Source organism: Bombyx mandarina, chromosome 16 (genome assembly GCF_030267445.1).
Source record: "Bombyx mandarina strain Sakado chromosome 16, ASM3026744v2".
NCBI classification, from domain to species: Eukaryota; Metazoa; Arthropoda; class Insecta; order Lepidoptera; family Bombycidae; genus Bombyx; species Bombyx mandarina.
The window spans coordinates 1,402,064-1,526,152 of record NC_143222.1 but is presented as its reverse complement, the minus strand read 5'-3'; the positions used below and the strand labels follow the sequence as shown (position 1 = coordinate 1,526,152).

Here is a 124,089-nt window from a genome sequence, read left to right as displayed (position 1 = left end):
GTCATCGTTCTCGTCGAATCCGTCGCTTGCAACGAAGGGCTCGACGAGTAAATTAACCCTCAGACACAGCCCACTGAGTTTCTCGCAGGATCTTCTCAGTGGGTCGCGTTTCCGATCCGGTGGTAGATTCTGGCAATTTTCGTAAAAAGGGATACAAAGTTTTTGCTTCACGTATTAATATATAGATGTAAATACGAGGTAAGGACAAGTTGTTTGTTGTACTAAATGTGTGGACGAGCTCGTAGCCCAATTGGTGCTAAGTTGTAATCAGAACTCAGCCACTCAACATCACAATGTGCAGCCATTTCAAGACTTACACGTGGAATTTCCACTATCAAACAGATATTGTTTTTAAAATAAATGATGCACTCACTGTGTAAGCTTTGATAAAATAGTTATAGTTTGAACAGAATTCCATTGGAGCTGTCTCATTTGTGTAAAACATTGAATCATTAAAAAAATCGCATTGTTTTCTTTTAAAATCAAACGTTCGTATTTCATTACCGGTGATAGGACCTCTTGTGAGTCCGCGCGGGTAGGTACCACCGCCCTGCCTATTTCTGTCGTGAAGCAGTAATGCGTTTCGGTTTGAAGGGTGGGGCAGCCGTTATAACTATACTGAGACCTTAGAACTTATATCTCAAGGTGTGTGGCGCATTTACGTTGTAGATGTCTATGGGCTCCATTCGCATTGTAAGTAGTAAGAGCGTTCGATTCATCTGATGGTAAGTGACTTTGATCATGGACGTCAGGAGTACCTACCTAGGACCTGGCTAAGCCGTTGTCTACAGCTGATTCCACCCGGCAAACCCAATGAAGAAGGGCATATCGTGGCACTCGCGAAATAGAGTGGATACTTATTTTAAAGCTGGACAGCACGGGATAAACGAACTGGATCTAAACATTAGGGATGATGGTAATCATGAGTATTGGTAACGATGATAGGGAGAAAGGATTATTTTAATAAGAACTGCGAACAAGTGATACATTGTCTCTAGGAGTAAACTAATATTCCCCGTGTTATGAGTGACAAACACACTTATATCCGTTCACCGTCCTCGCCGAACCTGTTGCTTGCGACGAAGGGCTCGACGAGTAAATTAACCCATAGATACAGCCCACTGAGTTTCTCGCCGAATCTTCTCAGTGGGTCGCGTTTCCGATCCGGTGATAGATTCTGCAAAGCACTGCTCTTGCTAGGGTCAGTGTTAGAAACACTTCGGCTTGAGCCCCGTGAGCTCACCTACACGTTAGGGTGAAGCTGAAATAGCCTCTCAAAGCTATCAGCATAGGTAGAAAAAAAAAACGATCAAAAACGCGCTGCCTTCATAGAAGTCCTCCGACATATTTCGAACAGGGCATTTACTAATAAATAAGATTGGCCAGACGTCGCATTGGTGATACTGATTTGGCAGTAGCTATTTCTTCGTCATGATAGTCGTCTTATCGTTGTCGCCGCTGACTACTCCCTGAACCCTGAGCTGGCTACCGGAGCTCATAGACATCTACAACGTAAAAGCTGCCACCCACCTTGAGATAGGAGAGTTCTTATGTCTCAGTATAGTACAACGGCTGCCCTACCCTTCAAGCCGAAACGCATTACTGCTTCACGGCAGAAATAGGCAGGGTGGTGGTGCCCACCCGTGCGGACTCACAAGAGGTCCTAGCGCTTGTTCGAACACTACCGCTTGTCTGAACACTTATAACTCGAGAACGGCTGGACTGATTTTAATGGTTTTTGATTTTTTGTCTCCGTTCCTGATAACAGAATAACTATTAATTTGGACACGCCTGAATTGTACTGCCATAATGACAAAGTGATGTTTAATTCAATTAATTTGTAACATGACATTCATTGACATTGACTTAGGCCAGAGGTCGGCAAAGTGCGGCTCTTTGAACTCTTGAGTGTGGCTCAGATAGAAAATATATCCTACGGGCTTGCCCGCCCTCTAATATTATCCGGCTGTGGACGAAAAAGCCGGTTAATAGTATGTACCCCTGACTGATGTCTGGGCTGATTATTATATATATTATATATTAATCAAAGCAGTATACAATATAGCATTTATTTTATGATTTGAATTAACAATTTATTACAAAAAAATGTATTTTTTTAAGAAAAATATATATTTTTAATATTAAATAATTTTTATGCATTATTATAAATGAAATGTTAACACAAACAATATTATGTATATTGTAAAATGCTTACTACATTTAAAACAGACTTGACTCTCAATTTTTTTAAATCGTTTTATAGTATCGTAGTATAGTTACAACGGCTGCCCCACCCTTCAAACCGAAACGCATTACTGCTTCACGGCAGAAATAGGCAGGGCGGTGGTACCTACCCGCGCGGACTCACAAGAGGTCCTACCACCAGTAATTACGCAAATTATAATTTTGCGGGTTTCATTTTTATTACACGATGTTATTCCTTTCACCGTGGAAGTCAATCGTGAACATTTGTTGAGTACGTATTTCATTAGAAAAATTGTTACCCGCCTGCGGGATTCGAACATCGGTGCATCGCTCAACACGAATGCACCGGACGTCTTATCCCATAGGCCACGATGACTTCAAATAATAAGTTTGCCGACCACTGACATAGGCAGTTCGACGGGTCGAAAAGCCTGATATAAACGGTAGCTAGGTAATTGATTTTATATTAATTTAACGAATAAACAAATTACTGAAATGTATTAAACATAACATATGTATTTATTTCGTAAGACTAATTTGGTTAATTTTTTTTATTACTTAACACATGAGTTCTAAGTCTTGTGATTTTTATTAGTTCACTTACAGTACATAAATCTAAGTCTTGAAAATATAATTAAGCTATTTCAATACGAACCTTGACTCTTTTTTTTTAAAACCAACACTAAATTTATCACTTCACAAAAACATGATTTATTAATTTTATTATAGACGTGATAAAATCTTGTATGTAAGGATTTCGTGAGTCTATTGTTTACAATCGCACGCGCGGCACCCCGACGACACGCTTCACTTAACTGAGATCTCAGATCTAGTCGGTTTTTGCTAGCGGCGTTCCGCGAGAATGTATTTGGTCTTTTCCATAAGCGACCGGCGGGAGACAAAGCGTGACCGAGACCTATGTTCACCGGCGCCACTCGCTCAGTGTGCTTAGTGCGAGTTTTTAACGTTCTCGATAGCGTAAAAGTTAACTCAAATTTGTATGGAGTTGGAACGTTTGCCTGCGTTTGCCGCTAGGGGCGCTGTTCCCACTGTATACAAATTTGGGTTAACTTTTACGCTATCGAGAACGTTAAGAAACTCGCATTAAGGACACGGTGAACTAAATATCATTAAGCTAAGCGAGCATTCGGCATCAAGTTCTTCCTTAGCATCCTCTAGATACAATCCCAGAATAATACCTATCAAATATTAGAATTTCGTATTTTTCACATATTCTATAGAATTTTGTTCGTTGGTTAGATTTTATTGCATTCATTTTTGAGATGATGATGAAATAAGATATGTTTTTAGAAATCTAATTTAGAAATGTTTTGAAATATACGTTCAGTAATTGATGAGATATAAATTAGATTCGCAATATCGCGAATGTGATTGTTTATTAACAATAATTTTAAATTTTAACGAAATATTAAGTAACCGATTTCAACAAAATAAAATGAGAATACCATCATTGTAGTCCCTATCAATCAATAATTTAAGCATTATTAAAATAACTCATGCAAGAAGCCTCATGCGCTGGACTGATCAAGTGCTTAGTGTGTGTGTTCCTACGTTTGCCGCTAGGGGCGCTATTCCAACTCCATACAAATTTGAGTTAACTTTTACGCGATCGAGAAGTTAAAATACTCGCACTAAGCAAACAGTACACCGGGCGCCTTGAACTTTCAACCACGACGACTTCCCGTGCGTAAAGTATTCAAAATATTTGCACATTTTAGGTTTTGAATTCAATAATTTAAAGTCAAATCTTTGTTTAACTAACGAAAAATGTAGTTATTGGCGCCATACTTATTCCAGTTATGTGGGACGTGCCTCTAATTTGTATTGTGGCTCAGTCAAAGTACACAAGAATCTGCATAACTGTGTTTGTTAAAAAAATTTGCGTATTAAAAACTCTACGGCACCTTATTATATGATTATTATTTCAAAAGGCTTATTAAGACTATTTTTATATATTATAGCTCATTGTATTAAAAAAATAGCTACCACAGAGCACTCACTTTAGTATTTATTAATATATGTAGTATTTTTATTTTTCGATTGCTAGGCGATTTATCTAAAACACTAAAAGATTGAGGTTTCCGTATATTACAATCATGACTGCCGGCAAGTTTAAAAGAAACACATAGACATCGTAATATAATTGAGAACTAACGAATGGATCATTATGTTCTGGAGTTTTTTAGAGATACATAAAATATAACCGAATCCATCCGTCTTCAACATCGGACTACTTCAATCGATGTTATATTGACCTAGAATAGTAAGACGGCAAGCTAAACGAAATATCCTATGAACTATAATAAGCCAAGATAAACAATAAATACACTTTTCTAAATCTTACGAATTCGATAACTTGAAAACCATTTAAAAACGAAATCCTGTCAAACATAGCGGGAATAGTCCAGAGGGGCGAGCACGAATGACTATTGAAAAAATATTCGTATCGCTATCGAGAAAAAAAATGTTTGATTTAAACAGCGCCCCTACCGGCCGTAAGTGGAATTAATTTCAGCAACACGAATGAACTTACTTTCGTTTCGCAATCGAGTCGTCGCGTTCTCGAAACTCGAAACTCATAATCGAGAGCACGAAAACTGTTTTGACATGCGGTCACGTAAATCTCGAAGGCTGTCTGGCTATCGAGTACTACCGTCTAATGTAACGATCCGTTTTCGTATCGACGAATTTACATTACGAATTCGATAGATTTTCGTGCTTGATGCTCTGGTACTTCACGACTCGATTTTTGAGACGTATTTATGGTACGCACTTTAACCGATATCTCTTGACACTTATACCACAGTCATTCTTTTTCTCTAGATTCTATAACTCGATCCCGACTCGCGCTGCGAGTTCAAGACTGAAGCTTTAATAAGTTTATGGTTCAACTTGAACCTGGGATTAACGGTTTCGGAGGTGAGATAGGAAACTAGTTAAAGCAAACAATTTACTTTAACGCAAACAATTTACTTTTGTTTTTATTTTAATTATTACGTTTCTCGTAGTTACGAAAATATTCAAAACTGGTTTTGAGTATTATTAGGGGATATTAATAGGAGATAATTTCGAGTTCACAAAATCGGTATGTAACGGTTTTTTTTATTCATCCATACATATTTATCCATCCAGATTTGAAACCGGTAAGATGAGTAAAAATTATTTTATCTTTATCGAGCCCGCGACGATATGTTTCTTCTGTTATATCATAATTGAGACTCATACAGAGTATAATGTGAGCTTTAATCAGCCTGAGACATGAGGTCTCGACCTCAAATATGTTGTAAAACATCTGGTACACTGCTCGAATAATAGATGGTGACAGGAATAGTCATGCGGGCTCTAAATGTTCCCTACATCCCAACAATATACGAAAGGTGCTATCCAATTTAGTGCCCCTAACCCGACCGAAACCCAGGGTGAGAGAGACGACGACAGATTCCGATATATTTGCTCGAAGATCACGAGTAACAGTAAAATAGAGTCAGACTTTACTGGTGGTAGGACCTCACGTGAGTCCGCACGGGTAGGTACCACCACCGCACCTCTTTCTGTCGTGAAGTAGTAATGCGTTTCGGCTTGAAGGGTGGGGCAACCGTTGTAACTATACTGAAACCTTACAACTTATATCTCAAGGTGGGTGGCGCATTTACGTTGTAAATGTCTATGAGCTCCAGTGACCACTTAACACCAGGTGGGCTGTGAGCTCGTCCACCCAATAAGCAATATAAAAAAAAAAGATAGAAACGTTGGTTCTCTTCACTGTCCAAGGTATCCAAAACATTCTCCTCCAGCACCACAATTCAAAATATTATCCATGGTTTATTTTTGCAACCCTGATTTGAGACCGTAATACGTAATTGCGTAAATTCCTGAGGATCTACACTGAGATTGATCTTATTTTACGGCGCCAATTCAACTATACAGCTTCATTTAAAATAGACGCTTTATCATTGTAAATACAGAGCGAAATAAAACTAGTCACGTTTTCAAATTTTTATCTCGATCTAGGCTTCTGCTACTTACTGTTTACATTTGTTTTATTTCTAATGGTTTTCGTGGTTCGGTCGCGTTTAAATATTTGCTTAACGTCGGAATCCGTGAGAATTGTTGATAAAAGCCGAATAGCAATGTTAACGAATGTTTTTGGAACGAAGTTCCTTATGGGACGATGCGGAGGGGTACCTACCCTAACTGGGGAAAAAACGTCCGTAACGTAAGATTTTTATTAGTAATGCACACAGTGTACGACTTAACTTTGTAATAACGTACAAAAAATAACATATTTTTTATCATTCATTGACCACGATGTCAGAGCGTTCGTTTGCGCAATACACTAACTCTTATGCAAACAACCGTGAATGAAGTGTACCACAATAAGTTCGCACGTTACCGAATGACCGTGGGTTGTTGCGAAACCTCCAGTTTTATTTTCTTTATACCTCGAATAGAACTTAATATTAATATTTTTATAATAAGGAACTTGGTTCCTATCCGGTGTCCCACGACACCACACATCTTTTTTTTTTAAACATAACGTAATCTGTGTAACATCTTTGGGCTGCGGTTCGACGGAACACGAACGATAAGTATTAAACTAAAAAAGTAGTATTATCTTTGATTCTCGTTAAAATAAGGATGTATCTCTTTTTTTTTCTCCAGCTGAATTCTTTCCAGGCGAGGATAATGAAAGATGGAAGGACCGCTTCGAAGTTAAAAGAAGAATAAATTTTAAACGTGAAAATATTTGTTTGGACAACATAACAATAATTTGTTTATTTATATAAACTTTTTTTATGTGTGGGTGAACGAGCTTACGGCCCACCTGGTGTTAAGTGGTTTACAGGTGCCCACGGATATAAAAAATAACGTGAATACTACCATCATCCATCTCAAGATTTGAAGTTGAAGACTGTTTTTATATTGTACTAGCTGACCCGGCAGACTTCGTAGTGCCTCAATCGATAAATAAAAGACAAAAGGAATCCGTCCGATGGGGGACACATCAAAGGACAAACAAAATTGTTATTTTTATTTAATTCCGAGCATTTTCGTATATAAATACCTTTTAAACCTTCCCTGGACTTCGACAAATAATTTAAAACCAAAATTAGCCAAATCGGTCCAGCCGTTCTCGAGTTTTAGCGAGACTAACGAACAGCAATTCATTTTTATATATATAGATATGTCGGCGCAAATATGACTATTTACCTACTGATCATCAACTAATTACTCTGTGATAAGAAATTGATGTTAAACAGTTCCTTTTATTGTAATTTCAATACTTTAAAACGTGTTTGAAAAACGTGTAAACCCGCTCACGTGTTTGAAAAACGTGTAAACACGCTCACGTGTTTAAAACGTGTCAACACGCTCACGGGTACGAAGCCCCATAAATACGGCCGTGCTGTCTAGCACTGATTGATTCGTGTCCGAGCCGTTGTACTGTACGGATATCTCTGTAACGTTGTTATGCTTCTCGTGCAATATACGAAGTTCTCGTGAAGTTCTCGTGAAGTTTTGTTTCGGAAACCCAAACATGAGTCATTCGTCAAGAAAGTGATGACCGCGACGTCAGCGGTGCTGACGTCACACTTTTTACAAACATCACGGCGGTCCCTAATCCGTCATCAGAAGCGGGATCACACGCGGCCTCCGCTCAGCAACAACCTGGTGACCAGATAACCGTATCGGCGGATAATGACTACCCTCCAGCATCAGCCGATAAGCCTGTACAGTCTGCTTCACAAACCAGCATGGTCGAGCGACGGAATCAACAATCAACTGATCAATGAATACAAAAGATAAGTTTTTATTTTTGATTACTAAAATTTCACCACAAAATTCATCTGAAGACCATGATATCCTTACACAACGAACAACACCTTACACATTCTTATCCCACCTTCAATAAATCTACGAGAACCTCCGAGAAATCTACGAGAACCTCCGAGAAATCTACGAAAACCTCCGAGAAATCTACGAAAACCTTCGAGAACCCTACAATAAAATCGCATTAATAGTCTCAAACTTACATAGTCACAAGTAACGCAAGTATAACAGATGCGCTACTCAGAGAAACTTTTTATTCCTGCAGATCAATGGGAATCAAAGAAAACCTACGAGAATCAACGAGGCTGGTGCAGAGCGCGCACCGCCCAAGTGGGATCACATGCCGCCTCCGCTGAGCAACAACCTGGAGACCAGATAACCGTATCGGCGGAAGAAGACTACCCACCAGCATCAGCCGATGAACCTCTACCATCTACTTCACAAACCAGGATGGTCGAACAACAAAATCAACAATCGGCAAAAGGATAAGTTTTTATTTTTGATCAATAAAATTACGCCACCACATGAGTATCACAGTGTACGCCACCACATGAGTACCACAGTGTACGCCACCACATGAGTACCACAGTGTACGCCACCACATGAGTACCACAGTGTACGCCACCACATAAGTACCACAGTGTACGCCACCACATGAGTACCACAGTGTACGCCACCACATTAGTACCACAGTGTACGCCACCACATGAGTACCACAGTGTACGCCACCACATGAGTACCACAGTGTACGCCACCACATGAGTACCACAGTGTACGCCACCACATGAGTACCACAGTGTACGCCACCACATGAGTACCACAGTGTACGCCCACTACATAAGTACCACAGTGTACGCCCACTACATAAGTACCACAGTGTACGCCCACTACATAAGTACCACAGTGTACGCCCACTACATAAGTACCACAGTGTACGCTCACTACATAAGTACCACGGTGTACGCCCACTACATAAGTACCACGGTGTACGCCCACTACATAAGTACCACGGTGTACGCACACTACATAAGTACCACGGTGTACGCCCACTACATAAGTACCACGGTGTACGTCCACTACATAAGTACCACAGTGTACGTCCACTACATAAGTACCACAGTGTACGTTCACTACATAAGTACCACAGTGTACGTCACAATATAAAACTACACAAAATAAGTTACTTTCAAAGTAACATAAAAAGGTACACAGATACCAATCTCAGAAAGAGACATTCCATTGTTTAGATGGACTCCAAGAACTCTCTGGTGATACTCCATACATGGGTGGCTGGTGCAGAGCGCGCACCGCCTGTCAGTATGGCCGTGTCGGCGCAAATATGACTATTTACCTACTGATCATCAACTAATTACTCTGTGATAAGAAATTGATGTTAAACAGTTCCTTTTATTGTAATTTCAATACTTTAAAACGTGTTTGAAAAACGTGTAAACCCGCTCACGTGTTTGAAAAACGTGTAAACACGCTCACGTGTTTAAAACGTGTCAACACGCTCACGGGTACGAAGCCCCATAAATACGGCCGTGCTGTCTAGCACTGATTGCCACTTCGATAAAGCGGCACGACACGAGAACCCTCTCATCGTGGCCGCCGGTAACTACATTCCCGATCCTGCGGACAGAATGGAAAGCAGTCGACGTCGCCCAAAACACGTCATCTCAGATCCACCCGATCCACTAACGGTGCTTTTAGGTAATTCAAGCACCGGTCACCGTTCTCGTCGAACCCGTCGCTTGCGACGAAGGGCTCGACGAGTAAATTAACTCTCAGACACAGCCCACTGAGTTCCTCGCCGGATCTTCTCAGTGGGTCGCGTTTCCGATCCGGTGGTAGATTCTGCGAAGCACGACTCTTGCTAGGGTTCGTGTTAGCAACATCGTCAGGTTTGAGCCCCGTGAGCTCACCTACTAAAGTTAGGGTTACGCTGATATAGCCTCTCAAGGCTCTCAGCTTAGGTAGGAAAAAAAAAAAAAAAAAGCACTGATTGATTCGTGTCCGAGCCGTTGTACTGTACGGATATCTCTGTAACGTTGTTATGCTTCTCGTGCAATATACGAAGTTCTCGTGAAGTTCTCGTGAAGTTTTGTTTCGGAAACCCAAACATGAGTCATTCGTCAAGAAAGTGATGACCGCGACGTCAGCGGTGCTGACGTCACACTTTTTACAAACATCACGGCGGTCCCTAATCCGTCAGATATAATGGACGTCGCATCCTATAAAGCGAAGCGACTGCTACACGATAGAAATATGCAGGACAATGTTAAGTTTTTAAGAGATTCAAAATTAATAGCCCTTGAAAACGTCTGGCCTCTAGGCGCTGCTTATCACAGAAAACCCTTCGAATCAACGTTCATAAATGTATTTAAAAAAATCAACATCAGACATTTACGAGGCTGTAAAATAGAATGACAGATTTTAGCACTGCGATAACGCGAGCGATAGCGACTGCTCCTGCAGAATCTAATATCTCAATGAGGTTTTTATTACGTCCCGGCTACCGTTCAAAAAAACGGTGCGCGACCTACTTGGTGCACGTGAATGAAGTGAAACTTCTTTTTCGATGTAGTATTGTGGTTTCCTTCCTTTTTTATCCATAAATCAGATTGCTCTTGTAATAGGGAAGGGTGTGTATAAGAGATGTGACATCTTCAATATTTATATTATATATATTTTAAATTATAAATATATACATATTTTTTAAAATACTTTATTAAATTATTGGACGCTACTCGTTGCTAACGCTCGCGCTGTCTTGTAACAAGTATACTAATGCCAAGCATTCACTCTCGCTCTGTCTCTTTCTCTTCCCCCTCCCCAAGACCGTTAAACGTTTAACGCAACCTTGTTGGAACTCGCATTAGAAGTTTCACTTCAAAATATTTTACTTGTAGTAAATTTTTACACTAACACCCTACTGGTTTGACACTGCCTTGATATCATAAGGGGAGTGGCGACGTTATTGTTGATCTAAAGACTGCCACTTTATATCAGGTTGGCTGTGAGGGGGGCCTCGCGCCTTATGCAATAAGAGTTACTAAGAACAGACGATGATTAATCTAAGAAAGGCAAAAGAGTTTATAACGTGTCTGTGTCTGAGGGTGCCCCTGGGTAGGTATGCCGATGTTACACGAAAAAGGCTTGGACAAAGTGAACTTGTCCTTTTATATTATTAATTAGTCGTTTCTCGAAGATTCTGTGTGCCAGTGATGTGCAACTTCAACAGAAATGGGCACGACTGGGCAATGGCGGCATTAACCCAGGACAACGACCGCATGGCTTGGTATGTAATACAAACATTTTAAGATATAAGCATGGCGTCCCATTTGCAAATGATTTATGAAGAGATTATACATAGAATGGTGGTCCTATGACCTTTAGTACTTTACGTGTGCACCTAATCGCCCATGTCAATGAGGCATTATCGACGAAGTGACAACTACGAACGGATGACGAGGAAGTCACTGCTGAAGCATTATCAGCAACCTAAAAGATACCTAAGTGATAAATACCTAAAAACGAAGTGAAGTCGTCGTGACCTAAAGGATAAGACGTCCGGTGCATACGTGTTGAGCGATGCACCGGTGTTCGAATCCCGCAGGCGGGTACCAATTTTTCTAGTGAAATACATACTTAACAAATGTTCACGATTGACTTCTACGGTGAAGGAATAACATCGTGTAATAAAAATCAAACCCGCAAAATTATAATTTGCGTAATCACTGGTGGTAGGACCTCTTGTGAGTCCGCACGGGTAGGTACCACCACCCCGCTTATTTCTGCCGTGAAGCAGTAATGCGTTTCGGTTTGAAGGGTGGGGTAGCCGCTGTAACTATACTGAGACCTTAGAACTTATGTCTCAAGGTGGGTGGCGCATTTACATTGTAGATATCTATTGGCTCCAGTAACCACTTAACACCAGGTGGGTTGTGAGCTCGTCCACCCATCTAAGAAAAAAAAAGACGAGACTGCCATAACAAGTACACAGAAGTTTGCAAACCTTTTAATGTCACTGTAAAGGTGAAGCGGCCTTCTACTCTTTAATTTATTTAAGTATTAATGAAAACTGATAAGGTACGTCAGCTGATAACATTACGGAAGGCTATCAGCGATAGAAGGAGCATTGTTTGATTTATCTGCGAAAGTAATGAGATAAAATTATGCTGAGGTTTTCCTGTGGTATTCACCGAGTGATGTATGCTTAGAAATGGCTTTGCGTGGTTATTTTTTGCAGAAACTGGTTTTTTTTATTGCTTAGCTGGGTGGACGAGCTCACAGCCCACCTGGTGTTAAGTGGTTACTGGAGCCCATAGACATCTACAGCGTAAATGCGCTACCCATTTTGAGATATAAGTTCTAAGATCACAAGTATAGTTACAACGGCTGCCCTACCCTTCAAACCGAAACGCATCACTACTTCACGGCAGAAATAGGCAGGGTGGTGGTACCTACCCGCGCGGACTCACAAGAGGACTCACAAGGTCCTACCACCAGTAATTACGCACCTTATAATTTTGAGTGATATATGCTTAGAAATGTGGCCACGAAGATAGACTAGAACTTTCTATTTTAGGAAGTATAGTTATTTTTTAAAGAAACTGATTCAGAGATGACTTTATCGATGACGCAGGGGGTGGACACAGCGGTGTTGGGAAGCGCCGGCACCGCACACCTAATACATTTGTACATCTATACTAATATTATAAAGAGGAAAGATTTGTTTGTTTGTATGTTTCGAATAGGCTCCGAAACTACTGGACCGATTTGAAAAATTCTTTTTCCATTAGAAGCCGACATTGTCCCTGATGAACATAGGCTACTTTTTTTAATTTTTTTTTTATTTTTTTTTTTGGTTTCATGTGTGTTTTAATGTTTCCGAAGCGAAGCGAGGGCGGGTCGCTAGTATTATTATATTGTGTCTGCGCGCTTACTAGAGGGCCATAGGGTAACGATTGCACCCGGTCGTTACACGGGCTAGAGACCCTCTTGAACTGGTTGTAGAGCGTGTCCTAAGTCTGCACCACCAGTAATTACGCAAATTATTACACGGTGTTATTCCTTTGTCATATGTTTCGTCCTGTAGTGCGGGTCTCATTGCATTGTTGCTGCAAACTTATATTTAAGTATTTGTTTTTATTAGTTAGACGGGTGAATGAGCTCACTCGATGTTAAATGGTTACATACCGAAGCCCATTCATATTGCAGCGTTAAGGTCGCCACCCACCGGGAGATTGGGGTCTATGTGACAATTGTGTAGTTTTTTTAAAGATTTTTGTGCAGGTTTGATTTTTATTACACGAATAATTCATTCATAGTGTAAGTCATTTGTGAACGTGAGTTAAGTACGTAGTTCATTAGAACAATTTGTACCTATCTGTGGGATTCGAACACCGTCGGATCACTCGATAATAGTGCACTAGGCGTTTTATCCTTTAAGGCACGACGACTATTTGCAACCTCTCAGCCTCTTGGTCTAAATCTTTATTGTCCTTGCAGTCATACGAGCATACGGCCCACCTGATGGTGAGTGGTTAACTCCACCGTTTTTAAGTTTGGTGCTCAATAATAGTTATTAAAAACGGTTTTGCTGCTGCTAGGGCGTATTCTAGGCTCACAAGGGTTTACTTTTACCCCGCCCACTTTTGCCGCAAAGCAGTAGCGCATTTGAGTTTAAAAGGTGATACAGCAGTTATACTATTGACTTTTTTATTTGCTTTTGTAGGCAGACGAGCATACCACCTGATGGTGAATGATTACCGTCGCCCATAGACTTCAGCAATGTCAGGGGCAGAGCCAAGTGTTAAGTACTGCTAACAAGCCTCGTTTGAAGAAGGACATGTTATAGCGCTAGGGAAACACTGTGGAGGGAAGCTCATTCCAAAGCCATGGTACGTAGCAAAATCTCTGGAAACGCACTGTGGATGAACGCAGTGGCTCCAGGCGGTATGGATGAACTCTACTTCGAAACAGTGTCAGCCTAAACATCTTTGCAGTGACCTTTATACATAAGTGTACATTTAAATTAGTCTGGTGTTTTCCTCCATTCCTTATGTTGTTTCATGCTTGCTGATTGTTTTTAATTTTTTTTTTTTGTTTCTATGCTTTTGTTTCTCTAGTGTTTTTAATTTGTTTATATTGGTGAGGACCTTTAATTTGGCTTTTTGTTTCTATTATTTGTTATATTATTATACTTTGTTAGTTGGCTGTTGGTTCTCCTTGTATTAAATAAATAAATAAATCCAATAAGCGTACATTTCTTTACTGCAAAGCTGTCTACAGTTCATCAACAATCACTATTGAATAGCCTTTACAATAAAATTTGCAACATTTCAAAACTGGGTCATTGTACCCAGCTCTAGCCTTGTTCGTTTAATTAATATTTACTTGTTAATTGCATTATCAATTGCAGAAATTTAATCAAACGTTGACCTTAGATGTGAGATTCTCTGTCTGTATTATTCTCTATTCTCTATCTGTAAAGTGATGTATTTGTCTTAAATCCTTCATTTTTACTGTTCTATTAGAATGGAGCTTTTATGCGTGTGGACAATAACAGAATTTGATAGTTGGTAATTTCAATAATTGACTCTAGATTTCGTTTGGACTCGAATTTTTAATAAAATTTTTTTTAAATGCGCCGACGAACTTTTTTTATTTTTTTTTATTGCTTAGATGTATGGACGAGCTCACAGCCCACCTGGTGTTAAGTGGTTACTGGAGCCCATAGACATCTACAACGTAAATGCGCCACCCATCTTGAGATATAAGTTCTAAGGTCTCAGTATAGTTACAACGGCTGCCCTACCCTTCAAACTGAAACGCATTACTGCTTAACGGCAGAAATAGGCAGGGTGGTGGTACCTACCCGCGCGGACTCACAAGAGAACTCACAAGGTCCTCCTACCACCAGTAATTACGCCCTTCGAACCGAAACGCATTACTGCTTCCTGATTATGGAAGAGTGGAGATGTCTCTGTCTGAACTGTCATCCTTTCGCCCTGCACAATCTCTTTGCACGACTACCCACTATACGCCCACTATGTCAAAAAATAATTAAGTTTCCTACCATAATTTATAATGACATGATTAAATGGGTTTCATTTGAATAAATTAAAAATGCAATGCTCGCGTCGGACACTTTTATTCTGTTCAACAAATTAATTGACTACAATTCACTAATAAACAAATTACGACTAACATTACAAACGTGACGTAAACCTTTCCTTTTAAAATGATTTAAATCTAAAACATGATGATACACACAAAAACAAAAAGAACAAAAAAAAAACGATTCGGAAATTTGATCTGGAAAAAAAAAAACAACCACAAAATGTACATTTGAATTTTAAAGTTGCCATGTACTAAACGCAATCCGCAATGATTCATGATGACCTGGAACTTGACTTAGTCAGTAAGTATCTACAGTCGGCATCATTGCGCCATTTTGAGAAGGCGGCGCGACATGAGAACCCTCTTGTCGTGGCCGCTGGAAACTACATACCCGATCCTGTAGACCGGAATGGTAAACAGTCGACGTCGCCCAAAACACGTCATTACGGATCCTCCCGAACCATTAACGGTGCTGCTTTTAGGTACCTTAAGCACCGGCCACCGTCCTCGTCAAACCCGTCGCTTGCGACGAAGGGCTCGGCGAGTAAATTAACCCTTAACAGAGCCCACTGATTTTCTCGCCGGATCTTCTCAATGGGTCGCGCGGGATCCGGTGATAGATTCTACGAAGCACTGCTCTTGCTAGGGCCAGTGTTAGCTCCCGGTTAGAGCCCCGTGAGCCCACCTATACGTCAAGGCGAAGCTGAAATAGCCTCTCAAGGCTATCGGGATAGGTAGGGAAAAAACAGCAATTATTTTATATTATGAATCATAATAAATTATAGCTTTCTTCTTACGAGTGTGCTTGCTCTTTGACTAAATATTTGCAATATTCAGAACATTAGAAATGCGAATTAATTGTTATAAGTCGTATCGTTGTGTTGTAAAACAAAAACCGCGCCGTGACTACAATATATAGGTAGTTCTGACGTATTATCACAGACGTACATACATATAAATTATATAAGACCCGTCGGTGTTATGTCAACAAAGCTGTCGTTAAAACATCTTTTATGTTAAAACTCTATTTGTGGATTAATAGGTTTATTGGCATAAAGGAATCGAGCTATGGTAGATATATAATTGATGAAACTAGAGGTCCCGCAGTAGTCTAAATTCGACTATAATTAATTGGAATTGTAAGTTTGTACACTACTATGATTGTATTTTATACTTCTATAATCACAAGTTTCGCCAAGGCTACACTATAAAAAAAGATTAATAAAGACAAACAATATTTAATCTATTCTCAATTTGACAACAGACGTCAAGAACAAAAGTTTGACAGTAAATAGTATGCATGCGTGTGTGCGTCAAATACATGGTATGTAGTGTGTGTAATGTTTTCTTTATTGATTTAATGTGTCTTTTATGCATTATTTAAAAAAAATATCAGCATTGTGCACTTCTTCTCTATATTCTCTATAAGCGTGGAAAATTTCATACTCCTCCGTCCGCGCAATTTTCGTAAAAAGGGATACAAAGTTTTTGCTTCACGTATTAACATATAGATGCCATTCGTAATTAGATTTAGAATTTGTAATCGAATAATATCGAGAGATAATATTGAAGACAAATGTTTAACCGACATTTGTTTTTGCAATTAAAGGTGCTTTTTGTTTGGTATTAACATCAACAAAGAGCTCGATGTTTTTAATTGAACTTCAATTAACTTTAATGTTTCTTTTGGGGGACGGGAGAAAACGGTCCTATCTTAAACGACATAGGCAAGTCGCTGTTAAATCCTTCCGTTTGTAAACCACCAAGGAATATTTTACACAAACTACCACAGATTACCAAAGTCCCTGGATTTAATTATCTTAACAAATACCAAACTAGTTAACCATAGTATCCTTGAGAAATGTATGTTTAACTCTTGTCGTTACGTGTTTGCACTTAACATTACACAATACTTTATTGATTAAACTTACAAATGTTCATTGAATTGTTTAAATATCCTATGTTTTAATTTCACACCTGTGCTCATATCTAGTTCAGTAATGAATCGCATTTTTCTTGCGTGCGTGTGTGTATATCTTTTTTTCAAAATATAAACTCACACATCTGTACGTCCTATGACCTGGAGCTTAACTCAGTCAGTAAGTATCTACAGTCGGCATCATTGCGTCACTTTGAAAAGGCGGCACTACATGAGAACCCTCTTGTGGTGGCCGCTGGAAAATACATATTCGATCCTGTAGACCGAATAGTAAATAGTCGACCTCGCCCAAACACTCATTACGGATCCTCCCGATCCATAATAGTTGCTTTTAGGTACCACAAGCACCCGTCACCGTCCTCGTCGAACCCGTCGCTTGCGAAGAAGGGCTCGACAAGCTAATTAACCCATAGACACAGCCCACTGAGTTTCTTGCCGGATCTTCTCAGTGGGTCGCGTTTCCGATCCGGTGGTAGATTCTGCGAAGCACGGCTCTTGCTAGGGTTCGTGTTAGCAACGTCATCAGGTTTGAGCCCCGTGAGCTCACCTACATGTTAGGGCGAAGCTGAAATAACCTCTCAAGGCTATCAGCATAAGTAGGGAAAAAAAGTCCTATGTCTAAAGTGGAAGAGGTCGGGTTATATATACTGTACACGCAATGAATGCGCTGCAAAAAACAACATGCAATGTACATATTTTAAAGTATACCGGGCGGTATTAGTTAAATTGTAAAACTACCGTCAATCGCGTACACTGGTCGTTTGATTATTGTTTCACAACAGACGTATGTGCATAAATATAGGCAATTAACGATAATTAAAATCCATTCGAAAACAAGGGCATTCGCGTTTTATTTTCACGCCAGACAGGGACGCATGATATTTTGTACAATGACTTCGACGTACACTGCTGTTTCTAAAATAGATTTAAAAAAAATGCATTTCGGATATAGACATAAAAAAAATCAGGACTGCATTTAGTACATGACCAATCTTTTTCGTTTACGCATATCGAAAAATGAAATGTAACATAAACAACAAAATAAATAAATAAATAAAACTAATGTGATATCGTTTTTTATAAAATTAGAATATAAATAATTAGCAGTGATTCTCAACCTTTTTTTGTTGCGGCACATATTTAACGATTTCAAAATTTGGCGGCACACAAAAAAAAAAGATAACAATTATTTACTTACTACAACACACTGCATAAATAGGTTATCAAAAAAGTTTTATTAAACGAAATAAACTAAAATATACTATAATTTTTTTTTTGTGGATTTAAATATATTCACACACACACACAAAAGTGCCGCGGAACAGTGGTTGAGAATCACTGAGTGTAATAAACAAAACGCCCAATTCGGTAAATAAAACATTACCTGACAGTGAAAAGAAAAATACACAAAAATCCGACACATTTTCGAACAGAAACATTATTAATTTTTATTTATTATACATAGTTGTAGATCAAACATTTTTCAATAAGTAACCGTTTTTCTTATAGTTCGTATTTTATCGAACGATGATACTAAAAACTAGCAAAATATCATTATAATCAACAAACAATTCTCTCACTGTGTGTAAGTACTTGTTTTTTTTTTGTCAAAAGAAATTTTATAAATTTTCCCGTCCTTAAAACTAGTTTCCACATCAAACAGCTCGGTGCCTTTATAATAACGATACTTCTTTTCTTTTTTTTGTATTCAACTTGCTCGCGTGTATGTCAATCTTATTTCTTATGCGTAACAGTTTATTTTCGCTCACCATTCTTTGTACGTTAAAACGTTTTACGAATCAAAACTACATTTTTTCAAGTTTATAGTTAAAATAAGTTACGGAATCTTAGGCAATTTATCCATTCAATATACAGATAAAGTTTTGAGACCAGAATATGAATAAATTAATATGAAACGTGTTCAAAATTTTTTTTTTTTTATTGCCCTTGTAGGCAGACGAGCATACGGCCCACCTGGTGGTGAGCGGTTACCGTCGCCCATGGACTTCAGCAATGCCAGGGGTAGAGCCAAGCCGCTGCCTACCGCTTAATACTCTCCACAAGCCTCTTTTGAAGAAGGACATGTCATAGCGCTCGGGAAACACCGTGGAGGGGAGCTCATTCCATAGCTGGATGGTGCTTGGCAAAAAAGACCTCTGGAAACGCACTGTCGATGAACGCAGCGGTTCCAGGTAATATGGATGAACTCTGCTCCGATGGCGGGAGGTGCGATGATAAAAAGGAGATGAAGGGATCATCTCAAATAATTCCTCAGAGCATTCCAACTAATTTTTTTAATCGATTCACAATTTCGCGACAAATTACTAGCAGATTTGCAAATTTTATTATTGACGGCGGTAAAGTCGTTATGGATTCAAAAGCATCGAAGGAGATCTGTTTGAAGAAAAAAAATGGTGCGCATCTTCGATCAATAAGTGCGCATGCAACTTGGTGCACGTGTAAGAAGCGAAACTTCTTTTGCGGTGTGTAGTATTGTGGTTTTCTTCATTTTTCATTCCTAAATCAAATTTCTCTTGTAATAGGGAATGCTGTATATAAGAGAAACGACTTAGCTGGCTTTGTCTTTTCCCTCGATCCACGGTCGAGTGGTTCGCGAGATGCTCAGTCTATTTTCTCACTCTCGCTCATCCAAAATTGTATCTTTTCTTTCCAGCCCTAATGAATCTGTCGTAAGTTAAAAAAAATTCTCAACGCGCTTAAAGAAGTTTCACTTCAAAAACTTCTGCAATTCTTCTTCTTCTTGACGAAGTACTGCAGAACTTGGTCTTGTAGAGCTCGAAGAAGATTTTAAGCTTCTGATTTAAGACAGATACGAGGAGAACGATGTTACGATTTGTGGCAACGAAAGCAAACTTCTCACGCCGGTCATGTTAAGGGGTTCTGTATGTCTATATCTGTATTCTGCACGAAAATCTATCGAAAACCCAGGTTAATCCCAGGTTCAAGTTGAACTATAAACTTATTAAAGCTTCAGTCTTCAACTCGCAGCGCGGGTTGGGATCGAGTTATAGAATCTAGAGAAAAAGAATGACTGTGGTACAAGTATCAAGAGATATCGGTTAAAGTGCGTAACATAAATACGTCTCAAAAATCGAGTCGTGAGGTACCTGAGCGTCAAGCACGAAAATCTATCGAATTCGTAATGTAAATGTATCGAGTCGTCGATACGAAAACGGATCGTTACATTAGACGGTAGTACTCGATAGCCAGCCAGCCTTCGAGATTTACGTTACCGTGTGTCAAAACAGTTTTCGTGCTCTCGATTATGAGTTTCGAGTTTCGAGAACGCGGCGACTCGATTGCGAAACGAAAGTAAGTTCATTCGTGCTGCTGAAATTAACTCTTTTGACGGCCGGTAGGGGGCGCTGTTTAAATCCTATACAATTTTGTTTCTCGATAACGATACGAATATGTTTTCGACATTCCCGATCCTGCGGAAAGAATGTAAAGCAGTCGACGTCGCCCCAGACACGTCATTTCGGATCCTCCCGATCCACTAACGGTGCTTTTAGGTACCTCAAGCACCGGTTACCGTTCTCGTCGAACCCGTCGCTTGCGACGAAGGGCTCGGCGAGTAAATTAACCCACAGACACAGCCCACTGAGTTTCTCGCCGGATCTTCTGGTCGGATCGGTGGTAGATTCTGCGAAGCACGGCTCCTGCTAGGGTTCGTGTTAGCAACGTCGTCAGGTTTGAGCCCCGTGAGCTCACCTACTAGTTAAGGTTCCGCTGAATAGCTTCTCAAGGCTATCAGCTTAGGTAAGAAAAAAAAAAAAAAAAAAAGTTTTCGATAGCCATGCGTGCTCGCTCCTCTGATGCTCATTGATGTTACAACGTACCGAAATGATAGCTTTGCGTCAGAAATGGTACCTACCCGCGCGTTGCTTAAGACTTGACACCATTAAAAACAGATACAAAGGAAAATCGCCCTAAAATCCTTATGATATAACGTAACGATTTCGTTGAACACATAAAGTATCAGAATTATAAAGAGTTCACCGACCCTCGCGTTAACGTTGACTAGAAAATAATCACAAAAATATTACAAAGAAACCTTTGAGAAAAAATTTCGTCGTAAGCTAAGAATGTGGCTCCACTAAAGTTACACCTTATTAAAAAGACTTAACTATTTAATTGTCTTGCACCGTTAGACCGGACATAAGTCGACCGACTCCGAAATAACGAAACTCAAAATATTGTGTTTTTTTTTTAAACACACATAAGTAATCTATGTCGAAGAGTTCTTCTTTCGAAAGTATGTTTTGAAAAAAAAAAAACTTCTGAATAGATTATCTTCAATTAATGAGTTGAAACACTAAATATTTCTTGCGACACGTTAAATTAGTGAATCTATTCAGAAAGGTAAAATATTTTGATACAGCTTTGACGATATAAAAGTTAGAAAGACCAACAATAAGATCAGTTGTATTGAATAAAATTATGTAACATTATAAAAAGAAATCGCTACAAAAATGTTCAAAACATTAAAACATTCATACCGTCAAAATTATCAAATAATAATAAATTACAAACTTTTTATAAGTCATTTTCCGGATAACCGAGTCTGGATACGGACTCAAGCTATATTATTTCACATCACTACGTAATTGTCTGTCAACTATTTAGTGTAGGGCTGTGTTTGAGGTTGTCAAATTAATTGTTTCTTTTTTAAAAGGCATTACGCAAAAGAAGTCTTTGCTTGACGCACCGTCAATGTCAGTTTGACATGTACAAACCACAGTGCAGTAAACAATAAGTTGGTTCAGCTAGATTACGATCAAAATAATTAAATAAATAAAATAAATCACGCACGGTCATCCAGCCCTATTAGGATTCTCTGTGTAATAGCCACTGAGAAACATACTTATATACGTTTAAATATATATCTATATGTCGGAGACAGTCATTAGTTTGGTAGCTAAATGAAACGCAGCACGATTCCCGAGAGATGGCAGCACGATACCGCCGTTGGAACTCGGCTAACTTCGTGCTACGACAGAGCCTAGCCGATGGAGGTGCGTAGTGATGGCGTCACACTTATCAACCAGCCTTCTTGAAGAGCGGCGCCTCCGTCCTAAGAACTCATTCGTTTTCGTTTGCTAGCGTCAAGAGAAGATTTCTAAATTGTTCTAAGACAACAAACGTGATTGGTGTACTCCATATTTCTCTTAGCTCGATCACCCTATTCGCCCCTACGATATCTGACGATGGTGTTAATAATTGTGGCTTCTCCGACATATATATACAGATGATATTCGCTTATACCCATCTAAATGTATAAACATATTTAACTGTACGTGTGGTTTCACTAAATCTGCTTAGAACACCCTTGCATTATTACTGCTACACATTGACGATGCATACAAACACTTATAAATTTCTTTTTCTGACACAGTTTTATCTTTTGAAATCTTAAAGAAATACTTCGAAATCTCTACTGCCCGTCCTGCGGGTAATTGTTTGTAATTGCAACCGCAACTGGACGCAGTTACGCATTACAATTTACCAGACCACAATATTGGTTCAAGGTACTTACGCGCAAGAATTATACAGTGCCTAATTAACAACTAAATCCAGTTGTTGCAATGCTAATTGGAGACAATTGTAGAATTGGAAGTTCTCTACAATTTAGTTATTATTATTCTCTTAAATTTTGGAATTTTGGTCCATAATCGACACCGTAATATTAATTGTTATTGTTTTGTGTTACAGACACGCACGACTCTTTTTAAATGGATTTCAATTGAAATAGGCTTTCAAGTGTGAGCTCATTATTATATCATCGTTGTATATTTATAGTCTTTAAATTCATTACTTTAGTCTAGTTTGTACAAAAATTATGGAAGTTTTAAAAATTGTGTTCTAAAAAGCTTTTAGAAAATCTACTCTATCTCTACAATTCTCTCCAAAGACGATCAAAATAAGTAGCATTGCATTATTTTCCGTCCTGCACGCACTCTTTGCAGTAATACAGCGTGAGAGCAGGACGGATCTAGTCAAAGTCAAACAACATTTACGGGGTTCGTTCTTAGAAACACAATCACATCCTAACTTACACCGGTAATCTATGGTAGACGTCCACATGCGAAAATAAACGCAATCAATTTATTAATTAATTTTTTAGCCTCACTAAGAGAGTAGTGCTACATATTGATTAGTTACCAAACACTTGTAGAAGAGGAATGGTGTTCATCACTGTCTTCTTCAGCATTACTTCTCAATACGTGCATTATTATTATGCATTATAAGCTTTAACTGCGTGATGATAATGCTGAGATTCATTTGAGATACAAGGTAGATCTTACTCCTTTGAGGAGTTCCTTTGAGGAGTTCTAAATAGCGCTTTAGAGCAGCGCGCTGTGAACTGCCTTACCTCCAAACGACTGACCCTTACTTCTCAATACGGAATGTAGCTTTTCTTGATACAAGCTTTGCTACATCTGTGCTTCCGAACAAAGGCCAGAGTGGAGGCCCACGACTTCCGGACCACACTAAGAATTCCTATTTGAATAACTCAAAACGGTAACGAATATTTTAAATCATTATTGTCATTATGTTTCTCGGCGTTTACTCTCGCATGTGGGAATTAAAAAAGCTTTTAAAAAAATCTAGTAATGTAACTAGTCAAGGTTGTGTAAAAAGCGTTTTTTTATTATATTTTTTTTTTTTTCGTTTATCTTACAACGTTTCTTCACTTATTCATAGAGCGCGTATTCGTATGCTGCACTTTTTACTTGGACCAAATAATTATATATTTGACCGTTAAAAAAAAACGTAGTCAAACATCTGACATTTGTTTATACTGTGACATAAAATGTAGCGACATCTCTTTGTGATTACGTGAAAGAAAGTTTCAATCAGATAATTCCCTTGATTTGATTCGGTAGAGTTTTACTAAGTAACTTATAAAAATGTTTTTTTTAACGCCTATAATTTTTTTATTGAAACTTTAGAAAGACCATTTCGAACAAACGTTTGGCAAATATAATAAGTGAACCAATAGCCAACAAAACTTTGGATCCAAGTGAAATGTGCAGTTAATGTTGGACCAGTGTCAGCACACGCTAATGATCTTGGTCTAGGGTTTCCACGTTCTCCGATTGCGCAAACTTGAGGAACACCTGCTCGAGGGTTGTCTGACTGAAGCTGTACTCGACTATGTTCAGTTTCTCTTTAGCTGTGGAAAACATATAAAAAGTCAGACCTGCTTAAGTGTAACCTAATACAGTCCCCGGCAATAAATACCGCACATCGACCTTTGGATAGAGACAATCGGCTAATTTCGGTTTCGTAGAGCGCTATCTCTGTTACACCAAACACTAACGTACTTGAACAACGACTGAAATACGTGACTTATAGTAGTAGTATAAGGACCGGGTAGTAAGTAGTAGCTGGAGTTCACAGACGTTACACAGTCATTATGATTAGCCTATAGTGAAATAAAATTGATTTTAATATTACATTACATTGCATGAAAGACATTACATTGTGTAATAGGGGAGTGAGCGAAGATATGGTATATGATAGAGGAGTATGGAAGAAGAAAACGTGTTGCGCTGACCCCAGGTGACTGGGAGGGCAGGAGAACGATAATGATGATTATTAGTGTGGAATTAAAGTTTAGACGAATACCCTTTGGGAACGCGAGCTGAGACTAACCAATTGCAAATCATAATAATTCTAATTGTAATCCCTGAATATATGGTGGTGGAGTCCTTATCTAACATTAGGAACAGGCTTAGGGACCCCGGTAACCGTACTCGTCGAACTCGACAAAGAGGTCGACGTGCAACCTAATCCATGAATCAGCTTGCTGAGTTTCTCGCCGGATATTATCAGCGGGTCGCGATTCCGATCCGGTAGTAGATTCATTTGCGAAGCAATTGCTCTTGAGTTGTCAGGTCTCCTTCGGAGGCGCTCGGGCAGCTGTTAGCAAATCCCGCCCCCCCTGGCTGAGCCTTTGCTCGCCCACCTGTCCTGGTGGAACTGGAATGTCCTCCGGGTCACGAGTAATCCTTCAATTATAAAAAAAATGGTGGTGGAGTGTAGTGGCACCGTACCGTCCTCGATCTGCTGGAAGCAGCGCGCGAGGCTGGAGACCGCGGACTGCGGCACGGAGAACACGAGCCGCTCCGCGAAGCTCTCTTCCAGCACGGCCGCCGGGAACAGCTCGCCCACTAGCGCGATGGCGGCCTCCGCGCTCGCCCCGCCGCCAGACTCAGACCTGCGTGGTCAAGGTCAAGATATCAGCCCTCAGAGGTATGGCATACGACCCAATGATGTGTGACGCGGGACTCAGCCAAGCCTCTTTTTATTGCTTAGATGGGTGGACGAGCTCACAGCCCACCTGGTGTTAAGTGGTTACCGGAGCCCATAGACATCTACAACGTAAATGCGCCACTCCCATTGAGATATAAGTTCTAAGATCTCAGTATAGTTACAACGGCCGCCCCACCCTTCAAACCGAAACGCATTACTGTTTCACGGCGGAAATAGGCAGAGTGGTGGTACCTACCCGCGCGGACTCACATGAGGTTCTACCACCAGTAAAATGTTGAAGGTAAGGTTAACATTGTTCTCGGAGGCATGGCAAACGGCCCACTTAATTATGTGTGACGCGGGACTCAGCCAAGCCTAATCGTTAATTAGGCTGAAAAGACAGCTACTTGTAAATACATTGATATTTGTTCACTCAGTTATATAAAGATAAGTGTGAAATTTTATAGTCTCAGACGATAACAGGTCATAATCATCATCAGGATCATAATGTTGTCATGTTTTTCCGTTGATTCACCAGTGTAAACCTTTCACCTTTTTTTTCTTCTTTTTCTCCCCACCTATGCTGATGATAGCCTTGAGAGGCTAATTCAGCTTCTCCTTGACGTGTAGGTGAGCTCACGCGGCTCAAACCGGGAGTGTTGCTAACACTGGCCCTAGCAAGAGCAGTGATTTGCAGAATCTACCACCGGATCGGAAACGCAACCCACTTAGAAGATCCGGCGAGAAACTCAGTGGACTCTGTCTGTGGGTTAATTTACTCGCCGAGTCGGGACCGACAGGCTCGGTGAGGACGGTGACCGGTCTTTTACTCTGAGACTTCAGGTCGAAGAGAAGTAGTAAACCGTGTATGTGGACTAGAGCAGAGAGGCCAATGGAACGCCGGTGGTACCTGTGGTGTCGGTGCCTGACGAGGGGCGGGGTGCCGGCCACCAGTGGCGTGTGTATGGACGCGTCCACCACCTCCACCTCCCCGTCGAGCTCCACGCTCCCAGACACGGACACCGACCCCCCTGGAATATTCAATACACAACACTCAATCTACAACTAGCTAGGAGTGACGTTTGATGATGTTTCGTAGCATGGGTCTAGGGTTCGATGACGCGACACGATTTGTACTGGTGGTAGGACCTCTTGTGACTCCGCGCGAGTAAGTACCACTACCCTGCCTATTTCTGCCGTGAAGAAGTAAAGCGTTTCGGTTTGAAGGGTGGGGCAGCCGTTGTAACTATACTTGAGACCTTATATCTCAAGGTGGGTGGCGCATTTACGTCGTAGATGTCTATGGGCTTCAGTAACTACTTAACACCAGGTGAGCTCGTCCACCCACTTAAGCTATAAAAAAAAACATAGTTGGACAAGAGATCTGATGAAGAATTGACGCCGTTTCTCGCTCGTCATTTCAGGAACTGTTCACTGTCGAAGACCTTACGACTGATACGATGATGAAAAAGACATGAGGAAACAAAAGACCGGTGTAATTTTAAATTTCCGTCACTAAATAACTTAATACTGTTGGATACTTCACAGCTCGATGTGGTGAATGCCAATGGTCTCCGTGCCTACTCTACGACAACCAGTCTAATCTATACCTAGTCAGGTCATAAATTCTGTCAATAGTTTAATGTAAAATAATTGAAACAAGTTTATTCATTATGTAACCATTCATATACCAAAATGAACTTAACAAAACATAGATTCTTATGACACTAAAGTTTATTCAAAATGACCTCCGTGATTTTGAATACAGGCCTTCAATCTGCGCGGCCAGTCGTCTATCGCAGCATGAACGAGGTCCGTGTCAATATCGGCGGTTGCCTTAATCAAGGATGTCTTGAGTGACTCCAAATTGGGATGAGGCTTTGAGCACGCCTTTTCCTCCAAGTGTTGCCATATCTTGTAATCTAACGGATTCAAATCTGGACTGGAGGAGGGCCAGTCTTCGTGCCGGATGAAGTCGATTTCACGCGCCGCCAGCCAGTCTTGTGTGCTCTTCGCTCTATGAGCTGGCGCCGAATCTTGTTGGAATACCCAGTGCCTGTTATTGAACATGGTATGAGAAACAGGTTCCACAAGGTTCATCAGGACTGTATTTTGATACACAACTGCATTCGTTTTTACACCTTTCTCACAAAAATGTACCTCTGTTAAGCCCCAATAAGAAACTCCCAACCATACCATGAGCGAGGATGGAAAATGACCTCGTTGGACACGCGGAATACGGTTGCTCGCTTCTTCACTACTGTGTGCGTACACCTTATCATTTTGTTTGTTGTAGCTCTCTTCTACGGGAAAAATTTTTTCATCCGAAAAAAGAATTTCCCGATATTTTTTTCCCGCGTACCGCTTCAACAAAGCGCGGCATCTCTTCAGTCTCAGGTCCATTAGACGAGCATTCAAACGATGTCCTGTTTTTCTTCGATATGCCCGAAGTCCTAAGTCTTCATTTAACATCCTTTTCACCGTGGTTCTGCTTAACCCCATCTGAAGGGCCAACAGTTTCTGCTTACGTTTGGGATTTCTTTGAATTCGCGCCTTCACAGCTTTTATCACTGCTGGAGTCCTAACAGACCGAGGGCGACCACTTCTTGCCCTGTCATCTACACTAGAGTCTTCATTGTATCGTTTGATGGTACGATAAACGAATCTTTTGGTTATATTCAAATTTTTCAGTATGTTAAAAATTTGAATTGGCGCGTAACCGCAACGATGCAACGCAATAACTGCAACACGGTCTTTAAGCGTCCACTCCATATTTAAAAATGAGTAAAATTCTAAAATGAAATACAGTCAAAATCTGTTATAACGACATCGAAGGGACTGCTCATATTCAGTCGTAAAAACCGATAGTCGTAACAACCGGTGATGCTTAATGTGTATCGTACAAGTACAAACAAATCAATAGGGAATTATTGGAAAAATATATTTATTCAACTATGTACATTTTGTTTATTACACATAAGTACAATGCATATTATTTTTATGTGAGCATAAAATCTGTAATTTTGGTCTGTTTGGAACACTTCTTTTGCTCATAGATATTTTGTAATTCACGTTGGATTTTAATCAACGTATCGTCATCGCTCTTTCCAAATGGTTGAAAGTGTCGAGTGTCATACACCATATTCCTTTGCTGTCTTTGTTTGAAATTCCGCTCTCTAGTTTGGATATAATACGCGATTATTCTTCAATATTAATTTGTTTTCTTTTGTTTTGCGACATTTTGTAAGTTTCACGAATAACTCCACAAAGTTTTAGTGCATCTTGTGTATAGATAAGTAACAAACTAACTGAAGAGATATGAAGAAGCGGGCTTTGACTCTACCGCATGCACGTGTTTTATTTCTAAGAATTAGAAAAGACCCTACACTAAACGAAATCCCTTTGTTTTCTATCCTGATTTTAATAGCCGTTGAAGACAAATGTGGATACCTATTCAAATTGTTTACAATACAGCTGAGCCGGTCGTTCTAACAGATCTAATTCTCCGAAATATTAGTTAAATGTGGTCGTTTTATGAGGTATGTCGTTATTACCAATGTCGTAGAAAGCAATATTTTTAATAAGGCGGTCATATAGCATTCAGCCGGGACCTTTGTTCTAGGTTATTATAACCGGTATGTTGATCTAAACGATGTCGCAGTAAACGGTTTTGACTGTACATTTTAATTTTGATGAACAATTCGAAATTCGAATTCAATAAACTTTTTTGTGGCCAGCATTCTAAAAGAAAAGTTTTTACTGTGTGACAATACTTATGACCTGGCTAGTTATATATAAAAATGAATTGCTGTTCGTTAGTCTCGCTAAAACTCGAGAACGGCAGGACCGATTTGGCTAATTTTGGTCTTGAATTATTCGTGGAAGTCCAGAGAAGGTTTAAAAGGTAGATAAATATGAAAGTGCTCGGAATTAAATAAAAATAACAATTTTGTTTTACCTTTCATGTGACCCCTGTCGGACGGATTCTTTTGTTTTGTTTTAAGTTTATTTTATACAAAAGTTTAGGTTTTCTATTTATCGATTGAGGCACTACGAAGTCTGCCGGGTCAGGTAGTCGTGTACTAAATAATAATTCTGTTCTGATCTATCTTCAAAATAAGCTTTACCTTCATCAGCTTCTCCGAGCGAAGGTGAGTTCTCCGCAGACCTCAGCGGCGAAGGCGACATGGACATGTCCCCCTCCATCATCTGGAAAGCACTTGTAAGTACTGGTGGTAGGACCTCTTGAGAGTCCGCACGGGTGGGTACCACCACCCTGCCTATTTCTGCCGTGATGCAGTAATGCGTTTCGGTTTGAAGGGTGGGGCAGCCGTTGTAACTATAATTGAGACCTTAGAACTTATCTCTCAAGGTGGGTGGCGCATTTATGTTGTAGATGTCTATGGGCTCCAGTAACCACTTAACACCAGGTGGGCTGTGAGCTCGTCCACTCATCTAAGCAATAAAAAATAAAAAAACCTTAGAACTTATATCTCAAAATGGGTGGCGCATTTACGTTATAGATGTCTATGGGCTCCAGTAACCACTTAACACCAGGTGTGCTGTGAGATCGTCCACCCATCTAAGCAATAAAAAAAAACAGTCAAACTCTGATGGTAGTAATATTGGTAGGGGAATGCCAGGGGACCGCCAAGAGTGTGTGCAAGTCAAGCAAGACTTAACCCATAGACACAGCCCACTGAGTTTCTCATCAGATCTCCTCCGTCGCGATTCTGATTGAATGGTAAATTCAGCAAAGCACTGCTCTTGCTAACAAATTCTTTCAGGTTGAGCCCGTGAACTCACCCACCCGTCCGGGCGTAGTTTACCAGCGACTCGAGAAAACTCATATCTCAAGGTAGAAGGCGGCATTTACATTGTAGATGTCTATGGGCTCCGGTAACCCCTTAACACCAGTTGGGCTGTGAGCTCGTCCACCCATCTATGCAATAATAAATATAAATATATAAATTAACATACCGTTGATTTCTGATTGGTCTGCCCTATCTTCATCTCCAGCGTGTACCCGGCTCCGTATAGATTCTTCAAGTGTTGCGTTGAACCGATACACCTAAAGACAATCTCAATCAGCACAACAAACAGATGAATCACCAAATTTTTTTGTGCTTTTAGATTATTATTTTTTTGATTTTTCTTTAATGTATTAAACTACTGCCATTTTTTAAATGTGATGTAATTATTTTGCTGATCCATAAACCCTAAATCAGAATTCATTGGAAAGTTCCACGCACAGGACTCAATATCAATGACATAAATCTGATGTGACGAGAGATATTTTGCGCCAATCAGACATAAGGCGCAAGAAGATGTGGCAGAAGCTTCAAATCTGCTAAACTATAAAGAGTGTATATAAAGAAGTTTGTTAAGGAACCCTTACCTCAAACTCCCCTTAACCATGATCCCAACTCTGGAACATAATGCATCAGCCTCTTCCATGGAATGTGTCGTTAGTATGGCACCTTTCTTACCCTGGTTACAAACAAATGGAAATGGTTAAAAACTCTATAAATAAAGTATTAATAGTTAAAACTTCAGATAACAAGTTAAACCACATCTTTAAAGTGGTGTAAATCGATGAACACCGGCTGCACGCACGAAAAAGTGTCACGTTCCTCCCGAGCCTGAGCGTGCGAGCGAGAGCGCCGACCGAGCGATAGAGAGGCACGATCGACCAAAGCTTTGGCTTGTGACACATTTATCTCTATTCTCGCGTGACGTCACAGCTAGCAGTCCGAATAGTTCTGCTACTGACGTTATCACGTAAAACTATCGTCCGTAAACCGACTTTACAGACAACCAATTAGCTTTTTAATACGCTTTTATTAGCTTTAGACGTACGTATATTATGTTAGTATATAACGGAATCTTTGAACATGATCTTGACCCCCCTCATAACGTCGAATGAACTCGAAATTTGGTATACTTATTAAGGACCGATGACATATCAATATTAAAAAAATATTGAAAAAATAAATATTAATTTAAAAAAGCTAACAAAATACGCTTTTATAGAAAATCCAACTAAAAAAATAGAAAATAAATTTTAATAAATTTGATTTAAGAATAGTGTAAGAAAAATGATTTTATTGTAAAAAAAGCGTGGGGTGCATGGTATCAGTAGTTATAAATATTTTATGAACAGATATGAGTAGAAGGGTTATTTTGACAATATCCTGAAAAGCACCCCACGTTTTTTTACAATAAAATCATTTTTTCTTAAACTATTTTTAATTCAAATTTATTAAAATTTATGATATCAAGAAAAGAAATAATCAGGGTTGATTTCTGGGAGTATATCAGTGAAGTCGTAAAATTCGTAATGTGCAATGCAATGTATACAGACATCACAAATAAGGTTGACTATAGAATTTTTTACGCTATACATTGCAGTTTTACCATTGCTTAGATGGGCAGACGAGCTTACAGCCCACCTGGCGTTGAATGGTGTCCAGAGCCCATGGATATGAACAACACTGATGCAGCTACATTGAGACATGCGTTCTAAGTGCCAGTTTTATAGTGGAATCGCTGCCCCAAATCCTCAAGCCGAAGCGCATTACTGCTTCACGGCAGAAATAGGCAGGATTGTGGTACCTATCCATATGGACTCACAAGACATCCTACCACCAGTAGGTTTTTGTTTTTTATTACCCGATGCTATTCCTTCATTGCACTAGTTATTCGTGAGGGTGACCAATTGGCCCTAACCCACCTGGAAGCTGGCAAGAATGGTGTCCCATAGGAATCTCTTGCTCCTCGGGTCCATCCCGGTGGAGGGCTCGTCTAGCAGTACTACGCGTGGTGCGCCCACCATGGCCAAAGCGAAGGACAGCTTACGACGAGTCCCCCCGGAGCATTCCTCCGCGTTCTTACCGGCGTGCTCTGCTATTTGAAGACCGTTTAGGTATGCGTCCACGATCCTGCAACCATAATCGATCTAATCAGGAATTGCTGATGGAGTGAAGGAGCATTGGCCTATATCCGATGAAATGGAGACCTTGTTCTGGACTTAATAGCGTGGGCTGACAACCAATGGAATAGATCGACCTGGTCAAAATAACTGGTAGGGATTGGATGCGAAATGCAAGAGACCGAAAATAACGGAGTGCATATGAAGAGATCTACAGTCAGCATTGGGTAGACACAGGATGAAAAGGAAAGGGCTTCTTTTCAGATTCTTTAAGAAGAAATGTACTTTTTTTATTGCTTAGATGGGTGGATGAGCTCACAGCCCACCTGGTGTTAAGGGGTTACCGGAGCCCATAGAAATCCATAACGTGAACACGCCACCCACCTTGAAATATAAGTTCTAAGGTCTCAGTATAGTTACAACAGCTGCCCCACCCTTCAAACCGAAACGCATTACTGCTTCACGGTAGGATCAGGCAGGGCGGTGGTACCTACCCGCGCATACTCACAAGAGGTCCTACCATCAGTAATTACGCAAATTATAATTTTTCGGGATGAAGTCCTTTAGGATATTGCTGCTTTGTCAGCGGAGCTTGGTACTAAGACTCTGACTATTTGTCAGCTGAACTTGGTACTAAGACTCTGACTATCTATGCCATACCATGAAGCTTGCATATCTTCTATTCTAGTGCGATTAGATTTTATGTTTGGGCAAAATAATTGATTAGTTCAATTCTAGTAGTCCATTAGGCTATAGCAATAGCTTAATGTGGATCATGGCTTGCGAAGTCACTGGCTTAACTATGGCCAAAAAAAACTGATGACTGTTTGTCTTTGAGTGTTGGTACCGGAGTCTATCAACGAAGAATGGAGAGAAGCATGCTCAAAATAAAAATAAAAACTAGATAAGATCAGATACGTAAAGATAAGAGAAATAACAAAAGCTAATAATGCCTTAAACTATGCCCAAAATCTAAAGTGGAAATGGGCCGGTCATTTAGCGAGGCTTAGAGATAAAAGATGGACCTACAGACCTACAGAACCACCATATGGAGAGGACCTCAAGGAAAAAGGAAGAAAGGAAGGCCCTCCACACGCTGGGAGGACGAAATAAAAAAAGCAGCTGGCCCAGAGTGGTGGTAATTAGCACAGGATAGAGAAAAGCGGTCATCATTGGAGGAGGCCTTTACCCAACCTGGGGACCTTGCTAGTAATTAAACATAGTGTTAGAGTTTAAATCAATTTAGCAAATTAAGAAGCAATGTAGCAAGATCAAATAAAGGTTTTTTTATTTTATTTTTTTACAAGCGTCCGCCCTCGCTTCGCTTCGGGAACATTAAATTTTATTATTGATAGCTGAGTCTCGCAATGTTATCCGCGGTTATTGTCGTACGACGGGTGAAGTCGCGAGACGAAGCTAGTCTATAAAAGTAGCCTAAGTTACTCTTTATGTCATCAGCTACCTATTAGTGAAAGTCCCGTCAAAATCGGTCCAGCCGTTCCAGAGATTAGCCGGAACAAACAGACAGATAGACAAAAATTGTAAAAAATGTTATTTTGGTGTATGTACCGTATATATATATTCATATGCATGTAGTAAAAAGCGGCTATTTAAATATTAAAAACAGACACACCAATTTTATTCATATGTATAGATTTACCGGGGTATGTCCTGGTTGCTGACACCCCGGATGGCGGCGTAGCACTCGATGTGCTCCCGGATGGTGACGTTCTTCCACAGCGCGTCGTGCTGCGGACAGTAGCCCAGCATGCGGAACGCTGACGCTTGGGAATCCCTTATGTCTTGACTACCAAGCATTACCTATCCAGAAGATATCACAGAGATAATAATACGGTATAAGACTTTGGTACAATTAAAAGAGAAGGTATATGTGTGTATGTAGAACCGTTATATAATTGAATTAAATGGGTCATCTACGATTATATCAAGGCATATAATAGTTTTTATGTTTTATTGCTTGGGTGGACGGGCTTATATCCCACCTGAGCCCACCATATGTAAGTGGTTATCAGAGCCTAAAGATATCTACATAACGTAAATGCCGCCGCCCACCTTGAGATATGGTCTCAGTATAGTTACAACAGCTGCCATATTCCTCAAACCAAAGCGAATTACTGCTTCACGGCTGTGTGTTAAAAAAAGTTGATTTTAAATCAAAAGGATTGATTCGGAAGAAATATATTTGGGATATTAGACCAATATTGTTGTAGTTCTTGAACTTTACAGCAGCCTCTACCGCATTGGAGTATGGACAGCGACAATGGACCTTTGAAATACATAATAAACTCACCGTTCCACAAGTAGGTCTCTCTTCGGCAGTAATAATCTTCATTGTAGTGGTTTTACCGGCTCCGTTATGGCCCAAGAGCCCGAACACCTCCCCTCCCTCCACGGCCAAGCTCAGCCTCGCCAGGCCGGTCCTCCGAGACCGCCGCGTGGGACTCTTGCTGTCACCAAAGCAGCCCCCACCGTCCTCCGTACCGCGCACTTTGTACTCTTTCCGAAGGTTCTAGGGATCGGGGGGAAAGTATCGTGGTGAAGAATACCGGATGTGATGCTTTTTCCACTGATTTTGTGATTATCATGTGGCGGGTATCCATCATAGAACACAAGATATTTGACAGATGCCTGAAACTCGCTTACGATATTTCCAAGATAAGCTCACATATGAGGCCGTCCGCGCAAAAGTGGCCTAAGCTTTCCATAGTTAGTATGGAGGCAATTAGATTTGAATTTTCATGAATTTGAATTTGAGTAGGCAAAAAAACAATACGTGCAAAAATAATGTTTACAAAGCCATCTGTTATCTATGGGTGAAACTATGGATAGGCCGGTTTTGCATCAAAATTTATTATATTTTAAATAAATTCCATTATACGTCATATAAGCTTGAATATAAAAAATTGTGGGTTAAGCCACTTTTTTTACCATAAAATCATTTTTTCTTACACAATTTAAATTGAAATTTATTAAAATTTCTTTTCTATTTTTTAGTTGAATTTCAATTTTTTCAATATTCTTTTTTTAATTTTTTTTAAATATTGAATTGTCACCGGTCCTTAATAAGTATACCAAATTTCGAGTTCGGGGTCAAAATCATGTTCAAAGATTCCGTTATAAACATACATACGTCTGAAGTTAAAAACCAGCTTACATGAACAAGTAAGGGTGGCATGTTGTTCTGGTTGCTGGCGAGTATGTTGGCGACCCGTCGTCTCTCCCGCTTGACGTCACCGTCCTCGCCCCCCTCCGTGCCGTACGCCGCCTCCTCGCCCCCCGCGCCCGCCGCCCCGCCCCCCGCGCCGCTCACGCTCCCCGCTCTCGTCTCGGAGCGCTTTCGACTTCTCTGTCAACATAAATCTATAATGAAAACATATTCCTTAACTCTGTACAAAAGTCGTATCTCTTAATATGAATTAACTTGATTATAGCCTCGGCACGGGTGGATTATTTAAGGCACCTCACGTGAATTCCGATACCAAGTCGTCGTGGCCTAACGGATAAGACGTCCGGTGCATTCGTGTTGAGCGATGCACCGTTCGAATCTCAGGTGGGTACAAATTTTTCTAATGAAATACGCACTCAACAAATGTTCACGATTGACTTGCACGGTGAAGGGATATCGTCGTGTAGTAAAAATCAAACCCGCAAAATTATAATTTGCGTAATCACTGGTGGTAGGACCTCTTTTGAGTGCGCACGGGTAGGTACCACCATCCTGCCTATTTCTGCCGTGAAGCAGTAATGCGTTTGAAGGGTGGCGCAGCCGTTGTCTATATATTAATACGTGAAGCAAAAACTTTGTATCCCTTTTTACGAAAAACGCGCGGATGGAGGAGTATGAAATTTTCCACACTTATAGAGAATATAGAGAAGAAGTGCACAATGCTAATATTTTTTTAAAATAATGCATAAAAGATACATTAAATCAATAAAGGAAACATTACACACACTACATACCATGTATTCGACGCACACACGCATGCATACTATTTATTGTCAAACTTTTGTTCTTGACGTCTGTTGTCAAATTGAGAATAGAATATTGTTTGTCTTTATTAATATTTTTTTATAGTGTGTAGCCCTGGCGAAATTTGTGGTTATAGAAGTATAAAATACAATCATAATAGGGTACAAACTTACAATTCTAATTAATTATAGTCGAATTTCGACTACTGCGGGACCTCTAGTACTGTTAAAAGTGTGACCTTACAACTTATGTCTCAAGGTGGGTGGCGGCATTTATGTTGTCGGTGGCTCCAGTAACCACTTAACATCAGGTGGCCCGTGAGCTCGTTTACCTATTTAAGCAATAAAAAAAAGAAGTCCGAAAATCTAGTTACAAAGGCCGCGATCCCTCCAGTCTTGAGCTTGTCGGCGGCGAGGAGTGCGGCCCCGCAGAGCGGCACGTGTAGCAGCATGGCGGCGATCAGCACCCACACCTCCGCCGTGAAGTAGCTGCCCAGGGTGGGGGTAGTGCACACCCCCCGGAGGTTGCACGTCACGTATACCCTGTGCAGGTTTTTTTTTGAAGTGAAACTTCTTTAGAATCGTTGTCATTTCAAACTGAATGAAACGAAAAAATAAGTCCATAGAGACACAAACACATAAATGTATAGGATTCAGCCGGCGAGAGAATGAGATAGAATACATTAGACGTGAAGTTAAAATATCAATTCACAGAGGGCGCTACCTCATACTATAAAATATGATTTACAATTATTTTTATTGCCCTTGTAGGCAGACGAACGAGCATACGAACTGATGATGAGTGGTTTGCCCATGGACTTCAGCCATGCCAGAGACAGAGCGAAGCCACTGCCTACCGCTTAATACTCTCCATAAGCCTCGTTTGAAGAAGGGCATGTCATGGCGTTCGGAGGCAGCACACTCCAACTTACAAGACTTTCAAATATCTCTTTTATATTAGCATACGTATTTTATGATCTTTTTTGCAACGTACCATCCGGCTTCGGAATGAGCTCCCCTCCACGGTGTTTCCCGAGCGCTATGACATATCCTTCTTCAAACGAGGCTGGTGGAGAATATGAAACGGTAGGCAGCGGCTTGGCTTTGTTGGCGTTGCTGAAGTCCATTGGCAAAGGTATCCACTCACCATCAGTTCGTACGCTCGTCTGCCTTCACGGGTAATAAAAAAAATAGGTGCTCATTTGAGACTTGAGGTCTAACAGCTGTCCTGTGAGGTCTTCCACGGAGTGGTGACTTTGCCTCAAGTCTTTGTCAGATACCTTCTGTTCTTCGATGAAGTGTGTTCATCACAGTACTACGAGGGCTCTCAGTTTCCTTTGCACTTGGTGATAGAAACACTGGTCTCTAATGGATATTTCTGTGTCACTGACCTGTCAACATAGTACATGATGGCGTACGGTATGTACATGACGTCCAGGAAGCTGAACACCAGGTGAAGGTAGAACGCGATGTCGCTGCCTGTAAGGGACTGAATATTAAGAATATTCTCATAAGCACAGTGGATGGTAACATATACAAAAAAAAAATTGGCTGTCTGTAAAATTGGCTTACGGGCGATAGTTTTACGTGATAACGTCAGTAGCAGAACTACTCGGACTGCTAGCTGTGACGTCACGCGAGAAGAGAGATAAATGTGTCACAAGCTAACACTTGGGCCGATCGTGCCTCTCTATCGCCTTATCCGCGCTCTCGCTTGCACACTCAGACACAAAGAATTAAAAAGAAAAGAGAAAAAAAAATTGGGATATTTCCCAGTAAACTTCAAATGAGACCGGGATCAGAGTGTTTTAATGACAAAGTCTCTTCGTTTATCAAACCTTGGCCTTCTCAAGCTTGAGAAGGCCAAGGTTTGATAAACCGGCCCAGCCCCATAGAGGATGGAGCTCCATCCTCTATGGGGCTGGTGCTAGCTAGGGTTACGGTACACACCCTAGCCGCCTATATATTCCCAAAAGGGGTTCGAAATTAAGACAAATAAAAAGTAAGAGGATAAACCTAAAATATACTGGGTACCTAATATATTACTGGTGGTAAGATCTCTTGCGAGTCCGCACGGGTAGGTGCCACCACCCTGTCTGTTCTATAGTGAAGCAGTAATGCGTTTCGGTTTGAAGGGCGGGGCAGCCGTTGTACTGTTAAAAGTGAGACCCTTACAACCATCTGTCGAGGTGGGTGGCTGCATTGACGTTCTAGATGTTTATGGGCTCCACTAACCACTTAAGACCAGGTGGGACGAGAGAGAACCCATCTAAGCAAAAAAACAAAACTCTGTTGATTAGCCAAACCAGCTCACCCCATTTAAAGGTGTCGAGAACAGCGACCAAGATGAACGGGATGACTCCGACCCAGGTCGTGATGTTCGGCATGATGCTCTGGGCGGAGTCCATCTTGTCGAATATGTACGAGAGGCACGTGTTGAACAGTATGGCGGATGGACTGTACAGCAGCAGCAGGCCACAGAGCATCGTGATGGCCGAGCCGTTAGTCAAGCTCGGGATGTCGTTCAGGATCACCTGTTATCATGTTCAGGATTCGAGGTTTTGTCGAAATGATTAACGTCATACCGGTAGCATTTTTTTTCCTACCTAAGCTGATAGCCTTGCGAGGCTATTTCAGCGTAACCTTAACTAGTAGATGAGCTCACGGGGCTCAAACCTGATGACGTTGCTAACACTAACCCTAGCAAGAGCCGTGCTTCGCAGAATCTACCACCGATCCGACCAGAAGATCCGGCGAGAAACTCAGTGGGCTGTGTCTGTGGGTTAATTTACTCGCCGAGCCCTTCGTCGCAAGCGACGGGTTCGACGAGAACGGTAACCGGTGCTTGAGGTACCTAAAAGCACCGTTAGTGGATCGGGAGGATCCGTAATGACGTGTTTGGGGCGACGTCGACTGCTTTCTATTCTTTCCACAGGATCGGGAATGTAATTACCGGCGGCCACGATGAGAGGGTTCTCGTGTCGTGCCGCTTTGTCAAAGTGGTTCCAGTAGCTTTAGAATGAAATTGAATCTGACTGGTGCTGTAGTAAACGGCCGTGTTGCGTCGAGGGTTGTCAATTCGATTCCCACATCGTGCAGACATTCGTATGATGAAAAGGTTTGTTTGCTCATCGTCTGCGTGTCATTTATTTATTATTACATACAGATATCATTTATTTACTATGGTACTCATTCACGTTCAAACAGGCTGTTTCGTTCACAACTAAAAAGTGTTGGGCTTGTTTTCGACGCTTTTGTCCTGTCACCGACTGAATGATTCAAATCACTAAATCCTTGATTTCCTCAGCATTCCCATGACTCACCAGAATCAGGACGCCGACGCTTGTGATGATCATGATGATGATGAGTATCGTGAAGTAAGTGAGGAAGTACATGCTCATCGAGAGGCCGTTCACGCGAAGTTGGTTCTTCGCTTTGATCTGTAACAAACGCACAAGACTTTTGGGCTATTTCGATACACGAATATCTTGGCGCACATGATATACACTCATCCACATGGACGGTGCTATGCAACAGAGCGCCACTCAATTAACAATCACGATCGTGCGATTAATTTGGGTTTTCTCGGGTCGTGGACATAATTAAAACATAGTGGGCTCAACACGAACGAATGGGCACCAAAACTGTAAAATATTCGAATTCGTTGGTAATTATGGACCGACCACCTGGGCAAAATGGTAGGGACTGGATGCGAAAGTCAAGAGACCAAAAAGATAGGAGTCCATATGAAGAGACCTACCCTCAGCATTGGAGACGGGTTAAAGAAGGGAATTGAATGACAAAAGAAAATACAAAATCAAATTGCAAAAGTAGTTTTAGTGATGTCAACAGTGCAAGTTCACTACGGTAGGATAAAGCACGTTGGAATGCGTTGAACACAAACCAATCAAACATTCCTTTCGTAACTTCATATCTATTTGATGTTTAATAACATATTTCAAGTTTTATTCCCATTGTTTTTTCACACTATTCCCAACATCACAAATGTCTTTAATGAATTGAATGAGGGCAATGCCATGCCTCAAAATCACCTAACACTTCATGTGTCGTTAGCTCATTAGGACGGTGCCAAAGCAATAAGATCAAATGGAAACATCCCAAATAAATTCCGAACTCCGAAATATGGTATGTCTGGAGATAGTATCACCATCCCGCCTATTTCTGTCGCGAAACGGTTATTCCTTATACATTATAAGTGGGACTCCGATCTCATGTCTGAATGCTCCCATAAACTCTTTACACCAAGCGATCCGATATCAAGTGTCTGTCTATGGTGGTCCATGAGTAAGTACACCTACCTCCACGATTATTAAATTAAAAAAAACTAGCCATGAGAACTGGGATGCCCAATTCAAGAGGTATAGGTCAAAATAAGGCCTTTTTATCACGTTTTCATTGACTTTCTTTTTGCTCAGCGTCAGAGGTGAGTTTGAATTTGACAATTAACTTTGGTAATGAGGTTGAAGATAGCGCAGAACAATCAGAAGTATCGGATAACAAAGCAGGAAAGTGAAGAAAGAAAACAGAAACCGGAAAGAGTTGTCAGTGAGTTCGTATTGTGTTCTTCTGACGTCACTGTACAAAATAGTGCGTTCTCTGTCTAGCACGTATTCAAATATAGAGTTTTAAACTTCTAGAAAGAATAAAAATTTTCATTTATAATTCGGTTGCCTTTTGTACTTTAGGCACGTTACCTCCCGGTCGTAGACGATGTCGACAGCCAGGGTCACGGGTACCAGCGCGAAGATCATGCCGACGAACACAGCGCAGATGACGTTGCCCAAATTGAACTCTTCCTGCTGCTCTGTCTGCTGGAACGGATGGGCCATCACTTCTATTGGTTTGAAGTGGTGCTCCAGCCCCGATGCTGACATTAGGGCCCTGCGTGAACAACAATTAGGTGTCGTCAGTTGCTGAAAATGAAGCTAAACCTCTCCTCCTCGCTTCGGTTTCCACAATGCTGAAGGTTATGACCACCTCCTCGCAACAAGAGTTTATTGTGGATCACTCTACGCCATTTGTTCTTATCTGCCGCCGAGTGTAGAGCATTTTGGACTATGGTGTCGAGAGTAGTCCGGATCTGGTCAGTTCAACGTGTCGGACCTTTAAACTCTTTTTTTTTATTGCTTTGATGTGTGGACGAGCTCACAGCCCACCTGGTGTTAAGTGGTTACTGGAGCCCATAGACATCTACCACGTAGACGCGCCACCCACCTTGAGATAAAAGTTCTAAAGTCTCAGTATAGTTACAACGGCTACCCTACCCTTCGAACCGAAACGCATTACTGCTTCACGGCGGAAATAGGCGGGGTGGTGGTACCTATCCGCGCGGACTCCCAAGAGGTCCTACCACCAGTGATTGTTGCTAACACTGGCCCTAACAAGAGCAGTGCTTCGCTGAATCTACCACCGGATCGGAAACGCCACCCACTGAGAAGATCCGGCGAGAAACTCAGTGGCTCGGTTTGAAGGCTGAAGCAGCTGTTGTGCTAACTGAGCCTTGAGCTCTTGTTTCAAGTTGGGTGGCGCCATGTGCGTGGTTAATGTCTTTAGACTTCGGTACCTACTTAAGAGCAGACAGTGGCATCACAAAACCTACTTTTCATAAAAAAAATTGTCGTTGTAAGCTGATGAGCTCACGGACTATCTGATGGTGAATGGTTACCGTCGCTCGTGGCCGTCAGCAATCCCTGGACACAGTTATCGCGAACCTTAAAGGCTTCTGCTATTTTAATACTGCTGTTTGCAACTTTGGGTAACAAAGCCTGATGTTGAATATTAAACTTTATGACTCACCTATAGAGACTGTTGTCCAGCAAATTGATGATTATCGGCAAACTGTGCGTGTAAGTTGTGTTATAATACGCCATGACCTTCCCATATGGATTTAAGCTCTCCTTCAGACTAAACGCCCCAAAGTTCTCCATGTCTAGTAGACTTGAGAAGTTCCCATCGAAGTCCACTATTGGGTGAGCTCCGAGGATCTCTAACGATTCTTTGAAGTCTTCTCTCAAGGTATTCTGTTCGCTATGCAGCGCTATGGGGGTCCTGTTGAAATAGGCATCTGGGCCCAAAGTCAGTGGCTGCATTCGGAAGAAGACTATTTGTCGTGACTTCATGTAAAGACCGAGGGCACAGGATACTGGGAACAAGCGACAAATGGTGTCAAGTATGATTTATCAACGGGTTTATTGCTCATTTTTTTCACATTTTTCACTAGTGGTAGGAACTCTTGTGAGTCCACACGGGTAGGTACCACCACCTCGCCTATTTCTGCCGTGAAGCAGTAATGCGTTTCGGTTTCAAGGGTGGGGTAGCCGTTGTAACTATACTGAGATCTTAGAACTTATATCTCAAGGTGGGTGGCGCATTTATGTTGTAGATGTCTATGGGCCCCAGTAAACACTTAACACCAGGTGGGCTGTGAGCTCGTCCATCCATTTAAGCAATAAAAAAAAAAACATGATGCTCATGAAGATCAGCAGCTTTACGATCAAACCGCCAATTTTAAACCTAAGTCGAAGGAGGTGAAGGCTGAATTTTATCTCAGGGTCTGATACCAATAATGGTCTTTTGGTTTGATCATCGCACTGCAGATGAACGCAGCGGCTTCAGACAACAGAAAAAATATCTGCAACATTCAGATTAAAGTAAGATTTGGTAGGCAGCGGCTTGGCTCTGCCCCTGGCATTGCTGAAGTCCATGGGTGACGGTAACCACTCACCATCAGGTAGGCCGTAAGCTCGTCTGCCTATAAGGGCTATAAAAAAAAAAGAATACTCACTGATTGGCAGGAAGATCATGACGTACAGCTTGTAGGGATCCCTGATCATCCGCACGGTCCTTATGTAGACCAGAGCGCAGAACGTTCTCCAGCACGAGGGCCGAGTCTTCACGAGCTCGCTGAGAGCGTCCACCGAGATGGGAACTTCGGGAGTTACCTGGATGTATCGAATGTACTTATCGTTTAGTGTATTCACGAAATTAGAAGACTTTACTACGTAGTTTATCAAAGGCCTTTCCATTGTGAGTGTAGCCATCATAGAACACAATGATGCCTTGATGAATAACTGGTGGTAGAACCTCTTGTGAGTCCGCGCGGGTAGGTACCACCACCCTACCTATTTCTGCCGTGATGCAGTAATCCGTTTCGGTTTGAAGGGTTGGGGCAGCCATTGTAATTATACTGAGACTTTAGAACTGATATCTTAAGGTGGGTGGCGCATTTATATCGTAGATGTCTATGGGCCCCAGTAACCACTTAACACCAGGTGGGCTGTGATCTCGTTCACCGATCTAAGCAATAAAAAAAACTCGCTTACGACAATTTAAATACATGCTTGCATATAAACAAGTTCCGAACAACATTCGGACCGTCGGTCTACCGAGCAATATCACCGGCTTGGTGGAAGATCTTCCTTTAGTCGTTAAACCTCCCAAACCATCAACTTTACTGGTAAGACTGCTAGTAATTGAAATTTCGATCTCATGCCTCAAGGTAAGTGGCGGCAAACGCGCTGTGATAGTTTTACTACGATGACCACTAAGCCAGGTCGTGAACTGTTCTTCTAATTTAGTGCAAAAAAAATTGCATTGTATTCCGAGGGTAGTTGGCGTAAGTTGCCCCTTCCTCGGGTGACCGTCGCGTTGTGTTACATTACGCGTATAGTTGGTACTCGTTTCTCTTTCTTATCCTCTTATTAGGAATCATCAGTTCTATTATTTATTCGTATTTAGTTTCGTTTTCATAACTCTGCCAATGCCGGTCCCAAGCCCGGATGAGAAAAAGGAGGGTTAACTTGGAGTTTGACCTTTCCATCGTAAAAGAGTCAACGCCGAATGTCTGGCGGTGGTTAATTAGCCGGACCCAAATAAGGCTTTGGAATGAGCTCCCCTCCGCGGTGTTTCCCGAGCGCTATGACATATCCTTCTTCAGCCGAGGCTTGTGGAGAGTACTTAACGGAGGCAGCGGCTTGGCTCTGCTCCTGGCATTGCTGAAGTGCATGGGCGACGGTAACCATTTATCATCAGGTAGGTCGTATGCTCGTCTGCATGCAAGGGCAATAAAAAAAGGCTTCAGCGGTCTCGAGGAACTATATCTCTTCCAAAAGCCTTGCCGTGGAAGGACACGGGAGCCGACCATGTGTATTTTTCCAAGAAAGCCTCATGTAGCCCCGACCCTCAGCTTTGACGATTATCAACGCAAGCAGCAGTCGTTTTCGAAGACTGTCTCTAATTTATCGTGTATGGCCACCACCACATATGGCCACGTACCTTAATGTGCTCGACGCCGTGCGTGGTGGAGTGCAGCGCGTGCGAGGCCGGCGGCGGGGGGAGCGGGGTCGGGGTCTTCTGGGGATCCTTGTCGTTCAGCTCCTTTAAAATTCCAACACACGCATACAACGTCGATATATAATACGAACTGTAACATTTTAGAACTCTGGCCGAGTAAAATGCGCCTCACCAAAACTCCATCCACCAGGATTTACAGGTATTTTTATTTTTTTTATTGCTTAGTTATGTGGACGAGCTCACAGCTCACCTGGTGTTAAGTGGTTATTGGAGCCCATAGACATCTACAATGTAAATGCGTCACCCACCTTGAGATATGAGTTCTAAGGTCTCAGTGTAGTTACAACGGCTGCCCCGCCCTTCAAACCGAAACGCATTACTGCTTCACGGCAGAAACAGGCGGGGTAGTGGTACCTACCCGTGCGGACTTACAAGAAGTCCTACCACCAGTAAAAATCAGAGCGAACAATCGATGATTGCTTTTGTTAAAAATACGGAAGAAAAAAAACCCATGTGGATCTCGAAGAGGGGCGTTCCGACCGGGTGCGCATGATCCTGATAGAGTGTCATCGACTTTTTATTCCTATCTAAGCTGGTAACTTAGGGGTTACGCCAGCGTAACCGGGTGAGTAGATGAGCTCACCGGGCTCTAACCTAAGGACGTTGCTAGCACTAGCCCTAGAAATAACAATGCTACGCAGAATCTACCACCAGATCGGAATCGCGGCCTCCTAAGAAAATCAGGCAAGAAATTCAGTGGGCTGTGTCTGTGGGTTAATTTTCCCGAGGAACCCTTCGTCAAATTCGACGGGTTCGACGTTGGGTGACGTTGGGTGGAATGTCTACAAGCACAAATAGTGGATCTGGAGGATCTGAAAGGACTTGTTGAGTAGTGACGTATACTAAGCTGCATCAGTGAAAATAATAGTCTCACCTGATAACTCAAGGTTTTGCTCTGTAGCGACAGACTCCTGGACAAAGCCCGCGCCCGCACCAGCTTCACGGAGGACACCCCTTCCACTGCTTCCGTCTCTTCGGCGTTCTCCCCCTCCAGACTCAAGAACACTTCTTCTAGAGTGGTCATTGAGACACCGTAGCTAGTGATACCTAGTTTCGAAAATAAATCAGTATTGAACTAGTGATGCGCAACTTCGATTATTTCGATATGCGAATGCGAATATCGATTACGTAATATGAATCTGAAATATTTAAAGTTTATCTATGACAGATCGAATGACAGATTTGAATAATAAGTAAAATCTAGAGACAAGTTTTTCTATGGATTATTTGTATGAATACAAGCAGCCGTATTCTGGTGTAATCATATACGATATATTGACATCACATCGGCTGTGGATAGTACGAATATTTACCTAAAAAATTTAGAATTTCGAACAAGTCTTTGGATATGCAATATTTAAATATTGGTTTGAAGACCAGTACTGGTGGTAGGATGTCTTGTGGGTCCGCACGAGTAGGTGCCACAACTCCGCGTATTTCTGCCGTGAAGCAGTAATGCGTTTCAGTTTGAAGAGCGGGGCAGTCGTTGTAGCGATACCAAGACCTTAGAACTTATATCTCAAGGTGGGTGGTGGCATTTACGTTGTAGATATCTATGGGCTCCGGTAACCACTTGACACTAGGTGGGCTGTGAGCTCCACCCATCTAAGCCATACATAAATAAAAACAACCAGAGACAAGCTATACACGATAGCCTTGCTCCAAACCAGGATTCCGTATACTGCTGTAGTCGAGAGTCGAGAGTCGAGCTTACGCCCCTTGGTCTAGTCGTCAGGGGTGCGAGATAGTATCGCCGAGAGCGCAGTGCGGCGTTGTGACGTCACTGACCGAGCCGGTTGGTCTTGTCCTTGATCTCGTGCTCGATGGCGAGGAACAGCGGCGGGAAGAGATGCACGGCGTAGTGCGGCAGGATGTAGGACAGCTCGCGGCCGTGGCGCCGGGCTTTCTCCGCGCGCGGCACGTGGCCCCGCACCAGCCGCGTGATCTGGTGCTCGCGGCACGCGCCTGCAACCAGCCCCACCGGCGCCCCCATGTAGGTAGTCCGCAGACGTCACGCACGTCCATCCGAGTTGGAGTGGAAAGGAAAAAAAAGAAGAAAAGATGTCTTTCTTCTTTTTTTTCCTACCTAAGCTAAGAGCCTTGAGAGGCTATATCAACGTAACCTTAACTAGTAGGTGAGCTCACAGGGCTCAAACCTGACGACGTTGCTAACACGAACCCTACCAAGAGCCGTGCTTCGCAGAATCTACCACCGGATCGGAAACGCGACCCACTGAGAAGATCCGGCGAGAAACTCAATGGGCTGTGTCTGTGGGTTCATTTACTCGTCGAGCCCTTCGTCGCAAGCGACGGGTTCGAGAACGGTGACCGGTGCTTGAGGTACCTAAAAGCACCGTTAGTGGATCGGGAGGATCCGAAATGACGTGGAATGACCTCTTTAAGGCAGCCAGATTCTTAACACTAAGTATTTGTCACGGCGCGGTCACGGAATATCAAACATATGGCGTAATATACAAGTGTTCACGTACGAACCGGACGCGCGGTCTAAGTAGCGGGCAAGCTAGCGACTGGCGCTCGCGACAATATCAAACGCGCGAGTTGTATGGGTGTGTTCACGTCGAACTAGCGGCGGAGCGCGCGATTCACTCGCGACGTCACGTAAGTTCAATCAGTTTGAACTTATCGCTAGAAACGATATGTCTTTCAATACAGAAGATATATGAATAAAGTATGAAATTCACCACGCCGTTCTCTTTCTTTATTAATTTCATGCACACCGATTCTAATTGTTATCATCTCCCACTTTAGGTATGAATTTTCGGTTTAAACGCCTGGCGGCCAATGTGAACACGAACTCGCTACGTTTACCGCGTCCGCACTCGCCGCCGCGCCCGCACCCGCCGCCGCGCCCGCGCGTTCGACGTGAACAAACATTAAGCTACCTAATTGACCCATCAATTTTGCCCTTAATGCTATATACAACTTCTTCAAACGAGGCTTGTGGAGAATTCTTTACGTTAGGCAGCGGCCTAGCTCTCATATTGCTGACGTCCATGGACGACAGTAACCATTCACTATCAGATAGGCCGATATTGTCGTCTGCTTAGCTGCTGCAAGGCAATAAAAAAAATACATAGGTTTTATAAAAAAATTGACCGCACTCACCGTCCAGCACTAGAGTTAGATGATATCCAATACCGAATTTGTTCTTTAAGAACAGCGATGTGCCGGCGCAACGGACCTGTAAATGTAATGGCAGGAAAGTTACAATTGCTGCCCCGTGGTGGTCCCCCGAGCGGACCTCCATACTGAGCATCGGGTGGTGTCTTAATCATCATCATTAGCCTGCGGCAGTCCACTGCTGGACATAGGCCTCCTCCAAAGCTCGTCAGTAAACCCGATCTTCGGTTCTACGCATCCAGTTACTGCCAGCTGCCTTGCGCAGGTCGTCGCTCCATCTAGCAGAAGGGCGTCCTACACTACGTTTGCCGGTTCGCGGTCTCTACTCCAGAACACGTCTACCCCAACAGTTATCGGTTTTGCGACATATGTGACCAGCTCACTGCCACTTCAGCTTACTAACTCTGCGAGCTATATCGGTCACTTTGGTTTTTGCCCAAATGACCTCATTGCGTATTCGGTCTCGCAATGACAAATCAAGCATAGCTCGCTGAGCAACTTTTAGTTGGTGGACTAGTCGCACAGTCAGCGTCCACGTTTCGGCTCCGTAGGTAAGCACGGGTAGGACGCACTGATTATAGACCTTTGTCTTCAGATATTGTGGTATGGGCGACGAAAAGACCTGACGAAGCTTCCCGAACGCTGCCCGGCCCAACTGAATCCTTCTTGTCACTTCCTTCTCAAAGTTGTTTCTACCTAGTTGTAGGGTCTGTTCCAGGTAGACATACTCTTGAACAACTTCGAGAGGTGTACCATCAGCATCGATTGGTCTCGGAATGACGTTTCCGTTAAACATTACCTTGGTTTTATCCAAGTTCATTCCGAGGCCAACCCGTTGGGATGCAGTATTAGCACCATTTCTTGTAGGCCCTGCAGCGATCCCGCCATGATGACGATATCATCGGCAAAGCGAAGATGTGAGATGTACTCGCCGCTCATGTTAATGCCGCGTTCGTTTCAATCCAGAGTCTTGAAGACGTCCTCCAGTGCGTTTGTAAACAGTTTCGGGGATATAATATCCCCCTGTCTTACACCTCTACGCCACTGGATTGGTCTCGTCTGGTCTTTCTGTACTTGGACGGTCATTGTAGTGGCATCTTAGTGCATCGATGTATCGCCAGTCAGCTTGACACCGCTTCAAAGATTCCAGAACAGCCCAGGTCTCGTAGTCTACAAACGCCAGACTGTGGCTTAATGACTCAGCACTACTACTACTTTGAATAGCTGCCAGATTTAGATATCAAGAAATGAATACTTTGATTTAATTATTATTGTACTATGAAGAGCCTTAATATTTCTATAACGTAATGCTTTTTGTAATGTTTTTTCATTATCCGACACCAAGGGGTCAGGCGCCAACGACTTAATAACTAACGCCCAGCCAAAACTTCAACAGGCTCGTATGGGGGATTGAGCTTTATCCTAGGTCAGGAATACCCTGATATTCTGATCAAAAACCAAGCAAATTATCTCTAAAAATCGGTCTATACTACTACAATTGCTAATTAAATTTCAAAAGATCGATAACAGCAGCGTGTGTATAGCGATGTGAGCTTGTGTACCTTGCCCTTGCTGATGACGGCCTTCCTGTCTCCGAGGATGTCGGCCTCGTCCATGAAGTGCGTGGTCAGAAGCAACACGCGGCCGCGGCGCGCGCGCTGCAGGACGCGCCAGGTCTGCCGCCGCGACACCGGGTCCACGCCCGCCGTCGGCTCATCCAGGATTATGATCTGCAACCAGCGGGCGCCACCCAGTTAAGCATACTTGGCCTCTCACAACTCAACATAATCGACCTTATGCAAGTCCTGTTCCACCCAAAAAGGGTGAAATCTCCCCTTGTAATTGAAGACATGAGTGGATGACGGGATATGATACTAATAAATAAATAACGCTTTTTTACAATAAAATCTTACACTATTTTTAATTCAAATTTTTTAAAATTTATTTTCTATTTTTTACTTGGATTTTCTATAAAAGCGTATTTTGTTAGTTTTTTTAAACTATTATTTATTTTTCATTTTTTTTAAACTTTTTGCGCATTTTTTGCCTATTTCTGCCGTGAAGCAGTAATGCGTTTTGGTTTGAAGGATGGGGCAGCCGTTGTTTTTTTTTTTTTTTATTGCCCTTGTAGGCAGATGAGCATACGGCCCACCTGATGGTGAGTGGTTACCGTCGCCCATGGACTTATTTACGTTGTAGATGTCTATGGGCTCCAGTAATCACTTAACACCAGGTGGGCCGTGAGGTCGTCCACCCATCTAAGCAATAATCATAAAAAAAACTTGACCGCAAAGGTCAAAATAACACAAAGAATACCTTCGGATCTCCTATGAAAGCTATCGATATGCTAAGCTTTCTCTTCTGCCCTCCGGAGAGATGTTTGGCGAACACACCAGCCTGCTCCAACAGTCCAACTTCAGCGAGGGCCTTCTGAATCTCCTCCTGCACTCTCTCTCGTGGGATCCCCTGAAATAACATCGTAAAAAATGTGTGACATTTCTGTTTGATCATAACATTTTCCTTTTTGGATTGTTCTAGATCAGGGGTTCCCAAACTTATTTTGTCTACTTCCCACTTTGAGAATAAATTATTTGTAGCCCCCCATTTTTCACCTACTTAAAAACCACTATAGCAAGAGCTTAGTCCGTGTCTAAGGGTCCTCCTAGATGAAATTAGAAATCGCCTCCCAACCCTCTACATATTTTTTTTTCTGGGTCTCTTACCGACCCCCTTTAGGCCTGCAGCGCCCACAAGGGGGCGTTATCGCCCACCTTGAGAAAGGCTGTTTAAGATGAACACAGCAAAACACACAAAAAAAGTACAAAAAAAGTACAATTGGCGGTCTTATCGCTAAGAGCGATCTCTTCCAGATAACCATCAGGTGGACAAGAATCATTTGTAAACGACGCACACGACACACGCGGTGTACCGCTGAGAAGATCCGGCGAGAAACTCAGTGGGCTGTGTCTATGGGTCTGGTCGGTCTATCGCACGGGCAACCTTCCACGCGGTCTGGTGCCGGGAGACATGTCCAAAAAATGATAGTATCCGTCCATGCACAAACGCCGAAAGCTGCTGCTTAATGCCGAGTTCTTGAAGAACGTAAATATTGGTGCGAAGTTAAAGTCCATGAAATACATTCGTCTCCAGCGCATATACACATACACATCCTCCTCATACGTGCGCCGTATTCCTCAGTTCTGAGGGTCGTAAACTTTACTGAGCACTTTTGTTAGGACTATGTTCCTCCATTCACTCCTGTCCTCCGCGTAGTGGATAGCAACATTGATGCTGGACACATACACACATACATATTAATTGTAGGGTAGTTCCTCACGAACCTTGACGGCCGCGAAGAACTGGAGGTGCTCCTTGACGGACAGCAAATCGAAGAGTACGTCCTGCTGCGGACACACGCCTATCATCTGTCGGATCTCGTACATGTCGTTTGGATCCCTGCGATCACGAAAATATCCACATAATGACAGATTTCAGTATGCTTAGTGCGAGTTTCTTAAGGTTCTCGATAGCGTAAAAGTTAAGCCAATTTTGTATGCAGTTGGAACAGCGCCCCTAGCGGCAAACGTACGCAAACATGAGCTAACTTTTACGCTATCGAGAACGTTAAAAAACTCGCACTAAGCACACAGTTAACAGGGATTCGCGAATATAATCGCGCATTCAATCCAGTCTCTAACACTTAGTTTAACCTTTAATCCGCAATATATAATGTACTATTCTTATCTTTTGGTATTTGAGAATCATCAAATAATAGTTTTAATGTTCATAATGATAAAATGCAATTCATAAAACAAAAAAACGGGTGAAATAAAAGAAACATTAAAAGAAGACTAAAAATCCCTTCATACGACACGTCACCATGGATTTGCTGGTGTAACCCAAGATGGGTTGACGTCAGTTAGGTCGTAACAGATCATCCCAAATCTCTGTACAACGTGATAAGAGGAAATGCGACGCTGACCCCACAAATTGACCCCACGACTAATCGTATGACCCCCACTATTACTTCACCTGACGTTTTGGTCCGCCCAGTCTTTTTTATTGCCCTTGTAGGCAGACGAGCATACGGCCCACCTGATGGTGATTGGTTACCATCGCCCATGGACTTCAGCAATGCCAGGGGCAGAGAGTCAGGCCGCTGTCTACCGCAAATTAGTTTTTTCATATAACTAAATGCGTGTTGTGATTATTTTCATTTTGTGCGTTTTGTAAACTCGAACTGACCAATACATGTAATAAAAACCTAGCCGTTCGTGCGTTAGATCTGTTTTGAACATTATATACATTACCAAATGGTAAACTACAAGTGGCTGAAGGCCTAGTGCAACCGGCCACTTTAAGGGCAATAGGAAGAGTTCGCTGTCTGTACCAATCGATACTGAAATATTGTATAGCCCTCACACACAATTACCAAATATCATCTCATCAACCACTTGTCAAAATCAATACAATTTCCACGTAATAGCGTGAGTACGTATTGAACATAATAGACAGAGCTGCGTTGTTCATAGCTTATAAGAAAAAATTAGCTAGTAGGCGTGTAGAGTTACAAATAAATTGTTCTAATGATTGAATCTTCTCTGAACGAATACTTACCTAACATCAAGTCCATACACGTAGGCAGTCCCAGCGGTGGGCGCCGTGAGCCCGGTCAGGATATTGAACAGAGTGGACTTCCCCGCCCCGTTGTGTCCAAGAACGGCCGTGATCTGACCTTCGTAGATGCTCAGGTCTATTCCGTCGATAGCCTTGATCTCAGGTCGACGACAGTGACGGAAACTCTTCTGTAGACCCACGATCCTGATAGCTTCTTTGTCTTGGAGCTCTCTAGTTTATAAAATACTTAAATTAAAGTTCAAATGAACATATTTCTCAATTTGTCGTCTATTTCACTTGGTTAGTTTTACAAAAAAGCAATAAACATCGGAAGCTCATAATAATATCACAAGACTACATCACAACACCTGGTCTAGAATTGGGTTTTTTTTTAATTGCCCTTGTAGGCATACGAGCATACGGCCCACCTGATGGTAAGTGGTTACCGTCGCCCATTGACTTCAGCAATGCCAGGGGCAGAGCCAAGCCGATGCCTACCGCTTAATACTCTCCACAAGCTGAAAACTCTGGGTTGAACTACATTAATTCTGGTACCTGGGTACAGGTTCAATATCCTTATTATGAGCCGCGTCTCCATTGGAATGGAAGTGTACGGCGGAGACCCTGCTCCTGCGGCTACCCAGCCAGAACGACGGCATCAGACAGAACCAAGGCTTCTGCTTGATACCGTACTCACCTAGAATTAAGATCCTAGAGTCAGTGCCACAGCAACTTACAAAAGAACAGAAGTCACAGCGAATAACCGACGAAACAACCTGTTTCATATTCACAAAAAATCCAAAAAAGTTGCAACTCATATTTAAGAAACCACAAAATAGGAATCGCTGTCAAGACCATTGATAGAAATCCTTGAATTCAAATCAAGGCTTGGCCCAGTGGTTCCCGCTACTTCCTGAGCTCTGAATTTTTTTTGATACATCGCAAATATATTGTTTTATTTGTAAAAAAAAGAATCATCATCATCAACAGCCCACCGTCGTTCACTGCTGGACATAGGCCTCTCCCAATCCACACCACTGAGCCCGGTCTACGGCTCTCCTCATCCACTTCTTGCCGGCCACCGTTCGGAGGTCATCGCACCACCTAGCCCGGGGGCGTCCCACGTTACGTCTTCCGCAAAAGACTACAAAATATGATTCCTCAACAGAAATTTTGCTTTTGATTTCCGGAATCATATTACTCTATTACATATTGCACTTTTAGTTCACTATTCAGACTTACTAGGTATGACGGCATCGAGCCAGTAAGCGGCGAGACCATACAGCACAGTGTCCACAGCCATCATGATGAGACTCCCCCCAAAGGGAACTCCCGGGCCACTCCACAGGTTATCCCAGGTCACACCCACACCAGCCATGTCCAGAACTAAAGCCTGCGGAACAAATGCGAAGATTTTTTACATGTTTTTACATGTACATGGTCGTAGAATTTGAAGGTCAAGAGACAAGTTTTAAGCTTTTATTATGTCGCCATATAAACGAAGACTGTTTAGTAGTCGGTCACATCCCACTAGCTAGCTCATGATTAAGTAAGGCCTATTCATTAAGCTACAAATTGCTCAGATTGGGCTTACTGGCGGTAGGACGTCTTGTGAGTCCGCAAGGGTAGGTACCATCGCCCCGCTTATTTCTGTCGTGAAGCAGTAATGCGTCTCGGTTTGAAGGGTGGGGCAGCCGTAGTAACTATACTGAGACCTTAGAACTTATAGTTACGTTGTAGATGTCTATGGGCACCGGTAACCACTTAAGACCAGGTGTGCCATACGCTCGTCCACTCACCTAAGTAATAAAAAAAAGATCTTTAGATACATGTCTCGAGGACTGGACGCTGAATCCGTAGGTATATCTACATATAGGTCATTTAGTGTTTTCCCACACGTCGACTGATCTGCCTAACTATAAATAACATATTCTCATAATTATTATGGCGACAATCCCTTGCGACAATCTGCTGTATTTCCGTGGTAAAAGAAGTAGTAGATCACATTTCTGTATCGATCGGCTGGTTATATTTGCTCCAGATATGCTTCTCTGAAAGTGTTTTTGTCATCTCTGGTAGTTATCCAGTCCAGAGAATTGCCCTAGGTTAGGGCCAAATAACCTATAAATTAATACCTATTTTCTAAACCTTACCTTATCCATAGCTAGAGCGTAGCAGCTGGAGCTGATGAGTGAGACGAACCAGAAGGCGAGAGAGTCCGCGTTGGAGACAAACACCTGAATGAAGTAGAGGCCGCTCATCAGGTTCACCGCAAAACTGCCCAGGATACCCGCCGTCTGGATACACAATGTCATAGTCAATAATACGGTAAACATGCTTTTCTTCTTCTTCTCCATCGCTCCCTCATTGCTGAGGATCGTGACTCCGTTCCAGCTTGTCGACTGTCTCCATCTGTGCCAGTCTCCATCGGTTCCGGTCAGTTGCCTGGTGTAGTGCAGCACTAAGTGGTCCGCTGGTTTGCTCGGAGATCTGGTCGGACCAACTTTTGGGGCTCCGACCTACTTTTCCAGTGACCATCATACGTTCCAAGTTGTTTACGTCTCTGCGGGCAACGTGGCCAAAGTAGCGCATTATGCGTTGCAGACAGGTGTTAGACAGGCGTTGAGCATTCCCCATTTTAAGCCGTTGTAGGACCGAGATGTTCGTGCGGTGGGCTGTCCAGGAAATCCTTAATAGGCGGCTTATAAGATGCTTTTAAAGACAATCAAATATCTATCTTATCTTCCATTAACTTTCACTCATTAAAAAAGATTTGAATCGGTGACTTGTATAGTATGGCACACAGCGCAAGCCATAGATGCCCAGAGAGAAAACCGTTTACCAAAGCAAACCCAACTCCATCGTGTTTTTCCAGCGTTGTGTTCTTCTTCAAATAAGCTTTTTAAAACCTCTAGAACATCTTGTGAGTCCGCAATGGTACGTAACGCCACCCTGACTATGTCTAATATAGAAATAGGCAGGGTCGCGGTACCTACCTGTGCGTACTCACAAGACATCCACCCAATAAGATATAGATTAAAAGAGATGTTACAACTCACCCTGGCCTTATCGAAGAACGGAGTGAGCATAAATGCGAACGTGATGATAGTGAAACCGAATAGCAGCATCAGTAGGAATATCAGGATGTATGATGAATGTTGGAATACCTGAAATCAGAGGAGGAAGCGTATCTTTTGACGCGATTAACTTTTCGGTACAGTATTCGGCGCTACTGGTCTGCGACTGACTGATCATTTCTCATCTATATCGTGATTTTAACTTTCCAACCCCTACTTCCTAGTGATAGGGCTTCGGTATTAGATTCTATGAAGCACTGCTCTTGATAGGACTAATGTTACCAAATTCTCTCAGGTTGAGTCCGTGAGTTTCCTACCCGTCTGGACGTAGCTTGAATAGCCCATTAGGCTACCAGCGAAGACGTAGCGAAGAAAAGATAAGGCATATTGAAACCCCTCACCTTCCTGCTTTCTGTGACGAAACAACGAGTTCTAGTTCTTACAAGATATAATTGGCGCAATCAATTGAGACTTCTATCACATTTCAAGGTGAGTGACGACATTTACGCAATTTTACCAATGTCTACAGATTTTAGCGACCTTTTTGTCACCCGATGGGTCGTGAGTTAGCCTGATGATAACAATAACAATAGATGACAGCATTTAACGCTGGGCAAAGGCTTGGCTCTGACCCTGGCATTGCTGACGTCCATGGGCGATGGTAACCACTCATTCACACTCACATCAGACAGGCCGTATGCTCTTTGCCGACAAGGGCAATAGAAAAAAAATATTAAAACATTATATTCGTTGTGATGCAATATTTTCTTATTTGAGCTTGGTACATCTATTTTCTTTGTGGCGTAAATCGTGGAGAATCTAGAAAATTCGGTAAAATGCAAGGAATTTTGGCTTCAGTTCCTATGACGTCACATATCATTCAATTTGGCTCAAATGGAAGTAGGAGCGAAATAGTATTTACGTTGGAGCGGCTGAGTCAGTATGACGTGTGCACACTTGTCGAAGAAAAATCAACCTGTTTGGATTTTTTTATTTTTTTTTTTATTGCTTAGCTGTGTGGACGAGCTCACAGCCCACCTGATGTTAAGTGGTTACTGGAGCCCATAGACATCTACAACGTAAATGCGCTACACACCTTAAGATATAGTTCTAAGGTCTCAGTATAGTCACAACGGCTGCCCCACCCTTCAAACCGAAACGCATTACTGCTTCACGGCAGAAATAGGCGGGGCGGTGGTACCTACCCGTGCGGACTCACAAGAGGTCCTACCACCAGTAAGGATTTTATCTTTGCTGTTAATGTTTTTATTTATATTCAGAATAATTTCTTTTTTATTGCTCAGATGGATGGACGAGCTCACAGCCCACCTGGTTTAAAGTGGTTAGTGGAGCCCATAGACATCCACAACGTAAATGCGCCACTCACCTTGAGATATAAGTTCTAAGGTCTCAAGTAAGTTACAACGGCTGCCCCGCCCTTCAAACCGAAACGCATTACTGCTTCACGGCAGAAATAGGCGGGATGGTGGTACCTACCCGCGCCGACTCACAACAGGTCCTACCACCAGTATTCTATTTCGCTGTGAAAAATTACATGTAATGGTTTGCGTATTGTCTATTGGTATAAGGCATCTCACAATGAAATAAGCCTGTAAAGTAAAAGACAGAATTTGAAATCCAAAAATATTTTATTTTTTTATTGACCTTATAGGAGGTAGACCAGCATATGGCCCACCTGATGGTGAGTGCTTACCATGGACTTCAGAAATGCCAGAAGCAGAACCAGCCGTTAAAGTTGTACATATTGGGCTTATATAAAACTTTCTGGCTATCGTGGTCAGGGACTAGTGACGCATAAGACCTTCTCCTAGTCGGATACTCTTGGCCGAGTAGTAGCCGCTGGCTTCCAAGGCAGTCGCACGTCGAGTATTGAACGTTCATTCGAAGCTTTTGCAGCGGCTTGGCTCTGCCCCTGGCGTTGCTGAAGTTCATGGGTGACGGTAACCACTCACCATCAGGTGGGCCGTATATCTACCTACAAGGGCAATAAAAAAAAGCGGCTGTTACCATTGCGAGCACATTGTACTGCTGTGGCTTTCGTAGTGCTACGTACCACAGACCTACCTTTAGGGTAAACAGCAGAACCGTGCTGACGATGGAGAGGATCGTGACGAAAACTGCGTATATCAGAAACCAGGAGCCCCTGTAAACAAAATGGAATTCCAATTACCTTTACGACCAACTAGGGTAGTAAAAATATATAAACGCGGGTAGGCCCTGCCCATTTCTGCCGTGAAGCAGTAATGCGTTTCGGTCTGAAGGGTGGGGCAGCCGTTGTAACTATACTGAGATCTTAGAACTTATATCTCAAGGTGGGTGGCGCATTTACGTTGTAGATGTCTATGGGCTCCAGTAACCACTTAACATCAGGTGGGCTGTGAGCTCGTTCACCCATCTAAGCTAAAAAATAATAATAATAAAATATATATATATATATATATATTATGTTCTATTGGTTTTAATTACGGCACATCCATCTTAGTTTATTCAATAGGCAAGATACGCATCGTTATAAACAGTGTGCCTTTCCATATTTATTTATTGCATTACGTGGGTAGATTAGTTTTTTTTTCTTCCCTACCTATGCCGATAGCCTTGAGAGGCTATTTCAGCTTCACCCTAAAGTTTGTAGGTGAGCTCGCGGGGCTCAACCGGAGAGTTGCTAACACTGACCCTAGCAAGAGCAGTGCTTCGCAGAATCTACCACCGGATCAGAAACGCGACCCACTGAGAAGATCCGGCGAGAAACTCAGTGGGCTGTGTCTATGGGTTAATTCGCTCGTCGAGCCCTTCGTCGCAAATTAGTTTTCAGTTCATCTCTCGTATAGTGTTGTTCAATTAATTTTGTTAGTATCGACATTCTGCTATAAATATTCAAACTAACATGCTTTAGGATTAAAAATTAGATAGAGATTTGAGTAAAGATTCCCTTGACTTATGACTAAATCTTAGATCATCAGTAACTGCAAAATGTGCATAGGGCTCAAAATCGGTGTAAACACACAAAATTACCAATAGACAGAATCTTTGAGTCCCATTATCCTCATTCCCTCTCTTATTTTCTTCTCCTTCTCTCCCACGACGAACATGAGCAGATAGGTGATGAATTGCGACAGCGTCATGACCATGTACATGGGCATTATCACGCGGAAGATCACCAGCCAGTCTCCCGTGTGCTGGCGTTTCGGAAACTGTCTGAGATCGATGTGCATCGGAGGAACTGAAGAAGTGAAGTTTGTGTCTGCCTGTGAGGGGAAATAGACACGAACATAAATATCAGACAGATCTTTGAAAATTTGATTGGAGGTTCGCGTGAATTGCGGATAGGACCTTTTTTAAATGACTATGTATTTTTTTGTTTTTAATTTAGTATTTTAGAAAAGGTTCAGCAGATGAGTGTACCCTTGTTAACGAAAAAAAAAACACCTTTTCGTATTTATAGTATTATTAGCTGACCCGGCAGACTTCGTAGTGCCTCAATTGATAAATAAAAGACCTACACTTTTGTATAAAATAAACTAAAAAACAAACAAAAGAAATCCGTCCGACGGACACATCAAAGGAAAAACAAAATTTGACCTTTGAACCTTCGCTGGACTTCCACAAATAATTCAAGACCAAAATTAGCCAAATTAGTCCAGCCGTTTTCGAGTTTTAGCGTGACTAACGAACAGCAATTCATTTTTATTTATATAGATTATTGTACAATGCAAATCAGAGAGAATCGGAAAGACATCAACAAGCAAACATTTTAAAATTATAAAGATAATTTCAAAAATCACCTTGATTTTGGTGTAGTCAATGAGCGTCTGTAGAGCCAAGAACCCGGAATAATAATACTGCAACACGGGGCAAGTATCTTCCCTGTGCATCTCTGACAAGGGGATCAGCTGACCGCCTCTGGACCAGTCGGAGGACCAGTCTTTGACTCCGGTTCTTTCGCGGCATTTCGCTGGCGAGGTGGTCAGCGTTCTCGTCGAAGGCGTCCCGACACGAGACGGATTGGTTCTTATTGTATATCTGTAAGAGATCGAGGGAAATCCATCTATAGCTCTTTCTAGTGATATTAAGGTAAGCATGTTCTAATTTACCAAGTCAGGATTTACCAGGTCTTTATTTTTAATCAAATTTATATACAAATAGGATAAGAGATGGCGGATTCACACTCCTATAAACATCTTTACACATACACGCATATATGAAGATAGTGAAACTTTGTTGCACTCTAAGAAATCTATTTCTCTTTATTTGGATAGTTAGACATACAAAAGTACATAGTTCAGATAATACTCTGTAGTTACAACTGATGGGAAATAGAGAGTGAATACCGTCATTCACCCAAATATATAACATCTCAAGTAACTATGTATATCGTGATAGTGAATAGTGATTTGAAGTCGTCGTAGCCTAAAGGATAAGACGTCCGGTGCATTCGCATCGAGCGATGCAACGGTGTTCGAATCCCGCCGGCGGGTACCAATTTTTCTAATGTAATACGTACTTAACAAATGTTCACGATTGACTTCCACGGCGAAGGAATAATATCGTGTAATAAAATCAAACTGGCAAAACCAAAACTGGTTATATACCTGGTTATAACGCGTTATTACTGGTGGTAGGTACCACCATCTTGCCTATTTCTGCCGTGAAGCAGTAATGCGGTTCGATTTGAAGGGTGGGGCAGCCGTTGTAAGTAATCTGAGGCCTTAGAACTCATATCTTAAGGTGGGTGGCGGTATTTACGTTTTACACGTCTATGGGCTCCGGTACCCACTTAACACCAGATGGGCTGTGTGTGTGTTGTTAAAAAATACAGATCCATCTATCGTGCACCCAAGCGCATGTTGCTTAGAAGCAGTTCTTGATCAGATATCGAGAACGGATTTCCCATTAAATAGTACCAACCGGTTACCGACGCATAGCTAAGATAGACACATCGCTTCATATGAATATAGTGGTCGTCTTTTATTATCTTACCTAAGGGGCTCAGTGAAAGAGCTGGGGTCCGTATGGAATATGACGGCGATGGGAAAGTTCTTCGTGTTACTGTGATATGCGTCGTTCAGATCTTCGGTGTTGTTGTACAAGATCCAGTGGATCGGATGCTGTTCGGATTCTACGAGCATCTCGTTGATGTCACCTAAGAAGCCCTGAGAACAATGTACCGACAATTATATTATCAGGCTATAGCAGGTCACTGCTGGACATGGCCCTCGCCAATTGCACGCTACTAAGCACGATCCTCGATACTGACGGTCACCATGAGTTATATTAACTTCTATTTGAATTAAGGTTATGGTTGATACGCTCTAGCGATGTTTGCCATGAAAAGATCTAATCTAAAATGTTTTCTGCCAAACAGTAGACATCAGTTCACATGCGAGGTTTGGACGTTGGTTGTTGAGCGACAGGAGGTTTTAGTCAGTTCGACTCTGACATACATCGCCCTCCACCTCCAGTGGAGGGCGGAAGTCCGGCGATTTCCTCTTGACCAAAAAAAAAGACATCAGTTCAGCAGTGGACAGTAGATAGGATAGTGAGATGATATGATGGTAGGGTATAAAGAGATAAGTTGCCTGCACCAAAAATCGAACACAATAGTAAACGGCAAATAATTTTCAATAACATGATCAAACATTTTGTAAAGTCGAAATAAAACGCCAACCCAGTTCACAGCATCACCACAGCGCAAACCTCACAGTCAGTCATAATCAATTGGTCTGTAATGGTTATAGAAGACATCACAAAATGAATGCCACCAACCGTAAATAGGAGTAATTTGCGATATCGGGTGAAAATCTCAATTAAATTGCATATCAAATACGTTTTTCCTTATCACCTTGGCTGTGGCAAGTAAAATCATAAACCTTCATCTGGTGCGGTGGCGAGTCGAAATCCGCCCCCAACGATATTTCCACCAGCGCGCGGCAGGTCTTTCTCGATCCATCAGCACTAGGGTAGATTGAAATACTGTCTACCTATATAGCTTTGTGAGAGCATATATATCTTCATCTTCCCTCACTGCTGAGGATTGCGCCCACAAGTGACTTTCCTCCACAGTGTTCGATCATGGGTGGCATGCACCGCATGGTACAGACTACCACCAACCGCTACCTTAATCAGATCTGACCATCTTGCTGGTGTTCTGCCCACGGCGCGCTTGCCCTCGATGCGACCCGAAATTGTGAGCTTCCGAGAACGTTCCCGAGAGATGAGAACATTCTTCTTCTCAGTCGTATGCACTCTTGGCAGAGTGGTCGTGGTCATCAGTGGTGCGCTTCACCAGACGTCGCCATTCCTCGCGTACCGCGGCTATTCTTGTGCACTCGTTAACGGGACCGTTAAGAGCTGCCTTTGTTTGGTCGGTCCATCGTAATGGTGATCTGCCACGCGGTCTTATACCCTCTATCATGCCCTGCACCACAAGGCGCTCAATGGAGTCATCACCCCGCCGCGACACATTCCCGAAGAAAGTGAGGATGCGACCCTGAACGATGGAGGATGGTCGCTGCTTGAAAACATACTGTTTACAATTTATAGTATACTAGCTGACCCGGCAGACTTCGTAGTGCCTCAGTCGATAAATAAAAGACCTAAGCTTTTGTATAAAATAAACTTAAAACAAACAAAAGGGATCCGTCCGACGGGGGACACATCAAAGGAAAAACAAAATTGTTATTTTTATTTAACTCCAAGCATTTTCATATTTATTTACCTTTTAAACCTTCTCTGGACTTTCACAAATAATTCAAGACCAAAATTAGCAAAATCAGTCCAGCCGTTCCCGAGTTTTAGCGAGACTGAAGAACAGCAATTCATTTTTATATACAGGGTGGCCTTTGAAAAGTAAAATTTGAATAAAACGAACAGGGCGCGCGTGAGCGGTGAAGGGGAAGCGGGGGGAGTAACTTCGGTTTCTGGGAATTTAGTCGCGATGGAGCGTTTTACCGGAGTGGACCGTGCGTTTTGTGTGCGCGAGTTTTATAAAAACGACAATTCGGCAACCGTTGCGCGGCGTAAATTTCGAGAACACAAAGGTTTACACAACTTTGACGACACTCCAACTCTTCAAACGATTAAGAACTGGGTTGCTAAGTTCGAGGAGACCGGTTCGACGTTAGATAAACCGCGGTTGGGTCGCCCAAGGACGTCACTTACGGAACAAAACATAGACACAGTGACACAGTCTATTCGCGAAAATCCGACACAGTCAACTCGTAAGCGCGCCAGAGCATTAAACGTATCCAGGACATCGTTACAACGGATTTTGAAGAAAGATTTACATATGCACCCTTACAAAATTCAGTTGGTTCAAGAATTAAAGGAAACTGACGGTATTCAAAGACAAAATTATGCGAATGAAATGTTGAATCGGTTTACTTCCTTCAATAACATAATGTTCTCTGACGAGGCTCATTTCCATCTTAACGGGCATGTTAGTAAACAAAATTGCCGCTATTGGAGCCCCATCAATCCAAAACTTAAGCATCAGAAGCCCTTACATAGTCCGAAAGTGACTGTTTGGGCCGCTATGTCAGCCCATGGTATCCTAGGGCCTTACTTCTTTGAGGATGGCAGAGGGCGCGCAGTTACTGTTACGTCGGAGCGATATGTGGCTATGATCGAAGAGTTTTTCATACCAGAATTGCAAAACTTTTCAGGCTTTAATGCCAGGACGTGGTTTCAACAGGATGGGGCCACTTCTCACACCTCTAACACTGCTATGCCCGTTATCCGTCAACTTTTTCCTGGCAAAGTTATCTCTAAGAGAGGAGACATTTCCTGGCCTCCACGTAGTCCAGATCTGACCCCGATGGATTTTTTTTTGTGGGGCTACCTTAAGGCTAAAGTATACGACACAAACCCGCGGTCAATTGAGGCCCTAAAAGAAAACATCCGCAGAGAAATGACAAGCATTTCAGCAGTGACGTGCCGCGCAGTCATCGACAATTTTAGACGTCGTTTGCAAGAGTGCCGTGATCGCAACGGATTACATTTAGGAGATGTTATTTTCAAAAAATAATTCCCGTTTTTTAAGCTTTTTATGTAAATAAAAATTTAATTCATAATGTAATTAGTTTTATTTTAATAATTTTTTTTTCATATCAAAGGACTTATGGGCCACCCTGTATATAGATAGTTTATTTATAAATTTTTTTATTTTTTTATTTAGTCTACTTACAAATTAACAGTATAAACCAAAACATTTGTAAGGTATTAATAATTAGCTTAAGTAATTCCTAACAACAACAATAAATCACTGCAAACCATCATGGAATATATCCATAGTTGTCGGTGTCGAGCTCTTACGCGGGAGAGACATAGTTTTCTTCGTCCGCACCAGCTGAAAGTACCGAGGCGGGCCGATATGGGCCTTCCCGCAGTGAAGGCTTAGACTACACTATCTTTATCTACCAAATTGGTCACATTTATTATTAAGCATTTTCGTTTCGCACACGTACCATAGTTCCGTTGGAGTTCAGCCAATCGGCGACGACGGCAATGGAGTGGTTCTCCGGGAAGAAGTCGTGGTGGATGCGCAGCAGGGGACCTGGTTTTCGAACCTCCGGGAAGTTGGGATTTGGCACGAGCATCTTCAAGAAGATCAGCACTCCCAACGAGTATAGAGGGACCAGAACTTCCTGTTCGACATAATGCATTATTAATCTGTTAGTATCTGCAATTAAATTTAAGCTAGTGATGGGGTTTGTGAATGAGAGCTCGCCTTATATTTATTTCGTTTTCTTATATAGATAGTGACACCTACCAAGCTTCATCTCTGCACTCCCCTAAGGTAGACTGTTAGAGAATGCCTATGGTATTAAGTCCGCCTTTATACTTTCTAGTATAAGAAGTTATAAATAAATAAATAAATAAATAGTGAGTTCATAGTACTTATTTATACGTCTACGCGGTCACTTCCCAGAGAGTCGAGATCTCAAAAAATAAATAAACCACAAAGAATGTTTCTGAAAGGATTTTTGTAAAAATAGCTAATAAACTTTCTAACTTAAATCCTGATATCGAGATTAAAAAAAAACACGTGTGGTACTCGGGGACTGCCGCGGTAAAGCTATTGTATAGCTTTTTTTTTGTAGGCAGCGGCTTGGCTCTGCCCCTGGCATTGCTGAAGTCCATGGGCGACGGTAACCACTCACCATCAGGTGGGCCGTATGCTCGTCTGCCTACAAGGGCAATAAACAAAAAAAATAACAACTTATGCAATTATAACTAGACAATAATAATAATTTAATATTAAAACAATAATAAAATTGATTACACTATATTTACAAACATTACCAAAAGCAAAACATTAACTGTCCCCTTCACACTCATAAGCTAGACCGCGCGAGAGAGAGGTGGGCAGATTTTTCAAGATGCGCATGCAGTGCGACGTTACGCTGCGCGTTTATTCACAAACACTACACAAGCGCAACGTGTGAATGTGTTGAACGCGAGCTACACGGTAGGCGGAGTGGGAATGTTAGGTTTTATTTTCGTTACGGAATTTCTTGATTCGGTCACCGCGCTTAAAGCTCGTGATAAAAGCTATGCAATAGCTTAAAAATCAAACTTCATAGCTTCTTTTCATTACAATTCAAACAAATTTTCAAATTATTTCTATTTAGTTATGAAGTAAGAAAATGCGGTGGTTAGAATGTACGTAAACTAACAGCCAAAGTCTTTCTGGTGTCTCGTTTCTTGAGTAGCAGGTTCCTGACGACGGTCGCCCAGAGCTGCGGCCAGAACCTGGCGGCGGGACGGGTGCCCATGGCGCCGCGTAGATGGCTACCCACAGCAGCGCAGTCCACTCCTATCGACGCCGTCTCTGCGCATTTCCTGCGGAAGAAGAGAGAACAAACGCTTAATTTGCGATGTTTCGGATACGTTTTTTTTTATTGCTTACATGGGTGGACGAGCTCAAAGCCTGGTGTTAAGTGGTTACTGGAGCCCACATAGACATTTACAACGTAAATGCGCCACTCACCTTGAGATATAACTAGTCAGGTCATAAGTATTGTCACACAGTAAAAACTTTTCTTTTAGAATGCTGGCTACAAAAAAGTTTATTGAATTCGAATTTCGAATTGTTCATGAAAATAAAAATGTATACTTTTAGAATTTTACTCATTTTTAAATATGGAGTGGACGCTTAAAGAAGACCGTGTTGCAGTTATTGCGTCGCATCGTTGCGGTTACGCGCCAATTCAAATTTTTAACATACTGAAAATTTTGAATATAACCAAAAGATTCGTTTATCGTACCATCAAACGATACAATGAAGACTCTAGTGTAGATGACAGGTCAAGAAGTGGTCGCCCTCGGTCTGTTAGGACTCCAGCAGTGATAAAAGCTGTGAAGGCGCGAATTGAAAGAAATCCCAAACGTAAGCAGAAACTGTTGGCCCTTCAGATGGGGTTAAGCAGAACCACGGTGAAAAGGGTGTTAAATGAAAACTAAGGGCTTCGGGCATATCGAAGGAAAACAGGACATCGTTTGAATGCTCGTCTAATGGACCTGAGACTGAAGAGATGCCGCGCTTTGTTGAAGCGGTACGCGGGAACAAAATATCGGGAAATTCTTTTTTCGGATGAACAAATTTTTACCTTAGAAGAGAGCTACAACAAACAAAATGATAAGGTGTAGGCACACAGTAGTGAAGAAGCGAGCAACCGTATTCCGCGTGTCCAACGAGGTCATTTTCCATCCTCGCTCATGGTATGGTTGGGAGTTTCTTATTGGGGCTTAACAGAGGTACATTTTTGTGAGAAAGGTGTAAAAACGAATGCAGTTGTGTATCAAAATACAGTCCTGACGAACCTTGTGGAACCTGTTTCTCATACCATGTTCAATAACAGGCACTGGGTATTCTAACAAGATTCGGCGCCAGCTCATAGAGCGAAGAGCACACAAGACTGGCTGGCGGCGCGTGAAATCGACTTCATCCGGCACGAAGACTGGCCCTCCTCCAGTCTAGATTTGAATCCGTTAGATTACAAGATATGGTAACACTTGGAGGTAAAGGCGTGCTCAAAGCCTCATCCTAATTTGGAGTCACTCAAGACATCCTTGATTAAGGCAGCCGCCGGTATTGACATGGACCTCGTTCGTGCTGCGATAGACGACTGGCCGCGCTGATTGAAGGCCTGTATTCAAAATCACGGAGGTCATTTTGAATAAACTTTAGTGTCATAAGAATCTATGTTTTGTAAAGTTCATTTTGGTATATAAATGGTTACATAATGAATAAACTTGTTTCAATTATTTTACATTAAACATGTGACAGAATTTATGACCTGACTAGGTAAGTTCTATACTGCAAAAAATTCACGAATGCTTTCAATACCATTGAAATTTTCCTAAATCGTCGTCGTATTGTGAATAAATTTTGAAAGAAATATGACTTGAGAGTATACTTAAACCAGATGTTCAAAGTAAAATGGAGTAAAGTAAAAAAAAGTTATGTAAAAATTATAATCATTTATCGTACAACTATTTATTCTTAGGAAAATCTTAGATTTCAACGAGATTCGTCATTGTAATGCGTTTCGGTTTGAAAGGTGGGGCAGCCGTTGGAACTATACTTGAGACCTTAGAACTTATATCTCAAGGTGGGTGGCGCATTTACGTTGTGGATGTCTATGGGCTCCAGTAACCACTCGACACCAGGTGGGCTGTGAGCTCGTCCACCAATCTAAGCAATAAAAAAAAATATCGTCTACATATAACTACACTGCAATCTGATAAAAGGCGTGAACAAAATCATTTGTACAAATGGAAACATCGTAACCGTGTTTGTGTTTCAATCAAGTAAAGTGATGCAGCGTAGCAATCGCCACACCCTGAGCGACCCTGACGTGGAACGGTTTATTAGAAGTATATATTATTATAGAAGCATATTTCAGTTTTACATTACAATGTTGTCGCTGTTATTGGTCCCACTAGAAAATTATCTTTATTACTCTTCTATATACGTGGAAAACATCTGTTAAGGCTTTAATGAGCAAGAATTCCACATGACCACGACTGCTCTGCCAAGAGCAACCGATTATGATGATGATGACTCTTCTATATGGGGTAGCAGGAGTGAATATCGTCGCCCGTATCGAGACAGCATATAGCAGCTAACTTCAATGCATTAATGATTCGCAGAAATATGCAGGATTCTGGGTCCTACCCTTGCCTACTCACAAAATGCCCTACTACCAGTAAATGCTAGCTTATTAATGCAGTATGCCGGTAACATTTAGAGCAGAGCCCACTCTGCGGTGAATAGATTTTTTTCAATCCAGTATACCTAATCAAATACATGTTACCAATAAACTATGTACCAATAAAAATCGTATGTGAAAACTTAGGGTAGCTTTTGCTCAAACTTTGTCGTGCTTATAAGAGCCCTTTCGAACAAGTTTAGTCAATAAGTAACAAGTCAGGGGAGCACGGCGTCCGGATGTCGTGTTACAATGCATATTATATTGCAAGTCTGTTGTTTCGCACTGGATCTTCAAAAAAAAAACACTGCGTTTTATTATTTCCCCACGTTAACTGACTTCTAAAGTATATCAGAGGAAATGTGAAAGTAGCCCCGGTAATCAACAAATTAAAGAGCGGACGGTTAGCGTGGTATAGACATGTGACGCGTAGAGAGAAGATTCATGTGACTAGGAGATGTATGGAAATGGTAGTGCAAGGTAGAGAGGGTAGAGGTCGACCAAAGAAGACATGGATGGAGTGTGTGAATGACGATATGAGAGAGAGAGAGGAGTTAGTGTTGAGATGACGGCTGATAGAAGTGAATGGAAGAGAAAAATTAGCTGTGCCGACCCCACCTTTTGGAATAAGGTGGAGAAAAAGAGTTAACTTACTTCTAAGCTATGTACCGATTTATGGGTACTTAACTGTAAACATGAAATCTAGCTCTAAATTGGGCGATGTAGCTCACAACCTACCTGCAGTTACCGGAATCCAGAGATATCGCAAAATCAATATCTTGAGGGTAAACTTTAAGGGTAAACCCTGCAATCATATTGGTACAACAATTGCCCTACCTAACTGAAAGTCGTGATTGAATCACAGACAAAGTAAGTCCTGTTGTATAAGCGGTGAATTTATAACATACTCTAAATAAGAGGTTAGAAATTAGGGGGCTAAGTGAAAAAAAGGGTAAGATAAATCTCGGAAGGGACAGCCAACAGTTATGGTGGCCTTTATTTTTCGGGATTGCATATCCGTGCAAATAGAGTTTTGGGTATTAGCTGAAGTGATGAAAATTTGAATACATTTCTCACGAACATCCATAATACGACGCTAAAATACCCCAAGGACATGTACTAAATTACCTGCTGCTTACAATATTCGACTTTTAGTAAAAGTGTTTAAAACCTTGTTTTTTTTTTATTTATTGCTTAGATGGTTGGACGAGCTCACAGCCCACCTGGTGTTAAGTGGTTACTGGACTCCAGTCCTCGAGCCATGTGTCTAAAGATCTTTTTTTTATTACTTAGGTGAGTGGACGGACGAGCGTATGGCACACCTGGTCTTAAGTGGTTACCGGTGCCCATAGGCATCTACAACGTAACTATAAGTTCTAAGGTCTCAGTATAGTTACTACGGCTGCCCCAATCTTCAAAGCGAGACGCATTACTGCTTCACGGCAGAAATAGGCAGGGCGGTGGTACCTACCCGCGCGGACTCACAAGAGGTCCTACCACCAGTGATTACAATAAATTGGTTTAAAAAAAATTTGATAGCACGTAAACTAAATCTAATGTGTCACCAGTCGTCGGTACATTTCTGATCACACCATTGAATGCATTGTTCTTCAAATCCATTCACTAGTTGGGTAAATAGAAGCCTCTCTAGCATAGTTATGTTAAGTATTCTAGAATCAAATTATTCTCTCTACAATTATGTAAGCGTTCTGTAACGTACGTGCGAAGGACCGGTTCGCAGGTGTGCTGTGCCCCTTATCTATAAAATTTGTTATTCATCAATCAATACGGTGCAATGACCGCTCATTTTCATCATGACACATAACTTTTTACTAGGTTGGGTCGGTGAACGACATTTGTAAATGATTTTGTTTTGCAAATTACAACAAAATCCGGCTGTGTGGTCCCGGTTTAAAATAGCACTACCTATCTCAGACCGTGGGCGTCGTAAAAAGCCTTTTACGAGACCTTTACTTTACTTTAATCTCCATTAAGGGACTCAGCGGAGAATGGACAGCAGCTTTCACTGAGGACTATATGATAGTACTGTGTTCCCCAATCGACATTTACAGTATAGCGTATCATATGTCCGCATGTGTAGCTACCACTATCCTTCCTATTTCGGCAACGATACTTGATACCAGTCTGAAAGTTGGAAAAACTGTTATACCATACAGATTTGATACATATAGATTTTGTACTGGTGGTAGGACCTTTTGTGAGTCCCCACGGGTAGGTGCCACGACCCTGCCTATTTTTACCGTGAAGCAGTAATGCGTTTCGGTTTGAAGGGTGGAGCAGCCGTTGTAACTATACTGAGACCTTAGAACTTATATCTCAAGGTGGGTGGCGCGGCAATATCTGTATTAAAGATAGAGAACGTTAGTGATATCCATTTCAATGTAAGAAATCTCATAAAAATTCAAAGCGTGCGTGCGTGAGAACTTCAAGACTAAGAACTTTCTTTAAGCTTCTCATCTAAAGTATATCAAATCGGTGAAGCCCCTATATGTCTTTTATTCTTCTAGAGTATTTGGTATTCTGTAAGACAGACAGGGAATATATTTGGTTTTGGTTTGTTTATTATGTATTTTGAATTAAAAATATTTAAAAAACATAAATAGCATTATCCTTTCATGTGATCTATTTGAAAACCATCCATTTTTTTTGCAAAAAGCCTCTCTACACAAGGTCCCTTCATTGAGTTACTCTGATTAAATATTAGTCCAGTTTTATATATAGTTATTTTAATTTCCGTAAAACGAGTATTCCTATCGAACACTCAATAAAACATACCACCATCGAGTATGCGGAATCATTAACACTGAACTTTAAAGCGGACGAGCCTCAAGGTTGCATCCATTTCACCGATTACTATACTCACCACGCCTTCTCGACTGTACCAATCGCAAAAGCCTGTAAATATAAACCCGTAACAATATCATATTATATCATATCGCCTTTGTGTAATATATATTTTTCTAAAGGGCAAATAAGTATAATTGACGTTCGTGTGTAGGTTGAACCTTAATGTTTCTTTCTATCTATGATCGCATTGTTGGTCGAGAGGTTAGATAATCACTGTACCGCAGCTCGTATTTGACTCCCAATCAAGGGATGAAAGCTAACCGTGAATGTTAATAGTTTCTAATTTAATGAAACAGAACTTTTCAGAAATTTTAAATGGTTATGACTTTTGCCACCGATTCGGAATACAGTTTCACGACGGAGAAGAATCAGCGTGACTCGAGGCTTGCTTTTTTCCAAATATTGTAGGTATGAACATATACATTTGTGAGTCCGCGCGGGTAGGTACCGTCACCCTGCCTATTTCTGCCGTGAAGCAGTAATGCGTTTCGGTTTGAAGGGCGGGGCAGCCATTGTAACTGTACTGAGATCTTAGAACTTATATCTCAAGGTGGGTGGCGCATTTACGTTGTAGATGTCTATGGGCTCCATACTTAAGAAGTGTACCTGTTTTCAGAGTACTTAACCGTAGCTAGGCGCTTGGCTCTGTTCCTGGCATTGATGAGGTCTATAAGCAACTGTGTCTGAGCGTCTGTGTGGTTCTCTTGTCTCGCATATTTTTCGCAACCACATGACGGGAAAAGCTTCATAGTAGAACGCAGACATAATCGATCTAACCGTATCTCTAATTGCCAAAAAAGGACCTTTCAAACATATAATCTTAATTGGAAAGATCTCACACAGCTTATTATCCTTAAATTAAAAATTTCACCGGAGTTTCATGACCGCGGAAGACCAAACGATGGATTTCAGAGGGCATTCTTGATACCCGAACTTTTTCAACGAATTTTTTTTTAGGTATTTCTCCATGTTTTCCTTTTTCGTGTATAATATTAAATGATAAGGCCTGATTAACGTCGGGCATATGTGCTATAATGTGTGCGACGACTAACCGTGCATCGGCTGGTTCGTACCAATAAATCTATAAATCGACTGGCTTATGAATCATAGAGTGACACATACAATTCTTTATCTAATTCTAACACTACGACTTACAACAGCGTTCAATTTATAATTCTAAAATATGCCTTATTGGTTTCTTTTAATGTGTCTTACCTAATACCTTTTTCTAGGCGAACCGATTTTCATAATCCGTTTATTTATTTGAAACTTGATGCCTCTCATGCTACTATTTATTTTATCAAGATATGACTAGTAGTTATTGAGTTATCATTAAGAATGCAAGCCCACTGAGTTTCTCGCCGGATCTTCTCAGTGGGTCGCGTTTCCGACCCGGTGGTAGATTCTGCGAAGCACGGCTCTTGCTAGGGTTCGTGTTAGCAACAACGTCAGGTTTGAGCCCCGTGAGCTCACCTACTAAAGTTAGGGTTACCCTGACATAGCCGCTAGGGCTATCAGCTTAGGTAGGACAAAATAAATAAGAATGCATAAAATAGACTTCGACTACATTGACGATATTCGTATCTTCGCCTCGAAGTCTATAGGGAAGATTATAGACGGTATAATATACGAAAAATATCACGATGAAATAGGTGACCGTAATAATGTTATCAAAAGTTTGACAACAGGGGGTGGGGGCGTTAAATAAAAGTAGAGCGGGTTATTACGGGGCTGGGACGCCTGCCAGCGGGACCTACTTACTTAGGCTGTAGTCAAATGTCTACACATACGTTTGAGACTAGCTTGGCCAACGAAAAGTCGGACGAAATTGCCGCATTAGTAACGTTTATTTATTATTTTTATGGCTTCTATGGGTGAATGTTCTCGTGGCTCATCTATTGTCTTCTTAGGTGGAAGTCTCAAATTGTATTGTATAGCGGCGGGGTGTGTTCTGAGTCCGCTCGGGTAGGTACCACAATCCTCTTATGGTTCGATTGACTACAACAATTGGTCAGATCAGTCCACTGTTTACCCAGTGTGACTCTTCAGGTTTATGCTCAATTAAAAACCAGCATAATATACATGATATCAAGCTTATACTGGTCTAATGAGACCGTACGAATGGCTACCTTGCCTTGCCGATTTCTGCCGTGAAGCAGTAATGCATTCCGGCTTGAAGGTTGGCCCAGTCGTTGTGTAAAGAACTGAGAATTAGAACTCACGTACCAAAATGGGTGCCGGTGTTTACGTTGTTCATATCTGTGGGCTCGCCTAACCTGGTATCCCAGGAGAGCCTTTAATATTTTTTTAAATATCCTGCGGCCACTTATCCCAAACCATTCTGCAGAATAGGGAATAACTTCCCAACAAAACACGAATACAGAACTCCAGGCAAATCTTGATCTGATTGTAACGAAACTTTGTCCTTGGATCGAAAATACGTCTAGACGAGCTACACGAAATCGCACTGAAACCCGAGAAATGCCTACGACAAACGAAACGTGACTATTGTAAAAAAAAGTACTCGCTGGAATTCAATGAGCATTATTACAGTGAAGAGTAAAAGTAAAGACAACGAGTTTTTTTACAAAGTTCCCTTTTTTAAGAATTAGTTTTAAATTTTCTCGGCTATCCATTATTGACTATTATTGAACGGGTTTTTTATAATTCCACGATTTTCATATCTAATATCGAGGGGTGAAATACTTTTAGGTTTCAGCGTGATTTCGCTCAACACGCTACATTTATCTTTGTAATTAAATGTCCGTTTTATTTGGTATTAGCATCAACAGTTCGACGTTTCTAATTGAACTTCAATTATGTTTACTCCATTAAAATAGCTGAAGTAGTTCAAATTTCCAAGTTTCCAAATTTTTTACTTAAAATGTTACTCCTGGAAAGTTGCAAAAATATCGCTTGAACCGAATAGCCTCTCATCCCTCGATATGTTCCCGATGTTTCGATGGTGTTGCAAGCGCCATGACCACATTGTTCCGGTCACCGTCCTCGTCGAACCCGTCACTTGCAACGAAGGGCTCGACGAGCGAATTAACCCACAGACACAGCCCACTGAGTTTCTCGCCGGATCTTCTCAGTAGGTCATGTTTCCGATGCGGTGGTAGATACTGCGAAGCACTGCTCTTGCTAGGGTGAGTGCTAGCATCACTCCGGTTTGAGCCCCGTGAGCTCACCTACATGTTAGGGCGAAGCTGAAATAGCCTCTCAAGGCTATCAGCATAGGTAGGGATATAAAAAAAAGATCACGTTCTCACCCTTATGTTTTTTTTTGACAAATACTAGTTTATTTTCTGATTTTCTTGTAACAGCGTTTTTGGCCGATTGTTTTCCAACTCAATGACTAGGATTTCTAGGTTGGAGGAGTTCCAAACTTACAAATCGGTCGCCACCTGCCTTTGTGTATCCATCACAGAATAAGCTCTCACAGGGCTTTATTATTTATTTATTGCTTAGATTGGCGGACGAGATCACAGTCCACCTGGTTTTAAGGTGGTGTCAAGACCAGGTGAGCCGTGAGCTCATCCACACACATAAGCAACAAAAAAATTTTTTAAAGGGTTACTACTAGAAACTTACGCATGGGGAAATATTTGTAGTCAACGGTAATGGCGCTCTATTAAGCATAACATCCGAAGTGATGTTATCAAAACTATTTTTTTTCTTCCTATCAAATCGCTAATAGCTTATGGGACTATTCCAACTACGCGCGGTCGGGAACAATGTATAATTAAAAAGTATAGCTTAGTCGAGATGACGCTGCAGGTGACGCCTCGAATGTTCTGGAATGCTGCCAATAGATGACGTGTCAGTGCTATTGTAGTGAAATAATGCAATTTTAGGTTACATCTTTAAATAACACGATACTAAATTAGATTGTGTGACGAAGTTCCTGGTGTTAAGGTAACATAAACGCAGTCTTCCCGTGCGTGTTACAATATCAACATCAAATGCAGCTTTATGAACAAACACTATTCTTAGTTTATTATTGGCTATCTATAGCGCTTGTGTGATATTTTCTTTCTATCTGCAATATGCATTAAGCATTACTAGAGGTCCCGCAGTAGTCGAAATTCGACTATAATTAATTGGAATTGTAAATTTGTACACTATTATGATTGTATTTTATACTTCTATAATCACAAATTTCGCCAAGACTACAGTATAAAAAATATTAACAAAGATAAATCATATTCTATTCTCAATTTGACAACAGACGTCAAGAACAAAAGTTTGACAGTAAATAGTATGCATGCGTGTGTGCGTCAAATACATGGTATGTAGTGTGTGTAATGTTTTCTTTATTGATTTAATGTATCTTTTATGCATTATTTAAAAATATATTAGCATTGTGCACTTCTTCTCTATATTCTCTATAAGTGTGGAAAATTTCATACTCCTCCGTTCGCGCAATTTTCTTAAAAAGGGATACAAAGTTTTTGCTTCACGTATTAATATATAGATTAAACTATCTATTTGGTGTTTAATAATTACTTTTCCACAATTACCTACGCTCCGTTGAACTATTTTACCAGCATTAAGATAGTTCAAATTCAATACGATTATCAAACAAAGGGGATAAAGACACTTATAATATTCAACCAGCTTGTTGTCACAATAACGCAGTAGCTTTGACTAGAATTTTAATGGGTAACAATTAGAGGGTACGGCTTTAAATATTTTTCACTGGTAAAATTGTGTAATGTATTTTTTTCCATACCTATTCGCTAGTAGCCTATAAGGCTATTCCAGCTACGCGTGGATGGGTAGGTGAGCCCATTAACATCTAGACGTAAATGCGCCACCCAACTTGAGATATATGTTCTAAGGTCTCAGTATAGTTACAACGGCTGCCCCACCCTTCAAACCGAAACTGCTTCATGGCAGATATAGGCAGGGCGGTGGTACCTACCCGTGTGAACTCACAAGAGATCCTACCACCAGTAAACTGGCTCTAAAGGAATTCCCTAATATTGCTGGTGTAAAAACGACTATATAAAATACACTTATCCGACCGCGACGGGGTAACGCAAAACCGCCGTCACCCGAATCATGTCTTGTCGGATCCTGTAGATCCACTCTTGGTGCTTTTAGGACCCTCAAGCACCGATCGTCATCCTTCTCGAACCCATCGCTTGCGACGAAGGGCTCGACGAGCGAATTAACCCATAGACACAGCCCACTGAGTTTCTCGCTGGATCTTCTCAGTGGGTCGCGTTTCCGATCCGGTGGTAGATTCTGCAAAGCACTGCTCTTGCTAGGGTTAGTGTTAGCATCACTCCGGTTTGAGCCCGTGAGTTCACCTACTAGTTAAGGTTATGCTGAAATTGCCTCCCAAGGCTATCAGGTAGGAAAAAAAATATGAATATTTTACGTAATATGTCCTCTGGAATAATACGTCCTGAAAGGGAGTGTTATCAGATCCTTTAAGACTGAATGTTGTGTTGATAACACTTCGTACCTCCAATGCTTCGAGTTGGAGACGTAACAATCTATATATTAATACGTGAAGCAAAAACTTTGTATCCCTTTTTACGTAAATTGCGCGGACGGAGGAGTGTGAAATTTTCCACACTTATATAGAATATAGAGAAGAAGTGCACAATGCACTTCAATGCATTTTTTTTTAAATAATGCGTAAAATATACAGTACATCAATAAAGAAAACATTACACACACTACATACCATGTATTTGACGCACACACGCATGCATACTATTTATTGTCAAACTTTTGTTCTTGACGTCTGTTGTCAAATTGAGATTAAATATTGTTTGTCTTTGTTAATATTTTTTATAGTGTAGTCTTGGCGAAATTTGTGATTATAGAAGTATAAAATACAATCATAATAGTGTACAAACTTACAATTCCAATTAATTATAGTCGAATTTCGACTATTGCAGGACCTCTAGTAATTTATTAATCCCCCATATAACACGGTAGATTTGTTCCGCATTATAGGACACGCGTTGTAAACTTATTTAAGTATTTACATCAGTCTCTGTAACCCACAGTAGACGGAATCCTAATTAGGTTATTTAATAAGAAACCAATTATTTTTGTGTTTTTGACTTGGTTGATTTTCATGTGGCTGTTACGTCAGCAATTTTGGCAAACAACGAAGAGAAGAAATCAATAAACAGCCAATCATATAACGCGAAACTTTATGAGCTTCAGAATGTTCAGTATAAATGTTACGCAAATCCGTGTAATCAACAATTATTAAAGGTTACACAATATTATGTCTGGTGTAGGCGGAGTTTGGTGACGTGCCAATACTGGAACCTTGCTACAAAACAGCTCCGCGTTTGTTGTTTAAGGACGAAAGAACAAAGGAATTGTGCTTTATTAATATGAGCTTTTTTTTTATAAAAGCCCTTTAAATACCCCGGTAAACTTGTGATGTTCAAAGGCCCGTTTTTATTTCCGCCGTGAAGCAGTAATGCGTTTCGGTTCGAAGGGTGAGGTTGACGTTGTAACTTTTTTTTTTTTTTTTTTTTTTTTTTTTTTTTTTTTTTTTTTTTTTTTTTTTTTTTATGACTGAAAGATTACTGGTGTCCCGGAGGCCTTTCCAGCTTCACCAGGACAGGTGGGCGAGCAAAGGCTCAGCCAGGAGGGGGGGGATTTGCTAACAACTGCCCGAGCGCCTCCGAAGGAGACCTAACAACTCAAGAGCAATTGCTTCGCGAATGAATCTACTACCGGATCGGAATCGCGACCCACTGAGAAGATCCGGCGAGAAACTCAGCGGGCTGATGCATGGGTTAGGTTGCACGTCGACCTCTTTGTCGAGTTCGACGAGTACGGTTACCGAGGTTCCTCAGCCTGCTCCTAGTGTTAGAGCTGAAGGTATCTAATGCAAGAGTTATTGGATCTGATGGATCCGTAAGGACGTGTCTAGGGCGACGACGGTGACTTGCTCCTGCGTGATCAGGATTCGGGGAGTAATCAGCGGCGGCAACGATAAGGCGATTATCATGACGCATAGCCTTATCGAAGTAACGTTCCGACACTAACTTCATGTGTTTGCGGATCGATTCGAGGCCCAGGTCGTCGTGAAGGTCGACGTTCCTCACGAACCACGGAGCCCCGACGGCTAACCTGCAAAAGCGGGATTGTAAGGATTGGAGGGTGTCTATGTGTGTGCGGGCCGCGTGAGCGAACACCACACTCGCGTAAGTCATGATGGGCCTTATGCAAGTTTTGTAAAGTGTCACCTTGTTCCGAAGGGACATTTTACTCCGCTTACAGATCATGGGATAGAGTCTGCCGAGAATAAATGCGGCATGGTCGCGGACTGTTTTTATATGCGGGCGGAATGTCATGGATGCATCCAGGGTGACTCCCAGGTACTTGACCTTCCTGGCCCAGGGTATAGGTTGGCCGAAGAGGGTGATCGGGGGCCGTTGTAACTATACTGAGACCTTAGAACTTATATCTCAAGGTGGGTGGCGCATTTACGTTGTAGATGTCTATGGGCTCCAGTAACCACTTCACACCAGGTGGGCTGTGAGCTCGTCCACCCATATAAGCATTTAAAAAAAAAGGCCCATGCGTGAAAGAAACGAAATGAGTGAGAGCTTTGCGATCTTCTAGATATGTATTTATTATTTCATTCGATCTTGATTTTTATGCACAAAGCAATGTTCCTTCAAACAGAGGCCAGGAAACTAATTGGTTTCAAGAACAAGTTTTCCGGGATTCAAATTCGGTTGTAGATTTTGCGAAGCACTGCTCTTGCTATGGGCTAGTGTTAGTAAATTCTCTCAGGTTGAGCCCGTGAGCTCACCTACTCATCTGCCCTGCTGGAATAGCCCCTTAGACTATCAGCGAATAAGTAGGGAAAAAATAATCATTGGGTCTTCATTTGATGTGGTTTTTTTTGCACGTGGTTACGTATAACCCTACGATTTAGTGTAGCTTTTTAGTACAGCTTTGTTTTGCTTATGTAACTAATCAATAATTTTACATAATCGAAAATAAATGGTCATGTTTTCAGATTCACCCAATTAATTTAGCTAATTTTAGTTAATCGGAAATAAATGGTTATGGTTTCAAATTCACCCATTAATTTAGCTAATTTAAATCACCTTAATACTCATGTAATCTATTTCTATTGTTCCTTTTCAATAAACATTACGTATGAAAAGAGAAATAATAATTATTTTTTAAATGTCTTTCAAAAATCGTCTACGTAACGAATTACTTTTAACAAAATCGCACTTTTATTTGGAACAAAAAAGGGTACTGACAATTAAAAAAAAAATGCTATTGAAGATTCTTAAATATAAAAAATTCAAATAGTGTTCTCCGCTCACACGTAGTAGAATTAAAACCTTCAGAAGTATTCTGTCTTATACTTCCGCAGCCTAAATCCTGTAAATATGTTTACTTTAATACCGCTTTTTTTCATAAATGGGTGGACGAGAACACAACCCATCTGGTGTTAAGTGGTTACCGGAGTCCAAAGATGTCTACAACGTAAATACCACCACCCACCGTGAGATATGAGTTCTAAGGCCTTAGTATAGTTACAACGGCTACCCCACCCTTCAAACCGAAACACATTACTCCTTCGGGGCAGAAATAGGCAGGGTGGTGGTACCTACCCGTGCGGACTCAGAAGAAGTCCTACCACCACGCCGCAACCAGATCTAAGACGTGAAGTTGAATTCTCAATTGTATTGTATTATGGCTATATTACCATTGAAACCGGAAATCATGAATGCTTCGCGACAGTAATAGGTAGGACTGTGGTACCAATCCGTACGATCTTAGAATATGCTCAACTGTCGGTAGTAAATATTTTAATGATCAGCCTAAAGAAGAGTATGTGCTTAGTGGGGACATGGGAGATTATCTCTCGGCGAGATTCAGGCATCTGTCAAATATCTTGCGTTGCATGATGGCTGCCGCCACAAGGCCTTTCCAGTTATTTTCACGTCTGTTCAATTCACTTTACATACTGGTTACGTCTATTTATGTACAAAGATTCGTCAAATCTGCCCCCTCCAACACTACATGACGATAAAGACCGCACTGTCAAGAGTGAATGAGAAGAAATATATTATTATATAATATACGAAGTGAGTATGTTCTCTATAGACTCGGAAACGAATGAACGAATGGAATGGAGTTCAAAGAAAACTTCAGATTGACCTTGTAGAGATATACGACAAAGGGAAGATCTTCCACCGAGCGGGTGATATTGCTCAGTAGACCGACGGTCAAATGTTGTTGTTCGGAACTTGTATATATGCGAGCTTATCTTGAAAATGTCGTAAGCGAGATTCAGGCATCTGTCAAATATCTTGCGTTGTATGATGGCTACCCGCCACAACCTAAAAACACGGTGTAACACGAAATATTATTTTCAAAATTAAAATATTAGGGGCATTTGAATATTGGCTGTCTGATGACAATTTCAGAAAAATATCTGTTAAGTAAAATTTTTCTTTGCTGAACGATATCAAGAACAGACTCCATATAAATATAATGATAGTAGCGATAATGATAGAAAAAGAAGGAACAGAAACAACATTAAATACAAAGGTTATTAATACGGTTTATCTCATCAATACATATAATGAAACAGTAGAATCTGTTGTCAGATATAGCAAATTTATTGAAGAAAAGTACATTAAGGATGACAGGACATAAGTTAAAAATAACAATAGACGATAAACAATAGTGTTGTTTGGGATTAGTTTCTGTCTATTGCCATACTACCGATCACTAAACGGTTTTGACACAAATTCCACTTTATTTAAAGATGATTAGAATTTACTTTTAATTGATCAAAATTCAACTTAGCAAATAATATTATTTGTTAAGACCAAGGTATCCCTGTCCGTTCGTGTTTTCAAGCCAAAACCGAAGAATCGATTTTGACGAATCGGGTATAGAAATAGTGTACTTCAGGAAAGAAGTTTTACTGGTGGTAGGACCTCTTGTGAGACCGCACGGGTAGGTACCACCACCCCGCCTATTTCTGCCGTGAAGCAGTAATGCGTTTCGGTTTGAAAGGTGGAGCAGCCGTAGTAACTATACTGAGACCTTAGAACTTACATCTCAAAGTGGGTGGCGCATTTACGTTGTAAATGTCTATGGGCTCCAGTAACCACTTAACACCAGGTAGGCTGTGAGCTCGTTCACCCGTCTAAGCAATAAAAAAAGGAAGGAAACAATTCATTCTACTGATAAGCATGGGTATCCGCCAATCCTTCCAATCCAAACCCAATCTTAACTAGCAAAGCAAACCCAATCTTAACTAGCAAAAAGAAGCCAGTTCTTCAGAACTTAAACGTGGTGTCTGGCCATGGCAACCGCCGCTGATACAAATGCCAACAGATCATGAAAGTACGCGTTTACGATCCATTTTACGGTAATGTGCCAATTCTGAGTACATCCAAAATTCGATGAAACTCAAAATTTAATGTTACGACAAATTATCTGCGCGCATCCTATGTAAAAAGAAATGCGGTAGGTATGTACATATGTACTTTAATTATTTTTTCTTTGTATTCAACACGCTTATTAGTCCACTAGCCGTACTCGCCCGTTTCGCTGGGCATTTAAAATTAACATTATTATTTATTCTCATTATTATTAAGGAGTCCAACATTCATATAAATATTAAGCTATCCATTAAGTACATGTATTTTCTACGTGGATACCAAGTTTCAAGTCAATCGGATGCACGGTACAGTAGTTATAAAGGAACATCCGTAAAAACCACTAGATTTTTAAATTAGTATAGATTGTATAATTCTGTTCAGTTTTAAATTTCCCATTTTTGCGAGTGGTTAGGTTTTTTTTTTTTTTTTCTTGTTTTTCAATTGCGCCACATCAATACGTACGTTAGCTTTTCAGTGCTGGCCGGCGAATCACGTCCATCGTCCCGCACTCCCGCATCATCAGTAACACTCATGCAAACAACAACACTTGCACACACGAAATACAATATAAACGACTAGCTTATGATGCACCGTACCATTTTAATTTCGAATTTCGTATGATTTAATTCAAATGGTGTTAAATCTGACGCGGTATTACCGGGTGTTTGAATGTACGCACAGCGCGCTACGAACCCTCGCCATGTTGATTTTGGGGAATGTTTCGCGCGCGCGCCAATTGCCTTTCAGTGTTGCTAAGTGTTAAAATTTTCCTATTTTAATGATAAGCTATGGATGTTTTAGCGATTTAGAAGAGTTGCTTATGTTTAGTCATTCGAAACAGCCTTAAGTACCCAATCACATATTACAATATTTTTTTTATTGTCCTTGTAGGCCGACGAGCATACAGCCCACCTGATGGTGAGTGACTACCGTCGCCCATGGACTTCAGCAATGCCAGGGGCAGAGCCAAGCCGCTGCCTACCGTACAATGGAATGAAATGCACATAAATATATTTTCTTAATTTACATTGAGCTGTGACTGAGAAATACTTTAAAGAACAAACAAAGTCGTTTTATAAAAATACTTCAATTAAATCGTGTGAGCGTTCTAAGAGGATGTCTCGACAGAAGCTGTAGTTAATTATAAGAATGTATTTTTTTAATATTGTTTTATTTTTCTTCATATTTTGTAAGATTGACGTGACTTGAACACCCACTCGCTCAAACTCCACAGCGGCTTACGAATCAAGCCCCACTTGTGCGAGATTGTTAATCATTCTCAGTGGGTCGCGTTTCCGATCCGGTGGTAGATTCTGCAAAGCACTGCTCTTGCTAGGGCCAGTGTTAGCAAAATCTCCGGTTCGAACTCCAAGAGCTCACCTACACGATAGAGTAACGCTGATATAGCTTCTTAAGGTTATTAGCGTAGGTAGGAAAAAATGTTAATCTTGTCACATGTCGGACATAAAAGCTTGAGCGACGCGGGGCCGCGGTTCTACACCGTGCGTTTCTCACTTCGCACAGCAACGCCACCCGCGACACTTGTATATTAATTGTTCTATAAATTTAACAAATATTATACCGATCGTGTTACAGTTCACTCCTTAGTTTAATAAGCCTGTCAGCGGTCTATTCTAAAGTTGTCCAGAATATCACGTGCACATTGTTATCACAAATGAAGCACTTAAGTGTGCGTAAGTAATTTTGTATCTTCACGCTCGTGAATGACGGAGACGCATAATGTCACTGCGGCAACAGGGATGTAGTGTAGTGCATAATGAATTGCTGTTCGTTAGTCTCGCTAAAACTCGAGAACGGCTGAACCGATTTGGCTAATTTTGGTCTTGAATTATTTGTGGAAGTCCAGGGAAGGTTTAAAAGGTAGATAAATATGAAAATGCTCGGAATTGAATACAAATAACAATTTACTTTTTCCTTTGATGTGTCCCCCGGGCACTACGAAGTCTGCCGGGTCAGCTAGTTTGTAATAATAGAATAGTATTAAACCAACACTTGGACAAGACAGTTGTTTTCATTCGAACCAGAAACTCCTTTCGGGGATTTTTTTTTGCAAACAATTTCAACCTTGACATTAGGTAAAAATCGAGAATCCTCATTCTCAGCTATGGCCACACTGAAGCGCATGCGCGCGCTTCCACCTCTGCAATACGACGTCGCTTCACGTGCACCTATTTTTACGCCGCGACTTATCGCCGCTTCGACCGCGACCCGCACCGCCTGGCAACGAAGCAACACAAAACAAATCTTTCATAAATCTTTAAACTAGCGACCCGCCCTCGCTTCGCTTCGGAAACTGAATTTTATTATTGACTAGCGGACCCGGCAGATTTCGTAGTGCCTCAATCGATAAATAAAAGACCTAAACTTTTGTATAAACTTAAATCAAACAAAAGGAATCCTAATTTTTTTTTTTTTTTTTTTATCATTGAAACTTTGCTGGTGGCCCGAAGGCCTTTCCAGTTTCACCAGGACAGGTGGGCGAGCAAAGGCTCAGCCAAGAGGGGTGGGATTTGCTAACAACTGCCCGAGCGCCTCCGAAGGAGACCTAACAACTCAAGAGCAATTGTTTCGCGAATGAATCTACTACCGGATCGGAATCGCGACCCGCTGAGAAGATCCGGCGAGAAACTCAGCGGGCTGATGCACGGGTTAGGTTACACGTCGACCTCTTTGTCGAGTTCGACGAGTACGGTTACCGGGGTCCCTAAGCCTGCCCCTAGTATTAGAGCTGAAGGCATCTAATGCAAAGGTTATTGGATCTGATGGATCCGTAAGGACGTGTCTAGGGCGTCGACGGTGACTGGCTCCTGCATGATCAGGATTCGGGGAGTAGTCAGCGGCGGCAACGATAAGGCGATTATCATGACGCATAGCCTTATCGAAGTATCGTTCCGACGCTGACTTCATGTATTTCCGAATTGATTCGAGGCCCAGGTCGTCGTGTAGATCAACGTTCCTCACGAACCACGGAGCCCCGACAGCTAACCTGCAAAAGCGGGATTGTAGGGATTGGAGGGTGTCTATGTGTGTGCGGGCCGCGTGAGCGAACACCACACTCGCGTAAGTTATGACGGGCCTTATGCAAGTTTTGTAAAGTGTCACCTTGTTCCGAAGGGACATTTTACTCCGCTTACAGATCATGGGGTAGAGTCTACCGAGAATAAACGCGGCACGGTCACGGACTGATTTTATATGCGGGCGGAATGTCATCGATGCATCCAGGGTAACGCCCAGGTACTTGACCTTCCTGGCCCAGGGTATGGGTTGTCTAAAGAGAGTAATCGGGGGTGTGAGATTCCTCCTCCTAATCCGGGAGGAAATCCGTGTGGAGCTTCCCCTCTGAAATAGCACCGCAGTACTTTTCGCTGGGTTGATGTCTATGCGCCATTTTCGGAACCACTGTCCTAGGGCTAGGGCTGCGCTCTGAAGCTTCTTCGCGATTAGGGACTTATTTCTACTAGAATAGTAAACAGTCGTGTCGTCGGCGAATAAAGCTAAATGGGTCGGCGGCGACCGGGGAATATCGTTAATGAATAAGCTAAATAGGAGGGGTGAGAGGACAGAGCCTTGCGGGACTCCAGCTGTGAGAGGTCGTGGGGAGGAGCGGGTTCCCTCGACTCGATATCGAAAAGAGCGGTTCGACAAGAAGTCCCGTATGATGAGCACGAGACTATCCGGCACGCCCATGTTGAATAGTTTGAAAATCAAACCATTGTGCCAGACTTTGTCGAACGCTTTTGCGACGTCGAAGAAGAGAGCTCCCGTGTATAACGGTTTTGGTCGATTAAGCCCCACAAGAATGTGCTCCGTGAGGCGGTGCACCTGTTGAACGCATGAGTGATTTGTACGGAATCCGAATTGTTCATCGATGAGAATGCCCTTGGATGAGACGAAGTCTCTGAGGCGTTTGTAGAGCAGACGCTCATACAGTTTGCCTAGAGACATGAGGAGGCTAATCGGGCGGTAGCTCGTCGGATGATTTTTTGGTTTACCGGGTTTATGTATGCCGATAACGTCCGCTTCTTTCCACACCGCGGGAAAGATACAGTTCGCCATAGCGGCATTGAAAATAGATGCCAACATCACGATGAGTTGGACGGGTAGAAGTTTAATAACGCGGTTAGATATACCGTCGGAACCGGGAGCCTTGCGAGGACGTAGGTCTTTGATCAAGTCTTTAACTTCTATCGGGGTGACGGGTGGTAACGCATCCGATGGTGGCAAGGAGGCTTTGCGTTCTACCTCACTGTCTACTAATTCTACATGAACAGGGTCCACGGATTGAGTGCTGGGCGTGCACTGGGTTTGCAATGTATCGGCCAGCAGCTCTGCTTTTTCGTCATCATCGAACGCCGCGAGTCGGCCTGAGGGGCCTACGAGGGGGGGCATAGTTACTACCGTATCCGATTTGAGAGTACGAGCTAAGCGGTAGTAAGACCTTTGGGAGGGCGCGAGTCCTTCTAAGAAATCAGACCATCTGGCATCTCGGACTTCGGCGATGCGAGACTTTACGTCGCGTTGTAGGGCACGCATTCGAATACGATTTTCCGCGGTAGGATACCTGTCGTAGGCGCGTATCGAGGCGTTCTTAGCTCTAAGGAGTTCCCTAATATCGTCGGACAATTTGAAGCGGTGAAGGAAGTCCTCCGCTACAACTTGTTTCGATGACCTATCTAATGTCGAGGTGATGTGTGACGTTAAGATGTCTATGGCTTCAGCGGTATCCTGAGGAGACGGGATAGAGTCCGGGTTAAACGGGAGCGATGGTGGATCAGATTCAGCCAGGCTGATGCCCAGCGTGTGCCAATCCACCACAGTCCTCGTGACGGGAACGGAATCGGGAGCGCGACCGAGCTTCATAACGACGGGACAGTGGTCTGAATCTAACTCTGAAACTACTTCGATCGAGTGTAAGCGCAGAGTTACGTTTTTTAATAACGCTATGTCGAGTATATCCGGGCGATGCGCGATATTTAGCGGGTAGTGAGTCGGGGTTAGCGGAGCGACGATATCGAAGGCGAGATCATCGACTAACGCGTCAAGCCGCCTGCCATTCGGGGTTGTGGTGTGTGAGTTCCACCTGATGTGTTTACAATTTAGGTCGCCCGCCAGAATGACAGAGCTCCCCATACCGAGCAGCGCCTCGATATCACTGCTTAGAACGATCTTATCCGGTGGAAGATAAACGGACGCGATAACGATCGGCGCGTGTCCCGTCAGTGAGATTCGGCACACTGATGCTTCGATATTAGCGAGCGCGGGAGGATCGAGCGGGACGCAATGCAGGGCTCTTCTATAGTAAATGACGGTACCACCACCACGGGCAGAGAGCCTGTCGTTCCTGACCATGTTATAGTTCGCGATTTTAGGGTCACGGCGCGCGGGCTTAAGTAGGGTCTCCTGCACTAAAAAGATATCAATTTGATGGTCACGCAAAAAGTCAGAAACCTGATCACGTTGATTTGCGAGACCGTAAGCGTTAAAAAATCCTATCGTTACGGATAGGGGCTTTATTCTACTTATATACGCCATTGATTACCGGCGGAGTGAGGGGAGGACGTACGTATTTAATGACGCGTATACGTCGGCGTATTCTTGCACAACGGCGATAAAGTGTTGTGCAGTGGAGGCAGCGCGAATGGCGTCGCCCAAAGCGTTAACGCGCTCAAAGTTGATCGACTGAAAGAAGTCGATCGCTAAAGCGAGATTTTCGGACGCGGTCGGAGGGCAAGTCGCGGGAGAGGGACGAGTCGCGGGGGCGGGACGAATCGCGGAGGAGGGAGTTGTAGCCGTGTTCGTGTACGGCAGCGGTTTTGCCCAGGCCGAGACACTGGGCACCGCCGCCGGAACGAACGCTGGCTTAGCCTGCGACGCAGAGGGTGCCGAGGCTTTGATGTCTGGGCCAGAAGCTCGGAGGCGGTTTTGGCGGGCGACGCGGCGATTTATTTTAGGGGCTCGGGGGCAACCACGGTAATTCGCGGGGTGACCCTGTGTTCGACACAGGACGCAGCTAGGCGGCTCCGTCGCGGTTTTTTGGTCGCGAGCGCAGAGGGCCGTGGCGTGATCGCCCAAACACTTAACACATCGGGGGCGCGCGTGACAGTTACGGGAAGAGTGCCCGTACAATTGACAGTTATTGCACTGGCTAGGAGTGCCTTTTTTATGGGGGGCTTCGATGGCGATACCGGAGAGCCTACAGACGGTCTGTGTGTTGAAGATTTTCTTACCCTCGGGGGTAGGCTGGAGGGTGACTAGAACTATATTATATGGCTCCCTACCGCGACCGGTGTGCATACGGTGCACAGAATTCACTGGAAAGCCCTGTTCTAACAGATCGACCTTGACGAGCTCTACATCTAACTCTTTAGGGATTCCGCGTATTACAACGCGGAGTTCGCGCTCCTCCTGGAGCGTATAAGTATGGAAACTTATACGTTCCTTACGGAGGTAAGAAGAGAGGGCCCTATGGTCGTCGGGTGTTTGAACCTTAATTTGAATGCCGTTCGCGAGGTTACGGGCATTCGTGAAATTTATATTTTTGGCCTTAAGGGCCAGGCAAACTCGATCCCAAGCTGCCTTTTCCTGAAGGATAACCGGGGGAGGGGACTGGGTTTTATTTTGTGCCACCGGACGCGGCGACGGAGTGGCACGGGCTGGGGGCGCAACGGGAGTCTGAGGGCGGGGGCGCGACGCGTTCAGGGCTTTGCTAATTTTAGCGGCCGCGGGAGCTCGAGACTCCGCGGCACGCTTCTTACCCTTCTGTACCAGGGTGAATCCATCCGTCGATGAGGCGGGGGCGAGGTCGACCTCCATGTCCGAGTCAGAGTCGGAGCACGAGGAGGCGGGTGCAGGCGACCTACGAGCAAGTGTAGGTGTTTTAGAGGGCGCGACGGAGGCCGCGGATGATCGCTCAGCTGAAACGATGGTCACGGCGGACGACGCAGCAGCTTTTCTCGCCAGTATAGGCGACACGGGAGCGGCAGGCACGACAGAGGCTGCGGTGCTCAATGCAGAAGCTCTGCACGCAGGTACAGGCGACGCAGGAGCAGCGAGCGCGGCGGAGTCCTCGAGAGGGCTCGCAGTGTGATTGGCCTTGAAGGCCAGAAACTCTGAGGCGAGCTGTGGGTGGCGAAGTCGGAGGAATTCCGCGAATACAGCGTCCATGATCGCTGAGTACCCAGGTGGGGCGGCCCCGGGCCTTGAAACACTCGCCTTGCGGCGAGGCCCCAACTTCTCGGACCTGAGCGGTTCTATTGAACACAGGTGGCAATGCGGCGCGATTACTACAGGACAAAGAAAAAGCACAACAAAACAGAAATTACAAAAAGAAACAAAACAAATAAATACTTGCAGGAAAACACTTTGTCGGCAAATGTTCCACGAACACAAAAATAACTAAAACAAAACAAATAAAAGCTTCCAGGAAACACACTTGGTCGGCAGATGTATCACGAACACAGGCCGCGCGAACAATGGCCGGGCTAACAAAAGCCGGGCGAACAAAGACCGGGCGATCGAGTGGACGATGAGCACGTCCGCACGTGACGGGTGCCTCTATCGGAATGTGACAAAAGGAATCCGTCCGACGGGGGGGACATCAAAGGAAAAACAAAACTATTATTTTTATTTAAATCCGAGCATTTTCATATTTATCTACCTTTAAACCATCTCTGGACTTCCACAAATAATTCAAGACCAAAATTAGCCAAATCGGTCCAGCCGTTCTCGAGTTTTAGCGAAACTAACGAACAGTAATTCATTTTTATATATAACTAGTCAGGTCATAAGTATTGTCACACAGTAAAAACTTTTCTTTTAGAATGCTGGCCACAAAAAAGTTTATTGAATTCGAATTTCGAATTGTTCATGATAATAAAAATGTATAATTTTAGAATTTTACTCATTTTTAAATATGGAGTGGACGCTTAAAGAAGACCGTGTTGCAGTTATTGCGTTGCATCGTTGCGGTTACGCGCCAATTCAAATTTTTAACATACTGAAAAATTTGAATATAACCAACCAAAAGATTCGTTTATCGTACCATCAAACGATACAATGAAGACTCTAGTGTAGATGACAGGTCAAGAAGTGGTCGCCCTCGGTCTGTTAGGACTCCAGCAGTGATAAAAGCTGTGAAGACGCGAATTCAAAGAAATCCCAAACGTAAGCAGAAACTGTTGGCCCTTCAGATGGGGTTAAGCAGAACCACGGTGAAAAGGGTGTTAAATGAAGACTTAAGGCTTCGGGCATATCGAAGAAAAACAGGACATCGTTTGAATGCTCGTCTAATGGACCTGAGACTGAAGAGATGCCGCTCTTTGTTGAAGCGGTACGCGGGAAAAAAATATCGGGAAATTCTTTTTTCGGATGAATAAATTTTTACCGTAGAAGAGAGCTACAACAAACAAAATGATAAGGTGTACGCACACAGTAGTGAAGAAGCGAGCAACCGTATTCCGCGTGTCCAACGAGGTCATTTTCCATCCTCGCTCATGGTATGGTTGGGAGTTTCTTATTGGGGCTTAACAGAGGTACATTTTTGTGAGAAAGGTGTAAAAACGAATGAAGTTGTGTATCAAAATACAGTCCTGACGAACCTTGTGGAACCTGTTTCTCATACCATGTTCAATAACAGTCACTGGGTATTCCAACAAGATTCGGCGCCAGCTCATAGAGCGAAGAGCACACAAGACTGGCTGGCGGTGCGTGAAATCGACTTCATCCGGCACGAAGACTGACCCTCCTCCAGTCCAGATTTGAATCCGTTAGATTTTAAGATATGGCAACACTTGGAGGAAAAGGCGTGCTCAAAGCCTCATCCCAATTTGGAGTCACTCAAGACATCCTTGATTAAGGCAGCCGCCGATATTGACATGGACCTCGTTCGTGCTGCGAAAGACGACTGGCCGCGCAGATTGAAGGCCTGTATTCAAAATCACGGAGGTCATTTTGAATAAACTTTAGTGTCATAAGAATCTATGTTTTGTTAAGTTCATTTTGGTATATGAATGATTACATAATGAATAAACTTGTTTCAATTATTTTACATTAAACATGTGACAGAATTTATGACCTGACTAGGTACATATAAACCTTCCTCTTCAATCACTCTATCTATTAAAAAAAACCGCATCAAAATCCGTTGCGTAGTCTTAAAGATTTAAGCATACATAGGGATATAGGGACAGAAAAAGCGACTTTGTTTTATACTATGTAGTGACGAGCAATTCTTGTATATAAATATGTATATACTTTGTATGTGTGTATAGACTTTTGAAGTCGTCGCCGCGTCGTGGCCTACAGGATAAGACGTCCGGTGCATTCGTGTTGAAGCGATGCACCAGTGTACAAATCCCGCAGGCGGGTACCAATTTTTCTAATGAAATACGTACTTAAGGAATGTTCACGATTGACTTCCACGGTGAAGGAATAACATCTATACTATATAATATTATATAATATATAATATAATATTATAAAGAGGAAAGATTTGTTTGTTTGTTTGTTTCGAATAGGCTCCGAAACTACTGGACCGATTTGAAAAATTCTTTTGCCATTAGAAGCCGACATTGTCCCTGATGAACATAGGCTACTTTTTTTATAATTTTTTTTAATTATTTTTTTTGGTTTCATTTGTGTTTTAATGTTTCCGAAGCGAAGCGAGGGCGGGTCGCTAGTCGTGTAATAAAAATCAAACCCGCAAAATTATAATTTGCATAATTACTGGTGGTAGGACCTCTAGTGAGTCCGCGCGGGTAGGTACCACCACCCTGCCTATTTCTGCCGTGAAGCAATAATGCGTTTCGGTTTGAAGGGTGGGGCAGCCGTTGTAACTACACTTGAGACCTTAGACCTTATATCTCAAGGTGTGTGGCGCATTTACGTTGTAGATGTCTATGGACTCCAGTAACCACCTAACACCAGGTGGGCTGCGAGCTCGTCCACCCATATAAGAAAGAAAAAAATCTTCTGATATTTTTGCTATTAAAGGCTGATTACTATATGCCTTAGTAGGGTACTGGAGTTCTTCGGCCATATTGCTCGTAAAGAGGGTCACAATCTTGAAAAGCTGATGGTGACAGGCAAGGTAGATGGCAAACGTCCCAGAGGACGCAGTCCCACAAGATAGTCGAACCAAATACGATTTTCTCTGAACATCAACTTCCACAATGCCCTTCATGAAGCTAAGGATCGCAGCAGATGGAGGGATATCGTACGGGAGAAACGGATGCAGTTAGGGAGTCACGACCCTCAGTAATGAGGAAAACGACGCGAGGAGGAGGAGGATTAAAAGGAAAAAAGAACTAACGATCTCTCACGAGTTCCTGAGAGCTCCTGTTTTAATCTAAATCAGGAGAGGAGGAGGAGGAGGATCTAATCCTGTTTTAATATTATAAAGCTGAAGAGTTTGTTTGTTTGAACGCGCTAATATCCGAAACAACTAGTCCGATTTGAAAAATTCTTTCAGTGTTAGATAGCCCATTTATCGAGAAAAGCTATAGGCTATAATATAACATCACGCCAAGACCAATACAAGTGGAGCACCAATAAAGAATGTTTCAAAATAGGGGTTTAAATAGCTCCTTAACATTCTATAATTCAAAAATATTTTCACTTTCTACGTAAATGAAGTGGCGGGTAAAATTTAGCGTTATACCAAAGTAACTATTCTACGCGGACGGAGTCGCGGGCAAAAGCTAGTAATAGATATTGGTGAATTTATAAGGAAAACAAAACGGGCATCGCTTTTATTGTTTTATTTATTTAGTGATTCAGTTCATTGTTGTTCGATTGTTTCGGGTTTCCAGTCGAAGTCGATTCCGGTGACCTCTAAGTACCAGTCGTGGTAATGACCGGGCCGGATGAAACCTGTTTGGATTTGAAACCATCAAAAATGTTGTACCCCTTTCTACGAAAATTGTGCGGACGGTGCAGTATGAAATTTTCCACACTTATATTATAGAATATAAGAATATAGAATATATAGAATATAAGTGTGGGAAATATAGTCTATGGTCAAATTGAGAATAGATTAAATATTGGGACTTTTTAGCGGAAAAGCGAGGAGTGAAATTGTGTGATTTGTTTCATTTTGTCTATTTCGTGTTTCTTCAAGTTTAAATGTGTAATAACGGTGGTTTATTAACTGTTTAATATGTGTGAAAGTGCACAAATGTTGGAAATTGAAACAAAGCAGCTGAACATAACTTCTCGGGATCCTCCAAAAAGTCCACTGAAAAAATCTCAATAAATGACACCATTTTACTGAGATTATATTTTATCCACTATTATCTCATCTCATTTAATTAAATTTTATCCCAGTTGATTAATATTTCAAATTAATCATCTTCATTTCACTCCAAATTATCATCTTTCACAAAAATATGAATATAAATTAAAAGAAGACATGACTTAAAGGTCTTAGTTACCAGGTCATAAAAGCCCTTTTTTATTTATTAAATATTGTTTGTCTTTATAAATATTTGTCTAAAATGTAGGTAGTTTTGTATACTTCTATAGTAGAAGTATAAGAATAGTCTACAGACCTATAATTTCAATTAATTATAGTCGAATTTCGACTACCGGGGGCACCACTAGTCTATGTAAATAAGTATCTTAACTGGTAGAATGTGGAATCTTACCTGCAGGGTAATCAGTGTGACAACCAGTACTGGAAACGAAGGACGAAATTCCAACTTGTGACACTTGTCCGTCAACGTCGACAACGGTCAGTCCTCCGCCGCTGTCACCCTGAGAAGAAAACAAAGATGTCTCTTTCATCAGTGGAATAAAGCCGCAAATAGGCTTAGTGAAACTTGAATGTACAATGTGTATTTTTATATTATCTATATATTAATACGTGAAGCAAAAACTTTGTATCCCTTTTTACGAAAATTGCGCGGACGGAGGAATATGAAATTTTCCACACTTATAGAGAATAAGTGCACAATGCCAATATTTTTTTAAAATAATGCATAAAAGATACATTTAAATCAATAAAGAAAATATTACACACACTACATACCATGTATTTGACGCACACACGCATGCATACTACTTATATATTGTCAAACTTTTGTTCTTGACGTCTGTTGTCAAATTGAGAATAGAATATGGTTTGTCTTTATTAATATTTTTTATAGTGTAGTCTTGGCGAAATTTGTGATTATTGAAGTATAAAATACAATCATAATAGTGTACAAACTTACAATTCCAATTAATTATAGTCGAATTTCGACTACTTCGGGACCTCTAGTTTCAATAAAAGGACAGACGAACACGCAGCCCGTCCGATGCTTAGTTATCAAAATCCACAGCAACCTACCTAAGGTAGGACCTCTTGTGAGTCCGTGCGGGTGGGTACCACCACCCTGCCTATTTCTGCCGTGAAGCAGTAATTAAGCGTTTCGGTTTGAAGGGTGGGGCAGCCGTTGTAACTATACTGAGATCTCAGACCTCATATCTCAAGGTGTGTGGCGCATTTACGTTGTAGATGTCTATGGGCTCCAGTAACCACTTAACATCAGGTGGGCTGTGTGCTCGTCCAATCGAAGTAATAAAAAAAAACCGTGTAGGCAGACGAGCATATGTCCCCCTTGATGATGAGTGGTTACCGTCGCTCATGGACATCAGCAATGCCAGGGGCAGAGTCAAGCCGGTGTATACCATGAATTTAATCCATAGATACAACTTTATCTTGATTCCTCGAATTATAATCGAGTTATAGAGAATACCAACAAGCTCTGTAAAAGTCAGCTCCACCATCTGCTTGGAGTGGTCACTGGACAGTTTGGCAGATGAGAGCCTTCACGAGTCGAACTGGACTAAAGATTCTACATGGAGGGTATGTAAACCAAACATCAGCACTATCACAGGACCCTATACCTCCTAAACCAGGACTATAGGATCAGTAGCTTCGTAGAGGTTTTCTCTAAAGGTAGCCCTCTAATTCTGAACCCTGTTTTTTTTTAAATCAGGAGTTTTTTTTCTTATTGCTTAGATGAGTGTACGAGTTCATAGCCCACCTGGTGTTAAGTGGTTACTGGAGCCCATATACATCTACAGCGTAAATACGCCACCCACCTTGAGATATAAAGTTCTAAGGTCTCAAGTATAGTTACAACGGCTGCCCTACCCTTCAAAACGAAACGCATTACTGCTTCACGGCAGAAATAGGCAGGGTGGTGGTACCTACCCGTGCGGACTCAGAAGAAGTCCTACCACCAGTAATTACGCAAATTATAATTTTGCGGGTTTCGTTTTTATTACACGATGTTATTCCTTCACCGTGGAAGTCAATCGTGAACATTTGTTGAGTACGTATTTCATTAGAAAAATTGGTACCCGCCTGAGATTCGAACATCGCTCAACACGAATGCACCGGACGTCTTATCCTTTAGGCCACGACGACTTCAAAGGAGTCCAAAAACCTTGCCCTTCCAAGTTGACTTGAAACCGGGGTTTGTCTTCTAATTCACCAGCCCTTACCTCATGGAAGATGTTCGTGATGTACGTATTTAATTAGAAAAAAATGTACATGTCTGATGAATACCAATCCGGAGACAGTCGCGTCATGCGTCGTTTACTGATTTTCAGCCATTTTTGCGAGATTGTGCCACAAGCATCCCAAAATGGCTGCATACGTGACAGTAACTTTTTTGTTAGGCACCATTGGTAAACAAGACGAATACTGACTTGGCAGGTAGACTGGCTTGTCATGTTGTATCCTGAAGCGCAGATGGTGGAATCCTGAACGATATTGTTGATTACGAAAATTTCTGAGCAGAACGAGTTGGTCACACCTCGAAGGAAGACCCAGTTCATATTTTCAGGAGCCGTACCTAAAAACAATGACCCAACCAGGATTCAGAATGTACGCCAATTCTTATGGCCATGGTTTATGACTAAGGATAATGGATAAGAATTGGGGCTTCAAAATAAATTTAGTTTATTCTTCTTATATTCTTTAGTTTTGATGAGTTACACACATATTTTTTAATTGGCTTTAACCCTTTAACTGTCATGTAGGTCACCGGTGCCCTACGCTTCGCACTGAAGTAATTGTGCCGATTTCTGTAACTAAGCGCTTGGATTGCCTAACTTTGCCTTCTTTTGTTTATTAATGTATGTTTTAGTCTTTTAGGTCTCTTAGAAATAGATTCATTGTCAGTATCTTTGGATTCGTCTTTCCCAGAGTCTGCTAGATATTCCGGCGCTTTGATAAGAAGAACGAAGAGAATAACCGACATAGTAACTTCAGTGCGTCGCGTAGGGCACCGGTGACCTACATGGCAGTGAACGTGTTTAAGGGAAATCAGTATACTAAATATATACTGATAAGACTAAGAGGCCATTCCAGCTACGCCCGGACGGGTAAGTGAGCTCACGGGCTCAACCTGAGAAAATTTCCTAACACTAGTCCTAGCAAGAGCAGTGCTTCGCAGAATTTACTGCTGGATCGAAATCGCGACCCACTGAGAAAATCCGTCGAGAAACTCATTGGGCTGTGTCTGACGAATCCTGTCTATTGCCGCAGAGCAGTCATTCATATGTTCTGATTTGAAAGGTGGGGCAGCAGCAATTGAGACTTGGACCCTATATTGCAAGGTTTAGGGGTGTTCACGTTGTGATACCTATAGTCGCTTCCGGTGATCACTGAACATTAGGAACGCTGTAAGCTCGTCCGCAGACCTAGTTCCACAAAACCATTGATCTTACCATTGGTCCAGGTTCTTCCCCAACCGGTGGCAGTCAGACGGTAACCGTCGTAGTTGTAATCCTTATGGTAAGAGCTTTGTAGCCTTATCGGTTGGACGTAGTCTGTAATTCACATAAAATCTTTATTTTTTATGTTCTTTCGTGGACAGGTATTCGCGAAATGGCTGAAAAGAAAATATCAGAAACGTCAGACGGGAGGCCAGTATTTAGGATTCGAGCTACCTGTACTCAAACCATGGATGAGACAGAACTCAAACGAGGCTGATGGACATAGTGACGCACAGCGTAGGGCTCATCTCTTCCCACCACCTTTTTTTTTTTCGGGCCGGGGCCGAACCCCTACTAGGTCCCCGCGCATAAGGGGCGCGCGGGGTATGTGAGACTCAACGATCTGCAGTTGTTGAGAGCAGATCGCGGGCCCAAGGACTTTAGGGCCCACCCACTAAACGACTCCCCTGCGCTCATACACCACCCTACCCCCACAGGACGCCAGACTGGCAGTCGCTCGCGTCACAACCATTGAATGCCTTGTTAAGTAACCTAATAGGAAATTATAAGGTACGACTTAGTAACTTAGATAACTTCTGAGGAATATTAATTTTGTTTCGAATGGAGGGTACATTAAAAATAAATATTATACATCACCATTGGACTTTTTGGCGGGAACGCGAGGAGTGAAATTGTGTGATTTGTTTTATTTTGTCTATTTAGTGTCTCTTCAGGTTTAAATGTGTAATAACGGTGGTTTATTAACTGTTTAATATCTGTGAAAGTGCACAAATGTGGGAAAATGAAACAAAGCCGCTAGATGCAACTTCTCGGGATCCTCCAAAAAGTCCACTGAAAAAATCTTAGTAAATGACCACCATTTTACTAAGATTATATTTCATCCCATATCATCTCATTTCATTTAATTTCATCCCAGTTGATTAATGTCTCAAATTAATCATTTTCATTTCATTTCACTCCATATTATCATTTTTCATAAAAATAAGAATATAAATTAAAATAAGACATGACTTAAAGGTCTTAGTTACCAGGTCATAAAATCACTTAAAAAAATACATCACCATTAAAAACGAGGGAGCGTCCAAACTTGATGAGGCCGATGTCGTGAGGTTGGACAATCTGCGGTATCGATTCGTCGTAAAGTGGGTGGTTCAAATAATCTGTCGTCTCGAAAACAACAGCGGGCCGTGTCATGTTGACTGCACCAGCTCTGATGACTATGGTTACGCGACTGTGGTGGTAAATAGTTTTTTTTCATTAGCACATATCTCAAATGCAGGGCTTTATTTGCAAAATGAATACCGCGCATAATATCTTAGGTTATTTTCCAGTATCAACACAAAATAATACAGTAACAGAAGCGTAAGCTAAGGCATAAGAAGTTCGTTGTGTTCGTAGAGCATTGGTCTGCCACTAGCAATTACGTTGCCTCACATGGATAGGTACGACTATGCTACCTATTCCTGCCGTGAACCAATTTAGGGTTATGATTTAAAGGTGCTACAGCTTATCCCATTATAAGATGCAAATGAGACCTCAAACTCACGACTCAAGGTTTATGATCTTGTTTTTTATATTTGAGAGATTACTAGTGGCCCGGAAACATTTCCAGTTTTACCAGGGCAAGGGTTTATGATCTATAATTGTACCGCCTGCTACATATTTTTGCCACAAAGCAGTCATGTGTCCCGGTTTGAAGATTTGAACAGGCGGTATTTTTTATAATTGAAACATCAACCTCATGTCTCAAGGTTAGGTGTTGATGCCTATGGGCTCCGATAAAGAACTTAAAACTAGGTAGGCCAGGTAGAAACGAGATACTTACGTAGCAGTGCAATGAGCGGCCGTGAGTCCCCAATCGCTGTGGATGATGGTGGCTCCACAAGCGTTGACTGCTCCCTCAGGGTTCACCATGCGCAGTGACAGCTGGTAAGGGAACTGTCCTTCTTCTGCTTCCCATCCTGATACGATCCTAGCGCCGGCTGTAATGCGTTGAGTAATTTACAGACAAACCCAGTAAGATAATTTTCAGCTGCATTTCTACGCGATTTCTTTACAAACCTCTTACTCTTCCTACATGTGCCTCATACCAAGTGCTGTGTTCTTCATGGACCACATGCCCGTGAACTATTGTCGACCTAGCCGCCAACACTTGCGCTGACTTTATCACACATTGGTTTCAACCCCCTAATCGATTTTCTATCAGATTGCCAATCAATCGTAATTTCTTCCGACTGTCATCCCTGACTACGTATTCCAAGTTTTGGGGAATTCACGGATTAACAAATATGATATAAATAATATTAATCGATTTTTAACGGACACTGACTGGAATTGACTCTGATACCATTGGGACTAGAGACACATACAAGATAAGAAGTGCACACTCAGAACCTAAAAAGTAACTTTTAATCCAACAATCACTCCAACAACAATATCAATTTCGATCAGTAGCTGATGCTGTAGTATAATTATTATTGTTACTAACTGATCGACTTAAGAGGTGGTCTGGTAAGAGAGTGATGATGCCCTAGGGAGTTTGAATATCTTGACCACAAACGGATCTTTATGATCGTAATTCTGTCACGACGCAGCCACGCGACCCAGTTTAAAGGTTAGGACAGACAGCATCATGTTTCAAGTTGAATGCGGCCAATTGACGTTGTGATACCTAGATTAATTACACCGGAAAACGTGAGCTTGTGCAGCCATTTATGCAATAAAAAATAGGGGTAGCTTCATCAGCCCACATACGTCCCCTGCTGGACATAGGCCTCTCCCAATCCACACCACTAAGCCCGGTCTTCGGATCTCCTCATCCACCTCTTGCCGGCCATCGTTCGGAGGTCATCGCACCACCTACCCAGAGGGCGTACCATGTTAAATAATAAGGGATAACTTAAACGTGGTTTATTAAAAATCGCAATCTGTTAAATTACTGGTGGTAGGACCTCTTGTGAGTCCGAGCGGGTGGGTACCACCACCCTGCCTATTTCTGCCGTGTAGCAATAATGCGTTTCGGTTTGAAGGGTGGGGCAGCCGTTGTAACTATACTTGAGACCTTAGAACTTATATCTCAAGGTGGGTGGCGCATTTACGTTGTAGATATCTATGGGCTCCAGTAACTACTTTACACCAGGTGGGCTGAGAGCTCGTCCAGGCAATTAAGCAATAAAAAAAAAAAAAAATTATACAAGGAATTTATAGATAAACTAGCTGTACCCATCCCCTTCGCTGGGCATTTAAAATTAACATTATTATTTGTCACCCCCATAAAGATTCTCATTATTTACGCCCCCGCAACTAGTGTAGGGAGTTCTGTTGTAGGGGGGAACACTCATATTAATATTAGCCTATAAATTAAGTACATGTATTTTCTACATGTATACCAAGTTTCAAGTCAATCGGATGCACGGTTCAGTAGTTATAACGGAACGTCCGTAAAAACCACTGTAGATTTATATATTAGTATAGATTTACCATCTTCATTATTAAATAACGGAGGTGGTAAACGTTAATGAAATGAAATAATTGGTGTCAAGTAATTCCTGAATTCTTTTCTTCGCAACTCCGGATAGCTTTTCTCAACATCCTGAGCGATTAATTACTCACCCCTGACATTTTCGACGAAGGTCAGAGCCGGATCCGCAGACACCTTTGAACGAGAAAAGTGATCTTTATAAATAAATACTTACGCTTCTTTTTAAACCAACAACCCGCATTCTAAACTAAGTTACACCGAAAATTATACTTCCGTTCATAAAAATAAAAAAAATAAGCAATCCGAGTGTCTGAATTAGAACGGTTTTATTTTTATTTCACGAGCTCAGGGGGCACAGCCCGGGCGCATTTGCTAACACTAGCTCTAGCAAGGACAGTGCTTTGCTGACTCTACCACCGGATCGGAATCCCGACCCACTGAGAAAATCTAGTGAGTAACTCTGTGGGCTCTACTCTAACTGTAAGTGGGCTGTATTTGTGAGTTAATTTACTCGCCGAACCCTTCGTCGCATTCGACGGGTTCGATGAGAACGGTGGCTGGTCATATTACGGTCCGATCTAATTGAAGACAAATATTTATTGTAGAGTACCGTCAAAATACAGAGGAGGCGAATTCGATCATACTCACCACAGCCACTCCAGCAATCGCTACCAGAAGCAAAACCGCCCACTGTGCCATTTCAGAAAAGACTAATTCAAAAATTCAATATCAAAATCATTTCTATAGGAGAATCGGTTTGAATGATTTCAGAAGATTAATTGTGATAAAAATACGCATTAAACTTAATCCAAGATAATAATTTTCGTCATGATTATGTATCGACGTTAAGCTTTCATGTTCCACACCCTAGATTGAATCTTATGTAGACGAAGACACCGGTATTATGTTTAATTGAAATATATTGTACAAACGAAAAATCACCACATAACATACACCGCACAAGATCTCCAAATACATCCGTTATAAGGCTTTTTAATATCTTGGCTGCGGTAAATCATAAACCTTCGTCTGGTGCGGCGGCGGGTCGCGTTCCGCCCCTGATGATATTTCCATCAATGCGTGGCAGATCTTTCTTGACCCACCAGCACTAGGGTAAATAGAAATGCTATAAGTTTGCGAAAATATTTATTATTTTTATTGCCGTATAGGCAGACGAGCATACGGCCCACCTGATGGTGAGTGGTTACCGTCGCTCATGGACATCAGCAATGCCAGGGGCAGAGCCAAGCCGCTGCCTAGCGTTTAATACTCTCCACAAGCCTCGTTTGAAGAAGGACATGTCATAGCGCTCGGGAAACACCGTGGAGGGGAGCTTATTCCATAGCCGGATGGTACGTGGCAAAAAAGATCTCTGGAAACGCACTGTGGATGAACGTAGTGGCTCCAGGTAGTATGGATGAACTCTACTCCGGTGGCGGGCGGTGCGATGGTAAAAGCGAGATGTCGGTATCATCTCAAACAATTCCTCACAGCACTCCCCATTGAACATACGGTACAGAATACAGTGGGAACCGAAGTCCCTCCGCAGACCCAGAGGTTCCAAACGATCCGAAGGAATGGGATTATCGACAATCCGAACAGCTCTTTTCTGTATGGAGTCAAATGGAAGTAGCTGGTATTTGGGAGCCCCAGAGGTGGAAGCAGTACTGCACGCGAGGCCGGACCTGTGCTTTGTAAAGCAAAAGTCTTTATCCAGGCGTAAAGTACCGCTTCGCTCTATTGAGGACTCCCAGCATTTTTGACGCCAACTTGGCTTGGCTAACGGTCGTCTGGTGTAGTGGTAAGTGACATGGTCACTACACAAGGGGGTCGCGGGTTCGAATCCCGCCAAGGGAAGATATTTGTATGATAAATATAAATGTCTTTTCCAGGGTTATGGATGTATATTAAATATATGTACGTGTATAATAAAAATCTTACATTTATATCCGTTATCTGGTACCTGTAACACAAGTTCTTTACGAACTTATCACGGGACCAGTTAACGTGGCGTGATTGTTAGTAAATATTTATTTATTATTTGCCCTCCAAATGACTCCGAAATTGGACATCGCTGGAAATGTCGACCCCAAGTATCCCAATACTCTTGGAAGGTTGTAGGGATACTCCTTGGAATTGCGGCGCCATTCATACATACCAAACATACTTTATCCGATTTGTAATTTAAAGTTGTCGGTGTCGAGCTCTTAACAAACACTCTTTTACTGGTGGTAGGACCTCTTGTGAGTCCGCACGCAAAGAAAACCACGTCCCTGTCATTAGTGTGAACCGATTATTTCAAGTGTTTTTTTTTGTTTTTTTTTATTGCTTAGATGGGTGGACCAGCTCACAGCCCACCTGGTGTTAAGTGGTTACTGGAGCCCATAGAAATCTACAACGTAAATGGGCCACCCACCTTGAGATATAAGTTCTAAGGTCTCAGTATGGTTACAACGGCTGCCTCACCCTTCAAATCGAAACGCAATACTGCTTCACGGCAGTAATAGGCAGGGTGGTGGTACCTACCCGCGCGGACTCACAAGAGGTCCTACCACCAGTAAATATGGTATCCTCATCCTTGCGCCGTATTCTTCAATACTGAGATTCGTGACCATCCTTCTGTGTTATTTTCTCTCGCACGAAAATGGTATAATGACAATAAAAAACGCAAAATTTAGCGGTAAAAGTAAGTTTATTTAGTGTCACATGTTGAGACCTTCACGCGAGACATCTTTGAGGTCTGTTAATAACAATCCTGAGGGTTCATCTTGTCTTTAACTTGGTTCGGACAATCAGGTAAGCTTTTCCTGGCTCGCACTTTTATCTAATTAGCTATTTTTGTCGATGTGACGTCTTATAATGAAAATAATCAAACGATTTGTTTACTTATCTTTCCGATGGCATTAATCCGTTGTAATCTTTCATTTAATTGATTAGTGTCAACACAACACTACCGAGAATGTTGAGCTTATATTATGATTATTATTTACAATTTATTTATTAATATCGTATTAAATTTACAATATCGAATGCTGAAAGAGACTGAAACGAGATGAGTTGGAATGAGAAGAAAAGAAAATAAATAATTTTCTAGGAAATCGGTGGGAATTTACCGAGACTTCACTGATCTGTGTAAGCTTCGCATCCACCAGCCAGGGAATAAATAAATATATTGCAATAGTCCACTTGTTACTGTATTGCTTTATTTGTAATTTCACATGCACAATCTCTAGGTAGGTGTTAAAAAAAAAAAAATGGTATGTGTTCACTACAGAATACACCGCTTTGTTTCCTGTTTTTCTCACTACCGCCTTTTTTATTATGTCTCGTCCCCACTATTGTTTTTTTTTTGAGGGATTTTATGACCTGTTAACTAAGGCCTTTAGGTCAAGTCTTATTTTAATTTATATTTTTATTGATGATTAATTTGAGACATTAATAAACTAGGATGAAATGAAATGAGATGAGATGATATAGGATGAAATATAATCTCAGTAAAATGGTGGTCATTTACTGAGGTTTTATTAGTGGACTTTTTGGAAGATCCCGAGAAGTTACGACCAGCGGCTTTGTTTCATTTTCCCACATTTGTGCACTTTCACAGATATTACTTAAACAGTTATTAAACCGCTGTTGAAATTTGTCTAATTTTAACATGATAAATTTTATATTATAGTTATTTTACAACAAAACTTACATCTGTTTGGGGAAAAATTCTAGAAGCCACACGTCATGTCCAGCGATTTTACTTCATTTACTCACCATATGTGAAACGCTGGCTCCCGGCTCCGTAATTTTAGTGTAGGCGGTTACTTTCATGGCATACAAATTGGATCTAGACAAACCAATCGATCCCCAGTCGGGGATGGATACGGTACTTGCCTAGCAAGGTATCCCGTCTAGGATTAAACAAATATGAGTAAGTAAGTAAGTAATTGTTTCAAGGCCATGACCACGACCCTCAGTAATGAGGAAACCGACGCAAGGAGGAGGAGGAAGTAAGTAATAAGTCGTTGTGGCCTAAAGGATAAGATGTCCGGTGCATTCGTATGTAGCGATGCACCGGTGTTCGAATCCCGCAGGCGGGTAGCGTATTTCCATTTCCGTGTTCATTAGGAGGCAGTACTGCCTTGAAACACGCACGGGTTTGTCGCGCTAGCTTCCTTTACAAAATCGTGTTCAATTCAAGGCACGTGTCCTCCAATCGCGCACGGGTTTGCAACGCCAACTGCCCTTCTAAACACGTGTTCAATTCAGCGTATGCGTCCTCCAATCGCGCACGGGTTTGCAAGGAGTATGCGCCTTGATTAAGCGCCACAAATCCGTGTTTGTTCGAAGGCACTTTTGTGTTTAATGAATGGGCAAGAAAACTCAAACAAAGTCTTTAACCTTTTATTAGGACCAAAATATATCTATATTCAAAGATGTATGTATGAGTATGGTATTGTATTGCAGGCAATCAACGTAGGTACTTATACAAATATAATTAAGTAATTTTATAAAATTAATGTTTTTTGGCAGGAGGCTCATTATCATCAATATTAGATGCAATATTATGAACACGTTTTCTTTTCACCGTTTCTGACTTGGCTGGTCGTCCTGATTGAATCCTTCCACTGCATGGTAAACCTCTTTCTTTGCGTCGAGCGAGCGATGTTGGTTGTACATTAATTTTTCGAGATTTTCGTCGGACATTTTTTTCAACTATAAATGATATAATACTCGAAGGAGTTTGTAGCTTCGACAAATCAGATCCAAACTTTGTAAGAATGTTTGTGTATGCAGCATTTGAATCCTTTTCCAAGATACCAGTAATTCTTTGCCACTGAGCTTTAATATTTTGAATAGCAGTGTCAAAGTTTTCATTGTTGATAATTACACTGTTTTCCGCCCGATTTATTGGAAGTTCAAAAGTGTTTGGTACAACATCATCTGGTGTAATAGAGTCAGTTTGGCTGTCTTCACTATTTGTGCCCGTAATATTTTCAAAGAATGACGGTAAAAACTGGTCACCCAGAGCGAATTTTGCAAATTGTTGACGATCACAGTCATTCAAATGTAGCGATGTGGTAAGTACAGTCCCATGTTTTCTTTCTACAGCGCAGAGATGTTTACAAAATCGGCCCCCAGCACCATACGGACAGTCACATGTTGCCAATTCACAGTCCACAACATACCGTTCAGTCTTCTCTTTCACGAAATAGGTATTGTCATCCATGTGTACAATATCCTTAATACTACTACTTGCTTGGCAAAATTTTTCATACGCTAACGTAAGATTTCTTGCCCGCCCATTGGCAAACTGAATCAACCTTTTCTTGTGGTATGATTCAAAGGTATTCGCGATAAAGTCAACTAACGCGCACATATTGAACACTTTACAGCGCTGCAGTACTACGTCTTTAAAAATTCTTATTGAGGATTCACAGTAATTGTTTGTGTTATTCCCTCGTGTTAGAATATCAGAGCGATATGCTAAACACCACTCCTCACGCCGATTCCATAAACCTGTTAAATGTTTTTCAAGCTTTTTATTTTTCTTAACTTTCTCCTCATTTGATAAATCAGACATTCTAATTTCGGCTTCTTGCATTGTGTTGGCATACATTACAGTACGGAATTTTTTCATAACTGATTGCCGATCTTCTTTAATAACGTCATGTTCGCTTTGCCACAACCAACGCCAAAGAGCTTGATTTACATGAAATATGCAAAGAAGTAATCTGCTGTTTGGAAATACTGTTCGTAAGGCATTCCTTTCTGCGCTGCTATCATCAGTCATAACGATTTTTGGTTGAAAAACCTTCTGGCAAGTCTCCTCTAAATAATCTTTTGCAGATTGAAAAGAATGTGTATAATTTTCTTGAGATTGACTTGTGTGCAAAATGACAACAACAGGTAAAGCACCAATTTTCGTTGCAGCAAAGATAAATGTAACACAGGCATTTGTTTGGTCACAAGATCCACTTGTATCCATAAACACCATTTCATCAGCCAAACCAGCCATGAACACTCTTTGCATAATAGGCGTTATTACAACACAAACAGTTGGTTCTTCTTTTAAATATATCTCTACATTTATCTTAGACAACTCTATCTTCTTTCGTTTTAAAACTTCAATTATATCACCGATGTCTCGCGTTCCGTAGGTTCGGCGGCGCCATTGTTCATACAGATGAGTAACTTGGCGGTCGCATGGATTTTTTTGTGCATTAGATAAAGTAATGTAAGCATTCTTCTCACATCCTTCAATGATAGCTATTTCATGATACAATTTTGCTGCTGCAGCTGTCATCCCACCTTCGAAATACGATTCAAATTGTTTTATCGTGTCTTCCGAACAACGCAGTAAGCTCAATGCTTGGGCGACATTGACTCGGTGGGAATGATTATAGTTTATCTCTATCAGAACATTCAATCCCCGTTTCATTAGTTGCGAATTTTTTATCGTACTCTTAGTTACTTTTAAAAATTTTATCCCAATATTTGCTTTACAATTATAGTTTCTAGTCACACCTTTCTTTTTATCTTTGGTTTTGTTTCTTTCCGAAAGATGACAAATAAATACTTTTCTGAAATCATACCGTATATGCTGAGAATATCGTCTCAACATAATCCAATTTGTTTGAGTTGACTCCGAAAAATTTTCAATGAAATAACCACACTTTTTGTCGTAATCACCTTCACAAGATAAAGCGCATCGAATTTTACATTGGTAATTATCATTGTCTCCATCATATTTTACGACTTCAAAATTATTCACAATACCACTAAGTATGTTCTTAAATAGTTCCATATTAATCAAAAGCACACTCTATAAACATAACCTCAAAATGTTCTAACGGTATAACTATAGTTTGTTTTATTTGTCACCATGACAAGATAAAGTTTGTTTATTTATAATTGTTCACTAGATTACCAATTTATCTTTTAATATTTCCATAATCTAGTATTTAATTATTTAAAAGCACACACTTATCTCAAACGCTGTACAGTGGAATAACAAACCAATGCGACTGGCGAAGTGACGAGACGCGAGCGAAGTTTACGCGCGAACTTCATGGCTAAGTTCCATGCATCAACTTGAACACGTGTTTAGAAGGGCAGTTGGCGTTGCAAACCCGTGCACGATTGAAGGACACGTGCCTTGAATTGAACACGATTTTGTAAAGGAAGCTAGCGCGACAAACCCGTGCGTGTTTCAAGGCAGTACTGCCTCCTAATGAACACGGAAATGGAAATACGCAGGCGGGTACCAATTTTTCTAATGAAATACGTACTCAACAAATGTTCACGATTGACTTCCACGGTGAAGGAATAACATCGTGTAATAAAAATCAAACCCGCAAAATTATAATTTGCGTAATCACTGGTGGTAGGACCTCTTGGGAGTCCGCACGGGTAGGTACCACCACCCCGCCTATTTCCGCCGTGAAGCAGTAATGCGTTTCGGTTCGAAGGGTGGGGCAGCCGTTATAACTATACTGAGATCTTAGAACTTATATCTCGAGGTGGGTGGCGCATTTACGTTGTAGATGTCTATGGGCTCCAGTAACCACCTAACACCAGGTGGGCTGTGAGCTCGTCTATCCATCTAAGCAATAAAAAAAAAAGAGTATTATTATTTTATAGTGTAAGTTGATGTACAAAATAATATGTGCGTATTGTGTTGCTTTTGTTTTTTTTGTAACTTTGCATTTCTAAATTTCTCTTCTCTGTTCACTTTCTACCTATATGTGATTTTTATTGTGGAAACATATTTGGTTATTGTTTTAGCTATTTTTTTAAATATTATATGTTTGTATTGTACTATTCGTTTCCCAAATAAATAAATAAAAATAAAATAAAATGGATAATTTATTGTGCACTTGTGGTGGTGTGGTATCATATGTACTTTCATAGACGCGAAACAGTTAATAAGGCGCCATTGCTACACGTTTAAACTTGAAGAAACACTACATTGATAAACCAAAACAAGTAACCAAATTCCTCCTCGTGTTCCCCCTAAAAATCTCCCCCCTAAAATGTTTAATGATCACGCAGACAGACAAACAGACCAATGTAACGTCTATAAAGCGTCTATTGGAGAAAAGTGAACGATTGTTGATATAAACAAATACTTATTCAACATTAAAATTCACAAAAATCGAATTATAATTTATATTCCACTAAAATTCTACTAAAAAAATTGTTCAACATTCATCAAAAAGTCAAATGGTTTATGAATATTAATATTAAAAAAGCAGGTTCGAAGTGTCGGTCTCCGGTGACGTGTCGGGTGCTTCTGTTGTGTCGGGCGCTTCTGTTGTGTTGGGTGCTTCTGTAGCAACAGGCGCTTCTGATGTGTCGGGTGCTTCGGTTGTCTCGGGTGCTTCGGTTGTCTCGGGTGCTTCTGGTGTGCTCGGTGTCCAATCGAAATCCAAACCGGTGACCGTCTTAAACCAGTCGAGGTAGTGCCCGGGCCGGATAAAACCTGATAAACCAAACATATATAATAGTTTAGGAACACTACCATTAAATCAATAGATATGGAGTATTAGCTTTTGCCCGCGACTCCGTCCGCGTGGAATAGTTACTTTGGCATAATGCTAAATTTTACCGACCACTTCATTTACGTAGAAAAAGCGAAAATATCTTGAAACATTTTGGTCTCCAAAGCTCCACTTGTATCGGTCTTACTCTTATTTTTAGTGAATACTAGCCGTACTCGCCCGCTTCGCTGGGCATTTAAAATTAACATTATTATTTATTATCATTATTATTATTCCAACACTCACATAAATCTACCTATCCATTCAGTACATGTTTTTTTTTATTGCTTAGATGAGTCGACGAGCTCACAGCCCACCTGATGTTAAGTGGTTACTGGAGCCCATAGACATCTACAACGTAAATGCGCCACGCACCTTGAGATATAAGTTCTATGTAGTCCTCCGAATGAAGAATAAATTCTGAAGTCACCGTGGCCTAAAGGATAAGTAGTCCGGGGCATTCGTATCGAGCGATGCACCGGTCTTCAAATCCCACAGGCGGGTACCAATTTTTCTAATGAAATACGTACTTAACAAATGTTCACGATTGACTTCCACGGTGAAGGAATAACATCGCGTAATAAAAATCAAACCCGCAAAATTTTAATTTGCGTAATTACTGGTGGTAGGACCTCTTGTAAGTCCACACGGGTAGGTACCACCGCCCTGCCTATTTCTGCCGTGAAGCAGTAATGCGTTTCGGTTTGAAGGACGGGGCAGCCGTTGTAACTATACTGAGACCTTATCTCAAGGTGGGTGGCAGCATTTACATTATAGATGTCTATAGGCTCCGGTAATTACTTAACACCAGGTGGACTGTGAGCTTGTCCACCAAGGCATGACAAAAAAAATACCACTTCGAGCAGCCCACTTCCAAATAGGCGCGTAAACACCTCAGCCATTCGCCCCATCGCTCTGTTTGACCAGCTCATACCGTGGGACTCGAAAGTCAAATATCTAGGCATCACCCTCGACAGTGGGATGACATTCCACCCCCACACTAAGTCAGTACGTAATCGAGCCGCGTTCATACTAGGATGCCTCGATCCGATGATTTCCAAGCGAAGTAAATTGTCCCTTCGTAATAAGGTGACACTCTACAAAACTTGCATACGCCCTGTCATGACCTATGCAAGTGTATTGCTTGCTCACGCGGCCCGCACTAACTTGCAACCTTTTCAAATCATACAATCCCGTTTTTGCAGGATAGCCATCGGATCACCGTGGTACGTAAAGATCGTGGATCTATCTCCACGACGACATAGACCTCGAGTCCATCAGTAAGTATCTACAGTCGGCGTAAGTGCGCCATTTTCGAGAAAGTTTACGGTATGCAGCGGCTTGGCTCTGCCCCTGGCATTGCTGAAGTCCATGGGCGACGGTAACCACTCACCATCAGGTGGGCCGTATGCTCGTCTGCCTACAAGGGCAATAAAAAAAAAAAAAAAGTGGCACGACACGAAAACCCTCTCGCCTTGGCCGCCCGTAACTACATTTCCGATCCTGCAGACCAAATGGTAAACAGTCGACGTCACTCTAAACACGTCATTTTGGGTCCTCCCGAATCTCTAACGCAGCAACACCGGTCACCGTTCTCGTCGAACCCGTCGCTTGCAACGAAGGCTAATGTTACGAATACACTAACAGCTCACTGTATGTTTTTTTTATTTTATTTTTATTGTGTAGATGGGTGGACGAGCTCACAGCCCAGGACAGGTGTGGTACTGGAGCCCATAGACATACACAACGTAAATGCGCCACCCACCTTGAGGTATAAGTTCTAAGGTCTCAAGTATAGTTACAACGGCTGCCCCACTCTTCAAACCGAAACGCATTACTGCTTCACAGGAGAAATAGGCAGAGTGGTAGTACCCACCCGCGAGGACTCACAAAAGGTCCTACCACCAGTAAGGAAGTTGTCAAAAGCTGTGAAGAAGTTGTCAAAAATCTTGGGGCCGTAGTGATTCTTGGTCTAATAATCGACTAGTGACGAACGCTGGTTAAGATAAATAAATGCTTTACCTGAAGGTATATCCACGTGGCAGCCTTGGCCGGACACGAACGAAGTGACTCCTACTTGTGTGATTTGGCCGTCTTCATCGATCACTGTCAGAGGACCACCGCTGTCACCCTGTTTAATAGAAAAGGAACAGGTAATAGAAAAGGAAAAGTCAATAATTCATTCAATTCATCATTTTGATCAGTCTTTCACAGCATTAGGCGTTCACGTCCTTACGGATCCATTAGGTCCAACAACTCTTGCATTAGATACCTTCAGCTCTAACACTAGGAGCAGGCTGAGGAGCCCCGGTAACCGTACTCGTCGAACTCGACAAAGAGGTCGACGTGCAACCTAACCCATGCATCAGCTCGCTGAGTTTCTCGCCGGATCTTCTCAGCGGGTCGCGATTCCGATCCGGTAATAAATTCATTCGCGAAGCAGTTGCCCTTGAGTTGTCAGGTCTCCTTCAGGGGCGCTCGGACAGATGTTAGCAAATCCTACCCCTTCTGGCTGAGCCTTTGCTCGCCCACCTGTCCTGGTGAAACTGGAAAGGCTTCCGGGCCACCAGTAAATATTCAATCATAAAAAAAAAACATTAGGCGTTATAAGAAAAACTGACTCTTCTTTTTTTTATAATTTCATTCTACTATTACTTTTAAATTATATCCGCGTCCGTATAACTGGTTATTTTCTTTTATATTTATTTTTTTCGGGCCGGGGTCCGAACCTCCTACCTGGTCCCCGCGCCTAGGGGGCGCGCGGGCTATGGGTGACTTGACGATCTACAGATGTTAGGAGCAGACCGCGGGCCCAAGGAGTTTAGGACCCTACCGCAATAAGCGACTCCCCTGCATTCTTACACCCGATGTCCGATCTCCGTCCGGGGTGAGAACCCGGTCAGAGTAGGGGGGTTCTTATATTATTTCACAGCCATCATCAGGGATTCTTATTATCGTACTCATTTATTGTATAACACTGATGCACAACTCACTGCCACTTTCCCTTGACCGCGCAGACGAAAACGCGGGGAACAGTTCATAATTTAATCATTGTAATTATCTTCCTACCTATCTACTATCAAATAATTTCAAGTAAAAAATATTTATACTTATTTTTTATATAAACAGTACGTTTGTGAGTCGATGAACCAAAAGGTTTGAGAGCCACTGCCCTAGGCGATCAAAATGATATATTGATTTCTAAAATACATTAATTTGTCACTCTGACGCAGTTTCCATCGGCCAGCTCTATCGTCAGTCTCACGACATAAAGTTTCCCATCCCGACTTGCATTTTTTTATTACTTAGATGGGTGGACGAGCTCACAGCCCACCTGGTGTTAAGTGGTTACTGGAGCCCATAGAGATCTACAACGTAAATGCGCCACCCACCTTGAGATATAAGTTCTAAGGTCTCAAGTATAGTTACAACGGCTGCCCCACCCGTCAAACCGAAACGCATTACTGCTTCACGAAATAGGCAGGGTGGTGGTACCTACCCGTGCGGACTAACAAGAGGTTCTACCACCAGTAAGACAGTTGCATATTAAAATGACGTCACAACAGGATGACGTCAGTCTGTTTGCTCTACTACAGAAGAATACGTGAGATCGTACCTGGCAAGTGGACTGCGTAGTGTCGTTGTAGCCAAGCGTGCAAATGGTGGAGGGCTGAATGGTCGGACTGAAGTTGTAGGCCACCATACAACGCAGATTCGATATTCCGTTCAAGAACACCCAGTTCAAGTTCTCCGGAGATGAGCCTGTGCAAATGATAGACTGTGTGCTTAGTACAAGCTTTTTCAACGCTCTCGATAGCATAAAAGTTAACTCAAATTTGTATGCAGTTGGAACAGCGCCTCTAGCGGCAAACGTAGGTAAATGTTCCAACTACATACCAATTTGAGTTAACTTTTACGCTATCGAGAGCGTTGAAAAAACTCGCACTAAGCACACTGGGAGTACTACTGAGAAAATACAAATCTAAAATACTACATAGAGCAAGCAATGTGTGAGGGCCAGGTGATCTTATGTGGCTTGTCCCCGATTAAACCCATCAAAAACGATACCTTGAGATCTAATAGCTTTTACACAAATTTACCGTTCGCAAATAGGGGTTTCCAAGTTTTAAGTAAACGTCAATTATTGAACTTTATGATCATAGCGTCTATGGTCTCACATACTCGAATTAGCTTCTACGACTCACTTTTTATCACCATAGGTCCATCCTGATAACAAAGAGAATGCCAACCTCTTGAAGCACAAGGTTGAAGCCTCTATTGTGTTGTAAAGCGGCGATTCCACCTATAAGAAGTTACCCGCAACGGTTTCGTGGTAGAAGGAGACAGGATGTTGGCACCAAACCACTTAGCCAAAAGGTGCACAATATGCCCAATATACAACCAGTAGTGTTTGTATAAACCGATAAACAAAATACACAATTTTCACAATTAGGAAGATGCTCACCTCCGGTCCAGGTACGGCCCCATCCGCTGGCGACAAGTCTGACATTGTCGTAATTACGATCCTTATCCGCGGATCTCTGCAGTCTGATTGGCTGAATGTAATCTGAGAAAAGAAATCATTTATCAAAACGCAGCCCGCTTCAAAGTGCTTAAGACCAGCTTCAAACATAAGGTATTGGAGTTATCCCAACAAAAGCGCAAAGTGCGGTTCGGCATTTTCAATATTAAGAAGCTATACAGCTGTGTCAAATCCGAACCAGTCAGTACATAGAAATGAAGGATAAAACTAGGTTTAGCGTCATGCTCATTCTCATAATCATCATCCTCCGACCAAATAACTAAATAAGAAAAGTAACATGGGACTCTTTCTGGATCGGTGGTGCGATGACCTCCGAATGGTGATCAGCAAGCGGTGGATGAGGAAGCGAAGACCGAGCCCAGTGGTGATGATTGGGACTATTTCCAGCTGCGGACGACTGTGGGCTGATGATTATGATGATGAAATAACTAAATTAAATACCAACCATTAAACTCTATTTTTCTGCCAAAGTCTATTAGACCAATATCATGAGGCTGCACTACGTTCAAATTTTCGCTGTACTCAGGATAATTTATGTACTTAGTGGTCTCGAAGAGCAAGCCGGGGCGGGTCAGGTTCACTGCTCCAGCTCGGACGATGATTGTTACACGCCTGGGGAAATCATTGATAATCACGAATCAATCACAAGCTGTCATTACAAGTTGTCGTGGCGTAATAGGATAAGATGCAAGTTTAATTGTATCAAACGTTGCGACTACGCTAAAACAAGAAACACGCACTTAGCAAGTGTCCCCGTGGAATAAAAAAACAGTAACAGCTGGTTGTCGTATGCATTGCAAGCCTACACGTGTAAGTGCCGCCATTCCATAGATACAACCCACTGAGTCTCTCGCCGGATCTTATCTGTGGCTCGCGATTCTGATCCGGCGGTAGATTCTGCGAAGCACTGCTCTTGCTAAGGCTAGTGTCAGCAAATTCTCTCAGGCTGAGCCCGTGAGCTCACATACGTGTCCGCGAGAATCTTCAATAGCCCCTTAGGCTGCCAGCTCATAGGTAGGACAAAAAGTGCCCCCATCCCGGCTATTTCTAGCACGAACATTGGTTGTACTATATAAATCGAATAAATAATGTTACCACCTTTTTTCCCTACCTATGCTGATAGCCTTGAGAGGCTATTTCAGCTTTTCCTTGACGTGTACGTGAGCTCACGGTGTTCAAACCGGAGTGTTGCTAACACTGGCCCTAGCAAGAGGAGTGCTTCGCAGAATCTACTACCGGATCGGAAACGCGACCCACTGAGAAGATCCGGCAACAAACTCAGTGGGCTGTGTCTATTGGTTAATTTACTCGTCGATCCCCTTAGTCGCACTCGACGGGTTCGGTGAGGACGGTGACTGGATGTTACCACCAATTACCATGTCGCGCCTTGTTCTATTTATCTAGAGCAGTGTACGGTGAGCAGTGGGGGTAAATACCTAGTCTTGCCATAAATACTGAGACAAAGGAAAAAAAAATTCTATTGCAAATAACATTTATTACTTTTACAGTGCGTTAGTTTAATACATAAATAAAAAACATTTTAAAGTATAAAACATTTAGTTCCGATCGCAACACGGTTGAGCCCGGACGCGTTTTCCCGAGAAATTGTCGCTGCTGTCGCGATTGTGTGTTTGGATTGCACGACATTGTCGTTGACGTTGTTTTGCATTCCGGACGCTCTGTCGCTGGCATCGCGACCTTGAATCAGTAAAGCGTATTTCGTGTTCGTTAGTTTTGCATTCGAAACGACAACCTCACTATCATTTCACTCATCTCATATTATTAAATTTATTTATATTATTCGGCGAGCAAAACAGTCTTTTTAAAGACTAAAACCCCACTGCGATCACCGCTTGTTGTGGCACTCACAACCCAGTGGGGCCCCTACCTTCCCAACTTCCACCCCAATCCCCAGCAGACCGTTCCCACGGCAAAGGCACTCCCCCCCTTGTAGCTGGTAAAGCGCAGGGGGTGAACTCCTACTCAGGGGACTCGCCTTTCGGCGAGTGTGCCTTAAGTCCCGGGGACGCCCCCCCCGGGCACAACAAACAATGGAGGAAGAACTGCTAGGATTCCTAGGGTCACTCGCGGAGAAGTATCCGATACTCTCCAACCTCACGGCCGAATTCGCGGCCTACAGGGCCGCCCGCGCAAGTCCCCCCCCGCCCGCGTCCCTCGCCGCGTCGTTTCGAGCCGCGCAGTCATGCCCCGCCCCCAAATCCAATTCGAGCGCACGTACGCACGTAGCGACTCAGGAAGCGCCTAGCGCCAGCGAGGCGCCTAACGCACCCGCGACGTTTACACCGATCTCGTCCGTCGCGTCGTCAATCGCCAACTCCGGTTCAGACTCCGATACCGGATCGGAGATGGACTTCGAGCCCGCGACGAGCCCGCAGCCCGGAACCTCCGATGGGTTCAAAACCGTCACGCGCGGCAAAAAACGCGCCCGTGCCGTGGAACCGTCCACGGCGCCAAAACAGCCCAAGGGCGCGAACGCGTCGCGTCCTAAAGTCGTGGTCTCACCCGACTCCCCTCGCCGCGCAACTCCGTCGCCGAAACCCGCGCCCGTCAATAAAATCGCCGCGCCCCCGCCCGTAATCCTACGTGAAAAATCCGCGTGGAACCGGGTATCCCAGGCCCTTACGGCCAACAAAATTAACTTCTCCCAAGCGCGTAATCTCGCGCACGGGATACAAATAAAGGTCGCAACGCCGGGCGACCATAGGGCCCTCACTTCTTACCTCCGAAAGGAGAGCATAGGCTACCACACCTATGCACTCCAGGAGGACCGCGAGCTCCGCGTAGTAATACGCGGAGTACCAAAAGAGCTCGACGTCGAGCTAATCAAGGAAGACCTAATCAGGCAAGCGTACCCGATCGTAAGTGTGCACCGTATGCACAGCGGGCGCGACAAATTCGCGTATAACATGGTTCTCGTCGCGTTGGAACCAACCGCCGAAGGCAAACGAATTGCCTCAAGCCTCCGCACCGTTTGCGGTTTATCAGGGGTCACCGTCGAGGCCCCACACAAAAAAGGCACTCCCGGACAGTGCCATAGGTGCCAACTCTATGGCCACTCCGCGCGCAACTGCCACGCGCGTCCGCGGTGCGTAAAGTGCCTCGGTGACCACGCGACAGCCAACTGTTCGCGGGTCAAAGAGACCGCGACCGAACCGCCGAGCTGTGTGCTCTGCCAGAAGCAGGGCCACACAGCCAACTACCGCGGATGCCCCAAGGCCCCGCGGAAGCGTCTGGCCAACGCGCCATCGAAAACCGTCGGCCCAAAGACTTCGGCGCCCCGCGCGCCGAAACCTGCCTTCGTGCCGGCACCGGTGCCCACCGTCTCCGCGTGGGCAAAACCGCTGCCGCTCACGCTGGCAGGAAAACCACCGGCACCCCAGCCCCTGCACGCGCCGCGCCCCGCCCCCGCGCCCGGTCCCGCGCCTCGCCCCGGCCCCGCGCGGCCTGCCGTTAACGATTTCTCGATCGTGCGTGATTATATCGCCGCGATCAACATCGATCACATGCGCTCGTTCGCCGACGCCATGCGCAGGGCGGTCACGGCCGAAGACCGCCTACACGCGACGTTCGACCATATGGACGTCATCGAGTCTGTCCAGCGTACGCTGGGTTAACTACCGGTAACCAATGGCGAACAACGGTAGGGAAAAACCGCGTTCCTTAAAGTTAGCATTCTATAATGCTAACGGACTCGCGCGTCAGCGCGATCAAGTATATGAGTTTCTCCGCGATAATCTCATCGACATCCTTCTGGTGCAGGAGACCTTCCTAAAGCCCTCGCGTCGCGACCCCAAAGTCGCGAATTACGTCATGGTTAGGAATGACAGACTCTCCACCCGCAAGGGCGGGACTGTCATTTACTATAGGAGGGCCCTGCACTGCGTCCCTCTCGATACTCCCTCGCTCTTACATATCGAGGCGTCAGTGTGCCGCATCGCGCTGACGGGACACCAGCCGATCGTCATCGCATCCGTCTATCTCCCCCCTGACAAACCCCTCCTGAGCAGTGACCTCGAGACACTGCTCGGTATGGGGGACGCGGTCATCCTGGCAGGCGATTTAAATTGCCACCACACTAGGTGGAACTGCCATCGCACGAATGTGAACGGTAGGCGTCTCGACGCGTTCATAGACGACCTCACATTCGAAATATTCAACCCCCCGACCCCCACGTGCTATCCGTACAACGCCGCGCGTCGTCCGAGCACAATAGATCTGGCACTGCTGAGGAACGTAACTCTGCGCTTACGCTCCATCGAGGCAATGTCAGAACTCGACTCAGACCACCGACCTGTCGTCATGCAGCTCGGTCGCCCAGTCAACCGCGAACCAGATACGAGGACCATGGTGGATTGGAAGAAGCTGGGCACGTGCTTAGCTGACACCGCTCCACCAATCCTCCCTTGCGGCCCGGATTCAACTCCATCCCCCGAGGATACCGTCGAATCCATAAACATCTTCACTGATCACGTCTCGACGGCGATCATAAGATCTTCTAAGCAAGTCGATGTGGAGGACTGCTTCCACCGCATCAGACTTTCCCCCGATCTTAGGGACCTCGTAAGAGTTAGAAACGCGGCAATCCGGGCCTACGATCGATATCCCACGGATTCAAACCGGACTCGGATGCGTCGCTTACAGCGGGAGGTCAAATCCCGCTTAAGCGACGCCCGAAACGAAAACTGGGATAGTTATTTAGAAGAACTCGCGCCCACCCACCAAGCATACTGGCGACTAGCTAGGACCCTCAAGTCCGAAACTATAGCCACTATGCCGCCTCTCGTACGCCCCTCAGGCCAATCACCGGCTTACGATGACGATGACAAGGCAGAGTTGCTGGCCGATGCACTGCAAGAACAGTGCACCACCAGCACTCAACACGCGGACCCCGAACACACCGAGTTCGTCGACAGGGAGGTCGAGCGCAGAGCTTCCCTGCCGCCCTCGGACGCGTTACCCCCCATTACCACTTCCGAGGTCAAGGAGGCGATCGATAGCCTACAACCACGGAAAGCTCCCGGCTCCGACGGCATCCGCAACCGCGCGCTTAAATTGTTACCAGCCCAACTGATAACGATGTTGGCCACCATACTAAATGCTGCTAGGACGAACTGCATCTTTCCCGCGGCGTGGAAAGAAGCGGACGTTATCGGCATACATAAGCCGGGCAAACCAAAGAACGAAACTGCGAGTTACCGCCCCATCAGTCTCCTCCCGGCGATAGGCAAACTATACGAACGGCTCCTTCGTAAACGCCTCTGGGACTTCGTATCCGCGAATAAAATTCTTATAGACGAGCAGTTTGGATTCCGCGCCAGACACTCGTGCGTCCATCAAGTGCACCGCCTCACGGAGCATATCTTACTAGGGCTGAACAGGCGGAAACCCATTCCGACAGGAGCCCTCTTCTTCGATATAGCGAAGGCGTTCGACAAAGTCTGGCACAACGGTTTGATATACAAACTGTATAACATGGGAGTGCCATACAGACTCGTGCTCATCATACGAGACTACTTGTCGAACCGTTCGTTCCGATATCGAGTCGAGGGAACGCGTTCCCGGCCCCGTCACGTCACAGCCGGAGTCCCGCAAGGCTCCGCCCTCTCCCCGTTACTATTCAGTTTGTATATCAACGATATACCCCGGTCTCCGGAGACCCATCTAGCGCTCTTCGCCGATGACACCGCCATCTACTACTCGTGTAGGAAGAAGGCGTTGCTTCATCGACGACTTCAGACCGCAGCTACCACCATGGGACAGTGGTTCCGGAAGTGGCGCATCGACATCAACCCCACGAAAAGCACAGCGGTGCTCTTCAAAAGGGGTCGCCCTCCGAACACCACGCTGAGCATCCCCCTCCCGACTAGGCGCGTCAACACCTCCGCCCCCGCCGTTCGCCCAATCACGATGTTCGACCAGCCCATACCGTGGGCCCCGAAGGTCAAATATTTAGGCGTCACCCTCGACAGTAGGATGACATTCCGCCCCCACATCAAGACGGTACGCGATCGTGCCGCCTTCATTCTAGGACGTCTCTACCCGATGATATGTAGGCGAAGTAAAATGTCCCTTAGAAATAAGGTGACACTCTACAAAACTTGCATACGCCCCGTCATGACCTATGCAAGTGTAGTGTTCGCTCACGCGGCCCGCATACACTTAAAATCCTTCCAAATCATTCAATCCCGTTTTTGCAGGATAGCCGTCGGAGCCCCGTGGTTCGTCAGGAACGTCGACCTCCATGACGACCTGGACTTAGAGTCCATCAGTAAGTATCTGCAGTCGGCGTCCATGCGCCACTTCGATAAAGCGGCACGACACGAGAACCCTCTCATCGTGGCCGCCGGTAACTACATTCCCGATCCTGCGGACAGAATGGAAAGCAGTCGACGTCGCCCAAAACACGTCATCTCGGATCCTCCCGATCCACTAACGGTGCTTTTAGGTACCTCAAGCACCGGTCACCGTTCTCGTCGAACCCGTCGCTTGCGACGAAGGGCTCGACGAGTAAATTAACTCTCAGACACAGCCCACTGAGTTTCTCGCCGGATCTTCTCAGTGGGTCGCGTTTCCGATCCGGTGGTAGATTCTGCGAAGCACGGCTCTTGCTAGGGTTCGTGTTAGCAACATCGTCAGGTTTGAGCCCCGTGAGCTCACCTACTAAAGTTAGGGTTACGCTGACATAGCCTCTCTAGGCTATCAGCTTAGGTAGGAAAAAAAAAAAAAAAAAAAGTATAAAAAGCTTATTCGAAGTGGTCTCCATTGGCTGCAATACAATTCTTTAAACGTTTAGGCCAGTTATCAATAGAAGCACGCACTCTTTCCATGGGAAAATTTTTCACTGCCAATCGTACGGATTGTTTTAGGGATTCCAAATTATCATGGCGTTTAGAGCAAGCCGTACTCTCTAAAACTGACCATAAATCATAATCCAGCGGATTAAGATCGGGACTAGACGACGGCCAGTCTTCAGCTCTGATGAAGTCCGAAACGTTCGTTTCCAACCAAGACTGCGTAGACCGAGCTTTATGACCTTGTGCCGAGTCTTGCTGGAAGGACCATTCTTGATTATCCACTACCTTCTCAAGAATGGTATCTTGATATACTTGTGCCGATGTTTTGATACCTTTTTCACAAAACTATGGCTCAGTCACTCCTTCATAGCTAATACCCCACCAAACCATCACTGAAGTCGGATAGTGCCCACGTTGCACTCTGTCGACTAATTGAGAAGCTTCCTTAGAGCTTTGAGCATAAATACGGTCATTTTGTTTGTTAAAATGTTGCTCAATTGTAAAAAAATTCTCATCCGTAAACAAAATTCTTCTAAGACCTCCCTTTGCGTACCGCTTCAGTAGTTGTACCACCCTATTCTCTTACCCTATTTTCTTCAGTAGTTTTACCACCCTATTCTCTTTTAAATTATCAGTTAAGAAATGACCAGTACGTCTCTTACAGGCTGAAAGTCCTAAGTCATCTTTTAAAATACGCGACTTGGTTCTAGGTGCTATCTTCATCTCCCGAGATAAAATCTTTTGCTTTCGGACAGGATTTCTTCGAATTCTTTCCCTTACTGCTTTGACCACCTTTTTCGTACGAACACTACGTGGACGGCCAGATCTTTTTCTGTCACAAACACAGGAGGTCTCATTGCACCTATTAATAGCCCGGTACACAAACATTTTACTAATACCAAGCGTATGGAGAGTTTTAAAAATTGCATTTGGCTCCATACCTACTTTGTGTAATGCAATCACAGCGATTCGGTTCTCTTTATCACCCCACTCCATTTTAATATCGTAAAATATTGTACAATGTATTGGCGCCAAAATGAGAAAACTCAATGAGCAATCATATAAAAATGACAGATTCCAAATTCAAATGTAATATTTTGTTTATTTTTAATTGTAACAGTATTTATGGCCAGACTAAGTATAGCCAATGATTGCTGAAATTTCATGAATAAAATGTTCATGAACGAAAAATACCCGTTATAATGTTAACTCTGTAATATTGCTTGGAGATACTCACAAACCGGTGCAGTGAGCAGCTGTAAGCCCCCAGTTGCTATGAATGATGGTGGCTCCGCAGGCGTTGACTCCTCCCACAGTACTGACCATACGAATCGAGAGCTGGTAAGGGAACTGGCCTTCACTCGCCTCCCATCCTGATACAATTCTAGAACCCGGCAGGGAACGGTCTGAAAGTTTTTTTTAAATCTGTAGTCTTTGTTTCCTAACTCCATGCACGTTATATGACTATAGCTCTGTTCAAATTCCACAGTCAGGTACAAACTTTTACTAAAGAATTAAGGATCTACCGCAAAAATTTATACTTTTTCGTATTTAGGTGACCGATAACAACATCTTGTTTTCTTATTTTTGCCGCGAAGTCATGAGGCGTTCCGGTTTGAATAGTAGCCTCATAATCCAATTTCGTAGCAGGATGGTAGTGGTACCTACCCGTTTGGCTTAAAATACGCCCTACCACTAGTTATTTCTACTCATGTTTGAAATATTTTTCGCAGATATACTCGTTTAATATGACGCGGCTACCGTCGTAAACGCTATTCTGGTAATGCCAAGGACAATGCGCTGCCATCCTAGAAGGACACCATTTAAGTCATGCTCGAAGGATATTTCGTAACATATGAGAGAGATCGTGGATGGGAGTTAATTCCAAAGTCTAATAGAATGGTTCGCAAGCAGTACACAGAGATAATCAAAGTCTTTCCGTAGTCCTAGAGGCTGAAGCAGATCGAAACCGAAAGGCAGAGTCAGTAATTCTCTTGTGGATTCACAAAACAGCCGTGCCCAAGTATGATAATTTTTAAAAACAGATTAACAGAATTATGCCCAATTTCCGTTTGATAAAATTCAAATGTATCATGATTAGACATAGATTTAGATAGCTCTCTGATAGCTTTCAGTCGATTTTTTATATATTTGGGTACTCATAATGATTTACGTAACTAATTAGGTGGAAAAACGTTATCTTTTAATGGCTTAGTAATTCTCACGGAAGTTTGTGCTTGTTGATTCGTGCGTGATTATGATGTTCTGCGGCCAATGTTAATAATATAAGAGTTGCAAAATAAAACAATTCCGTACACATAGAGGGCTAGAAGAATCAGAACTGTATTACCTAGCGCTGCCCAAAGACCTGTGTGCTCAGTGGGATTTAATTAAATTCTCGATCGTGTAAAAGCTAATAGAGTTGGGACAGCGCCCCTAGCGGCAAACGAAGGGAAACTGTTCCAACTCCATACAAATTTGAGTCAGCTTTTACGGGATCGGAAAACGTTAAAAAACTCGAACTAAGCACACTATTCGTATTGCTGCTATGTAACGTACAAAAAACCCCATCGCTTTCTTCGTTAGAATAGTCGCTGCCTGTACATAGTACGTTCACTATTGAGGTACTTTTAATTTTCAAACGTTTTACTGGTGGTAGGGCGTTTTATGAGCTAGCATTGGTATGCCGTGAAGCAGTAATGCATTTCGGTTTGAAGGGTGCGGCAGTCATTGTACTGTAATAACTGAGACTTAACTCGTATCTCAAGATGGGTGGCGGCATTTACTCTCGGCTTCGGTGACCACTTAAGACCAGGTGGGCTGTGAGCTCGTCCTCTCGTCTTAGTAATAAATAAATAAAATCAATAATAGTCCTCGACATGTTGTTGTATTATAAAGAATTATCCTTATTAAATTTTAATAATATAATGATTGTTATGAACTAGTGACTTAAACAAATCACGGAATGTGTTCCATTCAGAATATTTTTTTACTGAGAAAGTGTTGATATTAACCATTGGTAATTTTACATAGGAATTTGAAAGTTAGATCTATCAGTTATGCTTGGAAACACACCTTGGGCTATTAATAATAAAAATTTATTCCCTGACCAAGCAAAAATGTCAAATGTCTCTAGCCTCCAACGCTTGGCACAAAGTCGGACTTAAAACCAGCCCATTTGCAAGAATACAAATGTCACATAAATACAAAAGCGGCTATATAGATACACCGTTTATAAAACGGAACACAATAATTCGTGCTTCTCTTAGGAATATGATATGTTTGTGATCGTAACTTACCGCGAGCGATTTCAGGGAAAGTGAAATCGGTGTCGTCGGCGAGCGCCTGAAAGAAACATCGACATAATGTTTATAGAATGCTCTAACATCACGATTTTTAAAACGAAAGCTATTGTTATCACTGGTATTGTTCCGAAATTTGTTGAGAACGAAAAATCAATGACGGGCGGCCGCTTTCCTGTTAGGGTATTCCTTCAGAAATGGTAAGCACTCAAAATTAATTGCTCCTAGTCTCCCTTTCTTTTTTTCTTCACCTTATTCCACTAAGTGGGGTCAGCACAGCAAATGTTTCTCTTTTGCTCTCTTCTATCAGCCGTCAGCTCAACACTCACTCCTCTCTATCTCTCATATCGTCATTCACACACTCCACCCATGTCTTCTTCGGTCGACCTCTTACCCCTTATCTTGCACTACTATTTCCATACATAGTTGATCATAATACAAACTAATTTTGCGGTTTAATCTTATTGCCAATTATATTTCCGACGTTTTAAATGCTTTACATTTTTCGTGGTCACGGTCAGTTATACATAAAATAGTCTTCATTATGTTTACGTCTGGCGGAACCCGGACAAAATACTATTTTAAGTGAGTCATCTATGTATGTTCGAGCTTTACCAAACAGTCGTTAACTCAAAGACCAAGTCGCCAAAGAAACAAATGATAATCTAAAATAACAATAATGTTCTCGTGTAAGTACATCTGAACGACACGTAGTTAGTACATTTTGCTGTACTCGCCAGCCGCAGAGATAATTACTTACAACTGATTATACGGTTGTACATCTGCTTTTGTGCACTGCCTGAATTAAGGCGCACGTAATGATAAAATGTCGGGCCCACTGATATCATAAAATGAACTCCGTCGAGAAAAACACGAGTTAGAAGCTCATATTTTGTAGTTTGGAAATTGAAAATTTTAATACGGAACGCATAACTGAGAGACAGGTAGAATGACATTACCTATTCATGATACCCAAATTAAGATTAACCTAATGTAAAAATTTGTTGAAAAATTGCAAGAATTACAAAAAAAAACCCTCACTGAAACGCCAATAGCCACTGTACCAAGTTTTAACTCTAAAAAAGTACATCCGAGTGCATAGATCACATTCAAAGAAACATACAAACAATTTATAATTTTTTATAAAAAGCGCCCCCAATTTAACTATTCCATTCGATCATGATTATTGAGTGCTATCGGGTTGTTAATTACTAAAATCGACACTCTTGTCATTTTTGAGAACGATTGCAAAACACACGGCCAAAGCATTAACTCTTGATTATTTCAAGACGTAACGATAACTTGTAATGAAGCCAGAAAAAAACCTACCTGACATCCGATGAACGCGACCAGAAATATCACAACAGTCCTGTAAGCCATTTCAGCTACGACTATACTGTTAGTGTCATCGTTTACATTTATGAAAAGTCAGATTTGTTAGATAACTGATTGATAAAGATTATAGAATAATTCCATTAATCCACCTTAATTACGTTTGGGTTTTTTTTTTTGATCATGAGATACTCGAAACAGGATCTGATTTTGTGTGCTTGCTGTCTATTCGTGGAACTTCTAGGGCGAGGTGGTACCTTCAGCAATATAAGGGCCGCTTATTTGAATAT

The 124,089-nt window shown here is 42.4% G+C and overlaps 4 protein-coding genes across 4 annotated transcripts; all 4 read right to left on the bottom strand.

The window, feature by feature from the left end:
* Positions 1 to 15,201: 15,201 nt before the first annotated feature.
* On the bottom strand, positions 15,202 to 81,753 carry LOC114242572 (cholesterol transporter ABCA5). The gene is made up of 36 exons (XM_028173777.2): positions 81,510 to 81,753; positions 65,230 to 65,395; positions 64,018 to 64,197; positions 60,533 to 60,705; positions 59,338 to 59,575; positions 58,568 to 58,800; positions 57,620 to 57,698; positions 55,517 to 55,624; positions 54,611 to 54,754; positions 53,700 to 53,850; positions 53,013 to 53,154; positions 52,458 to 52,688; positions 51,182 to 51,296; positions 50,157 to 50,306; positions 49,403 to 49,570; positions 47,826 to 47,901; positions 46,488 to 46,664; positions 45,574 to 45,746; positions 44,622 to 44,723; positions 43,132 to 43,288; positions 42,144 to 42,489; positions 41,042 to 41,228; positions 39,650 to 39,766; positions 38,641 to 38,860; positions 37,718 to 37,805; positions 36,701 to 36,869; positions 35,512 to 35,703; positions 34,648 to 34,866; positions 33,997 to 34,157; positions 32,139 to 32,346; positions 30,804 to 30,895; positions 30,386 to 30,476; positions 29,533 to 29,614; positions 26,316 to 26,436; positions 25,207 to 25,370; positions 15,202 to 24,323 (listed from the first exon to the last, which is right to left on the bottom strand). Exons 1-36 carry the CDS (start codon positions 81,578 to 81,580, stop codon positions 24,211 to 24,213), a joined length of 5,604 nt encoding a protein of 1,867 aa, XP_028029578.2. The 5' UTR covers positions 81,581 to 81,753; the 3' UTR covers positions 15,202 to 24,210.
* Positions 81,754 to 91,810: 10,057 nt separating this feature from the next.
* On the bottom strand, positions 91,811 to 100,040 carry LOC114243394 (epithelial serine protease). The gene is made up of 8 exons (XM_028174876.2): positions 99,925 to 100,040; positions 99,408 to 99,450; positions 97,621 to 97,777; positions 96,857 to 97,026; positions 95,787 to 95,888; positions 94,764 to 94,909; positions 92,711 to 92,819; positions 91,811 to 91,937 (listed from the first exon to the last, which is right to left on the bottom strand). The coding sequence occupies exons 1-8, from the start codon at positions 99,973 to 99,975 to the stop codon at positions 91,846 to 91,848; spliced, it is 870 nt and encodes a 289-aa protein (XP_028030677.2). The 5' UTR covers positions 99,976 to 100,040; the 3' UTR covers positions 91,811 to 91,845.
* Positions 100,041 to 103,404: 3,364 nt separating this feature from the next.
* LOC149501200 (uncharacterized) lies at positions 103,405 to 106,517 on the bottom strand. The gene has a single exon (XM_089733676.1). It carries the CDS (start codon positions 106,070 to 106,072, stop codon positions 103,781 to 103,783), a length of 2,292 nt encoding a protein of 763 aa, XP_089589802.1. The 5' UTR covers positions 106,073 to 106,517; the 3' UTR covers positions 103,405 to 103,780.
* Positions 106,518 to 107,115: 598 nt separating this feature from the next.
* Positions 107,116 to 123,874, bottom strand: LOC114244405 (epithelial serine protease-like). Its single transcript, XM_089733830.1, has 8 exons — positions 123,797 to 123,874; positions 122,465 to 122,510; positions 120,403 to 120,571; positions 112,796 to 112,962; positions 112,273 to 112,374; positions 111,424 to 111,569; positions 109,830 to 109,938; positions 107,116 to 107,749 (listed from the first exon to the last, which is right to left on the bottom strand). Exons 1-8 carry the CDS (start codon positions 123,845 to 123,847, stop codon positions 107,511 to 107,513), a joined length of 1,029 nt encoding a protein of 342 aa, XP_089589956.1. The 5' UTR covers positions 123,848 to 123,874; the 3' UTR covers positions 107,116 to 107,510.
* Between the last annotated feature and the right edge of the window lie 215 nt (positions 123,875 to 124,089).

What these genes read in the sequence shown, in the direction of transcription:
- LOC114243394 (XM_028174876.2), bottom strand. Translation starts at nt 99,975, where the DNA reads ATGGCACAGTGGGCGGTTTTGCTTCTGGTAGCGATTGCTGGAGTGGCT. An exon ending in CGATTGCTGGAGTGGCTGTG is followed by an intron (nt 99,451 to 99,924) that starts GTGAGTATGATC and finishes TCTCGTTCAAAG; the next exon opens with GTGTCTGCGGATCCGGCTCT. An exon ending in TCACACTGATTACCCTGCAG is followed by an intron (nt 91,938 to 92,710) that starts GTAAGATTCCAC and finishes AAATCCAAACAG; the next exon opens with GTTTCATCCGGCCCGGTCAT.
- LOC149501200 (XM_089733676.1), bottom strand. Translation starts at nt 106,072, where the DNA reads ATGGAACTATTTAAGAACATACTTAGTGGTATTGTGAATAATTTTGAA.
- LOC114244405 (XM_089733830.1), bottom strand. Translation starts at nt 123,847, where the DNA reads ATGGCTTACAGGACTGTTGTGATATTTCTGGTCGCGTTCATCGGATGT. An exon ending in GCTGCTCACTGCACCGGTTT is followed by an intron (nt 112,963 to 120,402) that starts GTGAGTATCTCC and finishes TGATTTCCCCAG; the next exon opens with GCGTGTAACAATCATCGTCC. An exon ending in CCACGTGGATATACCTTCAG is followed by an intron (nt 107,750 to 109,829) that starts GTAAAGCATTTA and finishes TTGGTTTATCAG; the next exon opens with GTTTTATCCGGCCCGGGCAC.
- LOC114242572 (XM_028173777.2), bottom strand. Translation starts at nt 81,580, where the DNA reads ATGAGTGTTACTGATGATGCGGGAGTGCGGGACGATGGACGTGATTCG. An exon ending in GCTCGATGCCGTCATACCTA is followed by an intron (nt 53,155 to 53,699) that starts GTAAGTCTGAAT and finishes TCTTAATTCTAG; the next exon opens with GTGAGTACGGTATCAAGCAG. An exon ending in ACGGCGTCGAGCACATTAAG is followed by an intron (nt 43,289 to 44,621) that starts GTACGTGGCCAT and finishes CGATACATCCAG; the next exon opens with GTAACTCCCGAAGTTCCCAT.